This window comes from Salvelinus fontinalis, chromosome 14 (genome assembly GCF_029448725.1).
Source record: "Salvelinus fontinalis isolate EN_2023a chromosome 14, ASM2944872v1, whole genome shotgun sequence".
Taxonomy (NCBI): domain Eukaryota; kingdom Metazoa; phylum Chordata; class Actinopteri; order Salmoniformes; family Salmonidae; genus Salvelinus; species Salvelinus fontinalis.
The window spans coordinates 33,425,847-33,547,742 of NC_074678.1; the positions used below are offsets into that span (position 1 = coordinate 33,425,847).

The 121,896-nt window shown below is 43.1% G+C and overlaps 4 protein-coding genes across 10 annotated transcripts; all 4 read right to left on the bottom strand.

The window, feature by feature from the left end:
• Nucleotides 1-29,318: 29,318 nt before the first annotated feature.
• On the bottom strand, nucleotides 29,319-61,037 carry LOC129810680 (C2 calcium-dependent domain-containing protein 4C-like). 3 transcript variants are annotated; one of them, XM_055861439.1, is made up of 4 exons: nucleotides 58,390-61,037; nucleotides 58,112-58,146; nucleotides 57,806-57,841; nucleotides 29,319-31,844 (listed from the first exon to the last, which is right to left on the bottom strand). In XM_055861439.1, the coding sequence occupies exons 2-4, from the start codon at nucleotides 58,141-58,143 to the stop codon at nucleotides 30,572-30,574; spliced, it is 1,341 nt and encodes a 446-aa protein (XP_055717414.1). In that variant the 5' UTR covers nucleotides 58,144-58,146; nucleotides 58,390-61,037; the 3' UTR covers nucleotides 29,319-30,571. The 3 variants fall into 3 exon arrangements, with proteins under 3 accessions (XP_055717414.1, XP_055717415.1, XP_055717416.1); XM_055861440.1 differs by lacking the exon at nucleotides 57,806-57,841; XM_055861441.1 differs by lacking the exons at nucleotides 57,806-57,841; nucleotides 58,112-58,146; nucleotides 58,390-61,037 and adding an exon at nucleotides 35,727-36,137.
• A 48-nt stretch (nucleotides 61,038-61,085) lies between these two features.
• Nucleotides 61,086-78,249, bottom strand: LOC129810683 (ubiquitin-conjugating enzyme E2 R2-like). The gene is made up of 5 exons (XM_055861448.1): nucleotides 76,832-78,249; nucleotides 65,138-65,224; nucleotides 64,796-64,893; nucleotides 61,579-61,713; nucleotides 61,086-61,354 (listed from the first exon to the last, which is right to left on the bottom strand). Exons 1-5 carry the CDS (start codon nucleotides 77,015-77,017, stop codon nucleotides 61,132-61,134), a joined length of 729 nt encoding a protein of 242 aa, XP_055717423.1. The 5' UTR covers nucleotides 77,018-78,249; the 3' UTR covers nucleotides 61,086-61,131.
• A 1,577-nt stretch (nucleotides 78,250-79,826) lies between these two features.
• On the bottom strand, nucleotides 79,827-110,278 carry LOC129810681 (AP-3 complex subunit delta-1-like). Of its 4 annotated transcripts, none has more exons than XM_055861443.1 (34): nucleotides 109,968-110,278; nucleotides 106,408-106,503; nucleotides 106,059-106,139; nucleotides 105,867-105,947; nucleotides 105,609-105,716; nucleotides 105,400-105,529; nucleotides 105,022-105,161; nucleotides 104,842-104,915; nucleotides 104,661-104,710; nucleotides 104,254-104,303; nucleotides 103,838-103,886; nucleotides 102,496-102,641; nucleotides 98,051-98,199; nucleotides 97,503-97,733; nucleotides 97,122-97,356; nucleotides 96,864-97,009; nucleotides 96,405-96,558; nucleotides 96,121-96,192; nucleotides 95,670-95,745; nucleotides 95,084-95,268; nucleotides 93,932-94,005; nucleotides 93,641-93,661; nucleotides 92,740-92,893; nucleotides 92,505-92,630; nucleotides 84,884-84,937; nucleotides 83,790-83,900; nucleotides 83,458-83,589; nucleotides 83,154-83,201; nucleotides 82,374-82,563; nucleotides 82,175-82,263; nucleotides 81,912-81,997; nucleotides 81,626-81,747; nucleotides 81,075-81,154; nucleotides 79,827-80,932 (listed from the first exon to the last, which is right to left on the bottom strand). In XM_055861443.1, exons 1-34 carry the CDS (start codon nucleotides 110,061-110,063, stop codon nucleotides 80,837-80,839), a joined length of 3,732 nt encoding a protein of 1,243 aa, XP_055717418.1. In that variant the 5' UTR covers nucleotides 110,064-110,278; the 3' UTR covers nucleotides 79,827-80,836. The 4 variants fall into 4 exon arrangements, with proteins under 4 accessions (XP_055717418.1, XP_055717417.1, XP_055717419.1 ...); XM_055861442.1 differs by having other exon boundaries at nucleotides 95,084-95,283; XM_055861444.1 differs by lacking the exon at nucleotides 93,641-93,661 and having other exon boundaries at nucleotides 95,084-95,283.
• A 259-nt stretch (nucleotides 110,279-110,537) lies between these two features.
• Nucleotides 110,538-118,386, bottom strand: LOC129810682 (hepatoma-derived growth factor-related protein 2-like). 2 transcript variants are annotated; one of them, XM_055861447.1, is made up of 16 exons: nucleotides 118,130-118,386; nucleotides 117,373-117,449; nucleotides 115,818-115,956; nucleotides 115,384-115,557; nucleotides 115,149-115,265; nucleotides 114,983-115,060; nucleotides 114,666-114,852; nucleotides 114,490-114,574; nucleotides 114,105-114,381; nucleotides 113,883-114,019; nucleotides 113,708-113,775; nucleotides 113,478-113,548; nucleotides 113,219-113,320; nucleotides 112,195-112,351; nucleotides 111,859-111,979; nucleotides 110,538-111,692 (listed from the first exon to the last, which is right to left on the bottom strand). In XM_055861447.1, the coding sequence occupies exons 1-16, from the start codon at nucleotides 118,199-118,201 to the stop codon at nucleotides 111,596-111,598; spliced, it is 1,959 nt and encodes a 652-aa protein (XP_055717422.1). In that variant the 5' UTR covers nucleotides 118,202-118,386; the 3' UTR covers nucleotides 110,538-111,595. The 2 variants fall into 2 exon arrangements, with proteins under 2 accessions (XP_055717422.1, XP_055717421.1); XM_055861446.1 differs by having other exon boundaries at nucleotides 115,149-115,268.
• Nucleotides 118,387-121,896: the final 3,510 nt, after the last annotated feature.

Here is a 121,896-nt window from a genome sequence, read left to right on the forward strand (position 1 = left end):
GATGTGGAACCACAGGGGACGGGGAAGCAGGTCCTCCAACATTCGGGTGACCAGTCTGTGATTTTCATCCTCGACCGTGAGATGGTGGGGTTGTGGCATTGAAGCCAAGGGAGGCCGAGGATGATCTTGTGAGTTGGTGCACTGGTGATGAAAAAGGGGATGTTCTCCTGATGGATAGATTTCACTGTGAGAGTAAGTGGTTTGGTGATGTGTGTGACGGTCCCGGAACTTAATGGCCGATAATCAAGGGCTTGAACCGAGAAAGGAGAGGAGAGCGGGTATGAGGTGATATTGAGAGAGGGGGCAAGGGTTTGGTCAATAAAGTACCCCACGGCACCGGGATCCACTAATGCTGTAGAAACAGTACATGAGGGACAGTCAACTAGTGTGATCGCCACCAAAAAGGGTTTGGCAGAAAATAATGAAGAGGGGATTCTCACAACTGCCCCAGGAGGTGGAAGATCACGTGACTGCCCCTCTGCTCTTGTGGATACCGAGTTGGGACGTATCAGACACTGCTGGAGCTGGTGCCCTCCTTGACCACAATAGAGACAGAGCCCCAGCTGTCTCCGTCTGCGTTGCTCCGTCGTGGGGAGGTGTGTGACCCCTACCACCATGGGTTCAGGCTCTGATCCAAAAAGTGAAGAAGGAGGGAGAGAAGTGATGAGAGTGCCGATGCTCCCCCCACTGCATGCCTCAGTGTTGCTTGCCTCGAAGCGAGCATAGAAGTGATTTAGCTCGTCTGGTAGGCTTGTGTCACTGGGCAGCTCGCGGCTGTGCTTCCCTTTGTAGTCTGTAATAATTTGCAAGCCCTGCCACATAAGACGAGCATCGGAGCCGGTGTAGTATGATTCAATCTTAGCCCTGTAGTGACGCTTTGCCTGTTTGATGGTTCGTCGCAGGGCATAGCAGGATTTCTTGTAAACTTCCCGGGTTAGAGTCCCGCACCTTGAAAGCGGCAGCTCTACCCTTTAGCTCAGTGCGAATGTTGCCTGTAATCCATGGCTTCTGGTTGGGGTATGTACGTACAGTCACTGTGGGGACGACGTCCTCGATGCACTTATTGATAAAGCCAGTGACTGATGTGGTGTACTCCTCAATGCCATCGGAAGAATCCCGGAACATGTTCCAGTCTGTGATAGCAAAACAGTCGTGTAGTTTAGCATCTGCTTCATCTAACCACTTTTTTATAGACCGAGTCACTGGTACTTCCTGCTTTAATTTTTGCTTGTAAGCAGGAATCAGGAGGATAGAGTTGTGGTCGGATTTACCAAATATCTTCAACGGTTTTCTTGTCGCTCCTTCCTGTACATATAAAACAACACCTTGTGCTATCGCCTGTGGCTGCAGACCATGTAGACACTTCAAATAAATGCCTACAATAGATGCCTTTCTATTAGACTAGCTCTAGCCTTCTTCCACATCATATGTATCTTTAACGGTTCCTATATAGTCTCTACAGTATCTAGTCCCTGAGCATCTATAGTCCCTATAGCATTCATATTCCCTATAGCATTTATAGTATCTATGGTCCCTATAGCATCTGTAGTCCCTACAGTATCTACAGTCCTATAGTCCCTCAGCATCCATAGTCCCTCAGCATCTGTAGTCTCAATAGTTTAAATAGTCATAAATGCTTAGTCTCTATAGACTCTATAGTCTTGCCGCTATACATATAGAATAACACCTTGTGCTATTACTTAAGACTAGTGGTACCCTCCTTCATTTTTATGTTTAGTTTGATCACTTTCATTTCTATTTTATAGACATTTATTTAAAATGACTTACTGAAATTCAGTCGCCGTGTCCCTCAATTGTTTGCAGATGATGTGTCTCCTCCTGGGCAGCTCACAGTAAGGGGTTTGCTAATTTCTTCTCGTTGTCTTTTGGTCAGACGGGAATTTCATAAAATGCACCACCGGTTTTCCTCGCAGACCCTCACTGGAATTAATAATCTAGTTTGTGCCGCCAAAATATTGTGGACATTATCACCAGGAACACCTGAAGTCAATCTTAGATTAATAATTCTTCATTAACAGCAGGCTGGAGAGGTCAGAGTCAAACTTAGATGCATAAAGTACTGGTCTGAAGTGAGCTCTGCCGGGGCAGTCCCGTTACTTCTCTTATATACTCCTTACAATTAGGGTCCAGAGTTTTACCTGGTTATGTTAGCCTACCAGATCAGGAAAAACTCTGAACCCCAGAAAAACACCTCTGAAATCACCACACAAGGTTGCAAATGAACAAACATATCCTATAAGTATGGTCTACTAGCTAAACATTTTAGTATCTAGTATCTCAACATTTTTACTTAGTATCTCGAAATGTTGAGATAGTAGGCCTGTCTTGAGATAGTAGGCCTGTCTTTTTTAATGTGAGTGGCGGGAATGGGCTTCCATACAGAGGTGTTCAACTTTTAAGGCAAAACTTTTCCTGAACTGCAATAGCAAAGCACTGTCTTTTTACTGTTGTTTTATTTCTTTACTGACCTATTGTTCACCTAATACCTTTTTTTGCACTATTGGTTAGAGCCTGTAAGTAAGCATTTCACTGTAAGGTCTACACCTGTTGTATTCGGCGCACGTGACAAATAAACTTTGATTTGATTTGATTTGAAAGCATGTTGGCAGATGGCACTTGTCAGATGTCTGTAGTGAAGCTGCAATCATGCCCAGCATGCAATGCGTATTTAAATAAATACGGTAAATGACCTGTAAAGCGGTTATAGAGAAAGTCTATGTTGAGAATATACAGAAGAATGTCCAGTAATAATACAGATATTTTTTTACAGTGTAGATGAGTCATATTTGACCTATGGATATGCCAATTAAAAAGTATCAACATCCGGGGAAGAGGTCAAAATGCCTCTTAACACACACACACACACACACACACACACACACACACACACACACACACACACACACACACACACACACACACACACACACACACACACACACACACACACACACACACAATCATTACTTTGATGGGGAGTGTGGGCCTTGCTTATTAGCAACCACATTTCCTGTCCACTTGTTCCCCTGTTTGGTGAGTGAGGTTGTTAAACTGATTATGTACGAGCTTGACTTTAATATGCACACACACAGTCCTCTGTGTTTACCCTTCCATGGAAATCAGCATCACTTCCCAGAATGGATCAGGATGTGTGACTGTGAGTACAGTTCAGTGTCCGGGTTAACCAAACCAGATTGAGTAACTCCCTCCATTTGCAGAGAACTCTGCCTCACCGGGACACCTGTTCATTTCAAAGCGAATTCTCTTTGATTTTAAGGGATCAGTGCGTTGATCAATGGCTGAAATAATGCAGTGTGTTGAGCGCCTCACTCTCCTCTCTTCTCCTCTCCCCTCTCCTCTCTGCCTGCCTTCCACTCTATTTAAAGCAGTCTAATGTTAATTCACAGGTGTCTGTGACCTGCATGTCACCATGGTAACGCCAAGGTATGCCTTACCAGGATTGATTGCTGTGTGGTGCAGGATTTTGGGAATATGTTGTTCAATCTGATCTAAATCAGTCCATCCATGAGGAAACACTCATGCTTCATGATAATAAACAGCTAAATTCCTCCCATTCAACCCCTCAATCATAGGCTGTCTAGGATCAAAGGTCCCCACAGGTTGCCAAGGTTACCACAGGAAATGAAGACCACTATGGCACAAGGACTTCACGCATTATGTAACTGAAAGGCAGGAAAACCAATTATATTATTTACACAAAGCTTCATACAAATAACACTTATGTTTGTCTTGATGACACTTATGTTTATCTTGATGAACTACACACTGACTATGTCAGTGAGAAACGCAACTCTATTTTACCAGTGTATTCTATACATGGTGAAGAACTTTGATCCTGACAGATTATTTGAGGTAACATACTGTACAATGTTTTTGAAGTCTGAAGCCTACGTTCTCTCAAAGGGCTCCAATAAAAACCTGTTGGTATTTTTAGACTGTAGAGTAGAGTCGTGCTTATGTGTTCCCATGTTTATTTCAGGAAGGCTCATTTTAGTTCCATTCAAAACATTAAAAAAAAACAATACTCAAATGGATGCATTAATAAGCATCTCTGGTGAACACGAATCTGCTGGCCGTCTTTACAGTTCCACTCTCTCATAGTCTTCCACAAGGCAATTATGTTCCAGTCTGTTTTCAATGTTTTCTACCTGAGTCCTTTTTGAGTGAATTACTTAGACCTCTGTTGGCTTTGATGTGGATTGTGCAATTGGGGACGGTAGCATAGCTTTGTCTTTGATTGAACATGTCATTCAATCATGATCAGACAAAGAGCCCCCTTCATCTGAGCTCTCTGGGAGGCTGAGGCTGGACGTCAGCACAAGTGTCAATCAGTGGACTACGTGTTGTTTTCACCACTGAGACTGGAGAGAGAAAGAGAGAGAGAAAGGCTCTGCTTGTATATCCTTGTTCAAACAGTCACACTTGATATGTTGCTAAAGAAATGGAAATTCAGACGGTAATTGACAATACTTCTTTAATAAGGCATCACATTAGATGAAAATTGTGGACTTTTGTCTATGTTACTGTTCAATTAAATTACATCCATTACCGCCTTGGTTCCATTTTATAGTTTTTTAAAGAAATAAGGGAAATGAAAAATTATTTACTTGCATAATCAAAAAAGATGTAGGAAGAGTTGACTATATCTCTCTAGTGGCACTTTAGTGACTAGCAGTAGCAGTGCATGTGTAAAATCACTGGGGAAGCCAATGCCCCCCCCCCCCCCCCCACAAAACATATTACAACCTACAGTACAAGTCAAAAGTTTGGACACACCTACTCATTCAAGGCTTTGTCTTTATTTTTACTATTTTCTACATTGTAGAATAATAGTGAAGACATGAAAACGATGAAATAACACATATGGAATCATGTAGTAACCAAAAAATATATATTAGAGATTTTAGAATCTTCAACGTAGCCACCCTTTGCCTTGATGACAGCTTTGCACACTCTTGGCATTCTCTCAACCAGCTTCATGTGGAATGCTTTTCCAACAGTCTTGAAGGAGTTCCCACATATGCTCAGCACTTGTTGGCTGCTTTGCCTTCACTCTGCGGTCCAACTCATCCCAAACCATCTCTTTTTTTTTATTTAAAAAATAAATGAAATTTTATCCCATTTTCTCCCCAATTTTTGTGGTATCCAATCGCTAGTAATTACTACCTTGTCTCTTCGCTACAACTCCCGTACGGGCTCGGGAGAGACAAAGGTCGAAAGCCATGCGTCCTCCGAAGCACAACCCAACCAGCCGTACTGCTTCTTAACACAACGCGCCTCCAACCCGGAAGCCAGCCGCACCAATGTGTCGGAGGAAACACCGTGTACCTGGCCCCCTTGGCTGGCGCGCACTGCGCCCGGCCTGCCACAGGAGTCGCTGGAGCGCGATGAGACAAGGATATCCCTACCGGCCAAACCCTCCCTACCCCGGACGACGCTATGCCAATTGTGCGTCGCCCCACGGACCTCCCGGTCGCGGCCGGCTGCGACAGAGCCTGGGCGCGAACCCAGAGACTCTGGTGGCGCAGTTAGCACTGCGATGCAGTGCCCTAGACCACTGCGCCACCCGGGAGGCCCATCCCAAACCATCTCAATTGGGTTGAGGTCGTGTGATTGTGGAGGCCAGGTCATCTGATGCAGCACTCCATCACTCTCCTTGGTCAAATAGCCCTTACACAGCCTGGAGGTGTGTTTTGGGCCATTGTCCTGTTGGAAAACAAATGATAGTCCAACTGAGCACAAACCAGATGGGACGGCAAATCGCTGCGGAATGCTGTGGTAGCCGTTTTCGTTAAGTATGCCTTGAATTGTAAAAAAATTACTGAGTGTCACAAGCAAAACAACCTCACACCACCACACCTCCTCCTCCATGCTTCACGGTGGGAACCACACATGCAGAGATCATCCGTTCACCTACTCTGCGTCTCACAAAGACACGGCGGTTGGGACCAAAAATCTCAAATTTGGACACATCAGACCAAAGGACAGATTTCCACCGGTCTAATGTCCATTGCTCATGTTTCTTGGCCCAAGCAAGTCTCTTCTTCTTGGTGGTGTCCTTTTTGTAGTGGTTTCTTTGCAGCAATTCGACCATGAAGGCCTGATTCACGCAGTCTTCTCTGAACAGTTGATGTTGAGATGTGTCTGTTACTTGAACTCTGTGACGCATTTATTTGGGCTGCAATCTGAGGCTGGTAACTCTAATAATCTTATCCTCTGCAGCAGAGGTAATTCTGGGTCTTCCTTTCCTGTGGCAGTACTCATGAGAGCCAGTGTCCTCATAGCGCTCGATGGTTTTTGTGACTGCACTTGAAGAAACTTTCAAAGTTCTTGAAATTTTCCGCATTGACTTACCTTCATGTCTTAGTAAGTAATGATGGACTGTTGTTTCTATGTGCTTATTTGAGCTGTTCTTGCCGTAACATGGACTTGGTCTTTTACCAAATAGGGTTATCTTCTATATACCACCCCTGCCTTGTCACAAGAAATTCCACAAATTAACTTTTAACATAGCACATCTATTAGTTAAAATGCATTCCAGGTAACTATCTCATGAAGCTGGTTGAGAGAATGCCACGAGTGTTCAAAGCTGTCATCAAGGCAAAGGGTGGCTACTGTATATTTTGATTTGTTTAACACATTTTTGATTACTACATGATTTCATATGTGTTATTTCATAGTTTTGATGTCTTCACTATTATTCTACAATGTAGAAAATAGTGAAAATAAAGAAAAACCCTAGAATGAGTAGGTATGTCCAAACTTTTGACTGGTTGTGTATGTGTTGTGATAATTTTGTTGTTTGATCAATAGCCTGTCAATTCATATCCCTTGCGACTGTGATATATACTCTAGGCCTAAAGATCGAGACAACAAGAAGACATAGTAGCAGAATAAATTCAACCACACCTTTGTTTTATCACAAAACCAGATAGCAAACTCTGTCCAGTGAAGTCCACAAAGCATATTGCAGTAATAGACAGTTACTTTACCTAAAGGATGGTCAAGCAAGTTAATGATTAAAATCACAGAGAGTTACTGCAAGTCGCAAAGAAAACAGGAGCTGCCTCCGCTATTCCAGCACCATTTCAACTACAACATTTCAACATCATAAAATTACCTATGCTTAGTCTAATACAGTGACAACTAAAAGATACCAATCAACGTAATCTGAATAGGATGTGGCTGTCCATGGTTCTGATATCTGTGTGTCTGTGTGTGTGTGTGTGTGTGTGTGTGTGTGTGTGTGTGTGTGTGTGTGTGTGTGTGTGTGTGTGTGTGTGTGTGTGTGTGTGTGTGTGTGTGTGTGTGTGTGTACATTCGTGCAAGTAGAAAAACATGTTGACTCACCCTACTTGTAGAGAAACATAATACCATCCTCCTCTTCCATGTTGCGTGTCATACGAGACTAACGCTTTTATTTTTTGTTGTCCTAGGCTACCTGGATAAAATACTTGCTCGCAAGCCTAACTTCCATTCATGGGCAACGTTAGCTAGTTAACATTAGCTTTCTACATCTAGCTACATATTGAACTTCCATCCTCTCAGGCCAGGGGCACAACAATATATGAATTAATGGTTGGATCAGAATCGCCGTTATAATCATTGGCCAGTGTGGAGAATTAAGTAAAACCACAAGTCCAAATCCCTATCTCCATCCATGGCTAATTTAGGAAAGGGCCAATTTTATCTCGCTGGCTAGCTAGACACCAGAGAACAACAATGCAATGAGACGCAACAATTCATGTTTTTCGGTCAATGAGGAATGCTCTCAATGTGATTTGATAGGAGTGACACCAAATCCAAGCTGGCCATTCACAGTTGAGCTCGTTCAGTTTAGCTCAACGCTGATTGGCTAATTTATTATACTTTTTTGTCAAGGGAGGCCAGATGCTCGCTGGCTTCCCTTGCCTTCAATGCTACAGGAGGCAACAATGTCATTCACGTTTTTTATACAGACACCATAAGATAAATGGCCTACATGTAGAGAGAAGGGAGCTGTTTCACTCACTCTGATTCTTTCTCCTGTGAGATACAGTACATTCAGCCTCTTGCGAATTGAAGGAAAATTATGAAACACGAAAGATACATTATTTTCATATTTTATTTTTCTGGTGGGGGGAAGCCTGGCTTCCCTTGGCATGCATAAATACATGCCACTGGTGTCTAGTCAAGCAGATAATGCTGCAATGCATTTGTTGTTTATATCAGCCCTATACAGTCCCATCTATACTGGTAGAGGTCGAGGACAATATGTGAGACAATATGCTACTGTACATCAACACTCCCAGAGGAAGTGTCAAACAATTACTGACGCCTTCAAGTGAGTCCAAATCCACACACATTGTCAACTCTGCATCAGTGAGCATTCCCAACATACTTTTCCTTATTATCAGGGAGCAAATGTCCCCCAGGTTGCTATGGGAACATTTGTCACTCTGGATTTGATTGCACAGTTTGGTGACTCCAGGTTCAATAGACTCGGAGCTGAAACTATTCCTGTGATCACCTGGGTTCTCCACATTAGTGCTGGGTGGGGAAGCCGCTTTGCTGTGGCTGACATGACAAGCAGGGAGAGAGGGTCAATGCTGGACCACTGAACAAAGGCTCAGCCATTGATCATTACCGGCACTGGCTGACGGGTGATAAATGTAAAGGTCTGTTAGAAAGCTTCTTAAAGATCCCTTGCCATCCTCCTGGCTCGATTACACTGGGAACGATGCTGTGACAGCACCGGCTCTCATCTCCATTGTCCTCCTGCTTGGTCCTCCTCTCCTCCCGGAGATCAGAGGGAGAAAAAGACACATCTAATTATGGTGTTTATTGATGGCTTGTCAAAATAGGACCTGTGTATCTCAATCCATAAGCACAGAGGTTAGCTGAGGGAGTGACTTATCAAGGTGGTCTTCTGGTAAAACAAGATAACACACCTGCTCTATAAGTCTTTTGGAACCATTTACATCTACATTAGTAAGTAGGGATGTTCAGTGTGCAGTCACTTTCTAATCAGGCCTGAGAGAAAGCTGGGAGTTGGCTTTAATCTGTTTATGATCGTTTGGGTGGTTTAGATTTTTTGAAAAACTGTTTTATTACATACTGTAATAGTTATAAATCAACTTGGTTTTCCAATTATGGGTCAAACTTATTAAAACATGATATACACTTTCCTGTTAAGTAATATCTCATGTTAGTATTATCATACTTAAGTATTATCACACTTTCATATTGAGTATTATAAATCTTCTCTCTCTCATTCCTTCACTCAGACCCTGCTCGGTATTTGGTTTTCTGTGGTTGCCATAGTAATCCCAAAGCCATAATCCCAAAGCCAATAATAGCCCTCAACCTTTCCTCCCTGAAGTTAAGGAAGCCAGAGATGGAAATTGCCCCAATCGAATTTTGCATTAAAGGTCCAACGCAACCGTTTTTATCTAAATATCAAATTATTTCTGGGTGACAATTAAGTACCTTAACGTGATTGTTTTACATTAAAATGGACAAAAATAAACAAAAGTAGCTTCTTAGCAAAGAGCAATTTCACAAGCAAGAATTTTGCTAGGACTGTATGGGAGTGCCTGTGAGACTGGGAGTGGGGAGGGGAAAATTTAAAAAATGGCTGTTATTGGCAGAGAGGTTTGTAACTCTCTTCTTATTGGTCTATTAACTAATTTACTGCCTGTTCATGTCACCAGGCTGGCCAAAACTCCATCCCACCTAAACAGACTGAAATTTCAGCCATATAAAAAAAAAAGCTTACACTAAAATGGCATTATCATAATTTTCACAATTTCACAATGTTATTCCATTCTCATAGTGTGGAAAGATATATAAAACACAGAAAAATCACGTTTTTGACTGCACTGGGTCTTTAAGAGTGTAGTGGCTCATAGCTGAAACAGACACAGGGAGTGAAGCACTCAGAGTCCATGCTCCATTGTATTCTAACAGCAGTACCATCCACCTCCAAGGATCAGCAGAGACAGCATTTTAAATCAATTTACAAACTGTGAGAGACAACATAGGGGAGATGAAAATGTGCAGCGGATGATGAAGAAAATTGGTAAACATTTCCAGCAGCATGCAGGCAGCGTTGTCTGCGCAAGTGGTGCGCCTGCAGATTGCCACTGCTGTTAATGTGAAATCTAATATTCTCCCTGATAATTTAGGGATGGGGATTTTGATGAGGAGGAAGAGCATACAGAAAATAAAATGTATTGACTAGCTTTTAGAGGCCCCCTTTGGTAGAAATAAATACATTGGAAATAGAAATTAGAAATGAGGGCTATAAAGGGGGAGAGATAAGGTACTAAAACAGGTGGCGAGATCAGGAACAATCAAAACACAATATTTTACTGTAACATCATAGAGAATCACAACAACATTAGAACTGCACAAAATATATAAAAAGTCATCGTTATTAGTATCACATTTTATTACTTTTATTAATGAACTCATCATCAAGCTTTGATTATTGGAATCAGCTGTGTAGTGCTATGGCAAAAACCAAAACATGCACCCCTTGGGGTCCCCAGGACCGAGTTTGGGAAACGCTGTGGTAGAGTAAATTGTCTATATCAGATGTTTAGTCATACAAATGAAAGCCATGTAGGCTCCCGAGTGGCGCATCGTTTTAAGGCACTGCATCTCAGTGCTAGAGGTGTCACTACAGACCCTGGTTCGATCCCAGGCTGTATCACAACCGGCTGTGATTGGGAGTCTCATAGGGCGGCACACAATCGTTGTCTCTGATTGAGAATCATATTTAGGTAGTCTGTTCCCACCTGTGTTTGTGGGTGGTTGTTTCCTGTTTAGTGTCTGTGTCACCTTTCAGGACTGTGCGTTTTTTGTTTAGTGTTGCATATTTTATTAAATGATATGAACACTTACAGCGCTGCATATTGGTCCTCTTCTTCTCTTCCAGATGACAAGCGTTACAATATTTAAGGGTTTCTTTTGAATGGATGCGCTGTAGTTTGAACTCAAGGTAAGTAACCATGCCTCCCGGGTGGCGCAGTGGTCTAGGGCACTGCATCGCAGTGCTAACTGCGCCACCAGAGTCTCTGGGTTCGCGCCCAGGCTCTGTCGCAGCCGGCCGCGACCGGGAGGTCCGTGGGGCGACGCACAATTGGCATAGCGTCGTCCGGGGTAGGGAGGGTTTGGCCGGTAGGGATATCCTTGTCTCATCGCGCTCCAGCGACTCCTGTGGCGGGCCGGGCGCAGTGCGCGCCAGCCAAGGGGGCCAGGTACACGGTGTTTCCTCCGACACATTGGCGCGGCTGGCTTCCGGGTTGGAGGCGCGCTGTGTTAAGAAGCAGTACGGCTGGTTGGGTTGTGCTTCGGAGGACGCATGGCTTTCAACCTTCGTCTCTCCCGAGCCCGTACGGGAGTTGTAGCGATGAGACAAGGTAGTAATTACTAGCGATTGGATACCACGAAAATTGGGGAGAAAATGGGTTAAAAAAAAAAATTTAAAATTAAAAAAATAAGTAACCATGTATACTGCACCAACTCCATACTGCATCAACATAACAGACTCTGAAACAATGTTTCAACATACTGTACTGTTACTTCTAGAACTAAAATTTCTCAGCAAATCAGCTTTTCACTGTAGCAATGACATCTCAACATTTAAAGCAAATAAAATATCAAAGCATTTCAAGTTAACGTTTCAATAACAAGTTTAATCTGGAACTCTTAGGGCAGCAATCCGCATACACCCTTTGACATTTCACAGGTCTAGGAAAGCTCTAGGCTTGATCTCTCTTCCTGACCTTGTGTGGTATGAAGCTGAGCATGCTTCTGTGTCAGTCAACAGTTCTTGTGGTGTTGCAGGTAAGTATGGTGTGTGTGTTTAGTCCATCACGTTCTCTTACAGGGAAACAGTTCATCTCGTCAGTGTGTGGTTCTTTTGTTTTCAGTAGGTGACAACGATTGCGGCAGTACACCGCTCCTTCTGCGGTGCAGACGTGATACTAACAAATGTTCAGTGTCAGCTGGCTGGATGACGACTGTTGGCTTCCTGTAGCCATGCTCCTGGATTCTAACTTACTCTCTGTCATTCAGTGGTGACAGTAGTCTAGCTGACCTATCATAGTATCGCTATTGGTGTTGTCTTTTGCATGCATTTGCTCGTAGCTGATGACCTCAGGTTGCAGCTGCTGGTTGGTGCTGGATTGAGCGAAGTCTGCAGCTCATCAACAGCTGGGCTGGTGATTTGAAGTTGTCAACTGGAGTGTTGCGGTATTCAAGGAAACTGAGGTAGGGGTCTCTCGTCTGCTTTTGCTTAGTCCATGAGTGATACAGCAATTTGCACAGATTTTTCAACAAGGCCATTACTTTGAGGGTAATGTGGGCTTGTGGTGGCGTGTGTGCACTCCGATGCTTTTTCAAAGGATTTAAACTCCTTTGATATGTAACAGGGGCTATTGTCAGATATTAGTGTCTACGATGCCCTGCCTGGCAAAAGCTGATTTCTGCTTGTGGATCACAGCTGCAGATGTGGTGCTGTGAAGCTTGTCGAGTGCGAAGTATGTGCTGTAGTAGTCCACTGTTATGATGTACTGTAGTCCTCATTGTACCAGGTGAACAGATCGGCTGCCACGACCTGCCAGGGTCGGTCTGGAATACGATGAGGTAACATTGGCATTTGGTGTTTGAGGGGCGTCGTTCAAGAGGTGGGACATTTACCAACAATGTCCTCTATTTGTTTGCACATTCCGGGCCAAAACATAATGTCCCATGCTCTCTGTTTACATAATTCCATGTCTGTGTCCAGCATGGGTCTTTGTCAAAATCTCCTCTGAGACTGGTACAGAACTGAGACACTCCGGGGGCATTTTCTCCTCTCCACAGATCATCAGTGGCGGCCAGTGCCATTTAAGATAAGGGGGGACAATACATTTTTTTCATGAGCATGGCCTTATTTCCATTACACCATTTTGTTTGACTGTCATTCATATTCCATTCACCCAGTTCAATGTAACAGCGATAGATTTAGGCTACATGTTACTTAAATTTTCCATATACCCATCGTGAGGTTGCTTGCTAAAACCTAGCCTATTAATGAAAGTTTACAAAGTAGGTGCACATAGGTCGAGAGAACAATTTAAGGTGACAGATAGTAACACATTCAATACCACCTTGCGCACTCTTGCATCTAGATGATCTAGGGTGTAATCATTAATCCAACAGTTGCAAGAGTTTCTATTGGACAAATTCAGCATGTTTATCCCCGCTTCGTTCCGTTTGCTTCTGTTTAAGATTTTTTTTCCCCCCAACAGAATCAGAAAAATTAATAGCACCCACATTGTATTCCTTCTCTGTCACGTTTCTGACCTTATTTTCCTTGTTTTGTATTTATTTAGTTGGTCAGGACGTGAGTTGGGGTGGGTTGTCTGTGTGGTTTTCTATGTTGGGGTTTGTGTTCGGCCTGGTATGATTCTCAATCAGAGGCAGCTGTCAATCGTTGTCCCTGATTGAGAATCATACTTAGGCAGCCTGGGTTTCACGTTTGGTTTGTGGGTGTTTGTTTCCTGTGTCAGTGTTTGTGCCACACGGGACTGTTACGGGACTGTTTGTTTTGTTATTTTGTATCGTGTATTGTTTTCGTGTATATTAAAATCATGGAAACTTACCACTCTGCACATTGGTCCTCCGATCCTTCTCGCCTCTCCTCGTCCGAGGAGGAAGAAATAGAATGCCGTTACATTCTCGCATCTATGAGCTCCCCTCTCACCTTTTCCCTTCGCTTGTGGACTTCAACGCAAAACACATCCACTGTATTTGACCAGGCAAAAACAACTCTACAAGCAAAACCATATCATAACCGCTACACAGCCTACATCATTGTCACCATATTAGCTAAAGTAACATCATAGTTAACATAGCTAATAGAACTAAAGTGCTAATAAACCCGCTACAATCATGCATTAACAGTCATTAAGCAGTTTAGCACTTACACCGGCGGACCCCGGTGGCAATAAATTAGTCAAACCAAAAGCTTACCTTGACTTGGAAGAGTTCCGGGGTTGTATTGGATAGTCATAGCCAGATAGCTAACATAGAATCCCTCTGTTTGAGCAGGGGCTAAATTAGCTAGCTGCATTTGATAGCTAAGTAAGTGAAACTGAAAGTGAAAAAAAATGATAATCTCTCTAAATTCTCCTTCCTTTTGGAAGAAGTTAATTTGGTCAACTATTTGCCTATTGTCTTTCTCTGAGTCAACTACTCACCACATTTGATGCACTGCAGTGCTAGCTAGCTGTAGCTTTCAGTAATAGATTCATTCTCTGATCCTTTGATTGGGTGGACAACATGTCAGTTCATGCTGCAAGAGCTCTGGTAGGTTGGAGGACGTCCTCCGGAAGTTGTCATAATTACTGTGTAAGTCTATGGAAGGGGTGAGAACCATGAGCCTCCTAGGTTTTGTCTTGAAGTCAATGTGCCCAGAGGAGAATGGAAGCTAGCTGCTGTTGAGGCTCCAGATTTTGCAGTTCTTTCAGAACATCAGCTGTCTGGATTTGGGTGAAGGAGAAGTGGGAGGGGGGGTTGGGAAAGTTGCTGCAGGGGGAGCTGAGATCTTGGCCAGGGTAGGGGTAGCCAGGTGGAAAGCACGGCCAGCCGTGGAATAATGCTTATTGAAATTCTCGATTATCGTAGATTGATCGGTTGTGACAGTGTTTCCTATCCTCAGTGCAGTGGGCAGCTGGGAGGAGGTGCTCTTATTCTCCATGGACTTTACAGTGTTCCAAAACTTTTGGGAATTAGTGCTACAGGAAGCAAATTTCTGTTTGAAAAAGCTTGCATATCGTGGGTGCTATTTGATGCTAATGCAGAGTGCCACAGGATGTTTTTGTGCTGGTCAAGGGCAGTCAAGTCTGGGGTGAACCAAGGGCTATATCTGTTCTTAGTTCTACATTTTTTGAATGGGGCATGCTTATTTAAGATGGAGAGGAAAGCACTTTAAGAGCAACCAGGCATCCTCTACTGACGGGATGAGGTCAATATCCTTCCAGGACACCCAGGCCAGGTCGATTAGAAAGGCCTGCTCGCTGAAGTGTTTTAGGGAACGTTTGACAGTGATGAGGGGTGGTCGTTCGACCGCGGACCCAGTACGCACGCAGGCAATGAGGCGGTGATCGCTGAAATCCTGGTTGAAGACAGCAGAGGTGGATTTAGAGGGCAGGTTGGTCAGGATGATATCTAAGAGGGTGCCCATGGTTATGGGTTTAGGGTAGTACCTGGTAGGTTCCTTGATGATTTGTGTGAGATTGAGGGCATCGAGCTTAGATTGTCAGATGGCTGGGGTGCATGTCCCAGTTTAGGTCACCTAACAGTATGAACTCTGAAGATAAATGGGGGGCGATCATTTCACATATGGTGTCCAGGGTGTAACTGGGGGCCGAGGGGAGTTTATAACAAGCGGCAACTTTGAGCAACTTGTTTCTGGAAAAGTGGATTTTTAAAAGTAGAAGCTCGAATTGTTTGGGCACAGACCTGGATAGTATGACAGAACTCTGCAGGCTATGTCTGCAGTAGATTGCAAATCCGCCACCTTTGGCAGTTCTATCTTGTCAAAATGTTGTAGTTAGGGATGGAAATGTCCGGATTTTTGGTGGCCTTCCTTAGCCAGGATTCAGACACGGCTAGGACATCCGGGTTGGCGGAGTGTGCTAAAGCAGTGAATAAAACAAACTTAGGGAGGAGGATTCTAATGTTAACATGCATAAAACCAATGCTTTTACGATTACAGAAGTCAACAAATGAGAGCGTCTGGGGAATGGGAGTGATGCTGGGGGCTACAGGGCCTGGGTTAACCTCTAGATCACCAGAGGAACAGAGGAGGAGTAGGATAAGAGTACGGCTAAAGGCTAAAAGAACTGGTTGTCTAGTGCGTAGAGAACAAAGTAAAATGAGCAGGTTTCTGGGTGCGGAAGAATATATTCAAGGCATAATGCACAGACAACGGTATGGTAGGATGTGAGTACAGTGGAGGTAAGCCTAGGCATTGAGTGATGGTGAGAGAGGTTTTGTCTCTAGAGGCACCATTTAAGCCAGGTGCGGTCACTGCATGTTTGGGGGTTGGAACATAAAGGCATATTGAGCAGGGCTGGAGGCTCAACAGTGAAATAAGACAAAAATGACTAACCAAAACAGCAATAGACAAGGAATATTGACATTAGGGAGAGGCATGTGTAGCCGAGTGATCATAGGGTCTATTGAGTAGCTAGGCGAGCTGGAGGCACAGAGATTCAGGTTAGCAAGCAGGCCAGGGAAGCAGCAGGCTAGTAGGTGGGCCTCTGTGGGACATAGCAACGGGAGAGTCTGAAACCCCCTCGGACGGTTACGTCGGCAGACCAGTCGTGATGGATCGGGGGGCCATGTCGGCAGCAAAGGGTCCAGGCCAATTGGCAGAAGAGGTATTGAAGCCCAGGAATTATCTGATGGAAATTCTTCGGCTAGCCGGGAGAAGGGCCTAGCTCCAGGCTAGCTCCAGGCTAACTGGTGCTTGCTTCGGGACAGAAAACCCCTCAGACGGTTATGTCGGTAGACCAGTCGTGATGGATCAGTGAGGCTCCGGGTCGGCAGCAAAGGGTCCAGGTCAATTGACAAGAGGTAATTGAAGCCCAGGGATTGCTTGATGGAATCTCTTCGGCTAGCCGGAAGATGGGCCTAGTTCGAGGCTAGCTGCTTTGATTTCTGCCTGACTGCTTGCACTGCTTGTTTACATATGCGCTCGTCCTGCAGCCCTAAATGTTTTTCATCTGAGCCTGTGCTATGTCGATAGCTTTGTCCAGCGTTAGCTCAGACCCAACATTCAAAAGTGTATTCCAAATACAGTACGGTCCCTGACCATCTCCTCCTTGTTCGCATAATCAGTCTTTCACAAGCAGACCCAGGCCAGTCACAAAATGTTCAAAAGATTCGCTAGCTCTCTGTACTTTCTCTTGGAATTTGTACCTAGTAAAAATCTTATTGGTCTTTGGCACAATATATGCTTCACAACGATCGTAATATGTTTTCAGTACTTTTGATTCAGCTTTGGTAAGTGTCCATGTGTTGTAAACAGTGGCAACCTGTAATTGAGCCCCACCTGTTTAGCTAAAAATAACAATAATAAAAAATATATATTGTGCCTATTTTGCATGATAGATTGGCATGAATACGTGTCACATGTCAGTTTGCAAACAATGTAAAAATAAATAAAACTAAGTTAATTAAGCAGCCTACAAACATGGTGTCTTTTTTGCTTTCTTGAGTAAGGCAGCTCCAAAATGCAGGTGTTTCAGCCTAGCTCAGTGCTTCTGTGGTGGTGGGGCAGCCAGAGGAAAATACGGAGCATAGGGGATGGTAATGTTCTCCAGTTGCGCCGTGATTGGCTCAGTGTTCTGTCACTAATGGGACACATCACCACAAAATCGCCGGGTAGAGTTAAAAAATTCAAGCCCCTTGGGTGCTGCCATAGAGTTACATTAGAAGTGGCCATCCAAGACGGCTCAAGTTCATTGGCCAGAGATATAACGTGATTTGACGTCATTTTATCTACCATAGTTTTGATTGGACAGATCATGTCAACATCATACTTTCAAAATCTTAGCTAGCAGTCATCATGAATCAAGTCGACAATCTACTGACAAATCCTTTTCAATCCTTGTTATATGAAGATTAATTATTAAGAGAAATTAGAGATAAAACGTATCACTGCTCATCGGCCATAAACATCGGCAGCCGTTCGATCATCTAGTTTGCTTTCCGCACAGCGAGCGATGCAGTTTGGAAGAAAGCAAAAGAAAGCACCTTTCTGAAAGAGAGAAAATGTAGATTCGGTGAGGACCTGACTGCAGCAGACAAGGCAGCGAAGGCAAAGTTGTGGCCTCTGGTCCAACAGGCCTGAAATCAAGGAAAGGGTGGATACTACAGGGGAATCGGAGCCTTTTTCGACAACGTAAAATACATTTGACCGGGGTGATTTGCTCCGCCGGTAGGCTTACAAGGTAGCCCCTTCCCCACAACAAATTGAGTGTTCTAGTTTTGAATTGTGATGTTATGGTTCACAAGTTAAGACTTTTGTTAATACATATATGAAGCACCTTTTTATAGAGAGGGTAGAGTTGAGATTGCATAGGATTTTCCTTTCTCTTTTGTTTATATGGACTTGAAGTTTGTCAATCAATGCCAGGGGGATACGAAACCTTTTGAAGAGGAAAGCTTTTGTTTTTGGTGTAAGGACTGCTCCAAATGGATGGCAGTTAGACTGGGGCGAAAACCGGTGGACAGGCTGGCCGACTACCCAATGAGGGTGCAGAACACCGTCCAGAACCGGGACGAGAACTGAGGACCGTGATCGGAGACCATGTCCACCAAAAGATGTGCTGCACAATGAGCTGGGCGGTCTCCTTGGCTGAAGGTAACTTGGGAAGGGGAATGAAAATGGCGGCTTTGGAAAACTTATCCACCGCCGTAGGATAGTGGTGTTGCCATCTGATGGAGGGAGGCCAGTGATGAAGTCCAGGGATATATGAGACCAGGGGCGGTGAGGAACAGAGTGGTTGAAGGACATCAGCCGGAGCTTGCCGCAGTCTTATTCTGAGCACACACAGTGCAGGTGGCGATGACCGCGGAGACGTCAGGTACCATGGTGGGCCACCAAAAGCACTGTCGTATGAAGCCCAGGGTCCGACGGGAGCCAGAATGGCAGGCAAATCCTGAGTAATGAGCCCATTCCAGGACTGGGGAATGGGCAGAGTCCGGGACAAACACAGACTGGTTCAACGTATCACAGAGGACATCGTTGACCAGGGCCTGGAACACTGAAGGGAGAATTGGTCAGTCCGAATGGCATAACAAGGTACTCATAGTGCCCGCTAGCCATGTTAAAAGCTTTCTTTCATTCGTCTCCAGCCCGTATCCAAACCACAAGGTAGGCGTACCGAAGGTCCAACTTGGAGAAGATCGTCGCCCCCTGGAGAGTCTTGAAAGTCGAGTAGACGTTTTTAACCGTGATGTCATTTAGGCCCCGGTAGTCGATACACGGGCGCAGGGTTTTGTCCTCCTTCTCCACAAAGAAGCACCCTGCATCGGCGGGGGAGGCAGATGGATGAATACTCCCTGCAGCAAGAAAATCCTCAATGTACCTCTCCTTGGTCTTTGTCTCCAGACCCAACAGGGAATAAAGCCAACCCCAAAGCGGTGTAGTACCCGTGAGAAGGTTGATAGCGCAGTCATAGGGTTGATACGGAGGGAGAGATATAGTGTGGGCCTAATTGAAAAGCCGCAGGAAGTTGTCCTGGGGCATGCTGCGCCGACTTCAGACAATGTGCATAGCAGAACGGGCTCCAACCCATGATCGAACCAGTAGTCGATCAGAGGATTGTGCCTCTGGAGCCATGAAAACCCCAAAACTATGGGTGCATGAGGGGATTCAATGGGCAGGAACTGCAGAGGCTCACTGTGATTACCTGACACTCAAGTTAATGGGAAACATAGTGTGGGTGACTCTGCCAATAGAGCGCCCGTCCAGCGCTCTGACATCCATGGGAATGGACAGGGGTCGTTTGGGGATTCCCAGCTCCAACACAAGGGTAGCATTCATAAAGCTCTCGTCGGCCCCAGAGTCACTCGTTGGCACCTGGAGAGATTTGGACTGGTCACCCCACAACAGGATAGCATGGATAGGGGTAACTCCCCATACGGCTCGCCAGCGTACTTGTAACTACTTGATGAGCCTGGTCATTTAATGGACAGGTAGATAAGAAATACCCCGTAGCTCCACAATACAGACATCTCTTGGTGTTTAGTCTGCGTAAGTGGGAGAGAAACGCCCGGCAGGATCCTGGATCACCAGCAAAGCGCTCTGGAGGAGGTATGTGGGGTTTGGGGAAGCCGGGGTAGATTGGGGAGAGGCGGCGCTGGTAGCGGGGTAACTGACAGTCTGGGGGGTTATTTTAGTGGTGGGCTCCCTAACAGACAATCTGCGGAATTGCTCCAGCAATGTATTGAAGGCACGTTCATGGCGTTCCTAGAGCACAGGAAACACGGGAACACGCTGGTAGGACTTGACGGGACAAGACGAACTGCCAACAGACAAACAGAAAACGCAGGTATAATTAATTACACAGAAGATAATAGGGACAAATGGGAGACACCTGGTGGGGGGGTGGAGACAAGCACAAGACAGGTGAAACAGATCAGGGTGTGACAACTCTGGTGGTTATTGGAAATGGAATAACTCATTATTATTGCATGATGATTTAATAACCTTTTATGGCTGCAGTCCCGTTAACGGGATCGATGTGACAACAGCCAGTCGAAGTGCAGGGCGCCAAATTCAAAAAACAGAAATCTCATAATTAAAATTCCTCAGACATTCATGTGTTTTATATCATTTTAAAGGTAATCTTGTTGTTAATCCCACCAAAGTGGCCGATTTCAAATAGGCTTTTCAGCGAAAGCACTACAAACGATTATGTTAGATCACCACAAAACCACAATAACCACAGCCATTTTTTCCAGCTAAAGATAGCTTTCACAAAAACCAGAATAGAGATAAAATTAATCACTAACCTTCGATTATTTTCATCAGATGACACTCATAGGACATCATGTTACACAATACATGCATGTTTTGTTTGATTGAGTTCATATTTATATAAAAAAATCTGAGTTTACATTGAGGCGTTAGATTCACTAGTTGCAAAAACATCAAGTGACTTTGCATAGCCACATCGTTTCAACAGAAATACTCATCATAAATATAGATGATAATACGAGTTATACATGGAATTATAGATGAAGGAAACTCCAAAGGGAATTGGAGTTTCCTTCATTTAACAGTACAAAATGACATTACACAATTTCACAAACAGTATCATCCTCACTCATTCATCTTATACATCAATTACATATAAGCCTCATATCTGAGGCTATTGTATAAACAGCGTTATGGTAATGTGGCCGTATTGTCTCCCATGAGTTTCACAAAATTGGACCAGTTCGAAGCTGGATTCTTCACCGATCTTTTATACCTTCTCCAGAACATAAATGTTGTTCTGACCTCAAGTTCTGTGAGGTGGAAGAAATTCCTTTGTTCTCTCTATGAAAACTCACTCTCTCTATACTGTGGCCATGAGGAGATAATCTCCTCCAGGAATTTACGACCTCTCTGACCACAGCAGCCTGGTTGTAGGAGACAGAGAGAGGGGGATGGTGCTCGCTGTACCCAAAGAGGGCAACGTCGTGACACCACCATTGGCATATCTAAGTTGGACATATTATTTTACTACACTGATTCTACAATTGAACGTCAATGTCATAATTCTCTTCATTTTATTAGGAAACATTTTCATAAACAAATCAAAATGTATGAATAAAAATACCTCTTTCAAATTTTTTTAATCTGATTTGGAAAACTATTTAGAATCAATAAAAACGCATGCAAAACAAAATGTCGAAAAATGTATTCGCTACATTTCTCTAATTGATTTGATTATAAGGTGGATTTTTTTTTGTGTGTGTGTAATCTCTCTGGCTGTTATGTTTTTTGTGTTCTGCTTGTTACTGTTCAATAAAAAATAAATTAAAAGAAACGTAGCTACCCTTTTCCTCCTCTCTTTCCTTCAGAGGACACATGAACATTAGCTCCACATGTTGTTTGAACTTATGCCTTCCATTACGAAAAAAGATTGCAGTCAGAGTGCTGTATAACTGCAGTAAACTGAAATTGCTGCGTCCAAAATATCACAGTTGACTCCAGTTACAGCAGTTTCAAAACTGCAATCTTTTTTGTAAGGGTTGCATCTGATAAATTTGTAGAATCACAGTCTATCCGAGGTGACTGGGACTCCAGCAAAATCCATCTTTTAAGATAAGGGATAAGACATTGCAGACTCAGTTTCCTTTGCACAAGCCAGTATAATTGACTCCATGAGTTCATGTGATAGAAACCTGACAGTGGGTGACTGCAATAATTGGACTGACCCTTAGCCACTGTGGAGCAGATTGCTGCTGTAATGACTGCTGTTTCATCAGAAGCTACTCTGATTAGGTGCCTTTTAGTGATTCACACAGAAGACTTATTCTTAAGCAGAGGCCTAAAATTATATGGAGATAATAGAGCCATGTGCCACTAGCAACTATGGGACTCTAAAATAATTGTTAGTAATTTATTATTCTGACTAGCGCACTAATAAGGATCACTGTTGTATCATATCTGAATATTAACTTGATGTGAGAAGGTCACTGCTATAGCACTGATTTGTATAACGTGATTATGTCAAAAAAGTAGTAATGATGACACGGCTTCCTGAGTGGCGCTGTGGTCTAAGGCACTAGCTGTGCTACTAGAGATTCTGGGTTCCCATAAGGTGGCGCACAATTGGCCCAGCGTCGTCTGTGTTAGGGGAGGGTTTAGCCGGCAGGGATGTCCTTGTCCCATCACGCACTAGCGACTCCAGGTGTATGGTGTTTCCTCCGACACATTGGTGCGGCTGGTTAAGTGGGCATTGTGTCAAGAAGCAGGTTGGGCTGTGTTTCGGAGGACGCACACCTCTCCTAAGTCTGTACGGGAGTTGCAGCGATGAGACAAGACTGTAACTACCAATTGGACACCATGAAAATGGGGGGTAAAAAAAAACATTAAAAAAGTCATGACATGCCAAATCTACAATAAATGTACATTTAATCAAGGCATTTCATACTCATACATACACTATATATACAAAAGTAAGTGGACACCCCAAATGAGTGAATGTGGCTATTTCAGCCACACCCGTTGCTGACAGGTATATAAAATATAGCACATAGCCATGCAATCTCCATAGACAAACATTGGCAGTAGAATAGCCTTACACCTTTACTGAAGAGCTCAGTGACTTTCAACTTCGCACCGTCATAGGATGCCACCTTTCCAACAAGTCAGTTCATCAAATTTCTGCCCGGCTAGAGCTGCCCCACTCAGCTGTAAGTGCTGTTATTGTGAAGTGGAAACGTCTAGGAGAAACAATGGCTCAGCCACAAAGTAGGCGGCCACACAAGCTTACAGATTGGGACCGCCGAGTGCTGAAGCGCATGGCGCGTAAAAAACGTTTTGTCCTCAGTTGCAACACTCACTACAGAGTTCCAAACTGCCTCTGGAAACAAAGTCTGCACAAGAACTGTTCGTCGGGAGCTTCATGAAATGGGTTTTCATGGCCGAGCAGCCGCACACAAGCCTAAGATCACCATGCGCAATGCCAAGCGTCGGATGGAGTGGTGTAAAGTTCACCGCCATTGAACTCTGGAGCAGTGGAAACACGTTCTCTGGAGTGATGAATCACGCTTCATCATCTGGCAGTCTGACGGACAAATCTGGGTTTGGCGGATGCCAGGAGAATGCTACCTGCCCGAATGCATAGTGCCAAATGTAAAGTTTGGTGGAGGAGAAATACTAGCCTGGGGATGTTTTTCAGGGTTCGGGCTAGGCCCCTTAGTTCCAGTGAAGGGAAATCTTAACGCTGCAGCATACAATGACATTCTAGACAATTCTGTGCTTCCAACTTTGTGGCAACAGGGGGAAGGCCCCTATCTGTTTCAGCATGACAATGCCCCCGTGCACAAAGTAATGGTTTGTCGAGATCGATGTGGAAGAACTTGATTGGCCTGTACAGAGCCCTGACCTCAACCCCATCGAACACCTTTGGGATGAATTGGAACGCCGACTGCGAGCCAAGCCTAATCGCTCAACATCAGTGCCCGACCTCACTAATGATCTTGTGGCTGAATGGAAGCAAGTCCACACGGCAATGTTCCAACATCTAGTGGAAATCCTTCCCAGAAGAGTGGAGGCTTTTATTGCAGCAAAGGGGGTACCAAATCCATATTAAAATGGAAATGAGATGTTCGACAAGCAGGCATCCACATACTTTTGGCAATGTAGTCCATATAAACACAGTTTGAGGAACAGTCAGGAAAACCCACAGGTGTCCCTTACGTCTTTTATACTGTGATGTCAATACTAAGTACCCACATCAACAATAACAACACTGTAGATAGAAACAAACCAGCATCCATTTTTTTTATCTAACACCGTGACAACAAAATTAAAGAATTTGGCATCAAGTATGAAGGATTTGCACTTGTTTCATTTTCTGAAAACCTGTCAAGACAGGAAGACTTGAGAAACAGAATAAGTAAAAAAATCTCCTTTCCTCTACAGATATTTGATCACTGAAATAAATATTGATTCTCTTAATTATTTATTATTTCGCATAAGCATCGTCTTCTGAGTATAACTTACTTTAAAATGTTGATAGTCAAACCTTTTTTTTGTGTGTGTGTGTGTGTGTGTGTGTGTGTGTGTGTGTGTGTGTGTGTGTGTGTGTGTGTGTGTGTGTGTGTGTGTGTGTGTGTGTGTCAGTCATTCGATCTCAACCCAATTGAACACTTAAGGGAGATTTTGAGACAACATTTTTCACCATCAACAAAACACCAAGTTATGGAATTTCTTGTGGAAGACTGCCTTCGCATCCCTCCAATAGAGTTCCAGGCGCATTGGAGCTTTTCTGGTGGCTCGTAGTGGCCCAACGCCCTGTTAAAACACTTTATGAAATCAAATTTATTTTATATGGCCCTTCGTACATCAGCTAATATCTCGAAGTGCTGTACAGAAACCCAGCCTAAAACCCCAAACAGCAAGCAATGCAGGTGTAGAAGCACGGTGGCTAGGAAAAACTCCCTAGAAAGGCCAAAACCTAGGAAGAAACCTAGAGAGGAACCAGGCTATGAGGGGTGGCCAGTCCTCTTCTGGCTGTGCCGGGTGGAGATTATAACAGAACCTGGCCAAGATGTTCAAATGTTCATAAATGACCAGCATGGTCAAATAATAATCAGGATTAAATGTCAGTTGGCTTTTCATAGCCGATCATTAAGAGTATCTCTACCGCTCCTGCCGTCTCTAGAGAGTTGGAAACAGCAGGTCTGGGACAGGTAGCACGTCCGGTGAACAGGTCAGGGTTCCATAGTCGCAGGCAGAACAGTTGAAACTGGAGCAGCAGCACGGCCAGGTGGACTGGGGACAGTAAGGAGTCATCGTGTCAGGTCGTCCTGAGGCATGGTCCTAGGGCTCAGGTCCTCCGAGAGAGAGAAAGAAAGAGAGAAGGAGAAAATTAGAGAGAGCATACTTAAATTCACACAGGACACCGGATAAGACAGGAGAAGTACTCCAGATATAACAAACTGAACCTAGCCCCCCGACACAAACTACCGCAGCATAAATACTGGAGGCTGAGACAGGAGGGGTCAGGAGACACTGTGGCCCCATCCGATGATACCCTCGGACAGGGCCAAACAGGAAGGATATAACCCCACCCACTTTGCCAAAGCACAGCCCCCGCACCACTAGAGGGATATCTTCAACCACCAACTTACAATCCTGAGACAAGGCCGAGTACAGCCCACAAAGATCTCCACCACAGCACAATCCAAGGGGGGGCGCCAACCCAGACAGGAAGACCACGTCAGTAACTCAACCCACTCGAGTGATGCACCCCTCCTAGGGACGGCATGAAAGAGCACCAGTAAGCCAGTGACTCAGCCCCTGTAATAGGGTTAGAGGCAGAGAATCCCAGTGGAGAGAGGGGAACGGCCAGGCAGAGACAGCAAGGGCGGTTCGTTGCTCCAGAGCCTTTCCGTTCACCTTCACACTCCTGGGCCAGACTACACTCAATCATATGACCTACTGAAGAGATAAGTCTTCAGTAAAGACTTAAAAGTTGAGACCGAGTTTGCGTCTCTCACATGGGTAGGCAGACCATTCCATAAAAATGGAGATCTATAGGAGAAAGCCCTGCCTCCAGCTGTTTGCTTAGAAATTCTAGGGACAATTAGCAGGCCTGCGTCTTGTGACCGTAGCGTACGTGTAGGTATGTACGGCAGGACCAACTCAGAAAGACAGGTAGGAGCAAGCCCATGTAACGCTTTATAGGTTAACAGTAAAACCTTGAAATCAGCCTTTGCCTTAACAGGAAGCCAGTGTAGGGAAGCTAGCACTGGAGCAATATGATCAAATTTCTTGGTTCTAGTCAGGATTCTAGCAGCCGTATTTAGCACTAACTGAAGTTTATTTAGTGCTTTATCCGGGTAGCCGGAAAGTAGAGCATTGCAGTAGTCTAACCTAGAAGGAACAAAAGCATGGATAAATGTTTCTGCATCATTTTTGGACAGAAAATTTCTGATTTTTGCAATGTTACGTAGATGGAAAAAATCTGTCCTTGAAACAGTCTTGATATGTTCGTCAAAAAAGAGATCAGGGTCCAGAGTAACGCCGAGGTCCTTCACAGTTTTATTTGAGACGACTTTACAACCATCAAGATTAATTGTCAGATTTAACAGAAGATCTCTTTGTTTCTTGGGACCTAGAACAAGCATCTCTGTTTTGTCCGAGTTTAAAAGTAGAACGTTTTCAGCCATCCACTTCCTTATGTCTGAAACACAGGCTTCTAGCGAGGGCAATTTTGGGGCTTCACCATGTTTCATTGAAATGTACAGCTGTGTGTCATCCGCATAGCAGTGAAAGTTAACATTATGTTTTCGAATGACATCCCCAAGAGGTTTATGATTGGTGTTATCTTAGTTTTGGCAATTACCTGTACATTATACATTTGCAGGTTTTCTACACTCATAATAGGCATTAAGCTTCGCTTAATCAGAAGGGGAAAGCACACACGTCATAGATTAAAGCACTTGTCAAACTCATTCTATGGAGGGCCCAGTGTCTGCGGGTTTTCGCTCCTCCATTGTACATGATTGATGAGTTAAGGTCACAAATTGTAAATAACGCCCCTCACCTGATTGTCTAGGTCTTAATTGAAAGGAAAAACCAAAAACACTGTCACTAGGTCCTCCGTGGAATGAGTTAGACACCTATGGACTAGAGGACAGTGGGTATTGTTCCACTTTTAGAAATCAGATTAATTTGGACAAGGTGCTCAGATCTAAAAGTGCTGTATTAATTTCATACTATGTGACTGTGTGACATTGCCAATCAGAATCACCTGCACTTTTCTGGTGCATATATGTATTCATTATTTAGCTGACAGTAAGCCCCCTCACTGGCATCCCATTCCACGACACACATGGTCACCATTAGCCAGCCTCATTAGTAAGAGTGATATATGTTTTCAGTGTATTCAACCAGGATAATTAACCCTGTGGTTGGTATATAAGACAATCAGGAAGGAATTCTGGCCAAAGCTGTATGCTAAAGCATTTAAATCACTTGAAAGCATAGCCTAACTGGAAATAGCTAAATCATAACTGACGCCCAATGCCTGAAAACACAGTCATGATGATAAAGCTAATTGAATATGGTTGAATATCTTTTTTTCGTTGCATATCTAGCCTGTTCAGTGAAATAGCTAGCAGCACAGATTTCATTTGTCTGGAGAATTGTTCCTAGTTCAAATGTACATTGGGCTGGTTTTATATATAGTACTAGTCAAACGTTTGGATACACCTACTCATTCAAGGGTTTTTCTTTATTTGTACTACTTTCTAAATTGTAGAATAATAAACTATGAAATAACACATGGAATCATGTAGTAATCAAAAAAGTGTTAAATCAAAAAATATTTTATATTTGAGATTCTTCAAAGTAGCCACCCTTTGCCTTGATGACAGCTTTGCACACTCTTGGCATTCTCTCAACCAGCTTCATGAGGTAGTCATCTGGAATGCATTTCAATTAACAGGTGTTAAAAGTTCATTTTTTTCTTTCCTTCTTAATGCGTTTGAGCCAATCAGTTGTGTTGTGATAAGGTAGGGGTGGTATACAGAAGATAGCCCTATTTGTTAAAGACCAAGTCCATATTATGGCAAGAACAGCTAGAATAAGCAAAGAGAAATGCCACTTCATCATTACTTTAAAACATGAAGGTCAGTCAATATGGAAAATTTCAAGAATATTAAAAGTTTCTTCCGGTGCAGTCGCAAAAACCATCAAGCAATATGATGAAACGGGCTCTCATGAGAGAGGAAGATCCAGAGTTACCTCTTCTGCAGAGCATAAGTTCATTAGAGTTACCAGCCTCAGAAATTGCAGCCCAAATAAATGCTTCACAGAGTTCAAGTAACAGACACATCTCAACATCAACTGTTCAGAGAAGACTGCGTGAATCAGGCCTTTATGGTCGAATTGCTGCAAAGAAACCACTACTAAAGGACACCAATAAGAAGTAGAGACTTGCTTGGGCCAAGAAACACGAGCAATGGACATTTGACCGGTGGAAATCTGTCCTTTGGTCCGATGAGTCCAAATTTGAGATTTTTGCTTCCAACCGCCTTGTCTTTGTGAGATACAGAGTAGGTGAACGGATGACCTCCGCATGTGTGGTTCCCACTGTGAAGCATGGAGGAAGATGTATTTATTTATTTTTATGTTATTTTACCAGGTAAGTTGACTGAGAACACATTCTCATTAACAGCAACAACCTGGGGAATAGTTACAGGGGAGAGGAGGGGGATGAATGAGCCAATAGTAAGCTAGGGATGATTAGGTGACCATGATGGTATGAGGGACAGCTTAGGAATTTAGCCAGGACACCGGGATTAACACCCCTACTCTTACGATAAGTGCCATGGGATCGTTAATGACCACAGAGAGTCAAGACACCTGTTTAACGTCCCATCCGAAAGACGGTATGATGGTGTGGGGTTGCTTTGCTGGTGACACTGTCCGTGATTTATTTAGAATTCAAGGCACACTTAACCAGCATGGCTACCACAGCATTCTGCAGTGATATGCCATCATTTTTCTTTTTCCATAGGACAATGACCCAACACACCTCCAGGCTGTGTAAGGGCTATTTGACCAAGAAGGAGAGTGATGGAGTGCTGCATCAGAGGACCTGGCCTCCAAAATCTCCCGACCTCATATGTGTTATTTCATAGTTTTGATGTCTTCACTATTATTTTACAATGTAGAAAATAGTAAAAATAAATAAAAACCCTTGAATGAGTAGGTGTCCAAATTTTGGACTGGTACTGTATATGAGAAACTAGAAAATACCATCAATTTAAAAAATAGGCCTTGTTCGGCAGTCCCAAAAATATACTACCCACTTTTTGACTTAATTGAATTTTCATCATAAATGCACTTACATTTTGACCCGGTCTACTAAAATGAAGTTTTATCAAATCTACTGACAATATTGATGTTTCTTAGTCATGCTGATGTAAGCCAAAAAGGGGATTGGTTACAACTCAGTGAGCACACTCCCATGTACAGCAGGTATAGATAGCATAAACACCCACAAATAGATTATTTTATAGTATCATACTGATTTTTCACAATAACAAAATGATCACACATACAGCAACAAGAGTTATATAAAGTATAAGCTTGGAGAAAAGCAATGGTTTTGTGGAGAGCTCTTTTGTATAGTCGAGGTTTGAACATAACAGGAATGTAACCCACAAAAACACTGGCTACATACTGTAATCAGTCATGTCTGACATGGTTAGATGACTACATATCTCAACGACTGATCGGTGTGTTGACCCTTCAACCATCCTCAGAAACAACCTCTGTCTCCTACTTGAAATTGCAATCAGACCACATTTATTCTAATTCATTTTAAAGGACCGCAGAGCACATGCAGAGAATAGAAGACTATCCTTCATGTCAAATATTGTTGTGTTATTGTTAATTTTTTTTGCCTTTCTCAGTTTACTCACCTGGTGGCTTGTCTACACAGGGGGGCTGCCAATCATTCACTCTCCAGCAGAGAGCAGTTAACAAACAAACAATTAACAAACAAGTCATAATATTGTATCTTGATAACAAATTCACACATACACCATACTGAGTCAGATGTCTCACACAAATACCACATTTATGTATAAAATCAAGTTCAACCACTTGGTAAACACTCTTTAAAATGACATGCATTCTCTCTCTCTCTATGGTTTGTGAGTGTTATGAAACTGAAGTACAAACTGCTAATGCATAACTGCATTTACATATTCATGCCAAGCGGATGAGGATGCATACGGGGATGTCTGATCTCTATCCTCCAGGTTTGGGACATTGTGGTCACATCACAGATTGGCCCTCCCTCCAGGTGGTACTGTAGATGGCAACAACAATCAGGATATAGTAGACCCACTGATACATAAAGGTGTTGTAGTGCTGAACTGAATAAACACTGAATCGTCTGAGGATGAGTCACATTAAGTTACAACTATGCAACATAAAACGTTGAGATCAAGAGAGTACAAAAAGTGAGTCAATCAAATGTGCGGGTGTCTTTTGACCTGTGCCATATTTGATTGTCCACCACATGATCTGGAGGTTGGGCTGTGCAGGGCTGCAGGCTCAGGGAAGAGAAGGTCGAGGAGGTGACCATCTAAGAGACGAGCTGCTAGACCTTTCAGACAGTTCTCTGTGGGGCACCAAGGAAACATCAATCCCAATTATATCTCTTCCATGCATGCACTTTATCAGTCATAGTCTCATTCAGTGTCAGTCAAAGTTCTGTTCTGTATCTCCAGAACAAATCTAGAGGTCATGGATCAGCTTCTCCAGAGGGATCTCTCTCTCCCCGAGCAGAAAGTCTCTCTTCAGGCTGGTGCCCTTATTCACCACCTTGATCTTCACTGCCAGGTTCTTCACCTGCACTGAGGTCACCGAGTCAAAGAAGAAGTCCTCATTGAACACAGGATTCCGGCTGTTCTTGATGATAGTGCTCCTCTGTTTCTGCAGCTTGCCAGGGTTCAGGTACAGCGACACGCAGCAGTTGATGCTCTTGATGTCATACACCTTGTCGTATAGCTCTTCGGCAGCCAGAACACGGATGCGCAGGCGGGCTGTGCCGGCATCGTAGTCGGCGCTTAGCCTCACCCTGCCGCCATTCTGCAGGTTAATGGTGTGCTCACGGTCCGACGGCCCACTGCCGTGGAGGGAAGGGGAGTGGAGACGCCGCGGCACGTTGGGACTGGGCTCAGCCGAGCTGCACTCGTCTGTGGATAAGGAGCTGTGGCGGGCAAACTTGCTCTTGGCCTTCACCACCTTGGCCTGCGTCTCATGTGTGAAGATCTTGAGCAGCGAGGCAGAGCGGGAGAGCAGCGGGGAGCTGAAGGGAGAGGACTCAGCCGAGGAACAGGTGTCACTCTCCCCTCCACTAAAGTAGCGGTACGGGTTGTGAGAGGCGGGGTTGAGGTGGTTGCCCTCGCTGACGCTGCTCTTCCCCTTCCGCTGGCAGTTGGGGGAGGTCAGAGGGCTGGTCTGGTCACAGTGGAACAGCGACTCCTTGCGGCGGGTGTGGGGGCTCTCCATCAGAGTAGCAAAACCATAGGAGGTCTGGGTCTTGGGGACGTAGGGCAGTGACATAGCAGTCTGAGACTGAGGGTCAGCATTGGTGTCCCCTGCCACCACATCATCAGCGCTCTCTATCTGGATGATGTGACGGTTTGCTGCCCTCAGCAGGTTCTTGGTGTCCCCAGCCAGCTTGACGACCAGACGAGGACTTTGAGGACTGCTGATTTTCTTACTGCCAATGGTCTGCTCAGAGGCCGAGAGCCAAAGGCCTTCCTTGGGCTTGACGACGTCCAGGGTCTCAGGCTCTGGGGGGCAGGAGACCAGCTTGGGGGGAATAAAGAAGTCAGGGATCTTATCAGGGGTGAGAACATTGCTGTAGGCTGGAGTATTGCCCTCCTTGTCCCCATTCTCCCCCCTCCGGAGTACAGTGGTTTCTACCGACCCACGGATCTTGTCCAGAACCCACATGGTCCCACTGGGCTTCAGCAAGTGAGATACGGGGGTGTTTCTCTGTCTGCAGGCAAAAGCACAAACAAGGCAGCAGTTATTGGTGTGAAATATATTTATTAATACACTGAGAAAATCACATTGTAGCTGTTACTATATCTGTGCCAGAAATGGTTAACTGAATCTAAAAACTAGAAAAACAAATAAATGGACCCCAATGTGTCAAGTTTATATTTAATCAATAGGGATCGATGGGGTGTGATATATGGCCAGTAAACAGCTGAGGTGCCTTATTGCTATTATAAAATGGTTAGCAACATAATTGGAGTAGTAAAAATAATTGTTTTGTAATACCTGTGGTATACCACGGCTTTCAACCAAATCAGCATTCAGGGTTCGAACCACCCAGTTTATAATTATTTAGGATAGAGATGTTGAATAAATAAATAATTTGTGCAGCCTAAATAAGAGGTACATAGGACATGACTGATTTACAAAGGCTAAAAAAACACTATTATTGTACATTTACTCATACAGTACATTCTATGTTGCAGTAAGTAACCTATACTGCCAACATGTTGCACAGCAAATTACTCCTGTGGAATAATAAAGTCTACATTAGTCAAAATAACAAATGAAGCCTAGATTACGTTTATTTATCTTTTTTGTTAAGGTTTCATTTGGTTCTTTTAAAAATATGACGCCAAAATAAACACTTTAGCACATCACTGAGATCCACTTCAACAGCCATAGGAAATTCTATTCTATTTCTTCTGTTAAATTCCTTAGTCAAAAAATCCTTATGGATTAGTAATTTTCCCAATAAAATCCTATTTTGTGTCACCTCTATCAGAATCTTATTGCACTACTTTTTCCTATTGGGAATCAAAATCATTCCTATTGGATTTTGTGTCACCTCTATCTATCATTATCATATTGGAATCCTATTGGACAATTTTTTTCCTATTGGAAATCAAAAGTAATGCTATAGGTTTTTGATAAATCTTTTAGGATTTTGTCATCATAATCAGAATCCTATTATAATTTTTTCTTAATTGAACCCATTAAATTATATAGTTTGCTGTAATTTGTTCCAGTACAATACAACATTAATTACAACAATTTCGTTGTTTGGAAACAACAATTCTATGTTCATTTCGGTTTCATTCATCACCACAATATAGGAGCGATCCAAGGCTGCAAGTTCATTTTCAGTATGACCACCAGTACAGTTCACCTTTTTCAACAAAGTTCTACTGTGTTACAGTTCATATAAGAAAATCAGTCAATTGAAATAAATAAATTAGACCCTAATCCATGGAATTCACATGATTGGGCAGGGGCGCAGCTATGGGTGGGCCTGGGAGGGCATAGGCCCACCCACTTGGGAGCCAGGCCCAGCATATCAGAATGAGTTTTCACCCACAAAAGGGCTTTATTACAGACAGAAATACACCTCAGTGTCATCAGCTGTCCGGGTGACTGGTCTCAGACAATCCCGCAGGTGAAGAAGCCGGATGTGGAGGTCCTGGGCTAGCATGGTTACATGTGGTCTGCGATTGTGAGGTTGGTTGGACGTACTGCCAAATTCTCTAAAACGACGTTGGAGGTGGCTTATGGTAGAGAAATAAACAAATTCTCTGGCAGCCGCTCTGGTGCACATTCTTGCAGTCAGCATGCCAATTGGGAAAGGGAGATACCTAGTCAGTTGTCCAACAATGTATTCAACTGAAATGTGTCTACCGTATTTAACCCAACCCCTCTGAATCAGAGAGGTGCGGGGGCTGCCTTAATCGACATCCACGTCTTCGGTGCCCGAGGAACAGTGGGTTAACTGCCTTGCTCAGGGGCAGAACGAATGATTTTTACCTTGTTAGCTCGGGAATTCGATCCAGTGATCTTGGCCCAACGCTCTAACCACTAGGCTACCTGCCGCCCCAATTGCACGTTCCCTCATCTGTGGCATTGTGTTGTGTGACAAAACTGCACATTTTAGAGTGGCCTTTTATTGTCCCCAGCATAAGGTGCACCTGTGTAATGATCATGATATGCTCACTAACAGGGATCAAAACAAATTTGTGCCCAAAATCTGAGAGAAATAAGCTTTCTGTGCGTATGGAAAATTTCTGGGATCTTTTATTTCGGCCCATGAAACATGGGACCAACACTTAACATGTTGCGCTTATATTTTTGTTCAGTATATATTTTCCTCTTAGAATGTACACCATCTTTACATAGCTAAATAAAACAATTAGTACAGTAACACAAAGATACGAGCATTTCTTTCATTTATTATATAATAGTCAGGGTTTCACTTGGGGAGCTCCCGAGTGGTGCAGCGGGACTCCCTCCCTCCCAGGGTTGTACCTTGCCTTCCCCACCTGCCCCTCCATCCCCCCCAATAGCCGCAACCCCCCGCTCCCTCCCCATCCTCCCTATTTCCCTCCTGGATGTATCTACCAGTGCGCAGCTAGTGAACTCTTGGCACACCTGAAATAGGTCATCTTTTTTTAAACCAATACCTATGTCACATTATATCAAATGGTTAATCTAGCTCTATGCTGTTTGGCTGTAATGTCAAATAGCACACCTTTTTGACACAAATGTAAACAACCTTGCAAACAATCACAGTAGGTTTCATATCTATTGTTGTTGCAGTTAATGTGTGACGCAGATGCATACTCCCTTGGCACTTGGGGAAACAAGTGCACGAGATAGCGGTTCCCCAATATAGGATCATCATCTCAAGTGGCAATATTGGCTGTTTATGAAGTTATTATAGTTCACGTGTCCACCTTCATAGGTAATTACATTTAAGTCATTTAGCAGAGCGACTAGGGCACATAAACAGATGTTTCACCTAGTCGGCTCGGGGATTCAAACCAGCGAGCCTTCGGTTACTGGCCCAACGATCTAACCACTAGTCTCCCGTCTTAATTGTCTAATACATTTGGAGGGTGGGTGCGCCATATGTTAAGCAGCCAAGTTAACAATAGCGTATAGCCAAGTTTTGAGGATAATTCGTTTAGAATGTAATGAAAATATCTATACAATTCCCATCAACAAAATGAATAGGATTCCAATACAAGGGACCAATTAGAATCCAATAGAAAAATCCTATCAAATTTTGGAACCAGTGTTATTGGACTCCTATATGATTCTATCCTATATGATGTTATATACAAGAATCTAATAGAAAATTCCTATCAATGTCCTGGAGTCTGGTGTAGCGGTCTAAACTCCGGACCACATTACCCCTCTCAGCGACAGAGGTTTGAGCCCCGCATCCGCCGACTGTCTGTGCCCTTAATAACCACTTCGATATCAGTCTGCCTACCTGTCCTGTCAAAAAAATATTACATTTAAATAACTCAGCTCTCCTTTAATATATATATTTTTTTTAAATATATCAGATTTTGAAACCAGTCCTATAGGATTATATCCTACACAATCATATAAAATCATATAGAGTAGGTTCCAAAATCAGTTTTTCCTTTTGGATTATAATATACATATATTTTTTAGGATAGGATCTTTTGACGAGGGTTGTTGAATTGTGTGGTCAGTTCATATTGATAAGAGATGGACGATACAGACAAAATGCTAGCCGGTCTAGTTTGTGATGAATTTGCACAATCTTGAATTGATAATAACTTTGCCTTTAAAGAGAATGAAGACGGATCTCCGTTGATTTTAGAAAAACTTGGTGTAGCCTACCATCGTAAGAACGTCAATTTATTATATAAGGAATCAATAATGTAGAAGTGTATATTAGCCTAATATTAGCCTATCATAAAATAAAGTGCAACAAGTGCAAATAAGAAGTTCGCAGACTATACCATTGGCGTAGCCTATGCTCTCCCGTGCAAGAATATATTTAATTACTCACCCTTGAGTGAGACAAATATACAATTTTAGATACCTGTTGAATCCAGTTTAATACACTTACTGAAGACGTGGAGGCTGCTTTTGTCGACTTGATTCTTCCGCAACAGGTGTTTTCTCCCGCCTCCTCTGGATCACACACTGTTTGCAGAACTAGGCTGGCTGGCTGGCTGCTCTGCACCCCAGAGACCAGAGATGGATTTGCGCTTCTTGAGCGACTATGATGCATTTTATACACTCTCCCGGCGGCGATGTTGGGAGCCGACCAATAAGAGAAAACTATTATATCCTAGTCTAGAGAGCCAGTGACAACATTCTATTAAACTGAACCGCGGCGCACTGGTCTATGGCCAGTGACGTGAACGGGCAAGTGCTGAGGAGTAGTTTTGTATGTAATAAAGCCCTTTTGTGGGGGTAAAACTAATTCTGATTGGCTGGGTCTACACCCTCCAAGGCCCACCAATGACTGCACCCCTGCCCAGTCATATGAAATCCATAGGTTGGGCCTAATGCATTTATTTCAATTGACTTATGTCCTTATATAAACTGTAACTCAGTAAAATAATTGAAATTGTTGCATGTTGCATTTATATTTTTGTTCAATAGCTTGTACTAATTTCCAGCATCAGTCAAAACTACAGGCTTTGAAATAAAAAATATGACATACTGGTAAAAAAATATATAGATTATAAAAGAGAATAAAGCAGAATAACATAAAATAGTTCACATGTGGTTACAATCCTACAATCCATTCTTCCACCTCTGGTCTCTTTGCCCTCCGATCCCTGTGGGAGGGCAGCTCCTGCTCTGCCCTGCTCAAAGCTCTTCTCTGTCCTGACACCCCAATTGTGGAACCACCTTCATCCTGAAACCAAGACAGTTCCTGCTCAACTTCCAAAAACCCTACATCTTCAAAGAGTATCTTAAATAATTCTAACCCTAACCCACCCACAGTGTTAAATGTAACTTTCTTAGTAATTATATGTGACCCACTGAAATAGTGTTAAACTAACACTTTTCAAAGTGTTGTTAAACTAACACCCCAAAAATGTTGGGTCCTTAACTCTGTGGGTGTTACATATTCTGATTTAAATTAAAACGTTATTACAGCTGATGTAAGTGTTAGGGAATTTACACCTGTAGTAACTCGTTTGGGGTGTTGTTTTAACACTGTAGGGTGTAAAGCCTTATTTCCATATTTATTTCCCAGGGTGCCTGTCAAGTTAATTTTGGAGTTCCCAGTACCACCCATGACTGTGTTTGCTAGTGACAGAGAAATGGTTGTTGCATTCAATAGTTTTCACTCATGTCGCCTATTATAAAAAGGTAATTATTTATTTTGACAATACATCACTTTTTTACAATATAATACTTTGACATCCTAGTTTAACCGTAACACGGTAAGTAGTCTGATACTTTTGCAATTTTTATTAGGATCCCCATTAGCTAATGCCGTAACACTAGCTAATCTTCCTGGGGTCCAGATCCTCCTGGTTTGTAGGCCACGTCAGCAAGTCATATTACACTGGCTTGCAAAGTGTTATATAATACCTATTGGATTCGAGCCAGAGTTAGGATATCCACAATCTGGAACCTTTAATCACCTGCAATCCGCAGTTAGAATAACTGCCAAGGTTAGTAAGATTAATGAATGTGACTACCTAAACCATCTCAATAACGGGTGAAATATGTCCAACCACTTACAGATTGGATTAGTTCAGAAAAAATGTATGTTATTTATCTTTGTGTAGCACAAGATCAATGAATCAATCAATGTGCATGCAGAAACAGATATTAAAACAAACCATTCTAAAAAGCAACCTGCAACAAAGCATTTTGGGAAATGTGATAATGAGGCCCCTCCCAAATTAACTCAACACAGTGGAGTAACAACACCACCACCGAGGTTAACACTTAATTTATTCAACTGGTGGTGTCAATTTCAAGCCTACTGGTGTTAACCACATGAGAATCAACACTCAGATAACACTCACAACACTTTTTACCTCAACACCGAGATTTGAGCACCCATTCCGCAGGTTTTTTTCCGACTGTTCGTGTAAACATTTTTTCTTGAGGCAAGTCGAATTTCGGGAGCCGAATTCTACACCTTTTCGTTGATTATTACTCAACAGTCCTACTCTTTGTAGTACGCCTAGTAGTTATTCAATGAGAGACTAGTTTTCATGCACATTTTTTTCTCTTGAGAAATACTGTACTGAACATCTTAGTTAGACGTAAAATGATGCAATCAAGACCTACTTGAAAAAAACGTGAAAATTAATTCCAGATTTCTTGATCTTAGATTGCTTCGGGCGATTTTGAGGAAGTGTATACTGGTTGTTGTTGTTGTTACGGTGTCTCAGAAGAGACAAACAGTCAAATTGCCACTTTTTTCTTGTTTTTCAAGCAAAGGTCTTTTAAAGGAGTTATCAAGGCACATACATTTGCGTCGCCTAGCCAAGTTCTGCTAGGAGCAAACCAAACCTAGAATACAGGTGCCTTTACTTGAATGTCCAGCAACCCAAAGGTTGCGTGTTCAAATCTCATCACTGACAACTTTAGCTATTTCGCAACTTTGCAACTAAATATTACGTTTTAGCTCATTTGCAACTACTTACCATGTTAGCTTACCCTTCCCTAACCTTAACCCCTAATCCTAGCCCAGCTAATGTTAGCCACAAAAAAACTGGAATTCATAACCTATCATAAGTATTGCAAATTCGTAACATTTTATATTAATTCCATTTTGTAACATCATACAAATTGTAATTTGTAACATATCATACAAAATGGATGATAGACATCTACAATTTAATAGATAACATACGAAATGTAACATATTATACTAAATGGAGGGAGACAGATTTACATTTACAATGTTATGTCTACCCCTGAGTCCAGGTTGTTCAGAAAATGTTTGGTTTTACCTTTTCTATTGCATTTTTCACTTTTGCCAATCACTATAGTTCTCAGTTCTTTTCTGAAAAAGCAGGCCTCACAACTTTCAGAAGTGCCACTGTAGTCCATGAACTGTGTTGTGAAAACACAATGAACATGTACATCGGCATCTAATTGATTCCTCCAAAATATAATTGGTGCTTCTATTCTTCATTACACGTTTGTGAGAGGTATAGCCAGACACACAGACAACGATGGAAAACTGCAGGCACCTCATTGCTCCTGGGGCAGACAATGCCCTTTTCTGTCAGACACCTAATAGAATTGGGAGCTGACACACAAACAGGATGCCCAAGAGTAAATGAACACTTGGATTAGACTTTAATTAGAATTGTCAGTCTCTTTAACCATAACACACTTGACACTTTAACAGAGACACTGAAGAGACAGACAGAACTTAAGAAGGCTGTAGGAAAGTAAACTGGCTTTATGACATTCTTCAGTGATTGGCAAATACTGTATCAACCGTGACACTTTATGACTCAACCTGTTCTGAAGAGGTAAACAAAGGAGAGCTCAAGTATGGCATGACAAACAGCTATTGACTTTGTCAAATGCTGTTGAAGTGAAATGGCTACAGGTTCACCTGCCTCACCTAAACCCTATTATTGTGGGAAGTTGCTATAGACCACCAATTGCTAACAGTCAATATCTGGATAATACACTATATATACAAATGTATGTGGACACCCCTTCAAATTAGTGGATTCTGCTATTTCATCCACACCGTTGCTGAGATGTGTACAAAATCGAGCACACAGCCATGCAATCTCCATAGACAAACATTGGCAGTAGAATGGCCTTACCGAAGCTCGGTGACTTTCAATGTGGCACCGTCATAGGATGCCATCTTTCCAACAAGTTAGTTCGTCAAATTTCTGCCCTGCAAGAGTTTCCCCGGTCAACTGAAAGTGCTGGTATTGTGAAGTGGAAATGTCTAGGAGCAATAAGGGCTCAGCCACAAAGTGGTAGGCCACACAAGCTCACAGAACGGGAACGCCGAGTGCTGAAGCTCATAAAAATAGTCTGTCCTCGGTTGCAACACTCACTACCGAGTTCCAAACTGCCTCTGGAAGCAAGGTCAGCACAAGAACTGTTTGTCGGGAGCTTCATGAAATGGGTTTTCATGGCCAAGCAGCTACAAACAAGCCTAAGATCACCATGCGCAATGCCAAGCGTTGGCTGGAGTGGTGTAAAGCTTGCCGCCATTGGACTCTGGAGTGAGGAATCACGCTTTACGATCTGCCAGTCCGACGGACGAATCTGGGTTTGACGGCCCGAATGCATAGTGAAAATGATAGTCTGGGACTGTTTTTCAGTGAAGGGAAATCTTATCGCTACAGCGTACAATGACATTCTAGACGATTCTGTGCTTCCAACTTTGTGGAAATAGTTTGGGGATGGCCCTTTCTTGTTTCCCGTGCAAAAAGTGAGGTTCATACAGAAATGGTATTTCGAGATTGGTGTGAAAGAACTTGACTGACCTGCACAGAGCACTGACCTCAAAACCTATTGAACTTTGGGATGAGTTGGAACGCTGACTGAGAACCAGGCCTAATTGCCCAACCTCACCAATGCTTTTGTGGCTGAATGGAAGCAAGTCCCCTCAGCAATATTCCAACATCTAGTGGAAAGCCTTCCCATAAGAGTGGAGACTATTATAGCAGCAAAGGTGGGACCAAATCCATATTAAATCCTATGATTTTGGAATGAGATGCTCGACGAGCAGGTGTCCACATACTTTTGGTCATGTAGTGTACGTGTGTAATGCTTGATGGTGTACGTGATATTAACAGAGAGGTATATTTCTGGGTGACCAAAATATTGACTGGTTTATAATCAAGCTGTCCACTCAAAAAAAGCTTCAAACTGAAACCAGTGCCTGCAATCTGGTTCAGGTAATTAGTCAACCTATCAGAATATATGCAAACAGCACAGGAAAGAAATCCATGTGTATTAATCACATGTTTACTAACGCGGAAGAAATCTGCTCTAAAGCAGTATCCACACCAATCGGATGTGGTGATCATAATATGATCGCCATATCTAGAAAAACCAAAGTTCTTAAGGCTGGGGCTAAAATTGTGTATAAGAGATCATACAAGAGGTTCTGTAGTGATTCCTATGTTGAAGATGTAAAGAATATTTGCTGGTCTGTTGTGGAGCAAACAGATGCCGTACTTGACACGTTTATAAAATTGCTTCTTCCAGTTATTAATAAGCACGTACCCATTAAGACACTGACTGTAAAAACTGCTAATGGTATGGTTGAGAGGGACGAGGAAAAAGGAATGGAAAATAAGACTTCACAGCCGATTGGCAAACATAACGTAAATTGATAAATCATGTGACTAAACGATACAAAAAGAAGAAGAAACTGTATTATGAGACAAAGATAAATGATATACAGTACCAGTCAAAAGTTTTCCAACAGGACAATGACCCAAAACACACCACCGCCATTCTGTGTAAGGGCTATTTGACAAAGGAGAGTGATGGAGTGCTGCATCAGATGACCTGGCCTCCACAATCACCCGACCTCAACCCAATTGAGATGGTTTGGGATGAGTTGGACTGCAGAGTGAAGGAAAAGCAGCCAACAAGTGCTCAGCATATGTGGGAACTCCTTCAAGACAGTTGGAAAAGCATTTCTCATGAAGCTGGTTGAGAGAATGCCAAGAGTGTGCAAAGCTGTCATCAAGGCAAAGGGTGGCTACTTTGAAGAATCTCAAATATAAAATATTTTGATTTGTTTAACACTTTTTTTGGTTACTACATGTGTTATTTCATAGTTTTGATGTCTTCAGTATTATTCTACAATGTAGAAAATAGTAAACATTAAGAAAAACCCTTGAATGAGTGTGTCCAAACTTTTGACTGGTTGTTAATGGGATTTATGTTTAAATTAATGATTAGAATACTCCACCCTGAAACCATATAATTGTATGAAATTGATTAGAATCATGAAGTTATAATTAATGATGTGTGTAGTTTTAGTCAGTAAAACAATATGTCTCTACAGTATCTTAAACACAGACTGTCTGAGCAAAATTCGGTGCCGACCTTGGCTAGGGGCCAGTGAGAAATTTGGTCTCACGTCCTCCCCAATCTTGGAGGAGGACGGGGAGTGCTTCTCACGGTCTCTGTAATCTATGTCGGCTGGGTAGGGAGACAGTATGTGCGCAGGATACCTACTGTTTGTGTGGAAGTATGTGCGCCACTATAAAATGGATGTCTTTGTATTGTGGACTTCAGAACGTTCTCGTGAATAAACATTTGACTATTGTAGGCTGGGCCTCTGTCTGTTTCATGCAACCAGTAGCTTACAAATTCTGGGTTGCAGACCGAGTAGTAATTGAATTGGGTTATGAACATTGAGAACATAATTCTCTTAACAATTTGGTCCTTCGAGAGCCGGATTCCAATACCTGTCCCTGCCGTCCGAAGGTACCACGCCAAAAACCGTGCACGGGCTGGTCATTGACCCGTAAATTAAAGACCTGTCTATAGCAGGCCGGTATATATCTAAGGTCGGCAGAGACGGTGACGGAATCTAACCCACATTGCTTTCCCAGTCTATGAGACGAAGGTCAGTAAATCTTTATTCACGAATTTGGGGGAATTATTTAAGAGATCTTTGAGTTGATGTTCTAAATACTTAGAATATATCAATAATAGGAGCTTGGTTATTCTAAACAGATTCACTAGGAGGCTTTTACTTTGTGTTTTAACCAAAAATCAATTGAGGGAACAGGTCCGCATTGACCTAAGGTACATGTGCACTACCAAAAATAAAAATAGCTTAATAATTGAGGTCTGTGGAATGGCAGAAAGGTTATTAGCAAGGGATGTAAATAGGTGCTGTGAGATAGGACGGTGATTTTGTGCAAATAGGATAACTTCAATGGTTAATTATCATGTGGTAAATTAACCATAGATCCAATATAAAAAACATAACTAAATAAAGTCTTAACTTGAAGAGGCGAGGATTTAAAATAGGTTTGGTGAGATAGGACGGTAATTCTATGCGAACAAGATAACTCAAATGGTCAATTAACAAAAGTGAATTAGCCATAGATCCGATTCTAAAGACAATACTGAAATAAAGTCCAAAAAAATGGAGAAAGAAGGGAAACCTAATACAGCGGAGTGAGATATGAGATATTAACGTCAAAAGAACAAGGAACAACAGAAAAATAGGCTGCTGACTAGGGATTTACGACCCCTGGAAAATAGCTTGTAAACGGTGAGACCTAATGTCTGATCGAAAGACACCTCTATAGATAAAGTTTCAAGAAAGGAAAAGCACACATAGTTTAAGAGATAGCAAAATACACATATAGTGTATGCCCACACATAGGGAGTAGTGACATACACATCAATAGTGAGACACATAGAATAAATGTTGTAGATCTTAATGTTTTTCCTCATAATCTTGGACTATCGGACCACCATTTTATTACGTTTGCAATCGCAACAAAAAATCTGCTCAGACCCCAACCAAGGAGCATCAAAAGTCGTGCTATAAATTCTCAGACAACACAAAGATTCCTTGATGCCCTTCCAGACTCCCTCTGCCTACCCAAGGACGTCAGAGGACCAAAATCCGTTAACCACCTAACTGAGGAACTCAATTTAACCTTGCACAATACCTTAGATGCAGTTGCACCCCTAAAAACATTTGTCATAAGAAACTAGCTTCCTGGTATACAGAAAATACCCGAGCTCTGAAGCAAGCTTCCAGAAAATTGGAACGGAAATGGCGCCACACCAAACTGGAAGTCTTCCGACTAGCTTGGAAAGACAGTAGCGTGCAGTATCGAAGAGCTGCTCGATCATCCTATTTTTCCAACTTAATTGAGGAAAATAAGAACAATCCAAAATTTATTTTTGATACTGTCGCAAAGCGAAATGCTTGTGCTTCCAGTTCCGACAGTAATGCAGTAATAACCAACAAGTAATCTAACCTAACAATTCCACAACTACTACCATATACACACAAGTGTAAAGTGTAAAGGGATAAAGAATATGTACATAAAGATATATGAATGAGTGATGGTACAGAACGGCATAGGTAAGATGCAGTAGATGGTATAGAGTACAGTATATACATATGAGATGAGTAATGTAGGGTATATAAACATAAAGTGGCATAGTTTAAAGTGGCTAGTGATACATGTATTACATAAAGATGGCAAGATGCAGTAGATGATATAGAGTACAGTATATACATATACATATGAGATGAGTAATGTAGGGTATGTAAACATTATATTAAGTGGATTTGTTTAAAGTGGCTAGTGGTACATTTTTACATAATTTCCATCAATTCCCATTATTAAAGTGGCTGGAGTTGAGTCAGTATGTTGAGAGCGGCCACTAAATGTTAGTGGTGGCTGTTTAACAGTCTGATGGCCTTGAGATAGAAGCTGTTTTTCAGTCTCTCGGTCCCTGCTATGATGCACCTGTACTGACCTCGCCTTCTGGATGATAGCGGGGTGAACAGGCAGTGGCTCGGGTGGTTGTTATCCTTGATGATCTTTATGGCCTTCCTGTGACATCGGGTGGTGTAGGTGTCCTGGAGGGCAGGTAGTTTGCCCCCGGTGATGCGTTGTGCAGACCTCACTACCCTCTGGAGAGCCTTACGGTTGTGGGCGGAGCAGTTGCCGTACCAGGCGGTGATACAGCCCGACAGGATGCTCTCGATTGTGCATCTGTAGAAGTTTGTGAGTGCTTTTGGTGACAAGCCGAATTTCTTTAGCCTCCTGAGGTTGAAGAGGCGCTGCTGCGCGTACCGTAGCGTACATACCTACACGTACGCTACGGTCACAAGACGCAGGCCTCCTAATTGTCCCTAGAATTTCTAAGCAAACAGCTGGAGGCAGGGCTTTCTCCTATAGATCTCCATTTTTATGGAATGGTCTGCCTACCCATGTGAGAGACGCAGACTCGGTCTCAACTTTTAAGTCTTTACTGAAGACTCATCTCTTCAGTGCGTCATATGATTGAGTGTAGTCTGGCCCAGGAGTGTGAAGGTGAACGGAAAGGCTCTGGAGCAACGAACCGCCCTTGCTGTCTCTGCCTGGCCGGTTCCTCTCGCTCCACTGGGATTCTCTGCCTCTAACCCTATTACAGGGGCTGAGTCACTGGCTTACTGGTGCTCTTTCATGCCGTCCCTAGGAGGGGTGCGTCACTCGAGTGGGTTGAGTCACTGATGTGATCTTCCTGTCTGGGTTGGCACCCCCCCTATACATGGCCTTGTCTCAGGATGGTAAGTTGGTGGTTGAAGTTATCCCTCTAGTGGTGTGGGGGCTGTGCATTGGCAAAGTGGATGGGGGTATATCCTTCCTGTTTGGCCCTGTCCGAGGGTATCATCGGATGGGGCCACAGTGTCTCCTGACCCCTCCTGTCTCAGCCTCCAGTATTTATGCTGCATTAGTTTATGTGTCGGGGGGCTAGGGTCAGTTTGTTATATCTGGAGTACTTCTCCTGTTTTATCCGGTGTCCTGTGTGAATTTAAGTATGCTCTCTCTAATTCTCTCTCTCTCCCCTTCTTTCTCTCTCTCGGAGGACCTGAGCCCTAGGACCATGCCTCAGGACTACCTGGCATGATGACTCCTTGCTGTCCCCAGTCCACCTGGCCATGCTGCTGCTCCAGTTTCAACTGTTCTGCCTGTGGCTAAGGAACCCTGACCTGTTCACCGGACGTGCTACCTGTCCCAGATCTGCTGCTTTCAACTCTCTAGAGACCACACGAGTGGTAGAGATACTCGTAATGATCGGCTATGAAAAGCCAACTAACATTTACTCCTGAGGTGCTGACTTGCTGCACCCTCGACAACTACTGTGATTATTATTATTTGACCATGCTGGTCATTTATGAACATTTGAACATCTTGGCCATGTTCTGTTATAATCTCCACCTGGCACAGCCAGAAGAAGACTGGCCACCCCTCATAGCCTGGTTCCTCTAGGTTTCTTCCTAGGTTTTGGCCTTTCTAGGGAGTTTTTCCTAGCCACCGTGCTTCTACACCTGCATTGCTTGGGGTTTTAGGCTGGGTGTCTGTACAGCACTTTGAGATATCAGCTGATGTAAGAAGGGCTATATAAATACATTTGATTTGACATAGGAGTAATTTAATCCGAATTTTAAAAGCACACACATAGAATAAGGAGATTGATAAATATATCTGTCAAAAGTCATAAGGAACAACTAAGAATAAGTAGAACTTATAGTCGTATAAAGTGTGAGATCTAAATAATATATCAGGATTCATACAAATAATTATTGTAAAATTCTAGGGAAGATTTACGGGAGGAATTTATCAACATAGGTTCAGGATAATAACGGTAAAAAGCACATACACCTAGATTGTAAGAAGAAGCATAATAACAATAACAATAATAGTAAACATGAGTAGTAAATCCCCTAAGGGAATCCCGGAATTAACGGGAGATGAGAAATATATGCAGGGAAAAGATAAGAGGAACATCTATTTTGGCCCGAAATGCAGGAAAAAGTATGAATTTGGCGGACTTTAAATATAGAAAAACTGGAATCAATGATTAAACAAATAAATAGGGTTTGTGGGGACAACGTAGAGAAGCAACGGACAGAAGGGCACCGCTCGTATTTGGCTGACTGAAGCTGTAAAGGATGATAGGGAAAAAAACATTGGAGCAATTAACTTTTTGCAGAAAGACAAACTCAGCTCCATCCTTCATTGAATCAGATGGCTCATTCATCACAAAACCCTCTGATATTGCCAACTACTTTAATTACTTTTTTATTGGCAAGATCAGCAAATGTAGGCATGACATGTCAAGAATAAACTCAACCTTCATATCCATGCATAACTCACCATTATTAAAGACAAGCATTGTAATTTCGAAATACCGTCAAGTGAGTGTGGAAGAGGTTAAAAAATTGTCTATCAATAATGACAAACCACTTTTTACTGACAATTTGGATGGAAAATTACTGAGGATGGTAGTGGACCATATTGCCACTCCTATTTTCCATCTCTTCAACAATTTGCTAGAAACAGTTGATATTTATATTCTGACAATCTCTGAAACTCACTTAGATTATACCTTTGATGATACAGTGGTAGCAACACATGGTTATACAATCTACAGAAAATACAGAAATGCCAACGGTGGAGGTGTGGCTGTTAATATTCAGAACGGCATTCCTGTAAAGCCTAGAGAGGATCTCACGTTAAATACTGTTGAAGTAATATTGCCACAGGTTCATCTACCTAAGCCCATTCTGGTGGGAAGCTGCTATAGACCACCAAGTGCTAACAGTCAGTATCTGGATAACGTGTGAAATGCTTGATAATGTACACTACCGATCAATAGTTTTAAAACAACTACACATTCAAGGGTTTTTCTTTATTTTACTATTTTCCACATTGTAGAATAATAGTGAACTATGAAATAACACATATGGAATCATATAGTAACCAAAAAAAGTGTTAAACAAACCAAATTCTTCAAATACCTTTGGCTTGATGACAGATTTGCACACGCTTGACATTCTCTCAACCAGCTTCACCTGGAATGCTTTTCCAACAGTCTTGAAGGAGTTCCTACATATGCTGAGCACTTGTTGGCTGCTTTTCCTTCACTCTGCGGTCCAACTCATCCCAAACCATCTCAATTGGGTTGAGGTCGGGTGATTGTGGAGGCTAGGTCATGTGATGCAGCACTCCATTACTCTACTTCTTGGTCAAATAGCCCTTACAGCCTGGAGGTGTGTTGGGTCATTGTCCTGTTGGAAAAACAAATGATAGTGGGACTAAGCCCAAACCAGATGTGATGGCATATCGCTGCAGAATTCTGTGGTAGCCATGCTGGTTAAGTGTCACCAGCAAAACACCCCCACACCAGCAAAGCACCACCACACCATAACTCCCTCCTCCTCCATGGTTTACGGTGGGAAAAACGCATGCGGAGATCATCCGTTCACCCACACCACATCTCACAAAGTTGGAACCAAAAATCGCACATTTTGACTCGTCTAATTTCCATTGCTCGTGTTTCTTGGCCCAATCAAGTCTCTTTTTCTCATTGGTGTCCTTTAGTAGTGGTTTATTTGCATCAATTCGACCATGGAGGCCTGATTCACACAGTCTCAGACTCCTCTGAACAGTTGATGTTAAAATGTGTCTTACTTGAACTCTGTGAAGCATTTATTTGGGCTGCAATTTCTGAGGCTGGTAACTCTAATGAACTATCCTCTGCAGCTGAGGTAACTATGGGTCTTCCATTCCTGTGGCAGTCCTCATGAGAGACAGTTTCATCATAGCGCTCGATGGTTTTTGCAACTGCACCTGAAGAAACTTTCAAAGTTCTTGAAATGATCCGTATTGACTGACCTTCATGTCTCAAAGTAATGATGGACTGTCATTTATCTTTGCTTATTTGAGCTGTTCTTGCCTTAATATGGACTTGGTCTTTTACCAAATAGGGCAATCTTCTGTATACCACCCCTACCTTGTCACAACACAACTGATTGGCTCAAATGCATTGAGGAAAGAAAGAATCTTACTTCTCATGGTCTGAGAGTCCTTCAGATGCCTTTTGGCAAACTCCAAGCGGGCTGTCATGTGCCTTTTACTGAGGAGTGGCTTCCGTCTGGCCACTCTACCATAAAGGCCTGATTGGTGGAGTGCTGCAGAGATGGTAGAAGCTTCCAGAAGGACAACCATCTCCACAGAGGAACTCTTGAGCTCTGTCAGAGTGACCATCGGGTTCTTGGTCACCTCCCTGAACAAAGCCCTTCTCCCCCGATTGCGCAGTGTGGCCGGGTGGCCAGCTCTAGGAAGAGTCTTGGTTCTTCCAAACTTCTTCCATTTAAGAATGATGATGGAGGCCACTGTGTTCTTGGGGACCTTCAATGCTGCAGAAATGTGTTGGTACCCTTCCCCAGAGCTGTGCCTCGACACAACTCTGTATCAGGGCTCTACGGACAATTCCTTCGACCTCATTGCTTGGTTTTTGCTCTGACATGCAGTCAACTATGGGACCTTTTATAGACAGGTGTGTGCCTTTCCAAATCATGTACAATCAATTGAATTTACCACAGGTGGACTCCAAGTTGTAGAAACATCTCAAGGATGATCAATGGAAACAGGATGCACCTGATCTCAATTGAGTTTCATAGCACAGGGTCTGAATAATTATGTAAATAAGGTGTGTGATGGAAAATGTAACGTTTGTGCTTCTCTAATAACCAATTTCTGTGTATATGCAAGTGACTGATTGAACGTGCCTGGGAGGAATCCTCACTATCAGCATCTGCAATTTGGCAGTACGCCCAGACCCTTGTTTTAAGAACGAAAGGGATATCTCAATTTCAAGGTCTCAGCTTGGAGAAGATGCCTCTTGAAGTATTGGTTGGTCACATGTAGGGCTGTGGTGGTCATGAAATTGCCAGCCAGTGATTGTCAAGCAAACAACTGTCGGTCTCACAGTAATTGACTGTAAATTAACAAACACATTTAACATATCTTGGCTTCCTACAAGCCATTGATGCAGACCTTTGGAACATCTACATTTTAAAAAGTCAAATCCATGTAATATAGTCTTAACCTTCACAATAAATCCATTATTTATTTTAGACAGGTCTAAAGAAGCATGATATGAAGAAAATGTAGTCTATTTCATTAGAACAGAATAGCATACTCTGAGTTGTTCGTATGTTAGGTCCTGATCTGACTATGCCAAATGGTTGTGGGCTACACTAGTCCATTTAGCAAACAAGATTTGCTTAGAATTCCATAGCATTGTTTTATATTATGAAGAACACAAGGGGTCTCTTCACAGTCATCAATTTCAGGACACACTCTGGGAAATGCACAGTACTACATGGAACTCTTCCACATCAAGTAACTCAAGCGAGCAGTAAAATCTGAAAAAACAACACCTGACACAACGCAGACATGACATGCGCATATGCACACACACACATTGTAATGTTTTGGCATTGTGGAATTTATATTTTATAAGTGTTTAATATCTTGTACGATGTTTTGTTTTATTTATGATGTAGACCATTGTTGTGTTTTGATGTAACTATTTTAACCCTGTTTAGACCCCAGGAAGAGCTAAATGAGGATCCTAATAATTATTCAATTGTACACTTTGCTGCAACCAGGTGAACCCGTTACAGTCCACTGCCAGTGTCATTTTCTCAAGACATAACCAATACAATTTATTATAGATTGCAGATGACTGTTTGACCCCTTACCCAGTCACTGTTGGTAAAACCCCTTGACTAAGGTAATTGAGAGGGTTACAGTTGTCTACAGCAGTCTGAGACAGCAGTGTAGCTACTCCAGGGCAGGGCTGTAATGTTAGCTATACTCCCTGAGTCTATTTAGTACAGTGGTGTACACACACACACACACACATACACACACCATATTCTTTATATTATTATTTAAGCCAAGTCAATACCAAATTAAGGCCATAGATAGCCTACAAGGGTTCTTTGGATATAGGCTGAGACAGGGACCTAGAGACAGATACAGAGGGGAAAGGTTAATGTGGCTGTTCTGTGCACATTAATGGCCACAGCCAGCATCTCTCTATTCGTTTGAGAATTTAAAGAACACTGAAGTCTTCCAATTAAACGAGAGGAGACAAGCTCTTGCCCTCAGTCATACCTGTGAATCACACAAATGCTTTAATGGTACACCTTACTTGTTCTTCCCAAGGAGGACATGAAAAATCAGAGCACAGGAAAGTGGCCAATTATCCTTGATAGACCATAGGGAGTCATAACCATGACTGTGTCCTGAGACCCACTCCTTTAATTCTCTGTGCCTCAGCCACAAATAACTCTGTTGGACCCCTGGAAGAACAGGAAGTGAGACGGGAGCAGAGCGGTGGAGAGTAGAAATAACAGATAAAAACCCTCTGACCCAAAGCTCAGTGGGAGAGCTAACATGCCAGGAGGCCGCAGCGCAGCATTTGTTGTTCCAGCAGTTTGTGTGTTGCATGGAGGACGGCTCCATTCACCCTCACAGACGGACACGACGGCTGGTGAGTCAGAGGCATTACACGTCCACAGCACATGAAAAACAAAAATAATCCATTGTTGTTACCATCGGTTTCTATCTTCCCCCAATTCTCCTTAGTTGCCTTGGAGACCAATCCTCACATACAGTAAGGCAATAAGTTCCCCCCCACAATACACAGGCACACCATAGACTTAATATAATTGACAGGTACACCTACATTTGTGCAGCATATCCTATGCTACAGTAACATAAAGACCAAATTCGTGTCTAATTTATCTATCTCCATCTGGCTTTCCGGGGTCACCTTGATTTATTTATTATTATTGCAGCCTATCACTCGAATACTGTTGCTTTAAATCAGTGCACCGAAGCACACTCTTTCCAACTCCATTCAAAATGCATCCAAAATAGATAATCCTGTTCTATTGTGGGGCAAAAAAGTATTTAGTCAGCCACCAATTGTGCAGGTTCTCCCACTTAAAAAGATGAGGCCTGTAATTTTAATCATAGGTACACTTCAACTATGACAGACAAAATGAGGGGGAAAAAATCCAGAAAATCACATTGTAGGATTTTTAATGAATTTATTTGCAAATTATGGTGGAAAATAAGTATTTGGTCACCTACAAACAAGCAAGATTTCTGGCTCTCACAGACCTGTAACTTCTTCTTTAAGAGGCTCCTCTGTCCTCCACTCGTTACCTGTATTAATGGCACCTGTTTGAACTTGTTATCAGTATAAAAGACACCTGTCCACAACCTCAAACAGTCACACTCCAAACTCCACTATGGCCAAGACCAAAGAGCTGTTTTTGCCCCACTGTATATAGTATATCACAAAAGTGAGTACACCCCTCACATTTAAAAAAAATATTTGAGCATGTCTTTTCATGTGACAACACTGAAGAAATGACACTTTGCTAGAATGTAAAGTAGTGAGTGTACGTACAGCTTGTATAACAGTGTACATTTGCTGTCCCCTCAAAATAACTCAACACACAGCCATTAATGTCTAAACCGCTGGCAACAAAAGTGAGTACACCCCTAAGTGAAAATATATATATACACACACTGCTCAAAAAAATAAAGGGAACACTAAAATAACACATCCTAGATCTGAATGAATGAAATATTCTTATTAAATACTTTTTTCTTTACATAGTTGAATGTGCTGACAACAAAATCACACAAAAATGATCAATGGAAATCACATTTATCAACCCATGGAGGTCTGGATTTGGAGTCACACTCAAAATTAAAGTGGAAAATCACACTACAGGCTGATCCAACTTTGATGTAATGTCCTTAAAACAAGTCAAAATGAGGCTCAGTAGTGTGTGTGGCCTCCACGTGCCTGTATGACCTCCCTACAACGCCTGGGCATGCTCCTGATGAGGTGGCGGATGGTCTCCTGAGGGATCTCCTCCCAGACCTGGACTAAAGCATCCGCCAACTCCTGGACAGTCTGTGGTGCAACGTGGCGTTGGTGGATGGAGCGAGACATGATGTCCCAGATGTGCTCAATTGGATTCAGGTCTGGGGAACGGGCGGGCCAGTCCATAGCATCAATGCCTTCCTCTTGCAGGAACTGCTGACACACTCCAGCCACATGAGGTCTAGCATTGTCTTGCATTAGGAGGAACCCAGGGCCAACCGCACCAGCATATGGTCTCAGAAGGGGTCTGAGGATCTCATCTCGGTACCTAATGGCAGTCAGGCTAACTCTGGCGAGCACATGGAGGTGCGGCATGGCAGTGCGGCCACCCAAAGAAATGCCACCCCACACCATGACTGTCCCACCGCCAAACCGGTCATGCTGGAGGATGTTGCAGACAGCAGAACGTTCTCCATGGCGTCTCCAGACTCTGTCACGTCTTCACGTGTGCTCAGTGTGAATTTGCTTTCATCTGTGAAGAGCATAGGGCGCCAGTAATTTGCCAATCTTGGTGTTCTCTGGCAAATGCCAAACGTCCTGCACGGTGTTGGGCTGTAAGCACAACCCCCACCTGTGGACGTCGGGCCCTCATACCACCCTCATGGAGTCTGTTCTGACCGTTTGAGCAGACACATGCACATTTGTGGCCTGCTGGAGGTCATTTTGCAGGGCTCTGGCAGTGCTCCTCCTGCTCCTCCTTGCACAAAGGCGGAGGTAGCGGTCCTGCTGCTGGGTTGTTGCCCTCCTATGGCCTCCTCCACGTCTCCTGATGTACTGGCCTGTCTCCTGGTAGCGCCTCCATGCTCTGGACACTACGCTGACAGACACCACAAACCTTCTTGCCACAGCTCGCATTGATGTGCCATCCTGGATGAGCTGCACTACCTGAGCCACTTGTGTGGGTTGTAGACTCCGTCTCATGCTACCACTAGAGTGAAAGCACAGTCAGCATTCAAAAGTGACCAAAACATCAGCCAAGAAGCATAGGAACTGAGAAGTGGTCTGTGGTCACCACTTGCAGAACCACTCCTTTATTGGGGGTGTCTTGCTAATTGCCTATAATTTCCACCTGTTGTCTATTCCATTTGCACAACAGCATGTGAAATTTATTGTCAATCAGTGTTGCTTCCTAAGTGGACAGTTTGATTTCACAGAAGTGTGATTGACTTGGAGTTACATTGTGTTGTTTAAGTGTTCCCTTTATTTTTTTGAGCAGTGTATATATATATATATATATATATATATATATATATATATATATATATATATATATATATATATATATATATATATAACAGTACAGTCATTTGGGCTTTTTTGAGCTTGGGCTCATTAAAATGTTGTTAATGTAGTGCTCATTAAATGTATTTATTATATGGTTCATCAGGTTCAGGGAGGATCAGGTTTGAATGTTCATTCTGATCAAAGCTCTAATCAAATCCAGACATATTTATATGATTTATAATGCTTTTGAATGACACTTCCTGTTTTGGTGGGAAATAACGGGTTACCTGGGGAAAAAGTGATTGATTCTCGGGATGGAAAATTTTTAATATACCAGGAAAATTTTCTCATCAGGTGTAGGTGGGTGAGTGGGGGACAATCCCGAGTGTAGTGTGTCACTGAGGAATAGGGGTGATCTGAAAAGAATGTGACACGGTCATCATAAGCTTGGTTTATTTGATCATTTAAAACAAGGTACACATACAAAGTTATGGACTTGATTACGAATCATTGGGGATAAACAAAAAAAAAGGGTTATTTCCATTGTAATCTACTTTCATGATAGCCTTCAGCAAGTTTGGAATATGTGGAAGGATTAAAAAAAACAGAAGCTAAAATGGAAGTCAATTCGGTTATTTAGTCATATAAAAAACAACAAATGAACAAGGAACACCTGTTAATTGAAATGCATTCCAGGTGACTCCCTCGTGAAGCTGGTTTAGAGAATGCCAAGAGTGTGCAAAGTTGTCAGAGGCAAAGGGTGGCTATAGATTTTGATTTGTTTAACACTTTTTTGGTTACTACATGATTCCATATGTGTTATTTCATAGTTTTGATGTCTTCACTATTATTCTACAATGTAGAAAATAGTCAAAATAAATAAAAACCCTTGAATGAGTAAGTGTTCTAACACTTTGGACCGGTAGTGTATACATGCTATACACAAAGGAATTATATTTGGTCATCATCCATGGGCTAGGAGGGATTGCTCACAGAAGCACACTATCCATTAACCAGGATTTCACCTTCCTTTAAAAGCTACTCAGAGTTGGAATAGTTTTAACAGACAGAGGCAGACTATTCCACTCAGAGGCTCCTGAATATAAAAAGGTACCTTTCCCTGTCAGGCTTCTGAAACCACACACACATGTTAGATATCCTAGCGCTACTGTTGTGTGAATCTCTAACATGGGGAAAGTAGGACAGACAAATACCTAGGAGCTTGATCCTATGTACCAGACTAAGCTTGGTCTGTGTGATTCTTGACTCAACGGGCAGCCAGTTGAGCTCCTGAAATTGGCTACTACCAATATGAGTATGTGAGCTCAATCAACTTGTTCTGGGCTACCTGAAGCTTGCTTTTTAGTAGATTAGTTGAGCATTCGAACCAGGAGGTGCTAGCATTGTCAAAATGCAATTAGATGAGAACATTTGCTAGCACTTTCTTTGAATATTTTTTTCAACAGCTTAGCCTTCCTAGCCTTCCTACGTGTTTGTGGCAGAGACCTTACCTAGTAACTTAATAGCGATACATACTCCCCCCTCCCAGGTTGTCATCTAGTGTACATCCTAATTAACTAACTGCTGTTTTGGCTGTGAGTACCTCTCCTGCTAGCTGTACCCTGATGTATGAGGACTCGCTTAGTTTTATTTTGGACCCAAACAGAATTGCTTCTGTTTTGCAGAGGTGCAGAGATAGCTTGTTGTCTTTGTTGTTAGTGAGCTCTGCACTCAGTATACTTTCCAGTGTGGTTTGGTCATCTGCATAAAGAAACAGGTGACATGAGCAAGCATCCTTTAAATCATGTATGTACAGCAGGAATAGCAGAGGCCCTAGCACACTCCCCTGTGGCATGCTGCAGCTTATGGTTTTAGCCTCGGGGGAAAACCATTTACCTCAACCACTTGTTCCCTCCCCGACAAGTAGCACTTACCCCATTCAAGAGTAGTACTGCCCAACCCCAGAGCCTCTAGCTTGGCAAGTAGGATGCTATGATTAACTGCATCAAAAGCCTTCTGAAGATCAAGCAGCACCATTCCACATTTTGAAAGTTGTATAAACACATAGGCTTATAAAATAAAAAACATTTACTTACTTTTCATGGGAGACGCTAGATAAATGTAAAAAAGTTTCTGCTCCTCATCGCAAACCATTATGATATCAAAGTTGCACATGCTGAATCGAAAGCAGTAGTCAAAAGAGTTAGTCTATACTGGTTTGGTGGAGGGGGAAATCCTTGCGGAGAGGGAGGATGATAAGGGTTCTACGGGTGGTAGAGTGCATCCCATAGACATGCAACTGGGAGAGGTAGTACTAAAGGCAAAATGGGAACAACATAAATTAGAGCTTGACCACAAGGAAAGGGAATGAGAACATGCAGCCAGACTAGAACAAGAAGAATGTGCGCATGCCATTCCATTCCATTGAAAGAGAGATGGAGCTGGAAGTACTCCGAATAAAGTCAGGCCATCCTGCACCCTCAACAGAGTTTGATCATGGTAAGAACAGCCTGCTTGTACCGCCTTTCAACGAAAAGGAGGTATATATATTTTACTCTGAGTGACTTGCTAAATCCCAAAAAATGGCTGCGAGACACTACATGGTCAAAAGTATGTGGACACCCCTTCAAATTAATGGATCGGCTATTTCAGCCACACCCGTTGCTGACAGGTATATAAAAATCGAGCACACAGCCATGCAATAACACCTTTCCAACAAGTCAGTTCGTCAAACTTCTGCCCTAGTCAGCTGTAAGTGCTGTTATTGTGAAGTGGAAACGTCTAGGAGCAACAACGACTCAGCCGTGAAGTAGTAGGCTACACAAGCTCACAGAACGGGTCCCCCGAGTGCTGAAGCGAGTAGCGAGTAAAAATCATCTGTCCTCGGTTGCAACACTCACTACAGAGCTCCAAATTGCCTCTGGAAGCAAGGTTAGCACAATAACTGTTCGTCGGGAGCTTCATGAAATGGGTTTACATGGCCGAGCAGCTGCACACAAGCCTAAGATCACCATGCGCAATGCCAAGCGTCGGCTGGTGTAAATCTCGCCGCCATTGGACTCTGGAGCAGTGAAAACGTGTTCTCTGGAGTGATAAATTACACTTCACCATCTAGCAATTCGACAGACGAATCTGGGTTTGGCGGATGCCAGGAGAACGCTACCTGCCCGAATGCATAGCGCCAGCTGTAAAGTTTGGTGGAGGAGGAATAATGGTCTGGGGCTGTTTTTCATGGTTCGGGCTAGGCCACTTAGTTCCAGTGAAGGGAAATCTTAACGCTACAGCATACAATTACATTCTAGAAAATTCTGTGCTTCCAACTTTTGTGGCAACAGTTTTGGGAAGGCCCTTTCCTGTTTCAGCATGAGAATCCCCCCCGTGCACAAAGCGAGGTCCATACAGAAATGGTTTGTCGAGATCAGTGTGGAACAACTTGGCCTGCACAGAGCCCTGAGCTCAACCCCATCGAACACCTTTGGGATTAATTGGAACACCGACTGTGAGCCAGGCTTAAACTTAAGGCCATGTAGTATATTTGGTCACTGCTCCTCCAAAGTGTTTTTGTGGGAAAAGCTCAGAAAGTGTACGCCGCTTTCTCTTTCGACCAGAGTTCAAATTAGGACACTGTTAAAACTGCTATCCTTCAGGCTTACGAATTGGTCCCAGAGGCTTACAGACAACAGTTCCGTAAATTATCTGTTATATAATTATAAATATGCCATCAAAATGTTGAAAATCTGATTTCCTCCTTGCTCCTTTCCCTCTCTCTTTCTGGGTGTGTTCTGAAGATATAAAATGGACCAGTAGGCCCATGTTCTCTCTAATCAGACAAGGATGAGGTCTTCTTCCTCAATGCCCAACAGGTGTGGCAGCCTGGGCATTGACATAGAACACCATCAGATAATCAAAACTGAAACTTTGATGTTTCACTTTACAGTGTGCTATTTGTTAACGGTGATGTACACATTATTTTGATGTTGTTGCTCACACTACTGCAAAAGGAGCCATTTTTTAAGTGAATGAGGACCACCTGCCAACAGATATGACGGAACTGTGGTGGAAAGTTCAGTTGTCCGTCTGTGTGATGTTTACTGTTGAATCTAATGTGGTTTCAGTTGGTCAGCAGATTGAAACCATGTGCAAACCGACACTATAGCTGACAACAGCCCCACTTATTTACTCTAGATTCTAGTGAAAGGTAATGTTGCCCCCTAGAGGTAAAAAATACATAAGAGCCCTTTACAGGCCTATATAAATCTCTTCACACAAGGCTATTACTTGAATAACCATGTTAGGGTTGTGGCGATAAACTATCTTTCAGGGTGACTGCAGGTTACAGATCTCATCAACAACTTTCCTTGTCACCTGACATCACAAGGGTGCAAGAACCAGTAGGGCCAAAAGGGCAACAACCTGAGTGTTGAGGTTAATCTAAAGTTAAGTGGCTTCTTTTGACACTCAAGATGAGAATAGCACACACAACAGTCTTACCTCAGAGTTCTCCCTGAGTGATACATTCCCAAGTGTCTATAAGAGAACACATAACAGAATAAATAAAGAAGCTAGTACAGTATGTGTTTTTGTTAAGGATTTAGTTGAGGAACACATCAGGAAATTATTTAGGTCGCCACCACCCCAGCTCTTAGGATGACTGCAGGGTACAAATCTCATCAACTGACCTCTGTCCTCAAAAAATGGGTAAAACCATTTGGATCAAGACCCTTAACTCTAGATTAACATCACAGTCTAAGTGTATTCATTCAACACTCAGGATAAGAAGAGTAAGTAGAGTCTTACCTCAGAGTTATCCCAGAGTCATAGATTCCCATTGTCTAGAAAAGAACACAAATAGAGAATGGAATAAATAACGATGTCATAACTGTACTATTCAGTATGTGCTCCTTTAAGTCAAGGAAAGCATCAGGAAATCCTTTAGGTCTCCACCACCCCAACTGGGTGTCAGGGTGACTGCAGAGTACAGCTCTCATCATCAACTTTCCTTGTTACATTAACAGTGAGTTCACTTATCTTCATTTACATTCAACACCCTGGATAAAAAAAAGTGTGAGTCTTACCTCAGGTAATACGTCCCCACAGTATCTATAAAAGAGAACACAAAACAAATGTATTTAATGAATAATTGCGAGCTAAGAATCGTATTCAATGATCATTATTCAATGAAAATATATTACACCATAAACAGTTATAAAATCTATTAGAATATATCCATTCACTCCTGCTATAAGAAACAGCTCAAACCTCTAAGAAATATCTTTATTTTGGTTTTAAATAGATTTACAAACCAAAAATAAAATTAAAAATACAAACAAGAAAAAAATACAACAAGTGAGCATCAAAATATTCAGATTGTATACAGTCTTTGAAGCAGAGGTGATAGGTTGCAGGGGACAGTTGTCCACACACAGTGAGAGGCTGTGGTGAGATTCACTTCGATGTGAAAAAGTTTGTGGTTTTGTTTTCCTTACTAACATCAGGGGTCCCTCGGTGATGCCACCACCAAAAAGAAAGTCTGCATGGATGGGAAGGAAGGTAGCACATTGGGAGGAAACACAGTAGATGATGAAAATGGCAACTTCACAAAATGAAATCCCACTTCCTTAAAACAAAATGGGGGTTGTTCACAAAATGCAACAGCCATATGTAGAATGTAAAAACAGTTAAGAATTCCTGATTAGATTGATGTATACATGCTTTATACTCAAGATGTTAACACAAAGAGTACATTTCCCCCAGTAAATCACCTATTTTCCTCTATTGGAAAAATACAGTAGAATACCCATGTTTCTGAATTGAAAAAATATAAAATGGTGGTAAATGTACTACTAAGTCTAATGAATAACCCCCATGATATGGTGTTTAAAACAAAAGGTCAAGAATCAGAGCACTAAGTACATGTAAGGGGAAAAAACAGTTGCTCTCACCTTATTCCTTTTGAAGTAGAAGACTATATCAAAAGAAGCCCACTCAACTTAGTTATAACGGAGTATATGGGAATCAAGTGTTTTCCTACAGCCCTATACCAAGCCGGACACTGGCATGCTAGTGGGATGCCTGTATGACCTAAAACTCAACATCCCTAGCATTCTTACGATAGGAAATGCCCTTCTCTCAAACTTCCCATCAAATAGTCAAGGCGTAACGATGAATGAGCATTTACACACTACTGAAGCAACACAAACGTGGGGTAGTGTTAAATACGGTTAAATAGTTTGTATTTAATGTGTCAAATCCTGTGTGATGGACCACTTCCGTTGCGAGCACTTCTACAGACATATGTTTCGTAAAGTGACTGAGGAGTTTAAGCAAATCAGCTAATTCAAAATCGCTTATGTGCAAGACATCAGTTACAGACTTGCCATAGGGACTGATGTTGAGTTAATGCAAACATTTTCTCGTAGCAAAGCATTCCTGCACTACATTTGAATAAAATAATGACCCACCACCCAAACATGCATACACACACATTGAGACAATTATTCCTCAACTCCCATCTTTAAGTGATCAGTGGTGAGGAATTCCAGGAGGTAGTGATCAGAGTTAGGTGCTGTGTATTTAACCCAGTTGTTCAGGCCATGGGTAAAAAAAAAACTAACAGCTCAGATCACTGCCTTTCTGTACTTGCCTACGGAGCAGCAAGAGGAAGTGCCCCTCCCTAACTTCAGGCTATACTCAAACCCTACACCTTTTTTTTTGGCCCTCCCACCCCTATAGGAGGGCAAGTCAAAGCTCTTCTCTGTCCTGGCACCCCAATGGTGGAACCAGCTTCCCTTTGAAGCTATGACAGCAGAGTCCCTGCCCATACTCCTCACCACAACAATATATATATATTTATATATATATATAACTTTATATATATATATATAAAACAAAATGTGTGTCTAGCACTGACTTGGCTACCTTATTGGGGAAAATGTACTTACTATGACTCAGATGTGGTGCCACCTAGCTATCTTAAGATGAATGCACTAACTAAGTCACAGGTAGCCTAGTGGTTAGAGCGTTGGACTAGTAACCGAAAGGTTGCAAGATCAAATCCCCGAGCTGACAAGGTAAAAATCTGTTGTTCTGCCCCTGAACAAGGCCTGTTCCTAGGCCGTCATTGAAAATAATAATTTGTTCTTAACTGACTTGCCTAGTTAAATGAAGGTAAAATAAAACAGTGGATAAGAGTGTCTGCCAAATGACTAAAATGTATGAGGTCTCCAAAAGAGTACACCAGCATCAGAACATCAACTGTCTGCAATATGCCCTTATCATTACAAACCACCAAGTCATACAGTAAAACTTGGCTCTGGAGCGGCAGACAGTTGTGAGCAACCCCAGACCCAGTGAAATGTCAGGGGTCCCCTTAACCTCTGAAAGATTCATGTGACAGGCAGGCCGGCATCACAAGGCTGTCAACCAGGTGAGAGGTCACCAAGTTCAGATGAACACTACTACCTCAGGGCTCTCTCTCCACACTGCCTCGGTGTCTGGATACACACTCTACAGGAGACAGAGCCCTTACCCAAAACTTTAGAAAGCAAGCGGTTATTGAGAGCAAACCATGGGAATCATTTGTAGAGCTAGCATTAGCTCTAACACTCCACAAACAGACAGGAAAATAAAAACATCAGAAACATAAAGGACAAACTAAATCTGTAGCTTTCTTTCAAAATGCATCTGGGTTTAGCGTGCAGGTGTGGCTGCACTGCTGTGGGTGGGTGGGGGGGGGGGGGTTGGAGTATGAGTTCAGTTTAAGGGGGGGGGGGGGGGGGACGGGGGAGAGGAAGGGGTAGTGAGGCGATGGTGGGTCGTCAGGACGCCTCGGTTCCCGAGTCATCTTCGTCGTAGCAGCAGTCCTCGTCATCATCCTCGTCTTCGTCCTCCAGGTCCTCGTCATCATAGTAATCGTCGTAGAAGAGGTTGGAGCCCTCATCGGGGGGCGGGGCGCGGGTGCGGACGCAATACTCAGCCAGGGTTGTGGGCACCTTCACACCGTCACGCTCAGCATCTGCTTTGGTGGCGTGGACCTGCTTCCTGTTAGAGACAGGGAAGAGACATGGTGAGGGCTGGATAACAGGGACATCCGTCAACTGTGGAGGTGGTAAAGGGTGTACCTGATGGTTTGCGTATACTCTCTGTTCTCACACTTAATGTGTCTGCGCATGTGTGTGCCTACATAATGATCGTGTTGCTCTCTCTGTGCCTGGCCTTGCTCTTTGTGTGCCATATGATACATCTGTGTGTGTGCGCACGCCCACCTGATGATCTCTGCGTACTCTCTGTCCTTGCCCTTGCTGTCTCTCCACTTGCGGTACATGACGGAGGCGTCCACGTTGGCTGGAGAGAAGGTGTTGGGCTCGTTGAGCAGAGAGATCACACTCAGCAGGATCGTCCTAAGAGGGAGAGTGAAGGAGAGAGGGAGGGAAAGACCGTGAAGGAACAGAAAGAGAGAGAGAGATGGAAATGAGTCAACACCAGGGTTATTAGAGGCAAAGCAGCCAATCAGCTAAGTCAATTTGCTCCTGCGTGGCTGATTGACATCAGACTGTTCTGACAGCAGCTAATCTGACACACTGTGATGGATGGACACAACAGACACTATTGTTTGTTGTAGGGATGTGAATATTGAAACATTTAGAACAAAATCCTTAACCGAAAAAACGTTTTCACACAGGGCCGTTATCACATAACTACTAACAGGTTCTGATCATCATCATAAAGTGACATTGAAATGTAACAAATACATAATGCAACAATGCTGTAATGTTAGTAGGAGGAGATAAGTATCTTAAATGATTTGCCACAGATATAAAGTGCTCAGCACATCAACGTTGTTGGATAAATGGCAGAGCGAGACAGGGAATCGACAGCAGCAAAGTATTGTATGACAATACTGAGAAGTTAAATGAAAAGGAGGTGAGGTGAGCAACAGTGGCAGTACATGTGCAATGCTTAACCATCTGAACCATATGAAAGGGAGGCACCGTGACCCAACCCATTGCTGGCAGCCTAGCGATAAAGGACAGAGAGACAATATCACACCGCTGATTACAGTTGATATGCAGCCATTGTCAATGGTAGAGGACGTCGGCGTCACTGCATATCTATAACAAGACGCCATGTCAAATAACGGCGAAGGCCTGGACGGAGAAATGATTGCTCTGCAAGTACAAATCGCGAGCTCTCAAACACCATGCGTTGCATTAACAACAGATTGTTGAACATCTATGAACACGCGGTCATACATCACTGCAACAAGCCATAACATTGATGAAAAGTGGGACATGAAGTCCCATGTACTGACAACTGAGGTCAAGGAGGAGGGACAGCAGAGAACCTAAAACAGCATTGTTGAGTGGGAGACAACAGTGAGGTGAGCGCCGTCTGGTAAGTAACCAGGACTGCAGTAGATTGAACTGCATTGTACCCTAGCAGTCATACGCAGGACAATATCTGAATTTGTAATTTTATGATTTTTCTTATATATATTTTTTTTAAATGGCCGTTTAAACGTTAAGAACAATTGTACGTTTGTCAAATCCCTAGTTTGTTGTCGTTGGGAAGCCTACACCTGGCTAATAAACAAAAGAAGACACAGGTCCACTGATGGGTGTCTGGTGGCGTAGCCTAGGCAAATGTCACCTCAGAACCAAACATGGTGGAGACGAAGGTAGCAACAGCTGAATGAATGATTCAAATGAAGAGGGAGGCAGCGAGTCAAAACTTGTGATATGACTGTATACAGCATTCTCACTCCACTCCAACCTTTTCACACCCGTGGTCTCTCGGTCTCTGGGCAAAGACACGTGAGGCTACTGTAGTTGCCGCGCTGCCGAGGAGACACAATGTACAAATTATATATCCGTCTGCGTGTGTGACAGTGTGTCTGTGTGTAGTAGTAAACTCATGAAAAAAAATAAACATCCTCTGGTGTGGCAACCAGCTGCATTAAGTACTGCAGTGCATCTCCTCCTCATGGACTGCACCTAGATTTGCCTGTTTTTGCTGTGAGATGTTACCCCACTCTTCCACCAAGGCACCTGCAAGTTCCCAGACATTTCTGGGGGGAATGGCCCTAACCTATCCTCCGATCCAACAGGTTCCAAACGTGCATAACGGAATTGAGATCCAGGCTCGTCGCTGGCCATGGCAGAACACTGACATTCCTGTCTTGCAGGAAATCAGCCATACTGCTCGTTCTGTACGTGGTGGCATTGTCATGCCAGGATGAGCCTGCAGGAAGGGTAACACGAGGGAGGAGGATGTCTTCCCTGTAACGCACAGCGATGAGATTGCCTGCAATGACAACAAGCTCAGTCCGATGATGCTGTGACACACCGCCCCAGACCACGACGGACCCTCCACCTCCAAATCGATCCTGCTCCAAAGTATAGGCCTCTGTGTAACACTCATTCCTTCGACGATAACCGCAAATCCGACCATCACCCCTGGTGAGACAAAACCGCGACTCGTCAGTGAAGAGCACTTTTTGCCAGTCCTGTCTGGTCCAGCGAGAGTGGGTTTGTGCCCATAGGTGACGTTGTTACCGGTGATGTCTGGTGAGGACCTGCCTTACAACAGGCCTCCACCCCTCAGTCCAGCCTCTCTCAGCCAATTGCGGACAGTCTGAGCACTGATGGAGGAATTGTGCGTTCCTGGTGTAACTCGGGCAGATGTTGTTGCCATCCTGTACCTGTTCCACAGGTGTGGTGTTGGGATGTACCGATCCTGTGCAGGTGTTGTTACACGTGGTCTGCCACTGTGAGGACGATCAGCTGTCCGTCCTGTCTCCCTGTAGCGCTGTCTTAGGCGTCTCGGTACGGATATTGCAATTTATTGCCCTGGCCACATCTGCAGTCCTAATGCCTACTTGCAGCATGCCTAAGGCAAATTCACGCAGATGAGCAGGGAGGGACCATGGGCATCTTTCTTTTGGTGTTTTTCAGAGTCAGTAGAAAGGCCTCTTTAGTGTCCTAAGTTTTCATAACTGTGACCTTAATTGCCTACCGTCTGTAAGCTGTTAGTGTCGTAACAACCCTTCCACAGGTGCATGTTCATTAATTGTTTATGGTTCATTGAACAAGCATGTTTAAACCCTTAACAACAAAGATCTGTGAAGTTATTTGGATTGTTCCCGAATAACTTTTGAAATACAGGGTCCTGAAAAAGGGCCGTTTCGTTTTTCGCTGAGTTTGTGTGTGTGACAGTGTGTCTGTGTGTAGTAGTATGTGTGTGACCATGTGTCTGTGTGTAGTAGTATGTGTGTGACCATGTGTCTGTGTGTAGTAGTATTATTATTATGTGTGAGTGAGTGATAAAACATGGAAACAAGTAAAACGAAATGAAATCAAAGTGTAAAAAATAAGTGTTTGATAAATTCCACATTGTTAGTAACAGTCAACCACATTTCAAAGATGAGGAAAAGCAGTGAAGTGAGAGAATGATCAGTGTGAGGGAGAGAGAACTGCTGTGTACCTGACGTTCTGCGTGGGGTTCCATCTCTCAGAAGCCAGTTCTCCACTCTGGGGGTCGTCCACAGGGGGGTGCAGGATGGAGATACACACGTCCCCATTCTACAGAAACACTTGCACAGGTCAGTTACCAGTAATACATTAACCATCTATAAAACGCACTACCTAGGCCATAGCCAAATGATATGACAGCAGCAAAGAATTAAAACATTCTAATAGAAGATAACAAAACAAAGCAATCGAGAGAAAAGGGACATTGGACTATTATGTAGGGGAACCCCCCCAGCCCCCCCCCCCCAAAAAAGAGGTGATTGTGTAACAATGACAGTGTTGTGCGGTCTCTTACCTCATAGATGTTGGGGTGCCACATCTTGGTGAGGAAGCGGAAGGCCGGAGGAGAGTAGGGATAGTCGATGGGGAACTTGATCCGAGCCTGAGAGAAGAGGGGGAAGTGCACACCAATTAGTGATGCAAGAGGTAGAGGCCAGTTGAATAAGGTGTAAGAAAATACCTCTGGTCAAATACCTTGTCATGGCTACTTTATTTAGGCCCGTCTTAGCTCGGTACCAGATCAGTATGCACTTTAGCCAACTCCCCTATGGTGTCATGCCATAGACATTGGAGTGGCAACTAGGGCTACCTTTCTACTTACAGTACCAGTCAAAAGTTTGGACACACCTACTCATTCAAGGGTTTGTCTTTCTTTTTACTAATTTCTACATTGTAGAATAATAGCGAAGACATCAAAACTATGAAATAACACAAATGGAATCATGTCGTACCAAAAAAAGCGTTTAAATCAAAATATATTTGATATTCTTCAAAGTAGCCACCCTTTGTCTTGATAACAGCTTTGCACACTCTTGGCATTCAACCAGCTTCACCTGGAATGCTTTTCCAACAGTCTTGAAGGAGTTCCCACATATGCTGAGCACTTGTTGGCTGCTTTTCCTTCACTCTGCAGGCCAACTCATCCCAAACCATCTCAATTTGGTTGAGGTCAGGGGGATTGTGGTCATCTGATGCACCACTCCATCACCCTCTTTCTTGGCCAAATAGCCCTTACACGGCCTCCCGGGTGGCGCAGTGGTCTAGGGCACTGCATCGCAGTGCTAACTGCGCCACCAGAGTCTCTGGGTTCGCGCCCAGGCTCTGTCGCAGCCGGCCGCGACCGGGAGGTCCGTGGGGCGACGCACAATTGGCATAGCGTCGTCCGGGGTAGGGAGGGTTTGGCCGGTAGGGATATCCTTGTCTCATCGCGCTCCAGCGACTCCTGTGGCGGGCCGGGCGCAGTGCGTGCCAACCAAGGGGGGCCAGGTACACGGTGTTTCCTCCGACACATTGGTGCGGCTGGCTTCCGGGTTGGAGGCGCGCTGTGTTAAGAAGCAGTACGGCTGGTTGGGTTGTGCTTCGGAGGACGCATGGCTTTCGACCTTCGTCTCTCCCGAGCCCGTACGGGAGTTGTAGCGATGAGACAAGGTAGTAATTACTAGCGATTGGATACCACGAAAATTGGGGAGAAAATGGGATAAAAATAAAATAAAAAAAATAGCCCTTACACAGCCTGGAGGTGTGTTGGGTCATTGTTCTGTTGAAAAACAAATGATAGTCCCACTAAGCCCAAACCAGATGTGATGGCATATCGCTGCAGAATGCTGTGGTAGCCATGCTGGTTAAGTGTGCCTTAAATTCTAAATAAAATCACTGACGGGGTCACCAGCAAAGCTCCATCACACCTCCTCCATGAACCACACATGCGGAGATCATCTGTTCACATACTCTGCGTCTCACAAAGACACCGGTTGGAACCAAAAATCAAAAATTTGGACTAATCAGACCAAAGGACAGATTTCCACCGGTCTAATGTCCATTGCTCGTGTTTCCCAAGCAAATCTATTCTTCATATTGGTGTCCTTCAGTAGTGGTTTCTTTGCAGCAATTAGACCATGAATGCCTGATTCACACAGTCTCCTCTGAACAGTTGATGTTGAGATGTGTCTGTTACTTGAACTCTGAAGCATTTATTTGGGCTGCAATTTCTGAGGCTGGTAACTCTGATGAACTTATCCTCTGCAGCAAATGTAACTGTGGGTCTTCCTTTCCTGTGGCAGTCCTCATGAGAGTTGAGCGCTTGAAGATTTTTGCAACTGCACTTGAAGAAACTTAAAAAAGTTTTTGAAATTTTCTGGATTGACGGACTGTCATTTCTCTTTGCTTATTTGAGCTGTTCTTGCCATAATATGGACTTGGTCTTTTACCAAATAGGGCAATCTTCTGTATACCACCCCTACCTTGTCACAACACAACTGGTTGGCTCAAACGCATTAAGGAAAGAAACTCCAAAAATGTACTTTTAGGAAGGCACACCTGTTAATTGAAATGCATTCCAGGTGACTACCTCATGAAGCTGGTTGAGAGAATGCCAAGAGTGTGCACAGCTGTCATCAAGCCAAAGCGTGGCTACTTGAAGAATCTCAAATATATTTTGATTAGTTTAACACTTTTTTGGTTACAACATGATTCCATATGTGCTTTTTCATAGTTTTGACGTCTTCACTATTATTCTACAATGTAGAAAATAGTACAAATAAATAAAAACCCTGGAATGAGTAAGTGTCCAAACTTTTGACTGGTACTGTATGTCATTGAGAACGGATGTCTCACAATGATACCCAGCGTAATAAAAATGGGTGAATAGGCCTAGTTAGAGTTCTATTTTATTTATTTTTTTCTACAGCGGACCGACTGACAGATATGGAATCCCCTGGTTAATTGACTCCAGAGCTTGGTGCTTTAACAGCAAACAGACAGGCTGAAAAGCTGAGGATATTCTATCCTCTTTTCTAAATGTAATCCAAAACTGATATGTGGCAATACTGTGTCCACGCTGTATTAAGTAGCAAGGATCATCTAGCCAACACAACATTAAATACAGATAGTGGTTTTGAAGTGACCAGACTGCCGTGTAAATTCAATCATAGATGGTGATCAGCACAGGCCTAACTAATGAGTGTGTAACTGGATTCCCCAGGCCTTCTGTGGTAGTGTTCTGTATAGTGTATACAGGCTGAGTGAAAAGACCATAGTGATTGTGTTGTGTGTTTGGTAGACATTGTTGGGGTTGTCCCCCAGCTCTCATCACCAGACAAGCCACTACTCACTATCCCCCCAGTAGACCCCCTCCAGTCTCCCCCCAGTAGACCCCCTCTAGTCTCCCCCCAGTAGACCCCCTCTAGTCTCCCCCCAGTAGACCCCCTCTAGTCTCCCCCCAGTAGACCCCCTCCAGTCTCCCCCTACTCCGCTGACACACACCATGAATCCCAGTGGCGAGTAGAGCATGGTACCCCTCCCATTCCTCCGAGGCTCACGGTTCACCAGTGGGGGGGGGGGGGGGTCGTTCTTTACCTCTCACACATAAACTAATGACAAAGGCAGGCACATACACCACACAGTCTGCTGATCCTCCCCCTCTGCCACCCCCTGCCCACACTCGCTGATTCGGCACGGTCAGCTGGTGATCCCCATGCTGAGCCAACTGCCACAAAGGGGAGCGGGTGGGGGCTGGGTGTGTGGGTGTTGGGGAGGGTGGGAACATGTACTGGTGGGGGGGGGGGGGGGGTTGTCCACAGACTCCACACAAGCCTACGGCTGTCCTAACATTACACTGTTACTTAGGCCTAATGCTGATTGCATTGTACGAGCCAGTAGTGACTAGTAAATTGAACAGGAAGACATTGCCATATCTACCAGGTCCATACAACAACAAGTCCAGAGTGGAAACCCTGACAGGCCGAATAGAATCCTGTTTGCTTTTAAAGTCTGGCGCCATGCCTCTGAACTGGCTTGGGTCCAGAATGACTGGGGTTCACGCCAACACTCCACATACAGACAGCGAGAGACAGGCAACAACAGCCTTGTAGCTTACATACCAGCCTAGCTCCAACAGTTCAGTGAGGACCAGTGTTTATGTAGAGCTCCGTAAGGTGAGCTCTGAGCGCAATATTCAAGCAAATCGGCTTATTAAAAGGGGGTACTGCATTTCACCACGTGCCTTATTGGAGGGCTTTTAACACTTTCTCTGCCCACAGAGCCACAACATAGATCTCAATAATAATTTAAATTCAAAAACTCATACCACAGAGCTTCTAAAACCAGAGGCACAACCTCACAAGACTTCCGGGAACACTTGTGAAACAGACCAAGCAGGCCAGGCCAGGGTCTGAGAAGTGAAAAAGCATTCTGTAGTTGTTAATTTTCTTAAAATCTAAAAGCCACAACCTAGATTCGAGCCAATGTCTAAAGTAGTCGAACATGTTATTACACCAACCTCGTGACAAATTGACAACTTTGAATTAGTCCAAAACAACTTTAGTAGTGCCTTAGATTTGACGGCCTGCACATGCGCAGCTCGGCGCGAGACCACCATTAGACCCGATGACATGTTTCTGCACATGAGCTTAGCTAGCCAACGTCACCATGACCGTCACCTACAAGTGTGATTGGGGATTTCTATTGGAGAAGCAGTTTTACCCGATCTTCATACTGTACCGTCTGTCTTTGATCATACTCTGCCCAAAATAGACTACTTGATCATATGAATGGAACAAAAAGACACACCCAAAGACACACCCCACACCCAAGGTCCCGTGTGGCTCAGTGGGTAGAGCATGGCGCTTGCAACGCCAGGGTTGTGGGTTCAATTCCCACGGGGGGACCAGGGTTCAATTCCCACAGGGGGACCAGGATGAATATGTATGAACTTTCCAAATTGTAAGTCGCTCTGGATAAGAGCGTCTGCTAAATGACTTAAATGTAAATGTAAACAACATAACTCAGGCCTTTATTTATTTGCATGAGTTAAAAAAAACATAGAAAATGGCTGATCCAGGCTTGGTTAGAAAGAGAGAAAGATATAGGAAAAGGAGGGAGGAAGGGTGTGTCCTCCACAGAAAGCACTGACTTGGCACTGTCGCCCTGCATGCCACTCACACAGCCCATGGCAGGCAGGCTGCACTCACAGGCAGGGAGGGAGGGAACTTTCCATGGCAGCAGAGAGAGCTGAATCCCCTGAATTGCCTGCAAAACTGACACCAAGCCTAGCGAGAGAGCAACACACACACAAAGAGAGAAATAGAGAGAGGGAGGGCAGTGGAGTGACTGGGCTTAAAAAGTTGGCCTTGCTCATTCCCTCTGCTGCACCATGCCTACCTCATCAAGAGCATTCCAAGGAGGAGCCAAACAAAGAGAGACATTTGCTCCATTTCTCTCCCTAATTCTGAACGCTACACACACTCCCTCTCTTCCTCTATAAATATCCCCTCCATGCCTGCGAGGCTGGACTGTCTCTCAGATCACATAGCCATGCCACAGCGACACACCCTAGCCCGTAGCCCCAGAACGGAGCTCCTCAGTGCACACCCAGCCTCTCCTCTCCTGGCTGCTCAGCTCCATGTCTCTTTGAAGTGAGGCTCTCCTGAGAGCCCTGTGGAAACAAGCAGCAGCTGCTTTTAAGTATCACCCAGTAACAGGTACAGAACTGGGAGGACGTGTCGCTGCTTCAGTCAGCCAGGCAGGAGGAGGAGGAGCGGCTGGCACAGGGAAAGCAAGAATATTTAGAGCAGAACTGCTAGGCTCAGCATCTACCTAGTAACCTACCAAGCCCATGTTTGTTTGAACATGCTCCTCCCTGCTCTCTTGCCACACTCTCCTTCTCATAGGATTTGAACAGAGTTAAAGTGATGCTCCACAGCTTTGGTATAATTTCAGCCAGTAGTTTTGAAAGTAGCGCTCACGAGGCAAAATGGTTCCCGAAAATTGTGTAATACATCATCCATTTCGTATGACACATACGCTTTTTATTTTTTGGGTTGCAATTGGTATGATATGTTTCGAATTCCATTTGTAAATGCTTAGGATCCTGGACTGCATCTTGAAGAGCTTCCGTGGTTAAAACAGGTAACCTCGACACTGGAGCAGGGCAGTGGATTACATTTGCCCCCGCAGGTGGAAATGTAAATGAAGAATAAAACGGATACATTTTCTACTCTTTCAAAAGCTCTGTCTAGGATGGTGACCTAAACATCTGGGTGGCAAAGCCAGTCAGGAAGAACAAACACACCTTGTTGAGGGAGGATGGAATCAGGGCAAAGTAAACCAGATCAGCTAAAGCAACCTAAACCCTAACAGAACGAATCATTATGTTCTTCCCAACGCACCACCTTCCCCTGTCTGCAGACCCCCCCTTCTACCAGTCCCCAGGTGCTCTCTTTCTCTCTCCTATTCTCCCTCGCTCAATCCCTCTCTCCAGGCTGCTTAGTGTGAATGAAAAGGAACGTGTCCTTGAGAACAGCAGTGCACCGCGCACACACATACATTCTAGCCCACAACACGTGTTTGAAACGAGGTGCTGTAGATTATCCTGCCCAGACCCAACAGGGTCCTGCCTCATTAACAAAACCTTTTCAGTGTGGGGGAGAGGAGGAGGAGAAAGAGGAGGAGGAGTAAGAGGAGGAAAAGTACTGGCACAGGCAGAGTACACTACACCAGAACCACTGTCAAGACTGAACAGCAGTCCACTTCACTAACACAATTTGCCTAATCAGAGGCTGCCAACAAACTTGACACGAAGAGGAGGGCATGCCAAAACCCAGACCTTTAGTATTAGAAGAAGACAAGAATGCAGCAACACTGCACAAATCTTCTACGATTAGGCTCACTGAGAAACGAGTGAACTAAATGTGCTGTGGACCAAGGCACCAAGAATTATTCACCTTTTCTGATACAAAGCATTACTGGTAGGTCTAATTCCCATGGAAGTAGGCTAAATTAGAGATTTGTCCATGTAGGAGAGACATTGTATTTGCAAGTCCCTTTCATTCAACCTGATTCAGTCTAGCAATATCTGGAAATATACTAAACTAGTCCAATGTTGGCCTATTTCTGAAAAAAGCAAAAGCTGAAACAGGCTGCCAATCAAATGGGGCCCAGTTCTCTTATCCCAGGCTAGAAACATGTAAGCACATGATCATGATGAGGCTGACCATTGGAAGGTGTACTGTCTGACTCGACCTCTACATGGGCCCCCATTCACTTCATGGCATGCTTGCTTTTCACAAGGCCCCCAGGGGACCAGCCCGAGCGGGGCCAGGAATGGCACTGCCTCGCTCTCCCTTTATCTCTCTCACTCCTACTCCCAGCTCTTATTTCTGTGTGACAGAGTCAGGCAGCCAGAGGAGGAAACATGACTCCAGCAGCCCAGACAGGACAGCCCAGCCCCGTGCAGGCCTCCACCTCCGATCACCAGCCTGAGGCCAGGAGACTGCCACCACAGTCACAGCAAGGTTCTGAATACTGTGTGTCTCAATTGACTGTCAATGTTACATTACATTACATCATGTTACGTTGAACAAAACTAGTGTGCTCTCCACTTTGCAAGTGACTGACATGACCAAGTGGTTTTTAAATTGTATTGTGCAACATTCATTTTGAAATACACCATTAAAACACTGGATGGAAATCAAAAAAAAAAAAAAAGTCTTTCTCGAATGGTCGGGGTTTGCATTTCTCAACCACACCAAGTGTGGTTCCCGTCACCCTCATAAGTGCTGACATTCCACTAACCCTAGGCTCTTAACACTGTCGTGGCATAGGCTTAAACTTAGCTTACATCTAAGATATTTTCTAGCTAGTGTAATTCGTGGCAGAATTCTCACGCTTCAACATGTAGATGACCTCATGGTTGAGGAAGTGTATGGATGATGCCACTCAAAAGGAAGTAGCAGAGCTAGAGCAATTCCTCTTGTCATGACAGCCTTTGAACTCCAAGCAAAACATCATGCACTTCTCAAAGCTGAAAGGCTCTGCTGTTAAAAGAAAAAAGGGGGTAGTCTTTGGCCTACTCTGCTTGAGGGATGTGTTGTTGACTATGAGAGTGAAGGGTTGGCTGGCTGTTGTAGTGGAAGGTTGCCAGGGACAGCTAAGCTAATGGGATTGCTGGTGTGTTAATGAAGGGTTGGAGAAGACAATGTAGTCCCCAAGAAGAAGAGCGAATATGAAGATGGAGGTGACAAAGTGATTATGTAGAAAAGACTGCGTCTTGATGGGCAGTGCAGATCTCCCCTGAGCTTCCAGCCCAGGCAGTGGTCATTCTGGCCTCTGTCCCTGCCAGGAAAAATTCTCTGGCCAGGTGACTTGGCTCCCTGTTACAGGGTCACCCCAGGACCAGGCTGCAGTGCTGCTGCCACCCTGTCACTCTACATCAGGCTGCAGGCCCTACCATGGCTGAGAACAAATCAAATTTTAGTTGTCACATGCGCCGAATACAACAGGTGTAAATGCTTACTTACAATCCCTTAACTCTTCACTGCATTGTAGGTTAAAATATTTACTAAATAAAGTTCAAAAAATATATAAAAAGTGAACAATAACGAGGCTATATGCAGGGGGTACCGAGTCAATGTACGGGGGTACAGGTTAGTCGAGGGGGGTCAATGCAAATAGCCCGGGTAGCCATTTGATTAACTGTTCAGCAGTCTGATGGCTTGGCGGTAGAAGCTGTTAAGGAGCCTTTGACCTAGACTTAGCGCTCCAATACCGCTTGCTGTACGGTAGTAGAGAAAACAGTCTATGACTAGGGTGGCTGGAGTCTTTGACACTGCCTGGTAGAGGTCCTGGATGGCAGAAAGCTTGGCACCAGTGATGTACTGGGACGTAAGCACTACCCTCTGTAGCACCTTGCGGTCGGACACCGAGCAGTTGCCATTCCAGGTGGTGATGCAACTAGTCAGGATGCTCTTGATTGTGCAGCTGTAGAACTTTTATAGGATCTGAGAACCCATGCCAAATCTTTTCAGTCTACTGAGGAGGAATAGGCATTGTAGTACGCTCTTCACAACTGTCTTGGTGTATTTGTACCATGATAGTTTGTTGGTGATGTGGACACCAAGGAACTTGAAGCTCTAGACGAGCTCTACTAAAGACCCGTTGATGAGAATGGGGCCGTGCTCGTTCCTCCTTTTCCTGAGTCCACGATCATCTCCTTTGTCATGATCACATTGAGGGAGAGGTTGTTGTCCTGGCACCACACTCAGGCCTCTGACCTCCTCCCTATAGGCGGTCTCATTGTTGTCGGTGATCAGGCCTACCACCGTTGTCGTCGGCAAACTTAATGACGGTGTTGGAGTCGTGCTTGGCCACACAGTTGTGGGGGAACAGGGAGTACAGGAGGGGACTAAGCACGCACCCCTGATGGGCCCCCCATGTTGAGGATTAGCGTGGCAGATATGTCGTTGCCTACCCTTACCACCTGGGGGCAGCCCGTCAGGAATTCCAGGATCCAGTTGCAGAGGGAGGTGTTTAGTACCAGGGTCCTTAGCTTCGTGATGAGCGCCTTAAAAGCGGCAGCTATACCCTTTAGCTCAGTGCAGATGTTGCCTGTAATCCATGGCTTCTGGTTGGGGTATGTACGTACGGTCACTGTGGGGATGACGTCATCGATGCAGTTATTGATGAAGCCGGTGACTGATGTGGTATAGTCCTCAATGCCATCGGATGAATCCTGGAACATATTCCAGTCTGTGCTAGAATCAGCCCTGTAGTTTAGCATCTGCGTAATCTGACCACTTTCATATTGAGTGAGTCACTGGTTCTTCCTACTTTAGTTTTTGCTTGTAAGCAGGAATTAGGAGGATAGATATTATGGTCAGATTTGCCAAATGGAGGGTGAGAGAGAGCTTTGTGCAGGTCTCTGTGTGGAGTAAAGGTGGTCTAGAGTTCTTTCCACAAGGTAGTTGTATGATCCAGCAAAGAGTGTTTGGCCATGGCAAATATATAAATGAAGACAGAACTTGGCTGAATATCTACACATTGGCAATGAATGAGAGGAATTCCGACCCTAACAATGTCAAGTGTCTTGAGTAGCCCATTTGGAAAAGTGGTATAGGTTATTTCCACTTTTATTACTGTATTTTAGTTCCAGTTTGCCAATCTAGCATTAATATTTTGTTTGGTGACACATGTACTGCACCGTGATGCAAACCTGCTGCTCTGGGTTTGAATAGGCCTACGTCCAGTGGTGGAAAAAGTACCCAATTGTCATACGTAAAAGGAAAAAATACATAAATAGAAAATGACTCAAGTTAAAGTGTAAGTCACCCAATAAAATCCTACTTGGGTAAAAGCATTTGGTTTTAAATATACTTCAGCATCAAAAGTAAAGCATACATCATTTTAAATTCCTTATATTAAGCAAACCAGACAGCACCATTTTCATTTACAGATAGCCAGGGGCACACTCCAACACGCAGACATCATTTACAAACAAAGCATGTGTTTAGTGAGTCCGCCACTTAAGTACTTTACACCACTGCCTACGTCACTGTTCGACTCACTATTTTCAATAAATAAGCACAAGCAGCATGTCACAGAGGGTTTGTCTAACCTGTGTAGACAGGGAGGGTCTTAGAGGAAACAGTTTCCACGTTCTGACTAACTCCAACAAACCAATGAGTCACAGGTCTGCTGTGTATTTCTCAGTCAAGCATTGCATTGCATTCCTGGCCCAACAATTCAATCTTGTACACAGCACCCACAATACACATGTTCCTAGCTAGCACAGCTCAAGCTTAGTCTACTGGGCTGCCGATAAAAGACTGGAAGCAGGTATCTGAATAAAAAGAGTTTGATTAGTGTTTCCAATGACATAAACCAATTAGTAGGCCACCTGATTCCGACATTGGTAGTTTCATTGATAAACAGAAAGGAAAACACTGCACTGACGCTCATGCTCCCATGGATGCCTGATGAAGACCTAAGGTACAAAATGTTGTTGTAAATAAATATCACCTGGGAGCATATACTGACACTAGGCTATAATACTGGGTGCTTAGAGTCGATTTGGAACAAGTTGGACAATGCTATCCGCTGCTATTGCTTCGCTATGAAAACAAAAGGAACTGGGTTTAGTTTGACGTATTATAGGAACCAGTGGAACCAGTGGTTGTCAGTGGAGGCTGCTGAGGGGAGGACGGCTCATATTAATGGCTGGAACGAAGTGGAAACCATGTGTTTGATGCACTTGATACCATTATACTAATTCCACTCCAGCATTACCACGAGCCCGTCCTGCCCAGTTAAGGTGCCACCAACCTGTCATAGGAACCTACAATACATTATAAATTAGGTCTACTTAATTGGTCTTTATCATTATCAGCAGCTGTATATCAATAACATGTGTTACATTTCAAACAACCACAGAAAGTAAATGTGGCTTTGAATGTGATACATTGTCATAGTGTAACATGCGTTTGGCAATGATTGACAACATTTAAATTCCAATAAGAAAGAAGTCCTATTACGTTATTGGGAGGTCTTTAGGGTTAAAATATGGACATACATTGACAAACAGGACCAATCTATGAACAATAAAGCAATGGCAACACACAGACTTAACAATACAAACAGCGCTGTAAATTCTGCCTGACTGGCTACAGTGATATAATTTGACAATGTTTATTTCTTCAAGTAATCTGTTAACATCATAACATGTTTTGTTGGTTGTCAGATGTAGATCAGCTGCACAGGAGGCGGCTGAGGGTAGGACGGCTCATAACTGTCTGGAATGGTATGAACTCATGGAAACCATGTGTTTGATATCATTCCATTCCAGCCATTACTATGAGCCCATCCTCCCCAGTTAAGGTCCCACCAGCCACCTGTGTTCAACTGGTCAACTCAGCAAACTAGGCCAGGTTCGAGGTAGTCAGACAGTTTTCAATAGTTAGGTACTTCAAACAAAGGTGACAAAATATAACACAAATTGCTAACTCCGTAACATTTACAGAAGTAATACTGTTACAGTATCTATAGTGGACATTAACTTCTAGTTTGGGACAAGCGTGAACACTGACCAGGCACATAAATAATCAGTCTGATGACCCAAGCACATTCGTGCCATGAGGAGCGACAAAACACTGCGACAGTGAGTGATTTGATAGCTAGCTAGTTAGCGATCTTGTTAAATATTCAGCAATTGAATACTCACCTTAAAATAACCTCCCTCATAGTGAGTATTTGGGGGTCCAAATATAGCAACTTCCCAGTTGTACAAGTCCGATTCGTCCACTAAAGTTATCCTGAACCCTTCAACTGGCTCCTCTTGAAGACTTTTCATTTCTAACATGAGTGCTTTTTGGGAACTGGCTACATGATGATGTCCATGCTGAGCCATATTCTGCGACGATCTGTTTAAAATACCTATCTAGAGCTTTTTATATAAAATGTAGCTAACTAGCTACTTAGACCACCCTCCCGGAAACCTTTTGATTGTTCACTCGTTTCCCCTCACAAAATCTCAACAATTCTCCGCAGTTATTACGTTCGGTTCTCTTCCACTGTGATCGAACAAACCCGTAAATCTCTCGCTTACAACCAACCCAAAGCTAGCTTGCTAGCATTTCTCGCGAATCTGTTGTTGATCTACCCCTGGAGGGCAACGGGACGCTTCCTCATTGACTCAAAGCCAGATTTGAGCAACGGAAATGTTTATTGTCAAAGCAAACTAGGAATCACACACAAATGAACGACTGTCCGACAGAGTAGGGAAAGATCTCCCCTCCTCAGTCTTACTTCACTACAGCAGCTGCTTCACCGTGTCGCAACTGAAGTCGCTTAAGCTGGTCCCACAAAGCTTGATGCCATGAGCAGTGAAATTCTAGCAATGCTTTCTGGGAATCGAAGTTAAACAGGACACATAGCCTCCAAAAATAAAAACGCAACATATAGTGTTTGTCCCATGTTCATGAGCTGAACCAAAAGATCCCAGAAATGTCCCATATGCTCAAAAAGCGTATTTCTCTAAAATTGTATGCACAAATTTGTTTACATCCCTGTTAGTGACCATTTCTCATTTACCAAGATAATCAATCCACCTGACAGGTGTGGCATATCAAAAAACAGATTAAACAGCATGATCATTACACAGGTGCATATTGTACTGGGGACACTCTAAAATGTGCAGTTTTGTCACACAACACAATGTCACAAATGTCTCAAGTTGAGGGAGCGTGCAATTGGAATACCAACTGCAGGAATGTCCACACAGAGAATTGAATGTTCATTTCTCTACCATAAGCCACCTCCACATCCAGCTTCTTCACCCGCGGGATCGTCTGAGGAGAGGGAGTGAGGTGCTGAGGAGTATTTCTGTCTGCAATAAAGCCCTTTTTTGTGAGGGGGAAACTCATGATTGGCTGGGCCTGGCTCCCCAGTGGGTGGGCCTATGCACACCCATGGCTGCACCTCTGCCCAGTCATGTGAAATCCATAGTTTAGGGCCTAATCAATTTATTTCAATTGACCAATTTCCTTCTATGAACTGTAACTCGTAAAATCGTTCTAATTGTTACATTTATATTTTTGTTCAGTATACATAAGCTACATTGATAATTTCATCGGACTTGCACACAAAGAAAAGTACATGCAATTTCACAGAATATACAAATACAAAACAGGAATTATAATGAATCAGTCAATAAAGGAAAGATAAAAGATGTGAAAGCAGCTCAGCCTTTATTTCAATTTGGGTAGACTTATCCGTTCTTTAAAGGGAATGTTGATATGTCAGTCGACTAATATTGTCTTGCTTATGTAGTCCTCTTAAAGCATATTACAGCTAGAGAATTGCGAATGAATGAGTTGGACAGGACCTTCAAACAAAGAGCAATGAGAGTATATTTTAATGTCACAAGCCAACCTCAGCATGACAATCACAATTTACCAGAGAAATAATTAAGACAAAGTGGGTATCTTTTCTGAATAGCATCACAATACCTTTCTTCTCTACTGAATTGGAGCGCTCTTCCTCTCAGTGCCATGCCACCAAATAGAACCCCCTTCCCCAATGTTAAATCATTGAAAACATTCAAGGATATCATTTTTTAAAAATTGTATAGACTTAAAACAGATAAAACTACAATACCATCAAACTGTAGAATGAACTTTCTGTAGAAAGTAGAATCAACTTTCACTTAAAAAAAAACTAATAGAAAAAAATACAATCAAGTAATGACGAGGGAGTTTGTGTGCGAGTTTGTCCGTGGATAGGGAAAATAATAAAAGTATACATTCCTACTCATACAAGATACACATTTTAATTAAATACTCCACACAAGAAATGTTCATAATTATACATTAGTACAATGTATTATTTAAAAGTAACTGTTTCATTCTGTAATGCCAATCAAATATTTTTTTTAGGAAGGACATTCTGTAGGTAACATCGCTGAAAAACAGTTCTTCACACCAACATGGGACAGAAGACACTCGTGGAATGGCTGTCCCATAGTCCAAAAGGAGACCAACATCATCCACGCTTGCAAGACAGGAATGAGGGTTAGTCGGGATACAAACAAAAAAACTATGGGATCAGTTTAAAGTTGTTACTACATTGTGCTGGACCAGGCAGTGAGACATGTTGAGAGTAACTACAGAGCAAACTTGTAACCTCTGACCAAGTCATGAAAAGGAAGAAGCCATTTAAAATGATGAACATTAATGTTCATCATATTGTCAATGCACAGGATGTGGCAAGGCAGTTCTGAGAGAATAACACTGGAGTAAGATCAGTTTATGACTGTATATCAGTGACACGTATGATGTATTGTAGTGTAAGAGTAAAAGTGGCAAGGGAAGATGATTTGACAGACAAACGTCTTATTGACTGACTGAATGTTTTGCTTTCTCAAGACAGGAGGGAGTAGCAAACAAGAAGCCACCTTGACTAATACTGATTGAAAATAAAATACAAAACAAAGTGCCACTGATATCTCAGAATAAAATGTGCCTGTATGACAACTACAATAGCCTTCCATTCCCATAGGTGATCCCAAACTAAGTAGATCAACACATGAGACCTACAACAAATTGATATTTGAAGCCTGCTATTATAGTAAAGCTATGTGAGAGGCTCTAGCTGCAATATGTGATAGCTAGCCTTCACTTAAATGTGTCACAAGTGAATAAAGAGAAACAGAGGCAGAGCAATGAGAAGTTCTATATTATTCGGTCACTCATTACAGATACTGTGGTAGACATGCCTGAGGCAAGAGAGATAGAGGTCTAGAACAGCACAGCAGATGAGCAGTTAAATATCTGTCAAACATTACAGCATAATCAAAGCAATAAATCAGACAATTGTAAAAAGACACCATTCTATCCATGTCTAGAATAGCAGACAGAGCAAGACAGATGCAGAAACATTATTTTAGAGTACGGCTACGCTTTGAGATGATTCCAACACACTCTTAGTAGAACTTTCCAGCTCAGACATTTTCAATTCTTACAGGGATTGATATGTGACAGCGACACAGGTCAAACAGAAGTTGCACAGTTGGAGCAGGGACACGGGGGGGGGGGGGGGGGGGGTGGATCTCAGGAGTTCTGTCTACTTCAGGCATGAGGTCAGATCAGGATGAATGGAGGAGTTTACATGATATTTCCACCTAGGGCCAGTCAGAGGGAGTCACGCATGCTACCAGGACTATTGAGAGTATTAGTAACACACTGATGTTTAAAGCAAGGGGGGCGCAGACAGACGTCAGAAATCAACAAAAAACAGCAACAAACAGAAACAACCAGAAACAGTAAAAACACAATTCAACCAACAAAAAAAGTCCAGTTGTCAGATTACATTACATGACCGTCACAGACTGTAATGCCGATGAGCGAGAGAGAATGGGCACGAGTTCAGTCAGAGGTGTAGGAGTGGGGAGCAGGTGAAACCAGTTTTTTGACAGTGGAAAAGAGATTTGAAACAAGGAAGAGGAACAAAAAGTGCACAGAGGGAGTGAGCATAAAGCATACTGATGGGGAAAGAACAATTCTGAGTGCAGGGTGGAGTGGGGAAGTGAGAGAAGGAGAGTTGTGAATCTGAAGATTAATAAATAGGGTGAAACTGGGAGTGTTTGTAATGTGATCATACAAGTGTGTGTTTCAGCGAGCGAGGGGGTTTAACAGGGGGTAGGGGGGCACCAAGTGGCTGTCAGACACAATCAGCACTGAAAAAAGGTGAGTTTGATCTCATCCAGCACATTCCCAAGCAGCCCTGGCTCGTCACATTTAGCGTCGATGGACACGGTCTGATCAGCCTGAAATGGACAGGGACAAAGACAGACAGAGGGCAAAGGTTACAATAACAACTCACAACCTTCTATCTCATTTGAGTCGTCTGAACATGTGGATCCAACATGTGGCTCTTTGGACACCTGACTGAGGAGTAGAGCTACTCACAGTTTTGACCAGCAGACACATATGGTGACCCTGGATTGACCTGCTGTACATGGAGGCACAGGAATCGATCCTCTCCACAACTGGTAAGGTGACAAGAACACAACCGTAAGCTTCTTATACCATTCCGTCCATTTGCAGACACTGAATTACTGACACTTTTATTTAACCAATTTTTATTTACACAGACAGCCTACCCTTGTTCAGGGGCAGAACGACAGATTTTTTTTACCTCGTCAGCTCGGGGATTCAATCCAGCAACCTTTCGGTTACTGAACCAACACTCTAACCACTAGGCGACCTGCCACCCCGACACTAATCTATGAACAGATGCAATCTCAATATCTAAGGTCTTTATCATCATCATCTTAAAGTGGACATGCTTATTCAAAGAGGTTTGTTTTATCAAGAGGACAAGGCGAACTAGAATAAACACCCCAAAAAATGGTTGGGTCCCTTTACCGAATACCTCACCCTTTCCCCTTTATCCCAGTCCCTATCCCCCTCCCTCCCTTTTGCCTTCCACCCGTTTCCTCCAGTCCCAGTGTACCCACCAGAGAAGTGGTGGTGGAAGCAGATTCTGGCCAGTAGATGGTGGAAGGGCTGATTAACTCCCTCCAGCTTCAGAGAGCACCCCTTAAGGTCCCCTGACTCCAACAGCTTAGAATACGCATCACTGCAAACAGCAGCAATCACATTCACTACACATCACATAGCAGTTTAATCATGAGTTCAGATCAGGGCACAACACACTAAGCCAATAGCTCCAAATCTACAGTTAGATAACATTATTACTGAACAGCAGAATGAGGTTCTTTGAGGGCAGCTAGTTGCACTGACCTGTAGCAGGGAGTGGTGATCAGGTAGGAGGTGCAGGTAAAGTGCAGTTTAAAGTCCAGTTTCTCGTGAGTGGAGGAATCATCAGTCTGTGAGAAAACATAACAGCAGAAGATCAATAATACGCTTTTACAGATGAGAAATAAGTCAGCAAACCTTGAGCAGGGAAGGAGACTGTATCCAGAGTCAATGTCGCAGACAGACTCACAGACAGAGTGCTAGCAGGGGCGATGTGAGGGACTTTGTGGTGGGATATACTAACTCACCTTGACTATGAAGGTGAGGGTTCCCTTCAGTTTCTGGGGCATCACGATGTTCTGCACTGAGAAGATGAAGCGTGCCTCGTTTGAGATACCTGAGGAACAAGAGAGGAGATCAAACATTAGTCTGGCTGCAAAACAGTAATTTTTATATTTGGAAGTGAATGTAGTTCAATAATAGTCTCCATCCCCGCTCTCTCCTCACCGGGGGGCAGTTGGAAGGGCACGGTGAGGCCGTCGTGTGGGCCAGCTCCATCAGGCCGCTGCAGCTTGGAGTTGAGAGAGTCCAGCACGTTGAACTCCATGGACTTGATAAAGCTGTCGCACTTATTCTCAAAGATGACAGAGACCACCACCTGGCTACCATCCTGCAGATTCCCCTGGATGTCACACACCTGGAGGAGGGGAGCGAGGGAGAGAGAGAGAAGGATGAGGGGAGAGATAAAGCGGAGGTCGATCCACTCCGTAGCCAGCAGTATTCACAGAAGGAGCCCAGCAGATTGACTTGCATGCAAAACCACAGCAAACCAGCAAATCGATTCAACCATTACAATCCCAACATGAATCCCATGTGATTTTTCATAAGCAATCTGGAAGCATTGATAGTAAAGAACCATAACGTCACACACTCAAGAGGATGCCCCTGGCTTATGGTGTTCTGAATAACATGTTCACGGTTTCCCATATATGCATGTCTCTGCATAACAGCTTGGTTATCACAGGGTGATTAAGCCAGGGGGCACAGTCTAAGTCAACCATACAGCACATCTAGAAGATTCTCCTGTCAAACCCATAGCCTGCAGTTCACAGAACCTCAGCCAATACCTTATCAGCATCCTGCTTCATCTTGAGAAAGAGAGATCCACATACAGTATTTATATGTTAAAATGACCCTTCTCAGTTCCCATATCATCAGCCATCCACATAGAATATACAATAGTATTTATCTTTAGTTCAGCCAAGCTTCTCTCTCAATCACGCTCACCATCTTGATGTAGGAGTTCTCAGCCAGCAGGGCGTAATTGGACATGGGCTGTAACAAGAGAGGCGTCTGGTCAGTTCTCACCCGTCACTCAATATGCAAACAAGGAAACCAGACTGCCGTGTGGATTATGTATATGCTATTAGACAGGCAGTGTATACACAACGCACACTTGACTGTGCCAATCAAAGGTGTGTCAATAGACCAAAACCAAACAATGAAAATTAGAGTTTATCTAGGAATTAAACATCCAGCGGACAGGGATTAGTCAGATAATTGACAGAGTGAACGGTGATTGGTTACTGACCGGAAGAGGCTCCTCCTCCTCCACAGTACCGTTCTGCACAGACTCGTCTCCGGCCCCATCGCTATGATCATGGTGGTGCTTCTTCTCCTTTTTCTGCTTCTTCTTCTTCTTCTTCTTGTGCTTGGAGGATTTCTGAGAGGGAAACAAGCAGGGGTTTAAGTGAAGGGCAGTCAATTCAGAAAGAGGGAGTGAAAATGTCCAATGGGGAAGTGCTCAGACAAGATCGGTCAAAATACAGTATCTTGTTGTGGTAGTCTAATGTAGAATCCTTAGTAACAGCTAAGATTTCTGTCTCGTGATTATGGCATCATCAGTGGAGTGGAGTGACTCACAGTCTCCTCCGGCTCAGTGTCTTTGGCCTCTTCAGGCTCAGAGTCTGGTGCCACGGCAGCCATACCAGATGCCATCCTAGGGGTGGAGGCAGGGGGAGCTTCTGCTGCTGCCTGTCAACACACACACCAATAAAGTTAGTTGGATACATTTAGGAGGATTACTGACATACAACACACATTGTCATTTATTGATTATATACAAGTACAGGTAGTAGTAGCTTGGGTTAGTTGTAGTAATTTGCTTGTTGTTAAGAAGTTCTTTAATGCTGACATTGTTCCAATGGACCCATTGTCAATATCTGTGTATTAGTGGAACGATCTTAGACAAAACACACAAAAACAGAACAGGTTCAAACAGGATGTGTGAAGTCACATTTGGGTGACTGATAGACTTACAGCCCATTTCCTGAGGGCAGATGGTTGGTGTGATGTAAACAAAGTGCTTTCATTATACATTTTTCTCAACATGCAGAGCCCCAAAACAAATGTACAGGCTAATGATCAGATTCTGATTGAAACAGTCATATACAGCAGGGGCAGGACAGAGGACAGAGAGTGTGGGGTCACAGAGACCTTAAAGTAACTTTATGACCTAGTCTGAGCTCAAACTGAATACTGTACAGTCCTCTGCAGTCTCCGACCTGGTCTGACAGCTGCTCTGGGCGAGAGGTAGTCTGAACACACAGGGTATGTAGTTACAATCACTCAGTCAGTAGTCAAAAACACTGTCTATAATGTAGTCATTCACACAAAGAGCTGTGCTACTGTTGCAGTGGTTTGACTTGATCAACAGGAACTGTCAGCAAGATTCCAGACACTCTGAGGCTCCTGAACTTGACAACTGTGAACCCACCACTGACGAGAAACAGACACACACTGAGCAAAACAAAAACAACCAACACAATTGCAAAGAACAGAAAACCACAGCCCAAGAACGAGTAGGGTTATGTGCCCTGTGAGAGACAGGAAGTAATGTAAGCATGAAAGAAGAGAAGCGTGAATGGAAGAAGGAAAGAAAGAAGCACGCATGAAAGGTGCTGTTAGAAATGACACAAATGACAACAAGGAATGACTAAGAGAGAGAGGAACTCAACCTGAGGGTTAGAGGGCACTGGAGCATTTGAGAGCCAGAAATCCAGATCCGAAGCCTAGAACAGGGAGGGAGGGGCCAGAGAGGTTAAACATTTTAGTGCTACCTCTTCATGAAAATGGATACAGAGATTACACTGTTCTTTTCATGAATAAATCAAGTATTTCAAAAGAGAGACTAGCAGCACTGAAATCTAAGAACTCATACTTGATTTAATCTTTATTGCTGATAGGAAGGGAGGGGGCTTGAAAGCAGCAATGACAATGTTTGATGAATGAAAATGATCAAAGAAAATTGTTTGCATGACAGATTATATGAACTATTTTAATTAAAATCAAATTCTTAGTTTAGCTGCAAATTATTTCGTGTCAGAGTTACAATAGATGTAGATGAATTACAGGAGTGACAAAATACCCCTACACAGAATATAATTGTGCATTGATTAACTCCTCATTGATGTAATTCTTTCTAATAACCCCCATAAATATTTGTCTAGTGGAATATGATCTCAGTGATCATTGTCCTATAGTATGTATTAGAGATACCAGACAGCAAAATACTCATTCTAAAGTTATCCTCAATGGTTTTTACATGACATGTTCTACTCTGATTAAGCCCCTACCTCCTGTATTCTTAGAGTTCGCTCTAGAAAATGTATCCTCCATAGTCATTCCTCTGGCTGATAAACACGCCCCTTTTAAACAATTCAGAGTCAAAGAGAAAACCAAGGGTTAGACCTTCAGCGCTCATTCAGATGAGAAATCCTGCCTGGGCCAAAGCAAGGAAAACTGACTGTAGTGGACTGGCAATCTTTCAGACAACTGAGAAACAGATGTACTATCTCGATTAAGAAAGATAAATCAAGCTACTTTTTAAGCGCCATCTCTGACTGCTGGGGATCCTTCTACATTTTGGAAAATAGTAAATGCACTGAAGCGTACAAATTCATCTTCTTCCCTGCCTTAGCAAGTTCTGTCTGACTCTGGTATCCTAACGGAGAGGAATGGGATAAGTGATGCTTTTATCATCTCAGCAGGCTTTTTATTTGAGAGAAACTGTGGTTTAATTGACCCTGGTCTGTCAATCAACTGCTCTTCCCTCTGCCCGCCTCCAGCTGACTCGACAGTTAACTGTCAACTTCTAGTGAATCTTTGTTTTCATTTAAACAATTTACTATCTGTGATGTACTAGATGCCATGCTTAAGATTGATGTAACAAAAAATAAAATAGGAATCCACTGGGGCTGATATGCATTTTTGCTGCAGCTCTCTGCCCCCCAGATTGTGGAATCATTAACCCAATGACTATATCTGGCACTATCCCCAATGTTTGGAAGGCGGTCCATGTACTCCCCCTTCACAAAAGGTGGAGACCCTTATGAACTAAATAATATATATATATATATATATATATATATACATACATACATACATACATACATACACATATTTTTTTTAATGAATAAAAATCGCCCTATTTATAAAAACTCTTGCCTAGCTAAAATATTAGAATACTTTATTCATTCTCAGCTAAGATCTTATCTTTGAACTGTATCCTAAATTTACACCCGTCAGTGCTATGACCTGGTCTAAAACCCATCTTTGCTGCATCCCTAGCTATAAATGATGTGGTTAACTGTCTGGATAAAAGACAACATTGTGCTGCCCTCTTCATTGATCTGTCAAAGGCTTGTTGATCACTCACTGCTAATTCAGAGGATTGCCTCAAATTGGCCTACACCAGGCTGAATGTAAATGGTTTCAAAATTACTTGGACAGAAAACTCAATGTGTATCTACTCATGGTGTTGAATCAGATTTTCTGAGCATAACGAAAGGTGTCCTGCAGGGGTCAATTCTGGGTCCTGTACTTTTTATTGTTTACATTGCCAAATTAACCTGGACTTGTATGCTGTTAATACTGTTGTGTATGCTATTGTCCCCACAGTTGACCAGGGTCTATCTGACCTAGAGTCTGCCTTCATTGTATTACAGAAAAACCTTGACCTGAAATTAGAATTAAATGCAGGTTCAATTAAGTAAACAGTGCCTTCAGAAAGTATTCACACCCCTAGACTTTTTCCACAGTGAATTGCAGCCTGAATTTAAAATGGATTAAACATAGATTTGTCACTGTCTACACACAATATCCCATAAATGTCAAAGTGGAATTATGTTTTTCAAAATAAACAAATGTATTAAAAAAATGGTGAAGGGTTTGGGGGTGCGGAGTGGAGGGAGAGGTTGAGGGGCAGCTCTCGGGGAACTGAGGGTGGGGGGGGGGGGGGGGGGGGGGGGTCTTGGATGGTGGCTGGGAGTTTGGGCCGGTAGGTCGCTGGTTCAGGTCCCCGATTTGACTTGGTGGTAGATCTATAGACATGCCCTTGGTCGCAGCACTTGACTCTGGTTGCTCCTGTGGGTCGCTCTGTGGTCTGCTAGATGACTGAACGCAATGTAAAAGTTGAGCGGTTTCACCGCAGGTAGATTAACATACAAACATGATTTTTTAATGACTACCTCATCTCTGTACCCCACACATACAGATCATTGTAAGGTCCCCCATTCAAGCAGTGAATTCCAAACACAGATTCACCCACAAAGACCAAGGAGGTTTTTTAATGCCTCGCTAAGAAGGGTAGCTATTGGTAAAAAGAAAATTAAAAATAAGCCGATATTGAATATCTCTTTGAGTATGGTGAAATTATTAATTACACTTTGGATGGTTTATCAATACACCCAGTCACTACAAAGATAAAAGGTGTCCTTCCTAACTCAGTTGTGGGAGAATGAAACCTATCAGGGATCTAAAGCAATTAAAGTTTAAATGGCTGTGATAAGAAAAAAGGATGGAGGATGGAACATTGTAATTACTCTACAAAATACTAACTGAATTGACAAGAGTGAAAAGGAGGAAGCCTGTACAGAATAATAATATTCCAAGACAACTATCCTATTTGCAACAAGGTACTAAAGTAATACTGCAAAAAAAAATTGGCAAAGCAATGACATTTTTGTCCTGAATTCAAAGTGTTATGTATTGAATTTGCCCCCAAACATTACTGAGTACCACTCTCCATATTTTCAAGCATAATGGTGGCTGCATCCTGTTATGGGTATGTTTGTAATCGTTAAGCACTGGTGGGTTTTTCAGGCTATAAATTAAAATGGAATGGAGCTAAGCACAGCCAAAATCCTAGAGGAAAACCTGGTTCAATCTGCTTTCCACCAGACACTGGGAGATGAATTCACTCTTCAGCAGGACAATAACCTAAAACACAAGGTCAAATCTACACTGGAGTTGCTTACCAAGAAGACAGTGAATAGGTTCCTGAGGGGCCGAGTTACAGTTGACTTAAATCTACGGAAAGACCTAAAAATGGTTGTCTAGCAGTGATCAACAACCAATGACAAAGCTTAAGGAATTTAGAAAATAATACAAAATGGGAAAATGTTGCACAGTCCAGGTGTGCAAAGTTTAGAGACTTGAAGCCAAAAAGCTGTAAATCGCTGCCAAGTGTGTTTCTACAAATTATTGACTCAGGTGTGAATACTTACAGTACCTTACTATTTTCTACATTGTAGAATAATAGTGAAGACAAACTATAAACACATATATATAGTCATGTAGTAGTAGTAGTAGTAGTAGTAGTAACCAAAAAAAGTCAACATTTATTTTATATTTGAGATTCTTCAAAGTAGCCACCCTTTGCCTTTGACAGCTTTGCACACTCTTGGCATTCTCTCAAACAGCTTCACCTGGAATGCTTTTCCAACAGTCTTGATGGAGTTCCCACATATGCTGAGAACTTGTTGGCTGCTATTCCTTCACTCTCCGGTCCAACTCATCCAACCATCTCAATTGGGTTGAGGTCGGGTGATTGTGGAGGCCAGGTCATCAGATACAGCACTCCATCACTCTCCATCTTGATCAAATAGCCCTTACACAGCGTTATTGTCCTGTTGGAAAACAAATGATAGTCCCACTAACACCAAACCAGATGGGATGGCATATTGCGTTGCAGAATTCTGTGGAAGCCATGCTGGTTAAGTGTGCCTTGAATTCTAAATTAAACACTGACAGTGTCACAAGCAAAGCACCCCCACACCATCACACCTCCTCCATGCTTCACGGTGGGAACCACCCAAGCAGAGATCCTCCGTTCACCTTCTCTGCGTCTGAAAGACACGGCAGTTGGAACCAATTGTCAAAAATGTGGACAGATTTCCACAGGTTTAATGTCCATTGCTCGTGTTTCTTGGCCCAAGCAAGTATCTTCTTCTTGTTGGTGTCCTTTTGTAGTGGTTTCTTTGAAGCAATTCGACCATGAAAGCCTGATTCACGCAGTCTCCTCTGAACAGTTGATGTTGAGATGTGTCTGTTACTTGAACTCTGAAGCATTTATTTGGGCTGCAATTTCTGAGGCTGGTAACTAATGAACTTGTACTCAGCAGCAGAGGTAACTCTGGGTCTTCATTTTATGTGGCAGTCCTCATGAGAGCCAGTTTCATCATAGCGCTTGATGTTTTGCGACTGCACAAAAATCCAGATTGAGTAACTTTCATGTCGTAAAGTAATGATGGGCTGTCATTTCTCTTTTACTTATTTGAGCTGTTCTTGCCATAATATGGACATGGTCTTTGACCAAATAGGTCTATGTTCTGTATACCAACCCTACCTTATCACAACAACTGATTGGCTCAAACACATTAAGAAGGAAAAAAAATTCCACTACTTAACAAAGCACACCTGTTAACCTTTCTAGGACACGCGTTCCGCTAGCAGAACCACCCCCCCGTAACATTCCGCTGAAAAGGCAGCACGCAAAATTCAAAAATATTTTTAGAAATATGTAACTTTCACACATTTGCTGTATTGGACTTGTTAAAGATAAACATCTTGTTAATCTACCCATCGTGTCTGATTTTTAAAATGTTTTACAGCGAAAACACAACATATATTTATGTTAGATCACCACCAAATCCAAAAAACAGCCATTTTTCCCAGCCAAAGATAGCTTTCACAAAACCCAGAAATAGAGATAGAATTAATCACTAACCTTTGAACATCATCAGATGACACTCATGACATCATGTTACACAATACATTTATGTTTTGTTTGATAATGTGCATAATTATATCCACAAATCTCGGTTTACATTGGCGCCATGTTCAGAAATGCCTCCAAAATATCCGGAGTAATTACAGAGAGCCACGTCATATAACAGAAATACTCATCATAAACTGATGAAAGATACATGTTTTACATATAATTAAAGATACACTGGTTCTTAATGCAACCGCTGTGTCAGATTTTTTTTTTTACTTTTGTAAAAAGCACACCATGCAATACTCTGAGATGGCGCTCACATATAAATAAAATTTCTCCGCCATGTTGGAGTCAACAGAAATATTAAATATTTCTGTTGACTCCAACAACATAAATATTCCCTTACCTTTGATTATCTTCATCAGAATGCAATGCCAATCCTATTTCCACAATAAATCGTTTTTTTTTGTACGATAATGTCCATTACTTATGTCAAATTAGTAGCTTTAGCTAGCATGTGTAGTACACGTGTCCAAACACTGGCGCATGTGAAGGCAAACGTCGGACGAAAACTTCAAAAAGTTATATTACAAGTCGAATAAACTGGTCAAACTTAGTTGAGAATCAAACTTCAGGATGTTGTTATCATATATATCCAATAACATCCCAACCGGCGCATTTCTTCATGTCTGTAAAAGTAATGGCACACATTGCATTCCATGACTAGCGTGCGTGACTAGAAACTACCATTCTGCCAGACCACTGACTCATTCCCCTCCCATCCGGTCCCACATCACACTAGAGGCTTCATTACACATTCTACTGACTGTTGACATCTAGTGGAAGGCGTATGAAGTGCAAACAGATCCATAAATTACAGGGATTTGAATAGGCGATGACTTTCACATCGACCCTTTTCAGAATTTTCACTTCCTGTTTGGAAGTTTGCCTGCCATATGAGTTCTGTTATACTCACAGACATAATTCAAACAGTTTTAGAAACTTCTGAGTGTTTTCTATCCAATAGTAATAATAATATGCATATATTATCATCTGGGACAGAGTAGGAGACCGTTAAATTTTGCCACCAATTCATCCAAAAGTGAAAATGCTGCCCCCTATCCCTAAAAAGTTAATTGAAATGCATTCCAGGTGACTACCTCATGAAGCTGGTTGAGAGAATGCCAATAGTGTGCAAACTGTCATCAGGGCAAAGGGTTAGAATAATCTCGAAAATAAAAAAATATTTAGATTTCTTTAACACTTTTTTGGTTACTACATGATTCCATGTGTTATTTCATAGTTGTGATCTCGTCACTATTATTCTACAATGTAAAAAATAGCCAAAATAAAGAAAACCCCTTGAATGAGTAGGTGTGTCTAAACTTTTGACTGGTACTGTAAGTATTCAGACCTTTTGCTATGAGACTCGAAATTGAGCTCAGATGCATCCTGTTTCCATTGATCATCCTTGAGATGTTTCTACAACTTTATTGGAGTCACTCTGACAGAGCTATAGAGTTCCTCTGTGGAGATGGTTGTCATTCTGGAAGGTTCTCCAATCTCTGCAGCACTCCACCAAATCAGGCCTTTATAGTAGAGTGGCCAGACAGAAGCAGTCTCCTCAGAGAAATGCATGACAGCCCGCTTGGAGTTTGCCAAAAGGCACCTAAAGACTCTCAGACCATGAGATATACGATTCTCTGGTCTGATGAAACCAAGATTGAACTCTTTGGCCTGAATGCCCAGCGTCACGTCTGGAGGAAACCTGGCACCATCCCTATGGTGAAGTATGGTGGCAGCATCATGCTGTGGGGATGTTTTTCAGTGGCAGGGAATGGGAGAGTAGTCAGGATCAAGGGAAAGCTGAACAGAGCAAAGTACAGAGAGATCCTTGATGAAAACCTTTCCCAGAGCGCCCAGGACCTTAAACTGGGGTGAAGGTTCACCTTCCAACAGGACAACGACCCTAAGCACACATCAAAGACAACGCAGCAGTGGCTTCGGGACAAGAGTCTGAACGTCCTTGAGTGGCCTAGCCAGAGCCTGGACTTGAACCCGATCGAACATCTCTGGAGAGACCTGAAAATAGCTGTACAGTGACACTCCCCATCCAACCTGACACAGCTTGAGAGAATCTGCAGAAGAATGGGAGAAACTCCCCAAATACAGGTATGCCAAGCTTGTAGCGTCATACGCAAGAAGACTCAAGGCTATAATCACTGCCTAAGGTGCATCCACGAAGTACTGAGTAAAGGGTCTGAATACTTAAGTAAATGTGATATTTCAATTTTTATTGTATTTTATAAATTAGCCCACAGTTCTAAAAACCTGTTTTTGCTTTATCATTTTGGGGTATTGTTTCTAGATTGATGAGGGGAAAAAATTATTTTATCCATTTTAGAATAAGGCTGTAACCTAACAAAATGTGGAAAAATTCAGAATACTTTCCGAAGACAGACACACACACACACATATATATACACATATATATACACATATATATATACACATACATATATATATATATATATATAGTCCCTGTATAAAAGGTAGTCCCTCCCTTTGTGACATCATACCTCTGGTGTAGAGGCAGGAGGCGGGGCTGCCACCTCCTTGGTCTCTTCTGGTTGGACAGGCTCCTCTGACCCAGCACCCATAAGATCCTCCTCTTGTTTGTGTTTTTTCTTCTTCTCTTTACTCTTCTACAATTACAAAAAAACACAATCCTCAAGTCAATAAGGTCTCAAATACTACGGAAACAGACGTCAAAAATATGAAAAATATTCTTAAGAAATAAAGATGGAGCCAAACCTTCCTGTCCTTCTTCTCCTTCTTCTCCTTTCCTGTCTTTTTCTTGGGCTCTGGTGCAACCTCCACCACCTGCCTGTTTTCCATGGGGCTCTTGAGGACCTCGTCGGGACGGTGTGACCTGACTGGCAGTTTCTTCTCGCTGTCTGCCAGAGGCCTGAGAGCACAAAGAGAAGTAGACACACTTAAAACCACAGCCCTGCGTGTGCATGAGGATTCTGGTCAAACCACAGCCATTGGCTGCATCAAGTGTTAACTAGCCTATTTTCCTTGTCTCCTTTTAGGAAAGGAAGCTAGTTGAGACAAAGCCCTCCACTCAGGTGCACGACATCTCAAACACAAACCTTCAAAAGAGGGGGGGGGGGGTCAGGAGGAACACTCCCATTAACAGGTTAATCAAATAATTAGCAATTAACATTATGTTGAAGACCAATGAATTGGGTGAGGATTAAAATAAGAGCAGCACTGAAGCCGTCCAGGAGTAGTACTGGCGATTGAGTTAGGACTTCAGAAAATCAGCAGTTCCACTGAGAAATCAATTACCTCCATCTATAAAACAGATTGATGTGATGAGAGTTTAAGTTAGTGAGAAGAGCGCTTTTCTTCAGCTCCTGCCACAATAACAGTTTTGGAAGGAGGGAATGCTGATATTCTGAAGGGAGCTTGTAGAAGGTTTCAAATGGAATAGGGCTGAGAGGGAGAAAATCGAGTAGTTGAACACTGGGATCAAACTTTAAACTGTAAAGTCACGTCATGCCCAAACGGAGAGCGAGAGAATCAGATGAAGAGAGAGAGCAATGCTATGTTAGTGGGAGGGGGCAGGCGTGAGGTGAGACAGACAGCAGATCAGTCAGTTTAGTATGCAGGCCCAGACGTGGCCTCCTGACACTGAGAATGTACTCACCTGCGAGATGCTGCCAGCAAACTGCTCGGGCAAGGGGACAGAGAGGTGTGTGTGCATGAGAGAGACAGAGGGAGAGAACCACAGAGCAGAGCACAGTGAGAGAGAGTGTGTGTGGATGGGAAGGGCCTGGCCAGGGCAACACTAGCACCAATCTCTCATCATTGGTGCCAGGAAGAGATTAAACACCCCCGCAGAGTATATAATAGCACAGCCTGTTTATATAGCCTGCGCTTTCATACTAATCCATTAGTGGACAGCTGTAATACAGAGGCCAGTGATGAGTGAACTCACTTGTCCAGGTCGATGTTCAGAGCTTTGTGGGGGTCGTTGGGATCTTTGTCGTCGTCATCACTGGGTAAGGCATTCTGAGACAGGAAGAGAGTTGAGTTAGTGACAGTGCAAAATAACATCCTTGCAATTAATATGAAATTAAAATGTGAATTACCACTCAATTTAACAAATGTTTTATGGCTTCTTGGCCTGAGCCACTTTCATGAGGTTTTGGGCTCTCTTTTTCCCCCTTAAATTCCTATATGAAACGTTCTGAACTAGAGGTCTTCACGGATCCACCTGTACCTGAATATCCGAGACCCAATCCAGAATTCTAAATAATGTCACAGCTCTTGGGGAGGTGTTATTTTAACTGACGTGTTCAGAAGGGCCCATACAGATCCGAACGTGACTGCTGCAGTAGAGAGAAATGTAATAATTTATGCTGCTGCTCTTTCTTTTCGCGAGAGTGGAGTGTGGTGCGTGTAGCTTGTTGTTGTTGCTGGCCAATCATAAGTCAAAGCAGCAATAGGCTACAGTCATAGCCCCCGTGTGGAAAAAGTCAGAGGATAACAAATAAATGGAAGATAGAATTAAAAGGAGAAGGATAGGCTACAACAACCAAGAGCCAACAGGTAGGCTGATGCTTAATATTCTGAATGGAGTTGTTGGTATTTGTAACTGTAGAATGAGAAAGTGCATGCACTGCAGCCTCAGTTAGCCTAGCTAGCTAACGTTAGTTAGCATAACTAGCGTCTCCCGGTTTGATGCTGTCAAGACAGGTGCTATGTAATCATATTTGATGATAAATAACCTAGCTATGGCAGCTATTAGTCTACTATAGTGAGTCAGCTTGTTGGTTGGCTTCTGTCTCTAGTCTCTCCCTCCCTGCTCCCCGTGTCACTCGCTCACTCCCCCGCCTGCTAGAGCGGCACCTCCAATCCTCTCGCGCTTTATCAGCTCTGGTTAATAGTCGCTTAGGGGGGGAAAAGTACATTTTCAGCTGCTTCCATCACTCAGATTGGACCAGATCTATACAGAACTGGTCTCTATATTTAAAAAAAAATATATATATATATATTGATGCATTTCGAGTCCCATGTCCATTTCGGAATAGGTCAACTTTTGGATCCGTGAAGACCTCTACTCTGAACACCATGTGTAAACCCCTACCTCTGGCATCTCCTCAGTGACGATGTCCACCATGTGTGCGGGGGTGATGTCCTCCTCGCTCTCTGGGCCAGAGTCCCCCCTCCTCCGGCGGCCCTTCTCGCCCTTCTCCCTCTTCTTCTTGTCCTTCTTCTTCTTGTCTGCCTTGTTTTTCTCACGACGCTCCTCTTCCAGCTTCACATACTGATCTGACATTGGCATCCCTAAACCAAACGGGAGGGAGAAAGAAAGAGAGAGCGCGAAGGAAGGAGAAAGAGGGGTTAAGTTATGTTACAGAGCGAGAAGTACAGTAGAGGGGTTAAGTTACGACAGAGATGAGAGGGGTACAGTAGAGGGGATAAGTTATGTTACAGAGCGAGAAGTACAGTAGAGGGGTTATGTTACAACAGAGAGAGATGAGAGAGGGGTACAGTAGAGGGGATAAGTTATGACAGAGAGGTACAGTAGAGGGGTTAAGGTATGACAGAGGCGAAGAGAGAAAAAGGGAGATGGGTTAGGTTTTGATACAGAGTGCTGTGTGCAAACCACTCACTGATACATTGTACATTGAAATCAGTAGTTTATAATCTATTGGCCAGAACAGACTGACCTGGGACCTTAAGAGGCACACTGAGGTCAATCTGCACCACTGGAATGTGCTCCACACCAACACCATCCTGGTACACCTGCACACACACACACACAGAAACAAGTGTTACACACAGGAACTATAACACACAAATGTGAAGAACATAACAAAGGCTCCTAGTCCATTAAAATGATCATATTTAGATGGGAGTAGTTTGAAATGTGTAGTCCCGTGTAGCTCAGTTGGTAGAGCATGGCACTTGCAGCGCCACGGTTGTGGGTTCGATTCCCACGTGGGACTAGTATAAAAAATGTATGCACTCACTACTACTGTAAGTCGCTCTGGATAAGAGCGTCTGCTAAATGACCTAAATGTAAATGTAAATGATGTGTAATTAATTACATTTCATTTCAGCAAGAGTCAGGATAACACACAAGACTAGCTGCCAATTGGGTAATGATGCTCTGCGTACCTTCTGAGAGGAGGGGGAGGCCTTGATGTAGAATGGGTTGTTGGCCTGCTCTGCCTTCCTTACTTCTCTCCTCTGGAGGGAGGGAGAAACAGCATCAAGTCAGTCATATGAAAACTCTATTGTGTTTATATTATGGTTGAGTGGTGTGTACCAGTGTACCTCTTCGGTGTCTGATTGCTTTAGGGTCAGCAAACATTTAACACCAGATCAACTGATGAAAGAACTGAGGAGCTTGTATATCACTAGGTCTACAGCAGTGATTGTCTTATACATTGCCATCTTACCTTGGCCAGTTCCTTCTCGTCCACCTCAGTGTAGCGTGGCTTGGTGTGTCTGGACTCCTCCTTGGCAAACACAGCCTTGCCCTTGGACTTCCTGCCCTCATCTTCAGACTCACTCCCAGACGGAGGCTCGTTGATCCACACATCCAGGTCCAGACTGGGGACAAAACCAAGATAACACGTTCTCACCAGCTGTACTGTCCAATAGGGATGTGTTTAGTGCTTAAATGGAATCAGTAAGTCTCTGTTGATGTTGTGTATGCACTTTATATACGACTCAGACAGACTGACATTCAATAGTCTGCAAGACAGACTAAAAAACAATGCTACTTTGCAATATCTAAAATTGTGTAATGGGCTGCATAAAGTAGTACTATAAAAAAATATATGTATTATGTTGTGCATCACTATAAGCTTCATTTAACAGCATTGTGAGTAAGAGAGAGCAGCAGGCAGACTGACCCTTCAGGAACAGGTACTTTCTTCTGTGCCTTGGGGGCCACAGGGTTGAGCTCCCCAGCAAACAGAGCTGTCACCTCCTCAGCTACCTCCACATCCTTCTGCTGCAGCTTCTGGATGTACTTCACCAGCTGCAGGATGCATGAAGCCTGGGGAGGGGAGAGGAATGAGGGGGGGGGGGGGCAAAGAGAGATGCATAGTGAAAAAGGTATTCGCCTTTCAAATGGCCAATAGCCCCCGGAGGTTAGATATGTGACTCACCCTCTCCTGCACCTCCAGGTTGGAACTCTGGACAAACAGAGGCAGCCTGTCAATGAGCAGCTGGCTGGTCTCCTGGGCCACCGTGCTGTCCGCTGGTGCCCCCTCCTGGCCGCGCAACACCGTGGCAAACAGCTTGGCAGCGTTCTGCACGTACACGGCCTGGATGTGGCCCGGTAGGGTGGCCACTTTGGGACGCAGCATGGCCTCCAGAGTTGCCATGGGTTCCTCCAGGTGTCTGTGGGGAGATGGAGGATGGTACTGGATGAGGGATAAGCCAATGATATAGGGCTGAACTGGCCTGATATTAGCTAGTTAGTGGAAAACAGTCTCGCTAGAAAGCGTGTGGAATAGATATGAAGAGGAATAGATATGAATACATACTCTGAGAACTCTCCACAGATCCAGGCGGCGGCATAGAGAACCTCACAGATGCCGTTGCGCTGTGTGTTGCCGGTAAGCAGGTGGGCGTTGTCCAGTAGAGTAGCCATCTGGGCCACAGCAAAGGCTCGGATGGCCTTGACCCGAATGGCCACGTCCAGCATCTGGGAGGCAATGAGGTGGCCATGCCGCGTGCCCTCCAGACGGGTCAGCTCCACCAGGATACTGATGTACCTGAGAGATGGACACAGGACAGAGTCAGACGGATGTACTTCAGAAACAGGTGAGTGGAAAGTAGGCCCCTAAATGGCAGGTCATTCCAAAAAAGAAGACAAAAACCTTGAACTATTTACAAATAACTTAAAAATACGTATAGGTAAGAGCCGATCAGCATATAGAGTACAATACAGCAGGACACATTACTGCAAAGCGTTAACTGAGTCTTTCAACGCTACCTGACACACAGAGACTCATGATCACAGAAAGTATGAGTTTAAAAGTGTGTAAAGAACCGGAGACAGTTATAGGCCCCTCCAGTAACTTGTACTGACCATTCAAAGTTGGTGATGTACTGGTAATTGCTCTGACTGCAGATGTCGATGATCTTGGTGAGCAGCTCATCTCGGTAAGTGGTTCCCTCAGCCTTGTCGACGTGCAACATCAGCTTCTTCACTATCTCCATCAAGTTCTTCTTGGACACCTGGGAGGACACAAATAGTCAATGCGAAAGAGGCATGGGGCAATCAGAAACGGTACTGTTACCAGTACGTAGCTAACTAGGGGTGTAACGGTTCACATTCATACCAGGGACTTCAATTCGGTCTGCAATGTGAATCCGAAAAAGAAAAAAAAAATGGCTAAAAATATATAAACACTAGGCCTATAAGCTATGCCTACTGCGTTGTAGGCCGATGCCTCAACTAAATCTGAAAAAACATTTCAGGATATTCTCTTATAAACAACTAGAGCCTACGCGTACATTGTAATCATAATTCAAATCTTAAATTGGCGCATTTGAAATTGTCCTTTTGTGAGGTGCAGCCAGAAACGAGTTCTGTACAAATAATAATGTAATAATTAAAACTTCACTTAATAAAAATAATAACATAAGCGAGTGTAGGGAGTCGATAAACCAGATTTCAAGGATGCAGGAGGAATCATTGTTTAAAATCTCCAGTTTGGGAACATTAGATTACAACAGTGATGGACAGAGTTGTGGACAAAACGTTACCATTATGTCTCCACGCTCAACGAGAATCACCTATGCAGCAGTCTGCAGACTCCTCAAATATAGTGCATTCTGAAAGAATTCAGACACCTTTACTTTTTCCACATTGTTAAGTTACAGCCTTATTCTAAATCCTCATCTACACACAATACCCCATAATGACAAAGCGAACACAGGTTTTATAAAAAACAGAAATACCTTATTTACATAAGTATTCAGACCTTTGCTATGAGACTCAAAATTGAGCTCAGGTGCATTCTGTTCCCATTGATCATCCTTGAGATGTTTCTACAACTTGATTGGAGTCCACCTGTGGTAAATGCAATTGATTGGACATGATTTGGAAAGGCACACACCTGTCTGTATAAGATTCCACAGTTGGCAGTGCATGTCAGAGCAAAAACCAAGCCATGAAGTCGAAGGAATTGTCCATAGAGCTCAGAGACAGGATTGTGCTGAGGCACAGATCTGGGGAAGTGTACCAAAAAAAATGTCTGCAGCATTGAAGGTACCCAAGAACAGTGGCCTCCATCATTCTTAAATGGAAGAAGTTTGGAACCACCAAGACTCTTCCTAGAGCTGTCCGCCCGGCCAAACTAAACAAATCGGGGGAGAGGGGCCTTGGTCAGGGAGGTGACCAAGAACCCGATGGTCACTGACAGACCTCTGTAGAGATGGGAAAAACTTACAGAAGGACAACCATCTCTGCAGCACTCCACCAATCAGGCCTTTAGAGTGGCCAGACATATGCCACTCCTCAGTAAAAAAGGCACATTACAGCCCGCTTGGAGTTAGCCAAAAGGCACATAATGGACTCAGAGAAATAAGATTCTCTGGTCTGACGAAACCAAGATTGAACTCTTTGGCATGAATGCCAAGCGTCATGTCTGGAGGAAACCCGGCACCATCCCTACGGAGAAGCAAGTTGGTGTCAGCATCATGCTGTGGAGATGTTTTTCAGCGGCAGGGACTAGGAGTCTAGTCAGGGTCGAGGGAAAGATGAACAGCGCAAAGTACAGAGATTCTTGATGAAAACCTGCTCCAGAGCGATCAGGGCCTCAGACTGGGGCGAAGGTTCACCTTCCAACAGGACAATGACCCTAAGCACACAGGTAAGACAACACAGGAGTGGCTTCAGGGCAAGTCTCTGAATGTCCTCGAGTGGCCCAGCCAGAGCCCAGACTTGAACCCGATCGAACATCTCCGGAGACCTGAAAATGGTTGTAAAGCGATGCTCCCCATCCAACCTGACACAGCTTGAGAGGATCTGCAGAGAAGAAGAAGAAGAAAAAAAAAAAAAGGGAGAAACTCCCCAGTTACAGGTGTGCCAATCTTGTAGCGTCACACCCAAGAAGACTCTGGGCTGTAATTGCTGCCAAAGGTGCTTCAAAGTACTGAGTAACAGGTCTGAATTCTAATGTAAATGTAATATTTCAGTTTATTTTTAATAAAATGTGCAAATTTCTAAAATCCTGGTTTTCTTTGTCATTATGGGGTATTGTGGGCAGATTTAGGGGAGGAATGATTTAATCAATTTTAGAATAAGGCTGTAAAATAACAAAATGTGGAAAAAGTCAAGAGGTCTGAAAACATTGTATTTGTATTGTATTTTGACACATTTATACCGACATCACCCTGGTATACCGGAGTAAGACAAACTCAAAGAAACATCGTCGCCCCTCTGCATTAAACCAGAACTTGGCAGCTGATTCTGACCGGGCTAAAGAAATTACAAGCGTGCTAGGTAGGCTATGTTTAGATTTTTTAGTCGGATATGCACCCCTTCTCAGTGATTGAGAATAGGGGGTTTCAGCACCTCGTGAAAAGTGCTCGAGCCACATTACGAACTTCCCTCTTGCACCTACTTCAGCAAACAGGTAGTACTCGCTCTATATAAGCAAGCCAAAGTTTAAGTTTTCAATTAAGTGGCCAGTGCACCCTGTGTTGCGCTTACTTAACAGTGACCGCCCATCACATTAACCGGAGTGGGAGATGTACCGTGCTACAGATACTCCCCCTTTGAGAGTCACAAGCGCACATCTGGCACTGAAGGAGGCAGTGCCATGGTGCGCTCAAGCAAGATGGAAGTGGACATTTACCACATACAACAACTGGGGAAAATCCACTTGAACGGCCCTCCAACTGGCAATTACTAGTGGGAAACTCATCTATCATCCTGAGCACCTACTTCTCCCACATGGTGACCTCTGACATTAACTGCTAAGGAAATGGCCTCTAACAGAATTTTGGGCTAGTTAAAAATGCAACAAAAATTTTTAAAAGCTAACTTTATAATTTGAGTCATAAGTTGAAGCATAAGTGGTGTAAAGTACTTCAGTAGTTTTTGGGGTAACTGTACTTCACTATTTACATTTGACAACTTTTACTCCAATACATTCCTAAAGAAAAATGTCCTTTTTACTCCATACATTTTCCCTGACAGGCAAAATTACTCGTTATATTTCAAATGCTTAGCAGGACAGAAATGGTCCAATTCACACACTTATCACAAGAACATCCCTGGTCGTCCCTACTGCCTCTGATCTGGCGGACTCACAAACGCTTCATTTGGAGTATGCGCCTGGCTATCCGTAAATTAAAAAATTGTGCCATCTGGTTTGCTTTATATAAGGAATATGAAATTATTATTTCTATATTTAAAATCTAATACTTTTACTTAAATTTTACTGGGTGACTTTCACTTGTCCTTTTCTATTAAGGTATCTTTACTTTTACTGAAGTATGACAAATTGGTACTTTTTTCCACCACTGACAAGCATGATAGCTGTACTTTTAGTTTATGGTTGACGCAGCTTGCTGGCCATTAGTTATTCAAAATTTCACAAGTTAAAAATCACATGAATGCATCCAATTGGTTTACGACTTCACAACTGGTAAATTCCCACGACCCACATGGTTACATACGCAGCATCAGAGTGGAAACTTGAGGCCCAACATAATAATCCTGGCCCAACAGACAATGCCAGGAACATTGTGAATGCTTTACAATATGAATGGCATTTAAAATGTAATTAATTTAACCTTGACCCCAAAACATCCCGAACTGTGGGTTTGGTGAACTGTTAACTGCTAACTCTAGCAGGCTTGAAACTGTGAGTGCACGTCACACGCCAAACTCCACACATTGGAACAATGCTGAAACGTCAATCTATGGGCGAGTCAGTGCCACTTTTACATTTTTGACCAAATCAACATGAAAGAAAATCCATCTTGCAAATTCAGCAGGCTATGATGTGAAATAAGCTTTTAGATGTTCTGTCTTGCTTTTATTACGTATAGTGAATGCCATCTTTGTGCTTTGGCACACAGCACCTTCTTACCCACTCCTACCAACTCCTGCTCAAGTGCACCGACAGATTTCTTCAACTTGTCAGCTCAGGTATTCAAACCAGCAACCTTCTCGGTTACTGGCCCATCACTCTAATCACTAGGCTAGGTATAGGTGTGGTGAAGATATGGGGTTAGGGTAAGTGTGTTTTCAATGACCATGTGCTATGACAGGTAGCCTAGTGATTATTGCATTGGGCCAGTAACCAGAAGGTTGCTGGATCGACTCCCAGAGCTGACAGGGTAAAAATCTGTTGTTCTGCCCCTGAGCAAGGCAGTTCCCCAGGCGCCGTGGATGTCGATTAAGGCCCCCCGCACCTCTCTGATTCAGAGGGGTTGGGTAAAATGCGGAAGACACATTTCAGTTGAATACATTCAGTTGGACAACTGACTAGGTATCCCCCTTTCCCTTATCCGCACCATGCCGTAGAGCAGGTCTAGAGCCCTCAGGCGGATGGACTCGTCCTTGTCATCCAGACACTGCAGGATGAGGTCCTTGTGGGACTGGACAGACTTGGGATGAGTCTTCAGTATCTTGGACATGGCCAGCAGGCCCAGGTACTTCACTATGGACAAAGACAACACACTCAGTGGCCAGGGCACTATACACTGGGCCTTCTACTCTACTTCCCTATGCACTAGACTAGAGGTTGTGCACTATGGAGACTGTACTACGAGCCATACAGCATGCCTTTACACTCCGCAGTAGACATTACCTTATGGCTATAGCCTACCGCCCTGTCTTAGAACACAAGAGGTCTATTGGTCACCCAAAATATCTTGAACAATCTAGGTCTCTTTGGCTGTCTTCACTATCCCCTCTCAGCCGCTGAAACCTCACTGATTACATTACTGTAGGCCGTTATCCCTATTCTAAATGCCTCTCTTATATAATATGACTGTCTACACAGTATAGTATACAAAACGTGCTGTCTGACTGACTACCTGATATTTTCACATATATTAAAACAAAGAAAAGGAAAATACAAAGAAACACAAAACGATGGAGCACACAGACAACATATACACATGGATGTTTCGTTTTTTGCCACCAACTTGAGTCCTAGGTATATGTAGCCATTGTGAAATAATCCAATTATTATCTGGGCTGTTGATATCTCAGGCACAGATAGCTGCATATCAGGTTTATGGATCAATGTGTGTGAATGTGACCTTGAGGTGAAGTGCTGTTGTGCAGATACAGGTTTGGTTTCATCAGAAAAGGTCAGGAGAAGCCCTGTAAACTCTATGATGTTTGAGACTAAAGTGGTGTCAAATGTGAGCAAGGGTGGTTAGAGCCTGTTGATGTTATGAGCCTAACTAGCGAAACAGTCGAGAACTCAAATGAAAAACAAGACATAGCTGTCAACGTATATATCTAATCTACACAACCTACTAAGGGGCCCAGATAACTCGAATCACCAGCTGCATCAACATAATGATCGCAGATGGTTTAACTTACTGTTAGCCGTAACCTGTTAGACCTATGAATGACTTAAAAATATACTGAAAGTTTAAAAACTAAATAGCCTGAATAAGTAGAGATGTATAAATGGATGAAGACAAAACCGTACCATTTGATACAGTCACAACTGCAACTATGTGCAGTGAAATGTAAAACAGCCCCCTGTGTGGGACCATGATCAAAATGTCGAGTTATCCAGAGTTTGGGATCTAGGTTGTTGGAGCTAGATGGGTGGCTACTCAGAAACACACAGACAATGAGAGAATGACACACTGCAGGCATTGACAGAGGGCTCACAGTTCTGGTCCGAGTCTTCAATCAGGATTCGCAGTTTCTGGACACAGAGCTAAGGATAGAGAGAAGGGAGGAAGGGAAGGGAAAGTGCCATTAAAATCAATTCAGGTCCAGTGTTAGTAATATAATTTGGGCACCACAACTGTTTTGGGGAAAAAGTGACTGTATATTCCAGCTGATGTCTTTGTACATCAAATACATGCATCTAGACATTTTAGGAGCTATAAAATCACACATTTTATTCAGTTGCACTAGCCTGTTTGATCTGTTGTTCATCTTTTGAAAAAGACTTGTGTATGGTAAAAACAAAGAATTAAAAAAGATTCATGGTTTAAACATGCATCGTCATCAAATTGGAGTGGAAAGGGTTAACATCATTAGCTAGAAGAGAAAGTGTGGGCATGACGGCTGAAACTTACCTGAATACTAGCACTGTGATTTGGCATCCCAGAGGACAGGGAAATCAACACTGTAACAGAGGACAACGACAATCAGATCCTGCTGTGACAACTCTACAAACTTGTCAAAAACAACTTATCACGAGCTGCAATCTTAAAAGCACAGTGATGTTTTTCACTTCACATAAAACAAACCGCATAGTCAACACAACCTCCTCAGTGGCACATCAGACACACAAAAAAGAAACTGCCCACACTGAAGATTATAAACATAGCACAGAGAATATTGTGTTTTTATTACGAGTCAGAAATAACTGGGCTTGCCCACATCTTCAGTTAATACGCAAGCTTCACAAAGAGGGATGCCTACACCCGGCACAGACTAAAATGTACCTACAAAAAGAAGAAGTGAGAAGACGAATACTGACCTGCTATTACAGTGTTGACACATTCATATAGAAGTGACATAGCCGAGGTACTGTGAGAGAGGAAGAAGGAGTAAGAAAAGGAGTAGGGATAAACAGAAGGTCATTATTTTCATCAGACAACATTTTGTTATAGGGATTGAACAAAACACCTATTGGTTGGATCTCTGTGTGTGTGTTTTACCTGTGGATGAGGTTTGTTAGGGGCTCAATCAGCTTCTTCCCCAAGCGAGGCTCCAGAGGTGTGAGGGCACCAAACTGAAACACACAACACACTAATGGAGCAACACCTCTCCATGTTGTGATACTTGGCAATAATTTGTTACTGACACACATTCATTCCCACAGCTCCCTGTTCACTCACCAGCTTGATGATCTTGATGAGGACCCAATTGTTGGTGGAGGAGGTCATGAGCTTGAAGAAGAGTGGGGCAAGAGACAGGTAGTTCTTAGGATTTCTCCTGGCCAGCTCACAGATGACATTAACAGCCGCTGACTGGACCCCTACAGGACAGAGGCATCACACAGGGAGTGTTGAGATGAGATCAACAAAATCCATGCTGAAGGACATTATGATACGAATGAGGTGAAATGCATTCAAATAATTTTAAAAAGCTTCCACCAGTTAAGACACTATATTCCTTAGTTATTGCATAATTTATGATTCCAGGTGATAAAAAAAAAAAAAATGTCTGGCCCCAACCAACAGAGAAGTAGGTAGGTACTATGTAGTCTATCTCACCAGGGTCAGGGTCTTCCAGTTTCTCCTTCAGCCTGGGGAAAGCAGGGCGCAGAGACTCTGGGTACTTCAGGAACACCTTGTACATAATCAGGACTGCCTTCTTCCTGATGTACGGCTTTGTGTGGGACATCTGCAGCACAAACAGAGATAGGTCAGAGAAGCATGAAACATACAAAAATGTGTAGAAAGAACTTGAGAATGTGACTCACAAGAGTCATGATGTCATTGGCCAGGTCCCGAGCCAGGTCAGGGGTCACGAAGCAGGAGAGGCCAGTGAGAGCCACACCAGTGTCGTACTGGTTAGGACTGCTCAGATCCTGAGAGAGAAAAAAATATGAAAAAGAGGGAGAGAGAAAGCGAAAGAGGAGAGAAAAATAGAAGGAGAGGGGAGGAAATAGCAGGTATCAGAACTGGTCTTTAATCAGAGACCAGCAGGCCAAAAGTAAGGGGAAAAAAGCAACACTGACCTTTCGGATCTGATTGGTTGTCAGCATGATGACATCAGTGCTCTCATGAAAGCACTGGGAGGCAGCCAGGTAACCAATTCTCTGGAGGAGAGAGCACATGTTAAACCTCTGACCTAAGGCTAATTAATTATATCTCGATTAGAACATTCTCAAATACAAACATTATAAAAGCACATCATTTCACTTTTTCACCTTGTATGTGAATTTGGAGGAACTCATGACTTCCACGATGTTGAATGCAGCCCAGCTGACATCATAGCCCAGCATCTGTAACTGTTAACACACCAGGGGAGAGGGCATTGAACATCCACTATGCTGTCCCTGTGGACAGTGATAGCTAAACCCATTATCAAAGAGCTTTTCCTGAGTACGGCAGTATTCAAAGTACATGCTATCAAGTGAAAAAGTATGCATAGTAGGCCAAGGATATATAGCTAGTGTTTTTGGTTGCGCATCTCTGTTGTTCACTGTGAGGGCAGTTTCAGTGAGGGCAAATTCAGTAACGGCAGTTTTAGTGAGGGGTGCTGGTCTGTGGTCTTACGTAGGTGAGTTTGCACACAGCATTGGCCTTGACAGCAATGTTGTCCTGCTTGAGCTCCTGCTTGATCTCATCAATGCAGGTGGAGATGTACTTTGCCTGAGAAGAGACAGAGGAACAGACAGAGCAATGACAACCTCCACATGATACTTTACTTTCCTCTCCTGGTTGACCTCAGTTAACCAGTTTACAAATAGTCTAAGGGGAGAAATCGTAAGGGCATTTGAAATGTCATTATTTTTATAAATCTATCAAATAAAAAGATAATCAAACAGAGCTTCTGATCAGAAATGTTTTAGGCTTGTTAGGGTTTTCAGTATACGGTTGAATGGGTTTTATTCTGAACTGGGTTTTATTCTGAACTTGGAATTAAAAGAATAAGTATTGAGTAACCTTTATTTCGAGGTTTAATGCTACATTTATCTGCTACACAGAGATTGTTTAGCCTGGTTAGACTTTCTGATAGAGCAGAGTAAAACATTGGTGGAACAGAACCTTGGAACACACACACAGAGAGCTCTATAATACAAGTGTGCTGGTCATGTGTCTGCAGTCATGAGACAGTGACAGGGGGAACGGGGGGGGGGGGGGGGGGGGGGTTGTACTCTGCACATTATACTTGCAACCAGGCTGCAGAGCATGGACACACAGGACCATGCTCTGAATCACCAGAGTGCTCTCCTATCACATTCTGACTCAACGACCAATTCAGATCCTATTGAAATAGCTGTTCTACAGCCAAGGCCTCCATTGTGCTAGCACAGCAGGTTCTCCAGGAGGTACAGGGAGACAGTGGAGGGACCTTCTCAGACACTGTTCTTCTTCCAGGGACAGGATAATAATTATATATTTTTACCTTTATTTAACTAGGCAAGTCAGATAAGAACCAATTCGTATTTACAATGACAGCCTACCCCGGCCAAACCCTAACAAATGCTGGGCCAATTGTGCGCCGCCCTATAGAACTTCCAATCACGGCCAGTTGTGATACAGCCTGGAATCAAACCAGGGTCTGTAGTGACACCTCTAACAATGAGATGCAGTGTCTTAGACCGCTGCGCTACTCAGGAGGCCATAACATCCCTGTTAGTGTTACATATTATTGTCTTCTACAATTTAATATCAGTTGCATTGTGTGCCTTAACACCTTTTTAGATTTGCTTCCCTTTTAAATGAGGGGGTGACTAAGTATAATAGGTGTAGCTGTATTATATCCCTACATGCATAAAGCAAATAGAGTCCAGGTCTGGAGAGAACACGCACAAGGCATTAATATTTCAGTGAGCTGTCCACTGTTGGCTGGGTAACCAACACCTTAACTTAGTAAGCAGGGTTAAGTTACACAAAGGGGACCACATTAGGACCTGAATCAAAAGATCATGGTTTAGTACAGTGGTCAAAGATATCATGCTTTGTCAGTCTGGCTAAGCAGTGAAAAAGCACATGACAAAACATTTACTTTCTTTTGCCAGATAACTGACTGGGCAAATGATTCTTCAGTGGCCACCATAGCTCTGTGGAATCCAGCAGCAGCTATCCATTTTTTATTTAACAAGGCAAGTCAGTTAAGAACAAATTCTTATTTACAATGAAGGCCTACCAAAAGGAAAAAGGTCCCCTGTGGGGATGGGGGCTGGAATTAAATATACAAATAAATTAAATAAAAATATAGGACAGGACAAAACACACATCAAAACGAGAAACAACACTACATAAAGAGAAACCTAAGACAACATAGCATGGCAGCAACACATGACAACACAGCATTGTAGCAACACAACAACATGGTAGCAACAACATGGCAGCAGCCCAACATGGTAGCAGCACAAAACAGGATACAAACATTGTTGGGCACAGACAACAACACAAAGAGCAAGGTAGAGACAACAATACATCACACAAAGCAGCCACAACTGTCAGTAAGAGTGTTCATGATTGAGTCTTTGAATGAAGAGATGGAGATAAAACTGTCCCGTTTGAGTGTTTCCCAATTCAACATTGGTCCAGCTCACTCTTCTGCTCAAGAAAGTTCTGCAATAAGAGACTCCCTATGTCCTAGCTACTGACTGGCATAATTTTTGGCATGGTAGCAATACATCCACCCTAACAGCATAATGGTCTCCACTAAGTGACATAATTTCCTAAACTTAAAATCAGTTTAAAACTAAGGAATTCATTCTGGAGCAACTTCCACCTCCATATCTCATTCAAACAGTGCCCTCTATTGGACAGACTATAGGCCAACCCACTGTCATCCTCTGTGATGATGCTGATTCTTTGATCTAATTTGCAGAACACAGCATCATCCTGAAAACACTGGTGTGACACCCATGAAGACAGGAGCATTTCCTACCATAAAAAACTGTCATATCACAGGGAACTATAATCAACCCTTATGAGGCTGTTCCCTGTTATGGCAATACTTAATACTACTTTTTTCCACACCACATTGGATGTCCTCTGGTGTTGCTAACACAGTATACATAGCTAGTATAGTCTACAGCCATATTAATAAAGCATGATTATGAAATCTACAATTTGCATAAACCTAGCATCCGGTAATCTGCTGTCTGACTCTTCGGAGGTGTCACTTCACCTATTTCCCACAACTGTACAAACAAAATGAATTTAAAAAAGGTGGCGAAAGTATAGTAGTTTGGATAAAATGACCTCTGTTTTTCCAGTCAGAAGAGTTGTGGAGGAAGCATCCTTTCGTCTACCTATGCAACGGTGTCACTGACATGACGCTGTAGAGCGAGGCCTACAAAATCGTCTAGACTTTGTTTGCATGTCACTGTTTTTATTAATGCAATATGAGATGAATATAAACAAAGGGAACTCACAATTTTTATCTAGCTACTGTCAATTAGCAAATAAAAGAAAAATAATGCTGAAGGAAAAGTATTATTACACGCATCATCCTGATCACATCAGCTGAGGTGGATAAACTTAGCTAACGTTACTGCTAGTTAGCCTCTTAGTTGTCACTTGCTAGCTAATTAGCTTCACCTGAAAGCAGTTGCCATGAGCAGTAAAAAGGTAGCGTTTCACAACTGGTTATAAGTAGTATTTCGTGCAAGAACCATAATATTTGAAGGGTCCCATGTGGCTCAGTTTGTAGAATAAGTGCTTGCGACGCCAGGGTTGTGGGTTCGAGTCCCACAGAGGACCAGTACGAAACAAAATAAAGTGCGCTTTGGATAAAACCCATCTGCTAAATCAGTAGCTAGCTATGTAGTGGCGATAAACTACTAATGTTAGCTTGCTAGACAAATTACGATTATCGCGCAATGGCACATTGACAGTTAGAGTTAACTAATGCTACCAGAGTTGATATTCGGTTGCCTACTCAGTCTTGATTAACTTCATGACAAGGCGCCTTAGTTATTTAGCTATGTGGATAGCATACCGGGTAGACAGCTAGCATAAGGTTGGAATGGCTATCTAATAGGTGAGCTATTGTAGCTGGCTAACCAGAATATTTAGCAATGAGATATGTTACAAACATTGACTTACTGACAGTGGTAATCAGACATTTCCGAAAACACAGCTAATCGTTTTACCTCATCTTCCTTGTGATTCCTAATTCCACGTACTAAATCTTGAAGATTTTTATCGAACATCCGATCGATGCTCCCTTTAACAATCTTCAAAGCCATGGCTGACTTTTGTCGCTTCTGTCCTCGGGGACAAAGCGCCTGGTAGAGGTCTTTTGGATGCTAACCGGCCCGCTAGACAGTCTCTCATCCACCCGGATACCGTTTTTTCGGGATTCGTAATTGTTTACTAATCCCGGGCAGAGATGGAGAAGCTAGATGGGGTGTACTATAACTGTGCAGACACTGGCAGTGGATCCATATAGGAAATGGCTGACAAAATGGCGTCTAACGTCAGCTGACTATTAATATGTGGGATTCTCATTATGATAATCAAATGCAATTAAAGATATATGCCTAGTACTCGGCTTGCAATGTTAATGCATGATCATTTTCAAGTTGTATTCTTTATACAGAATGCAATTCATCACCATGTCTACAAAATTGTGCACAGTAGATCTTTCTTTGCCACAGCCAACCCAATGAGCATTAATGACTGCATGAACATTTTCATGTAAAAGGATGGCAAATAATCTATTTAAATTGCATAAATGTATAATGGGTTATTTGTAAACATTTTACACCACTGACCACATACATAGGTCCACATTATTCACTGCAATTCCTCTTCACTAGATTGGTTACACAGGTTGTAAATTACAATTTGTATGTATACATTTATTACACCCTAATCCAACTACATTTATGAGAATATGAGACTTCCTTGAAGCCTTCAATGACAGAAGTGTTCAGATTATGACCACAATGCTGAGATATTGATTTAACTCAACTAAATTAAACAAAATATTTTACATAGCACTAAAAACACATGTATGACAAGCAAACGTCAAATGGGCTCCAGCTGCATGGGATCTGGACAACTTGGATTACGATCATATCATTTAGTCTGTACACAATGTGTATTATCCCATTCATTAGGCTAATTATTGAAAGCAGATGGTATTGAGGGAAAAAACAGATGACTATGAATAATTCCACAGCATTCAGTAAATCAAAAGCAGATGCAATATCAGAAAACATACTTGTTAAAATTTTTTAAAGTAGGTGGAACTTAATTGGAAAACATGTGATGTGGTTCCATTCACTGGCTTAATATTTGTATGGTGCGACTGGATTAATAAGAACTGACCAGATAAAAAAAAAAAAAAAAAAACTCACAAAAAGTACCAGACTCATACTTATCCACCACACATTAGCCTTTTCTAGGTTCTGTAGGCTTCAATATCATTCTCAAAGCAAAGCCAACAGATGCCTTGACTAACGTGACAGTACAGTTACTTCAAAGCAGAACAAGACTCCTCTCCCCCTTCGATTTCCTGTTAGAAGTGCTAAAAATTGAATCTCTCATTATAAATACAGCATGAAAGACCAAAGTTATAGTTCATGTGGGAGAAAAAAAAGCATGGTAGCTTGAGGGGGAGGAATTGGGGATTGTCCAAGGTGTCCTATAAAAATTGAAAAATACAATGGCGAACATCAAAGTGGTCTGCAGAGCACCATGTATCTGGCACGAGACTAGTGAGCTTTCCTTTTAGCGGTGGTAAACAGTTGTATTCCATTTTCTTCAAAGTTCTTCAGCTCTCCATCGCTGTCAGTTCTGTTTCTGTAGAGAGAGCGTGGTGTGTTTCATCAGTGTGCGTCTGCTGCTCAGCAGGACTATCAGGACTTCGCCTACCATGGAGAAGAGACAAGACTTCAGAACTAGAGCCACATATACCGTTGTGATGGTAGCAAAGTACCAATGAGTAGAGCAATATATTACCATGGATACTTTGAACAAATATTAGCAGAAATAAAGGAAGTACACAAAGATGTGACATAGGAGGAGGCCGTTTACCTGTTGGGGCTTGAAGCCACATGCTCATCATTCACTTCCTGGACCGGTGACTTTGGGGTATCCTCCAACTCAGTGCATTCCTTTTTCTGGACTTCTGATTCCCCATTCACAGGTATTACATCTGATGACAAGTTATGCAAAATCAATTGATTGGCTACAAATGAAGGACCTTTAATTTCGTTGTTACACACATTGAAAAATAAAGTCTATGAATTAATGCCATAGTGAACTTCTCCTTTAAGAGGGGTAATATCCATAGGAGGAAAAATACAGAAAATGTAAATAAGTCCATCAGTAAATACAGTAAATAAGTCAAGTTTGGGCTGAGAGAATTACCTGTGTTTTGTGTCTCCTTCCCATTCTCTTCCTGCTCCTTTCCCTCAGCTTTGTGTTTACTTGGCATTTCAGACTTGACCACAAACTGCCCCTTTAATTTGTTGTAGACCTGGCTGGCCTTTTCCATTACGTCACTGCTTGCTTTGTATCGACGGATCTACAGTAACACAAACATCAATCAAAACAACTTCAGCGGAGTTCAAAGGGGCCAAAAACAGGGGATGAGATATACACAGAGGATCTATACTAAACAAAAATATAAACGCAACATGTAAAGTATGTCCCAGATTTCATGAGCTGAAATAAAAGATTCCAGAAAGATCTCAAATTTGCTTACATCCCTATTAGTGAGTGAGTATTTATTCTTAAACCAGACAATCCATCCACCTGACAGGTGTGGCATATCAAGAAGCTGATTAAACAGCATGATCATTACACAGGTGCAACTTGTGCTGGGGACGATAAAAGGTCACTGAAATGTACAGTTGTCACAACACCAGTCCACCAGCACTGTTGCCAGAGAATTTAATGTTAATTTCTCTACCATAAGCCACCTTCAATATTGTTTTAGAAAATTTGTGAGTACGTCCAACCGGCCTCAACCACAGACCACGTGTATGTGGTCTGTCAATGTTGTGATGCCAATGTTGTGAACAGAGTGCCGCATGGCGGCAGTGGGGTGATGGTACGGGCAGGCATAACCTACGGACAACGAACACAACTGCATTTTATCGATGGCAATTTGAATACACAGAGATACCGTGACGAGATCCTGATTGTGAGGCCAATTTCTTTTTTTAAAGTGTCTGTGACCAACAGATGCATATCTGTATTCCCACATGATTAGGGTCAAATTATGGCCTAATAGATCCATAGATCTATTAAATCCATAGATTAGGGCCTTTCAATTGAATGATTTCCTTATATGAACTGTAACTCAGTAAAATCTTTGAAATTGTTGCATTTATATTTTTGTTCAGTACACAAGGTTAACTTTTATTAAGAGGTTCAGAGGGAAAGGCACCTTTTTAAGCGTGGCAATAACATCAGAGTTCTTCTGTAGGATGTGGCTGGTGACCGGCACAGCCTCCAGCTCTGCCAGGGCCTGTAGACAGCGCTCTATGTCCTGCAGAACAGACAACACCATTGCAGTATTCTATGTGCAAGGAACGTCTAATTGGTCAAATAAAAAAGGTGGTTCCTCATGCTGCTTGTAAAATCCCAACTATGTGACAATAACTTTTCTGTTGACAATGAAGAGAGCCCCTTATATGGTTACTCACTGGGTTGTCCACTTTCAGTGCAAACTTGATGTCAGTGTGGAGCTTCTGCAGCTTTTCGTCTGGAGTTGGCTCTGTGTACCGACACAAAAAGACAAGGAGTGAGGACACGAAAAGTTTATATTACCTGGCACTGTATCTGACCAACCATTGGTCACAATTAGTTTTCCATATGCAGGGTTTCCAAATGGACACAGTGGATTGGTGGACTGGGAGTAACATTGAGCTCTGACCTTTTTTCTTCTCTGCTTTCCTCTCTGGAGGTCTCTCTGGTTTACGTTTGGGCTTGTCAGGCTTGGACCTGAGGGAGAGAGCTCAGTGATCTGTGCGCATTTATATTTAATGAAGATTACATCTAATGAGATCTGTGCTCTGGTCTTTTGTCTTGTTCAGCCATGTGCAATTTACCTCACTCGGGGCCTCTCCTCTGACCGCTGGGTTCGCTTTTCCTTCACATCTTTCTCCTTTTTGCCTTTACCATGATCCCTCTCTTTCTTTGTTCTCCCTTTCTTCTGGTTGTCTGAACGCTTTGCAGATGCTTTCACCTGAATGGGGGAAAAACACAATGTTCAACAAATCTATTCTAAAACAAGCAAATGTCCCCTCCTTACAGTCTTCCATGCTAGTTACCTCAGGTCCAGAGTCAGAGTCGGAGGGGGCAGGGATTGGGGGCGGTGGGGGTTTCTTGGACTTCTTCAGTGGGTGATCTACACCCTCATCTGAACTGTTTTCACCACTGCTCTTTCCTTTCTCCTTGTCCTTCTTTCTCTGCTCATCTTCTTCCTTCTCCCTCTCCCGATACTTGAGGATCTCCTCTGCCTGCTCCTTCTTCCGCCGTTCCTCCAGCTCTTTCCTACGCTCTTCATCTCTCTTTTTCCAGTCGCTGACTCTGTCCGGCTCACTGTCGCTGTAGTACAGGAGACCATTCATAATGTTCTTATTTATTGACAAAAGTCATTTATAATGTATTAACGGAGAGCACAACCAATGTGGAACAGACTAGAGCCGTGCTGACCTATCACTGTCAGAGGAAGACGCCGGTGCTCTGACCGGGGCAGCTTTGGGTTTCCGTCCACCCCGAGGCTTTGGCGGAGGCTTCTCTGAGTGAGACAAATGGCAGAGAAGAGGGTTATGCAGTGACAAATACCGTAATCATTCACTGTCTGGGATACCAGACATAATAGCCCTCACCTTTCTTGCGCGCTTGAGGAGCCTTCCGTGGAGGTGGCTGTGGCTCTGAGTCAGAGTCGGATTTGGAGCCAGACTGGGATTCTGATCCAGACAGAGCAGGCCGTGGCTTCTGATCCTCTGAATCACTGCCCCCTTTCTTCTTGTCTGACTGAGACCCAGAGTCTGAGTCGGAGTCCGACAACACCTTCTACAGCATCCCAGAAAGAGAGAAAACCATAATGAGAGAGAGAGCCAGTAATCACCGCGAAACCATAAACGGTGCTTATCTATTCAGCTACCAAGGGCTGTTTGACACCTGAAGGGCATCCTTTCCTCACCTTCTTCCCTTTGCCACCTCCAGCCTTCTTCCCGGCGCCGCCACGGCCTGCTGCTGTCTTCTTCTCTGGGGTGAAGTCCTACAGGGGAAAACAAACAAGACACCATCAAATTAACACCAAGTTATCATGCTAGAGTAAAACATACTGTTTGTATGTGTCAACTGACCTGGTCACTGTTCTTCCCAGAGTCCGAGTCAGAAGGGGATGGGTCTGGTTCCGAGGGTGAGCCACTCTCCTCTCCATCCCGGTCACTGGACGAACCCCGGGTCTTCTTCACAGGGGGCTGCTGAATGAGAGATAGAACAGAGATGTAATATTATAACAGATTCACATCTAAGCAACAGCAGTTGTCTGGTTGGAATTAACCTCCAAAAACACAGAAATTATAATTTCGCAACCACCTTGGCAGCAGGTGCCTTCCTCTTCACCCCTCTTCTTCCTTGATCCTCACTTCCTGAGTCAGAATTTACTTCACTTCCTGAACATGCTTTCCTGGGCACCACTGCTTCCTCGTCATCCTCTGCCTCACTTCCTGCTGCACCGTCATTGGCTTCACTGTCAGACGAGCTGACAGGCTGGGGAGTGAATGAAGAGATAATGCCCCAACATAAGTGTTTGTTGATAAACACAGATGTGATAGAATGCTGACCAAACAGATAATACCACCAACAGGGAGCTGTATAGTACGGTAACTTTGGCAATGAGTCTCTGACCTAAACGGATCCTAAGTGTACAGAAAAAAATAAATAAACCAGGGATAACAGCACTCAGTTGTAGTTGGTCAGTATTACAGAAACAGTATCAAGAGGGACTTCTGAGGATATTATGTACTTACTGCAGGAGCACTGTATGAGGCGTGAGGGTTGTTCTGGATTTCACACAAGCCCTCATTGAAGCCCTTCCTTTTATTAGGTTTCCCATAGCGCTCGCTGTACTTGTCATATGCAAAAAGGTCCTTCGGTGCAAGGAATGCTCTGAAGAGAGAGCATGATTTAAGACAATGCTATATACAAGACTGTAATTCTAATTCACTGAATTAAAAAGATGATACTTGAGACAGCCACACTCCCTGCTTTCAGGGTAACTGACACACCAGGTTTCTGCGTGATGTAAATGCCATGTACTGGTAATGAACTACAATACTGAAAGGGATATTTTTCCACCTAGTGGTGGTTTAAGAATAGTTTATCTGCCATCTTGTAAAACAAGTGCTGTATGATCTAAATGAAAGAATGAACTTCAACACACAATTGACCTAGATCACTTCAGGCATAAACCAGTAATGAAAAACACATGAATGAGTTTCAAAAGGTTAAAGTAAGTTAAAGAAGATACAGTGCACCAACAAACAGGGAGGATATATCTCCACAGAAATATGAGTTATGATACTTAAATTAAAAACAACATACAACACATTAGGTAGCTGGGGACAACAAAAACAAAACCAACTGGAATAGAAATGCAAATCAACAACATTCATGTTTGCATCAGTCTCAATATTTTTTTTAAACTGCTGATCCAAATAAATTGGGGGTTCTCAAAGTGGGGCCCACAGACCCGAGATACTGCAGGAAGTGGCCAGATCTCAAAATATATATTTTTATGAATATTACTAACAGATTAAACAAATGTTGGCCAAGGGATTCACGGAATAAGTGTAATACAATAAAATGTTATCAATCAACAATTGATGTTCTAAACTCTGGGCAACATGGGCCTGGGAGGTATTCACAGTACTCCCCTAGTTATAAATTTTTCAACTCAATACTTCTTATATTCCCCCCCTAATTAATTAAAATAAATATATTTTTTTTTTATTTTTTTTTACATAATGCACTGTAATGTAAGCTTTCAAACAGCAAAGTTCTCTCTGCCTCATGGTAAAACATGTATAAAAGCACAATATTAGCTTTAAAGCTACAACAACAAAAATCTCAGCCCCAAGACAAAATGTGTAATACTGCAGGATATTACCTTTAAAACTGCAAAATCTTCTCTCTGATGCCAAGAGATGGGCCTTTAATATGTTCCTTCCCATGGCTCAAGACTTGGTTAGTATGGCCATGCACTGCTAGCCTGACGACTCACACTAAATTATTCTGTTGCTCTGTCGTTCGCTACATACTTAGAGAAGAGAAGAAACTATAGTCTGTGGGGGTGGCGTAGCGTTTGGCCGGAGCAAGGGGTCTGGATAGCGGGGAAAATGCACTGCCAAAGTCTTAGTACAACTCCTTGTATGCTATTTTATCTCACTCGAGCGGTGTTCTAATGAATTTGCGATCACAAAAATCTTGAGAACCCCTGCAATAGGGACCTTAATGATGATGTAGTATACCAAGTCCATCCAAAGAAATTCCTGCTATTGTAAATCAAAGAGACACAGCACTTACGTTTCGTGGGTCCCAAAGAAGAAGATGGGGATTTTATTTGGAGGTGGTTTTACTGCTCCGTCTGCCACATCCTCAATCTAGGAGAATGAGAACCACACAACCAAAAACACATTGTTAAAGATATCCAAATTAGGTACAGGAGAGAATATATTCACTGCTCTTTGTAGTCGGATCCTTAAGTCAGGTTGGGCAACTGATGAAAGTAAGGCTGGAAGTAGGTAATTAATATTTTGGCCTTGTCTGGACCCCTCACTTCAGACAGACACATTGATTGTCCTGGGGACAAGTGAACACGTCACATCAAAGTTATGCATTTCCAGAAAATAAAATATGTTTACACTGTACCAAAAACTCATCTGGTTAGTTAACTATAGTTCGGATCTTATTTTATAGGACAGCAAGTCTAAAAAGTTGTAAATCAAGAAGGCTTCAACTTCAATCAATCAACACACACCAAAAGTAAAGTACAGGTACTGTAGCTACTTAGCGATGCCTGGTTGGACAAAATACGTGCACAAAAGACAAACATGAACGCCATTCACAAAGTAGTCTGGTTATACTTTTCCATAGATGGTCCCGCAAACATCTTACAAACAGATTGCTAGAATAAAAAAAAAAACTGTTATATAGTTCCAAGTACGAGGCAAGGCTAGCTGGCTATATAATATTAGTTATGTCAGTCATTGACAAGGATGCACAGCGAAACTCCAGCGTCCCCTTTGCCTACCCCCCTTCAGTCTGGCTGCTACTAGCTTACCCTGGCTGGCCAGTGGGGGTACCCCTTCATTTTAGCGAAGACCAGGTCTCCGGGTTGGAAATTGTGCGGCATTGTCCTGCTCTTCTGTGCAGCCTTTTCTTTCTTCTTTGGCGAACTCTGGGTGTCTTTATGTGTCGCTTCTTTACCGTTTTCAGGTCGACACGAAACCTGCAAAACGATTAAGTTTACTAGCTAGAAAGCTAGCTTCTCAATAGCGCGAGCTGAGGCAGTTAGCTTCATAATAATAGCTTCCGCTAACTTTGATTATCGGAGCGGAAATCCCGCCTACTGGCCACTATAATTGGTTTAATTTCTTTCACTCCATTCTTCAAACCAATCATATTATACAATGTGTACACTGTAAATTCGACATCGTTTTCCTAATTTGAATCTGACCACTAATTAAAAAATGCATAGTAACATCAAATCAAAAGTAAAAACATTGGTTTCATAAATATCTGTCTTCCACAACATATAACTTGTTGTTTGTGATTCTTTTATGTTTTTTAGTATGAATGTTGTCTTGACAAATAAAAATAACAGGTAATCGACCGCAGTCATAGAGTAAAAATATGGGGGTGAAAGTAAGAGGGTACGTTCAGGTGTTTTGCCGAAAATCTCCCCCCTGCTGGACTACATTGCCACATTTCGTTAAGAAAGTGGATAACTGCAAAAGCGCAGAAGCTACTATGGCAATGGCCATTGCGGAGCATTGTTCGCTGCTAGCATGCGACCATTTAGGTATGGCATGCAAAGCTGCCTTTTCAAAATCCATGGCAGCAACAAACTTCCAAATGCACCGCACCAAGTGCACTGAAATTATTAGGGGAGTATTGGCTCCTTATTTTCTCCAAAGGGTAACATCAGATGTGGGGGATGAGAAGTTCAGTCTCCTTTTGGATGAGTCCACTGATGTCAGTTGTTTCCAAATACCTGGGTGTGATGAATCGGTATTTCAGTGCTAAGAAAATAACCGTTGTGTCCACATTTCTCGGGCTGTTTGAATTGGAGGGGGGCGATGCCAGATCAATAGCAAAGGCGGTCATTGAGTTTCTTGAGAAGTGTAACCTTAAAAAAGAACATCTTCAGGGTATTGGCACTGATAAAAATAAAAATAAATCACCTTTATTTAACCAGGTAGGCCAGTTGAGAACAAGTTCACATTTACAACTGCAACCTGGCCAAGATAAAGCAAAGCAGTGCGACACAAACAACACAGAGTTACACATGGGGTAGACAAACGTACAGTCAACAACACAATAGAAAAATCTATATACAATGTGTGCAAATGTAGTAAGATGAGAGAGGTAAGGCAATAAATATGCCATATTGGTGAAATAATTACAATTTAGCATTAACACTGGAGTGATAGATGTGCAGAAGATGAATGTGCAAGTAGAAATACTGGGGTGCAAAGAAGCAAAAAAATGACAATATGGGGATAAGGTAGTTGGGTGGGCTATTTACAGATGGGCTGTGTACAGGTGCAGTGATCGGTAAGCTTGTCTGACAGCTGATGCTTGAAGTTAGTGAGGGAGATATAAGACTCCAGCTTCAGTGATTTTTGCTATTCGTTCCAGTCATTGGCAGCAGAGAACTGGAAGGAAAGGCGGCCAAATTCTCGGAGTTGGCTTTGGGGGTGACCAGTGAAATATACCTGCTGGAGCGCGTGCTACAGGTGGGTGCTGCTATGGTGACCAGGTGGGGCTTTACCTAGCAAAGACTTATAGATGACCTGGAGCCAGTGGGTTTGGTGACGAACATGAAGCGAGAGCCATCCAACGAGAGCATACAGATCACAGTGGTGGGTAGTATATGGGGATTTGGTGACAAAATGGATGGCACTGTGATAGCCTACATCCAGTTTGCTGAGTAGAGTGTTGGAGGCTATTTTGTAAATGACATTGCCAAAGTCAAGGATTAGTAGGATAGTCAGTTTTACGAGGGTATGTTTGGCAGCATGAGTGAAGGGTGCTTTGTTTGCGAAATAGGAAGCCGATTCTAGATTTAATTTTAGATTGGAGATGCTGAATGTGAGTCTGGAAGGAGAGTTTACAGTGTAGCCAGACATCTAGGTATTTGTAGTTGTTCACATATTCTAAATCAGAACCGTCCATGGTAGTGATGCTAGACGGGCGGGCGGGTGCGGGCAGCAATCGGTTGAAGAGCATGCATTTAGTTTTACTTGCATTAAGAGCAGTTGGAGGCCACGGAAGGAGAGTTGTATGGCATTGAAGCTCGTCTCCAGGTTTGTTAACACAGTGTTCAAAGAAGTGCCAGAAGTATACAGAATGGTGTCGTCGGCGTAGAGGTGGATCAGAGAATCACCAGCAGCAAGAGCGACATCATTGATATATACAGAGAAAAGAGTCGGCCCGAGAATTGAACCCTGTGGCACCCCCATAGAGACTGCCATAGGTCCCGAACAAGAGGCCCTCCTATTTGACACACTGAACTCTATCCGAGAAGTAGTTGGTGAACCAGGCGAGGCAGTCATTAGAGAAACCAAGGCTGTTGAGTCTGCCGATAAGAATGCTGTGATTGACAGAGTCAAAAGCCTTGGCCAGGTCGATGTACAGTATGGTCTTTTATCGATGGCGGTTATGATATCGTTTAGGATCTTGAGCGGGGCTGAGGTGCACCCATGACCAGCTCGGAAACCAGATAATGCATCAGTGATGACTGGGGTGCACAACAGGGTGCACAAGATTTTAAAGGAAGAATGTGCATTGCCCAATTTGGTACTCATCTGCTGTGTGTGCCATTCTTTACAATTGGCTGTCAGTGCAACGTCCAAAGAAAGCATCCCTAGGAGTGTTGAGTACTTAATCAAAGAAACCTACAACTGGTTTTCGATTTCCCCAAAATGGTGCGAGGCGTACAAAGCAGTATTTGCCACCATTAATTGTGGCCAGAAACTCCTGCAGATCACCAAAGTGTGTGCCACATGTTGGCTATCGATTGAGCCTGCGGTAACTCGTAAATTGAGCCAGTGGGAAGAACTGAAACTCCACTTTGAGTTGACCAACAGCAGTGATAATTGCTACATGGCAGATGTGCTCCACTCCATGTACATGGACAAGATCATCTACGTCTACCTGACATTCTTGAAATCAATCCTGTCCGACGTACAAATTGCAGTGAAGTCATTTGAGGGAGAGCAAACAGATCCTGTCAAGATTTTGGACAATCTGGTACACCTCTTAACATAAATTTGCAGCAGAGTAGTCAACCCTATGGCAAAAACGTATGTCCTGAAGGATGCCATTGATGGACATCTCAGTACATCACCGTACCTTGGGTACCTTTTCGAGAGCACGGTGTACCAACTCAGTTTTGCACCAGGGGACGAAAAGGTCATTCGGAGACAGTGCATCAACTACATTAGGAGCTGCAAACAAGGCTCCCAGACAACCTAGACACCTTGCGAAACATGGCCTTGTTCAGTGTTAAGGAAATGGTAAAGCACAATAAAGGCAACACTGACATTATTAAAGTAGCTGAGCTACTGGGATACCAGCCCCAAACAGTTGATAAAATTGTTTCCCAATGGAGAAACATCCATCTGTTTTATTCACTTCACTCTTTTGGAGTGAAGTGAATAACTACATGGACTCTTCCGGGTCAAATCCATTTGAAGAACTGTGCAAAGCTGCATTCACTGCCCTCTCCTTGCCACACTCAAACCTTGCCACACGCAGCATACAGTTTTAAGGCCACTCCATCCTGTTCTGCTGGTTACAGCTCTGTGACAATGCAGTTGGACA

What these genes read in the sequence shown, in the direction of transcription:
- LOC129810680 (XM_055861439.1), bottom strand. Translation starts at nt 58,143, where the DNA reads ATGGGAATCTATGACTCTGGGATAACTCTGAG. An exon ending in GACTCTGGGATAACTCTGAG is followed by an intron (nt 57,842 to 58,111) that starts GTAAGACTCTAC and finishes GTTCTCTTATAG; the next exon opens with ACACTTGGGAATGTATCACT. An exon ending in CACTCAGGGAGAACTCTGAG is followed by an intron (nt 31,845 to 57,805) that starts GTAAGACTGTTG and finishes TTTTGCCTGCAG; the next exon opens with ACAGAGAAACACCCCCGTAT.
- LOC129810683 (XM_055861448.1), bottom strand. Translation starts at nt 77,017, where the DNA reads ATGGCTCAGCATGGACATCATCATGTAGCCAGTTCCCAAAAAGCACTC. An exon ending in GGCACCCCAACATCTATGAG is followed by an intron (nt 64,894 to 65,137) that starts GTAAGAGACCGC and finishes GTGTTTCTGTAG; the next exon opens with AATGGGGACGTGTGTATCTC. An exon ending in GAGTACGCAGAGATCATCAG is followed by an intron (nt 61,355 to 61,578) that starts GTGGGCGTGCGC and finishes TGTCTCTAACAG; the next exon opens with GAAGCAGGTCCACGCCACCA.
- LOC129810681 (XM_055861442.1), bottom strand. Translation starts at nt 110,063, where the DNA reads ATGGCTTTGAAGATTGTTAAAGGGAGCATCGATCGGATGTTCGATAAA. An exon ending in ATCACAGTGCTAGTATTCAG is followed by an intron (nt 103,887 to 104,253) that starts GTAAGTTTCAGC and finishes CTCTATCCTTAG; the next exon opens with CTCTGTGTCCAGAAACTGCG. An exon ending in AGGAGAAGAAGGACAGGAAG is followed by an intron (nt 92,631 to 92,739) that starts GTTTGGCTCCAT and finishes TTGTAATTGTAG; the next exon opens with AAGAGTAAAGAGAAGAAGAA.
- LOC129810682 (XM_055861446.1), bottom strand. Translation starts at nt 118,201, where the DNA reads ATGCCGCACAATTTCCAACCCGGAGACCTGGTCTTCGCTAAAATGAAG. An exon ending in CCTCATACAGTGCTCCTGCA is followed by an intron (nt 115,558 to 115,817) that starts GTAAGTACATAA and finishes TTCACTCCCCAG; the next exon opens with CCTGTCAGCTCGTCTGACAG. An exon ending in GTGGCTTCAAGCCCCAACAG is followed by an intron (nt 111,693 to 111,858) that starts GTAAACGGCCTC and finishes TCTCCATGGTAG; the next exon opens with GCGAAGTCCTGATAGTCCTG.